General features: G+C 33.7%; 4 protein-coding genes and 2 long non-coding RNA genes across 6 annotated transcripts; 2 read left to right on the top strand and 4 right to left on the bottom strand.

Annotated features, from left to right (window-relative positions):
- Nucleotides 1–1,270: 1,270 nt before the first annotated feature.
- LOC145269768 (uncharacterized) lies at nucleotides 1,271–25,785 on the bottom strand. The gene is made up of 4 exons (XR_013865228.1): nucleotides 25,661–25,785; nucleotides 10,157–10,268; nucleotides 8,693–8,816; nucleotides 1,271–5,306 (listed from the first exon to the last, which is right to left on the bottom strand). It is a non-coding gene; the product is annotated as an uncharacterized LOC145269768 (long non-coding RNA).
- A 1,822-nt stretch (nucleotides 25,786–27,607) lies between these two features.
- LOC145269205 (uncharacterized) lies at nucleotides 27,608–33,695 on the bottom strand. The gene is made up of 2 exons (XM_080124824.1): nucleotides 33,102–33,695; nucleotides 27,608–27,613 (listed from the first exon to the last, which is right to left on the bottom strand). The coding sequence occupies exons 1-2, from the start codon at nucleotides 33,693–33,695 to the stop codon at nucleotides 27,608–27,610; spliced, it is 600 nt and encodes a 199-aa protein (XP_079980950.1).
- Nucleotides 33,695–34,471, bottom strand: LOC145269206 (uncharacterized). The gene has a single exon (XM_080124825.1). It carries the CDS (start codon nucleotides 34,469–34,471, stop codon nucleotides 33,695–33,697), a length of 777 nt encoding a protein of 258 aa, XP_079980951.1.
- A 1,586-nt stretch (nucleotides 34,472–36,057) lies between these two features.
- On the top strand, nucleotides 36,058–48,635 carry LOC145269772 (uncharacterized). Its single transcript, XR_013865232.1, has 3 exons — nucleotides 36,058–36,161; nucleotides 45,998–46,064; nucleotides 47,415–48,635. It is a non-coding gene; the product is annotated as an uncharacterized LOC145269772 (long non-coding RNA).
- A 9,715-nt stretch (nucleotides 48,636–58,350) lies between these two features.
- On the bottom strand, nucleotides 58,351–76,755 carry LOC145269762 (uncharacterized). Its single transcript, XM_080125491.1, has 2 exons — nucleotides 76,188–76,755; nucleotides 58,351–64,258 (listed from the first exon to the last, which is right to left on the bottom strand). The coding sequence occupies exon 2, from the start codon at nucleotides 64,015–64,017 to the stop codon at nucleotides 63,058–63,060; it is 960 nt and encodes a 319-aa protein (XP_079981617.1). The 5' UTR covers nucleotides 64,018–64,258; nucleotides 76,188–76,755; the 3' UTR covers nucleotides 58,351–63,057.
- A 23,674-nt stretch (nucleotides 76,756–100,429) lies between these two features.
- Nucleotides 100,430–106,786, top strand: LOC145269749 (uncharacterized). Its single transcript, XM_080125479.1, has one exon. The coding sequence runs from the start codon at nucleotides 100,868–100,870 to the stop codon at nucleotides 102,305–102,307; it is 1,440 nt and encodes a 479-aa protein (XP_079981605.1). The 5' UTR covers nucleotides 100,430–100,867; the 3' UTR covers nucleotides 102,308–106,786.
- Nucleotides 106,787–144,179: the final 37,393 nt, after the last annotated feature.

Below are 144,179 nucleotides of genomic sequence, written 5' to 3' on the forward strand. Positions count from 1 at the left end.
ATGGTAGGACGGCATCTTGCTGAGGATATAAAACCGAATTGCAGGATTAAAGCAGTCCAAAATGATTTTAAAGCAGATTTTTGATATTTTAAGAAAAGAAAAAGTGAAAAAATCTCTGTAGTGAAGCGAATTGGTCAAAGATTCGAAGTCGAATGCTTGGTAACAGGGAAATCTTGATCTGGTCGCCCTAGATCATCCAATTTGAAGGACGAACACAGGTTTAAATACACTGTTTTTAAGAATTGAAGGAAAACTTATGTTGACCATAACAAAAAATTCAAAACAAGGACTGGAAATTCTTTCTAGATATACAATAGCTAGACGAATGAAAGAAATGGGATTTTCTTCTAAAAGGTCTGCAAAGAAGCAATTTATCTCTGAAGAACATCAATGATAGAAAAAGATTTTTCTCGTATTTTGGCAAGAAAGATACAGGCTTGTTCAGGAATGTTTTCTGGTCAAATGAATCAATATTTTGTCTTGTTATTAATGCTCCCAAATGGTGCAATCGAAGAACTGGAGAAAGATTTTTGCCACGTTGCCAAAACAGTTAAACACAGGAATGGAGGGATACTGGTATGGGGAATCTTTTACTGCAGCAGGAGTTGGGGAATATTAGATGAAAGAAGTCAATTAATGCAAAGGAATACATTCGAATATTAGAAACAGGAGTGTTACCAAGTATCCAGAAGTTGGGAATATCCCAGAACATTATTTTTCAACATGAAAATGCGTTGGCACACACTGCTAAAGTCACAAAAAATTGTTTTTTGATAATTTAATTGATGTGATATTTTGGCCAAGTCAAAGCCCCGATTTAAACCACATCAAGAATATTTGGTCCATAATATCTCGTGCATTGGCCAGAAGAATTTTCAGGAAGAATGACAAACTATAAGAAGCTGTGCAAAGCGAATGGAATAGCATCTCCTCTTTACAGTGTTCCACTCTGGTTGAGAGAATGTCTAAAAGGATTGATCTTTTAAAGAAATCAATTCCATCCTAAGCATTTATTGAAGTAAATGTCTTGTTCTGTGTTATTAGTAACGTTTAAGCTTCCTTGTTCAATTGTTCTTTGTTCAATATAATTTTAGTGCAATAAAATGTATAAAATGTTTGGCCTATTTTTTGTGCTCACATGTGTATATATATATATATAATATATATATATATATATATATATATATATATATATATGTCTTATTGGTATATTGGTCATATGCATCCAAAGGTACGTTAGTCATATGTATTTGACACAAATATTCCGAGTGTTCCATTTATTAAACCTAAGAGTAGGAGAAATATAGTTACTAGTAAAATGTTTGTTTTTTATATAGTCATAAAATACATTTCACATGAAAACATTTTACAATATGACAGACTTCAAATAGATTGATGAATATTGGATAGCTATTTTATAGATTCAGTAAATGTACATTTGTTTCTATGAATACATTTTCCAATATAAGTGATTATATATATTTGTGATTTTTCCTGATTCCGATTCAATTACCAATTCTTTTCTAAATTTCTGATTCCGATTCTTTTAATATTAATAAATATTTCCTTAGAGATTTGCGTTTTTTTATAAATTTTCAAATTATTACATAAACCTTCGGGTAATTTATGGGTGTATTTTTTCTCAAATATTTTCATTGTAATGTATTGCAAATGGAAAGGCAACAAAAGGTTTAATTTGATTTGTATTTCTAATCCTAATCTCATTTTCACTTATCTAATGTTCTTCTTATTTACATTTTCCTGTAACAACTTAATTTAAGTACAATTGGATAATATGGCGACAGGTTTCACTCTCACTATCTTAAAAAAAGAATTCAGTTGACAAATTTTACGTCTGTAATTTTATAGCAACTCGACTAAATTTCCTCAAATTATTCCCGACTTATTTTGACTGGAAAGTGTCTACCCCTTTTGCTTAGATTCTGCGCTAGGCGGAGAATTTATTAATATCTCTATTTGAAAACTATACTAAAAATGAAATGACGTCGGCAGTTTTTGTGTTTTTTGTTTTTTTGTGTTTTGTTTGATTGTTTTGCAAAAGAAATGTGGGAAGATGTTGAAAAATTCAGCAAGTGAATCACAAGCTACAAATTGACAATAATAAATTTCAATAATACATTTTAACAATGGTAATATGGGGCAGTGATCGGGGGGCAAGCGTTGCAAGTTTTCATAAACAGTTGAAAATTGTCGACAATTGGTAGGTACAATGAGAAAATGATGTTTGAACAAAATATTAACAACACCCCCTCCCATTGTTATGAACAAATTTCTAAATGACATTACTATTTAGAAAACCATTTTAACATGGAGAGGGCATTGGGCTTTGTTAAGTGTTATGTGCCTTCCTTCTATGAATGTTTAAATTTTATTTTAATTATATAAATTTGGTGGGTTACTAAACTGATTTTCTTTGCTATTAGAAAAAACTCTTGTGAAAACTGTAAAAGTATTTAAGCTAGCAGGGAGCGCCTGGCAAAGCCAGGTTGTAAATTACGCTTAAATATGATATTTTAACTCTTACAGATTTTGTATATATTATTATGGAGATAATGTTCTACAGATTTTTATATGTTATAAAGTTGTGGTTTAAAAAAATATATATCCATATGAGTTGGGTGCATCAGTTTGAGTTCCTTCAGCTATAATCTAAACTGAAACCAAAATTTATGAAGAATTCTTGATAAAATTGTTTATAAAAATGAATGGATAAAAGCTATAATCGAAATCGAAACCAAAACTTATGAAGAATTCTTGGTAAAATTATTTATGAAAAACAATAGATGGCTTAAGTGCCATCAGCTATAATTTAAACCGAAACTTAACTTATGAATTCTTGGTGAAATTATCTATTATAAGAAATGGGAATCCATAGCAGACAAGTCACTCCAATGTAATCGTGACACACAAAATAAATATCACAAAGACTATTGTATTTATATATAGTCTTGTTAAATGTCATAAAAATGACTCTTTTCCTACTACTAACCATAAGTACGGATGGCAATACGAAAAATATAGCAATTACATGTGATTTTATGATTTTCCTGGTCGGTTTTAGAATAAGTGGTAAAAATTACTTAACTGTTAAACAGTCATAATGTACTGAAATGGGGTCAGTTTACTTATATTTTTATGCAACACTGAAGCCCCATTCTAAATTCTAAAATAGCGTTTCAGTGTGCTCACACATAATCGCCTAAAAAAGTAAAATCTCATATGCTTTGGGTATTTTAAATGTAAATGAAACTTTTGTTACGTTAATAAACTTCTCAATGTTTGCTCTTCCAAAGTTTTGATAAACTTGTGAGATTTTCATCTATCACCATCACTTGTGAAAAAATGAAACAAAATATAAGGAAACATGAAATATTTCAAAGGATGTGGTGATCAGACGAAACCAGTGCAAACAAATTCAAAGCATGTTACATCTTATGAAGAATTCTTGGTAAAATTATTTATTAAAAACAATAGATGGCTTAAGTGCCATCAGCTATAATTTAAACTGAAACCAAAACTTATGAATTCTTGGTGAAATTATCTATTATAAGAAATGGGAATCCATAACAGACAACAGTCACTCCAATGTAATCGTGACACACAAAATAAATAACACACAGACTATTGTATTTATATATAGTATTGTTAAACATCATATAGTATTGTTAAATGTCATAAAAACGACTCTTTTCCTACTACTAACCATAAGTACGGATGGCAATACAAAAAATTTAGCAAGTACATGTGATTTTTTGATTTTGCTTATCGGCTTTAGAATTAGTGCAACACTGAAGCCCCATTCTAAATTCTAAAATAGCGTTTCAGTGTGCTCACACATAATCGCCTAAAAATAGAATCTCATATGTTTTGGGTATTGTAAATGTAAATGAAACTTTTGTTAAGTTAATAAACTTCTCAATGTTTGTTCTTGTGAGATTTTCATTTATATTTTCACTTGTGACAAAACAAAATATAAGGAAACATGTATTATTTCAAAGGATGTGGTCATCAGACAAAACCAGTGCAAAAGAATTCCAAGCATATTAAATCTTGGGTATTAAAGTGTGAAGTCTCTAATAGATACCATATGGCCATTTGTAAAATAGGTGCGAAATGCTTTTTAAAATCTGTGATAATGAATAGGCAAGTGAACTCTAGAATATTTATTTTGCTTACAATAAAAACTAATAAAACAAAATAAATTAGGTTTAGAGAGTCTACATCTGGGAATAGTTTTTCAAATATGCTTTAAATAACAATTGCCATAGCCGTTAAGGATTTTCTTGTATCCAAAGGGGTGTCATAAAACTTTAATTATTTCAGAACACAATGACAGACACTCCAATGTACAGCTGGCGCCAACGAAATGTAACCCCCTCTCAGAGCATTTAAAACGTTTTTATAATCATATGATCTCCATCGGATGAGGACACATAGACATTTTAGCAAATAGATGCAAAACAGGCAATGGGCAAGTTATCTCTTGATAAATGACCAATAAATAAAATAAATTAAACTCTGCTAATCAATGTTAAATCTGTAAATGAGATGTATAATCCATTGTAGGGCTCTTCTCAGTCTTATGTTGTAAAGGAACAACTTTTAATAAAAAAATCAATCTGTGCTTGTTTCATTTTATATTTAAAAATTTTAAAGAATCAGTTTTGAATCAGAAATTAAACTAATTTTTCCGATGCCGATACCCCAAAAAGTTTGGATTTTTCTGCTTCTGATTAATCGTCCGAACACTAATATAATTATATGTAAATATATACAGAATGTATGGCCCTCTGTGTGCCAGCTCACTATAATAAACAATCCACATAAAATCAATATTGGATATGAATTGATTAATATATACTCAACATATATGATAGATCCACTGAATATTTATGCATTTTATAAGATAATATTTAAACCTTACATATTAACATAATGTACATAGATTCTCACAATTCATTTTTTGTGTATTTTAATGGAAAGTTCTAACAAATCCACCATTTTTGCAGCTGATTATTAAAGTCTTAAATTTTTATTATTCTACTATTCACTGTATTTATAAAACTGTCAAGGAGTCGATTATTCATATGCATTTGCAATAATTATTTCAACTAATACCATATTTAATATTCCTATAGAATAGAAAAAAATACTTAGTTGTCAGGATTTTTTCCTGCATTTTCATAAAATTCTACTTCATAAAGAAATAACTCTGAAGTATATGGTTTCTCTTTTTTCTGGCTTTTAACTTTGTGCAATTTTCATTGTATTGATTGCTGGATATTCTGCAAAATGAAATAAAGATAAATTTCATTTAATAATATAATTTATACATTTTTTCATAATAGTGTTAATAATGTTAAGGTCTATACACGGTTGCTTTTAAAATGGATATATTAGAGATAGACATCTGCATTGTGAGCTAAAGGCACAATTAAATAATAATAATACACATTTTTTAAAAAGACCTTTTGACTAAAGTAAAAATCTAATCAGGAAATTTGTTGCAATACTTTTCCATGCAGAAAGGAATTCTTTTTTTATAAATATTAAACTAAATATCAACAAAAGTCTGCAACACGTTTTGACTAATGTTTCCTGATGCATAAATTAATCTAGCAATTTGTCCAATGCTTTTGGTTCAACAATGCGAATGTTTGAAAATTCGAAGAAATTGAAGAATATATAAATCACCATAATTTCTCTGATATGCCATAAAACATAACCAAATAAAAAGCATTCATCTTTTTCACAGAAAAAATGGAAATGTCTAATATGCATGTAATAAATCTTAAAACTCTTTTTGCATTTTTTCAACTTTTTCATGTCATAATATATTTCATTAGTTCATATATTTACCAGTACTAAATAATTTTTAAATTATTTTTACTTAACTCAAAAAAGAATAAGAATAATTTTGAAGAAACAGTGAAAACGTCTCAAATTTATGTAAGTTTTATCCGTATTAATAATAACATTAAGTGGAAGATTAAAAATGTAATAAACCGTCATTATTGATGAGAAATATTTTTGAATAATTTAATAAAATATTAAAGAAACACAAGTTATGATATTTATATTTTTATGACTTGATTTTATTAAAATTAGTTTTATTTATACACATATACAAATTGATTGTCATTTATTATGTATTAATTTAGTTGATGAAATTCAATTTTTTATGAAAATAAGTTTTTGTGTAAAATTGAAAACATATCATTCACAATACTGGAAACTCGTTTTTTTTTAAATTATGAATGTTTATACAGGGCTCACTGCAACAACTTGTTAAAGACAAAACCTATTGGCATAGTATCTTTAAGAAATATAGGTATAAAACATTGACTGCAAGTAGTAAAGTGAGAAATAATGGAGTTTTGTCACTGCTTAGTGACCATTCGGCGTAAGAATATGTATCCTGTTGAGATGCTATCCAGGTACATATGAACTACATACTTATATAAGACCATCGACACTATCTACGAGCAAGGATTTTATTCAAGTCTGCTAACTATTCGGTGCTTTGTCTCTGACAGGATCGTTTTCTCACGTGGATGAGTGTTTTTCATCTGCTTTTCCCAGAAAAAAATACCTTAAAGCCACACACGTTTTGCATTTAAACAAAAGTCGTATTTGCGACATTTATTAGTGTCATTTGCTAGAATAAAAAGGGGAAGACTTGCAGCCATATTTCTCCACCAATTAGAACACGCTGAAACACTTTCGTTATTCTTAGTTCTCCTTCACCATATTGAACAAGAGAATATGTTGGACTTGATGAGGATTACTCTTGGCATTGTAATGCAGACATATAGAGTTTGCAAGTGAAAGTAAGGTTATAATTTATAAACTGATAATTGTAAAAGACCTGCATAGCTTGGAAATGATGATTAAAAAAAAGCAATAAAAGCAGATTCTCTACCGCTAAGTTAGGGGAGATCTAATTTAGTGAATAAAAAGTTTCAGGATGTAAGGCACCAAGCAAGCTGAACTATCATCTCTATCCACAGAGAATAGTCCAATTAGAGTGGCCCTGGATATGACCTTAAACTATATCCGATGGTGAGGGCCCCAGCTTGCAGGCCTTAGGGAGTGTAGAGCCACCCTTTAATTGCCATTGCTCCCAGGTCCACTCTGACCCGGAGTGGTAGCACCCGTTAGGGTCCCAACTATGGGTTAAATAGAATACGACTTAAAAAACAAAATACTATATTAAAAAAATCGTTCTCCAAAATCACCAGATTCGGCATTAAATACCCTGAAAAGGGTTGATATGCCATAAAACAAAACAACCAACCAACCAATTAGAGTGATACATTATTGTTGGATGGCGTTTTACCATAAACTAAGATCAGAACTCCTGTACTGGCTACTCATACTGATGGCTGTAATCAAGCAGGAAAAACAAAAGTTGGCTGTGTTATTAACTATTAGGAGCTAGTTTATATCGATGCATAAACTTTTGATAGTGATTTTAGCACCAAAATATATAAAAAAGCAGCCAATGTTGATCAAATATTGATCTGATAAGTATGTATTTTCTCCTACTCTTAAGCTTAACATTAAATATTGTGCTCTTAGATCTTTGCTCTGTCTACTTTAAAGAACCTGTAAAAGATCAATTTGGACCTATCATATCATAGTTTAGCATGGCAATAGATATTACTTATAAAGGATTGGATTAGCTGTGAATGTGATTTTGAAAATTATGAGGACTATTATGGGCATAGCTTATAATGAGGTAAATCAAGAAAGCAATATCGTAATGTGTCCACAACATATATGTGTTGCATATAAAGCCAATATTTCTGAACACTTGATACGCTTTCAATTACCTTTTGACTGTTCAATAAGACGTTTTGTAGATTGGATGTTTTTTTTAAATAGGACATCTCAAACATTATTTCTAGAAGGAAGGTGTATTTTCTCTCAAAACACTCAATATATATCATCCATGAGTCTCCAACTATCTAGTGGCATATTACATGACAATTAAAAATCTGAAGAATTCTAACAGATTAGCATTAAATAACAGGAGATTCAAAAATATTACTGAGAGCTTGTGTGTTTACATACAAAATGTCAGGAAACGAATTGTTGAACTTCATGAAAAACAATAGAGATTTCATTATTATGGAATAAACGTTGACGATTTAATGATTTTATATTATAGAACAAGCACTGCAGATTTACAGATTTTATGACCTGCTGATGCAGAATTATAGTACAATGACTGTCTTCTTGCAAAAATAAAAACTATCTTAAGAGGGCCAATTACTGAAAATTGTGGTTTCTCTGAATTTCTTTCTATGAAATGAACGATGGAAATTTCATGAAATTCAATACAAATTTCACAGTTCAAGAATGTTGAAAGTAAAGTCTTCCAAACGTTCTGAAAATACTAAAAATAAATATTAAATATCAATACAGAAATATATTATTATTTTTAACTTATTAAAACTTTCTATGGCGCCATCTTTTTTTATTTTCCAAAATATTACGCACAGTTTAAATTTGCGAGCGGAAAATTCATAAGGTTTGTGGAGTTCAAATTACTTTACCTCACAAAAATTTACACAAATTTACGACTCAAAAAATAAAATCCAAACAATTAAAATAATCCTTAAAGAAAAATGAAAGTTAAAAATTTTTACCAAAAAGAAATAATTACCTGTTATTGAAAAAATCTTTCAACCTTAAGCAGTATGTTTTCTTTAAAAGTCACGAACCTAGGATTGAGGATTTCGCCAATAGGTATAGGCAGTTCAGATTTTCTGGAATAGGTCTGAAAAAAACTAAATCAAAAAATGTTCGTTTAATACAAAAAAAGACATAAAACATTCTAATTTCTCATTGTTATGAATGTATTCAAAACATTGATATTTTTATTGTATTTTTAACACCAAAAAATAATCTTATATTAGTGATGTTGCAACTGATCAGAACATTCAGAAAGGTAATGGTGTTCAAATTAATTGTTTTACAAAAATCTACAAATGAAAAAAAAACATTAACAATGAAAAAAAATCATTAAAAAATAAAGAATACTTTACATTTAACAAATAAAAATAATTAACTGATATTCAAAAACTATTTGGACATTAAGCAGTCTGTTTGCATTTAACATCTAACATAGAATAGAATCGATTTAGCATGAAATGGAATCAATTAAACATGAAATTAAATCAATTAAACAAACATCAAATTGAATCAATATATTAAAGAAAAAACACTGCAGATTTACAGCTTTATGACCTGTCGATGTGGAATAATAATACAATGACTGACTTCCTGTAGGAAGTGTAGCAGAAGTAGCAATAACTAAAATGAGGGGAAAAAGAGCTTACCTCGGGTACGTCTGTTGTGTCACCAGTTGGGGGGAAAAAGAGAATTCCAAGATGGCGTCCGGGGGTTTTTATTAGCATTTACCCCATGCAACTCTCGGAAAATCACGTTTCTGTCTCATGTGATTATGCAAATGGATAATTCCCGGCCACTATAAAAGCAGGAGGCTAGAGACGAGTCGGCAGTGTCCTGCAAACTGTGTGTGTGGGTGTTTCTGGCGATTGGAGTGTGTCTTCTTTTACCACGGTTATCACGGACAGGAATTCCCTCTCTTCTGGAGGTGGGCGATATTGACTATTTTGAAGTTGTACTGTTGCTGACAGAACATTTATTTATTTTTTTTTTTTTTTTGCCTACTACATTTTTGTTTCAGGAAGTAAAATTATCTCAATAGGGCCACTTATTGAAAATTGTGGTTTCTCTGAATTTCTTTTTATGACATGAACTATGAAAGTTTCATGAAATTCAGTACATACTTCCAAGTTCAAGAATGTTGAAAGTAAGACCATCTAAACGTTGTGAAAATACTCAAAATGAGAACAGTATTTCTAAAAATGCAAATAAATATAAAGTATCTCAATTATTTTTTACTTTACCTTATCAAAAATTTCATAGCTCCATCTGTTTTATTTTGTCAAATTTCCGAGCAAAACATTCATAAAGTTTGTGGTGTTCAAATTAAATGACCTTACAAAAATTTACAATTCAAAAAAATAAAATTCAAATAATTTAAATAATCATTAAAGAAAAAATGAAAAATTAAACATTTTTATCAAAAAGGAATAATTACCCGTTATTGCAAATCTTTCAATCTTAAGCAGTATGTTTTCTTTAAAAGTTACAAAGCTATGCTTGATGATTTCGACAATCGATATAGGAAGTTCAGATTTTCTTGAATAGGTCTGAAAAAATAATAAATCGAAAAAAATTTCGTTTAATACAAAAAAGAGACATAATCATTCTAATTTCTCATTATTATAAAGTAATATTATAATTGTTATCATTGTTATAAATGTATTCAAAACATTTAAATCTTTTTATTGTATTTTTTTACACCAAAAAATAAATCATACATTAGTGATGTTGCAACAGATCAGAACATTCATAAAGATTATGGTGCTCAAATTAATTGCCTCACAAAAATCTACAAATGAAAAAAAAATAACAATTCTAGTTTTTAGTGGAATGAGCTGATTAAATGGATGAGATTTTTTGCTACAACTTGGCCTTCGGGACAAGATCAAAGTGTAGTATCTGTTCTTCAGATGCTGCACTTCTATTTCTTGTTCTCTTTTGGTGGAGGAGAAATCCTTCACGACTGAGACAATTTTTATTTTTGTACCTTTTCTCCACATTAAAAAACGACCCTGGTGTCTAACTCTGTCCCGTGGGGAGGCATAGTAAATAGGTACAAACAAAAAGCTTTCGTTTCCTTTAAAAATTATGAGAAATCTTTTCAAGGAGCTCTTACCATTGCTAATACCAGTATGTCCATAATTCAAACAACTTACAATCTGATTTAACATAGAAAAGAATCAATTAAACACGAACTGAAATCAATTCAACATGAAATGGAATCTATTAAACATGAAATTGAATCAATTTAAGATGAAATAAAACCAATTAAACATGAAATAAAATCAATTTAACATAAAATAAAATTAATTTAACATGAAATAAAATTAATTAAACATGAAATAAAATTAATTAAACATGAAATAAAATTAATTAAACATGAAATAAAATCAATTTAACATAAAATAAAATTAATTAAATATAAAATCAAATCAATTAAACATGAAATAAAATCAATTAAACATGAAATAAAATCAATTAAACATGAAATAAAATCAATTTAACATGAAATAAAATCAATTTAACATGAAATAAAATCATTTAAACATGAAATAAAATCAATCGATAAAATTGACATTGATGAACTTGGTCTTTTGCATGGCAGGAAAACTGGAACTTGCTTGATGAGAAGTGACACTTTCTTACTATCAACCAAGCCGCAGCTCTTGTCCCATCGTCATAATGTTCCATCCATGTGTCTGTTTTACAATTACTTTAATGAAAGTGTTCTGATGAACTCATAGCACTTGTGCCCCTTGACATGAATATCTCAACATACCAAATAGGCAGGAGAATCCTACTGTTGAGTGTATACGTCTCTAGATGCCTAAAATGTTTTTTGTTCTTATTGTACGAAGGAGCCAACACTGGAGGATAAGGCTTAATGAGGTATGGTAGCCAATGGCAAAACATCATATTAATCCTTAGTCGTGGAAATTTTGTAAATTGGATGACTTAAGTGGACGGCTCATCCGGAACTTGTTCACATAGGGCTTGAAGACGACCACAGTGTAGTCAGATGGAAAGCAGAAAAACAGCACAGGCAAGCCCATGCTATGAAAATAATGATAATGCAATGGCAGGCTACCAATGTCTCTTCTGTTGGAAAGAGGTTGCAGGGAAGAGAAAAGGGCATCTTCCACTGCAAAGATAAGGTCTTTCTAGCAGCTCCTGACCAGATGTGGCAACTATATATCATCCTTGGACATACTTGGCTCTTATACAGGTAAAGAATAGCATCAGCAGTGAGATATCCCCTGGAGTGACTTCACCATTTTTCAAGCTGCTTTGGCTACGGATATCATGTCTGTTTTTCCTCTCAGAGCAAAGGTCAGACCAGAAGCTTCTCAAAACATGGAGCCTCCTCAAGAGAGCCTTTTATTTCAATTGATGCCAGAGGGTTGATGATGTAAAGATAGAAGCTTTATTTTAGATGCATTAAAATTAACCAGCCACCTCATTCCACATTGCACCACATGATTAAGATATGAGGAGAGAGAATCAGTTGTTTACGGCCTTTAATGTGTTGCCATAGATGGTAGTGTCATCAGTAAAAATGTCTACAAATTATTTTAGGGTGTGATTTGGATCATTGATGTAGCTCAGGAAAGGAGCTCGGCCAAGAATGGACCCCTGATTGACTCCAGCATTAATATGTGAGCTTCTGATTTCTGCTAATAAATCACTACTCTTATGAACCTGACAGAGGGAAAATATTAATGATTGAAAAAAGATTTCCAGCTATTCCATAACTGGACATTTTTAAGAGTAGACCTTTATGCCATAACATATCAAAAGCCTTTGATATGTTAAGAGCAATTGCCCTATGAAGGAAGTTTTCATCGAAGATTTGCAAATGTAATAAGATATATCTGTTAGGACATCTGCTGTAAATATAGCAGCATGGAAACCATATTGCATGTCACTGAGTTGGTTATTTTTGCTGAGGTGACTTACTACTTCACTAACAAAACTTCCAGCAACTTATGATGCACAAGAGGCTGATTGCTCTGTATTGAGAGGGAGATGATCGATCAACTAAATTTTTAAATACAGGACAAACTGATAAGGTGTTGTCCAAGGTGTTGGAAAGCAATTGTCCTTTAGACAACGCTTAAACAGGTTTGTAAGTATGGAAGTTAGTTCTGGTTGAAGCTTTTTTTAGCACTATAATTTGAATGCCGTCAGGGCCAGTTGCTTTACTGTAATCAAGGTTTTTCATAAGCTCAGCAACATCATGCCGATATTTGTATGTTGTATAGCATGTTTTCAGACACAGGAGGAAATATGGGGTTGGGGGTTGGCGGACCTCATCGCATAGGGTAGAATTACCTGCAAAGTTCTTGGCAAAGAATTTGGCTTTGTCCGATGCTGATGAGAGTACCTGAGGTCCTTTGATGATGGTCGGGATAGACTACACACTTCTATTCAGGATCTTCTTTGTTATTTGCCAAACTGGTGGAAACCAAGTTACTGCTCAGCTACATTGAACTTGACAGACTGAGCATACAACTCTCTTATATTCTTTCTTACTCTTTGTGGTTGCTTGGAGTCCTGAAGGCGGCTTATGTTTCTATTATAATACTTTCTTTCCTAGAACAACTAGACTTTGGAATTCTCTCCCTCTTTCCTGCTTGACTGTTAATAACATACAGAACTTTAAATGTAATATGACCAGATATCTTGCTGCTCAACTCACTACTGTAGATATAATCTTAAATAGTAACCTCCTACGTCTGTGGCAATATGTCTTAGAAACACTTAAAATAGGGCAATTATTCACATTATTTTTGTAATGATAGTGTGGTCGTGCAAATGAATTGTTTAACAGATGGGAGTCTTCTCAGCTGCTAAATGCTCTCTTATTGCAGATCACGAGAGTTTGGTCACCTGTCACCCATGCATTACACGCTTGCTCTGTGAGTTGGAAAATCTCTCATTAGATTGCTCTGAAAATGGCAGTTCATAACACCAAGATGCTCATGGGCCAAACCCGGTGGCAGGCTGGTTATTAAGGCTTGCTTTTACGCTGCTGAGAATTTTATTTCTAGAAGTGTAAGGCATTTGGAGTTTCAGAACAGTTTCAGATGGTTCGCTGTTACACACAAGTCCTGGGAGGTGACTTGTTTGTAGTTGACAGTTCCACAGAACAAAATATTCTTACCGTGTCGAAACCCGGGAAAGAACATGTGAAATTGCTCCAGAAAAGGTTTAATATTTATGAAGCAATTCTGGTTTCTGATTGGTTGGTAGCGGAACGTGAATTAATTTGATTCGCCAGTTCTTAGCAGCACCGTTTATAAATAGAATCGTCCGACTGTGTGGGATCATACCCCCATTACAACTCCAAAATATTGCAACGTCCGCCCTATTTTTAATAATGGGAAAGTCCCTTGTGTTTGTTCTGCTCAAAAATAAATATATATTTTTATATTTACTTAGACATAACAAAAATTAGAAATCATTTGGATCTTAGAATTTTAGCATTTAAAAAGACGCCATTTTTTAATTGTGTTCAAATGTCAAAAAGGAAAATTATAAAGATTTTTTTTTTCTAAACAAAAGTATTAGTAGGTTAAAGTGTTAATACAAATAAAATGGATACAGTTTAACGTTTGTCCAGGACTAATTTTTTTTTTTTTTGAAATCTATATATAGAAATCTATATATTCTGAGCATTACCCCTAGGGTTTTTCGCTGATATTCATGCAAAAAAAAAAGTAAGAGCCTTCTCATAAGTTGAACTTCTGTTCTTTAGTTCCTTTTAAATAACGTAGGACTTGTTTAGCTCTGTTTAAATCTTTCATTGTCGGTCGTGATAATTTTTGTGACAGTTTTGTTACTGTATAGCATATGTCGGGCCTGGTTGCAGTCATCAAATATATAAGACTACCTATAATTTCGCGATATTGTGTGTCATTTATTATTTCCGATTCTGTGTGTATATTTTTATTAATCTCATTTTCGACCGGTGCAGAGCGTTTCTTGCACTCTCCCATTCCAAATTTTAATAGTATTTTGTCGATGTATCTCGATTGCGTCATCGTAACAAGTCCTTTGCTTTGAGTAAATTCTATCCTCAGAAACCAGGATATTTTGCAAAGATCGGTCATTTTGAATCTTTTACTTAATTTGTTCTTAACATCAGTTAACATTATGTCACAATTTAATGCGATAAAAATATCATCCACCCACAAAACCAAAATCAGTAATTTATCGTCTTTGTGCTGGGTATATAAATAGGGGTCTACAGCGCATTGTCTAAATTGTTGTTTAATAATATAATCATGGAATATTGTGTTCCAACACTGAGCACTCTGCTTTAGACCATATAATGACTTGTTAAGTCGCCAAACGCTATTTTTATTTTTCATCATAAATCCCTCCGGAGGAGTAATATAAATTTCAGTCTATTGGGGCATTCAAATAAGCATTTTTTACGTCTATTTGATGGTTGTTTAGGTCATATTGTGATGCAACTTCAGTAAAACTCTGATTGTCGTTAGGTTTGTGGTCAACGAAAACGTAGAAAAGTATTCTTTACTGTAAATCTGAGAGCACCCCTTAGCAACAAATCTTGCTTTTTACTGTTCTACGCCTGATGCTGTACATTTTTTTGTAAAGACACATCTGGTAGAAATAACATGTTTATCTCTTGGGAGAGGCACTACCGTATAGGTATCATTTTCGGTTAAGGCATCTATTTCTTTTTTCATGGCAATTTTCCATTCATCACAATGTTCTGAATTAATTGCTTCGTTGAAGCTTTTTGGCGCATTTTCCATTGAACAGCAATAGTCGATTTGATAATCCTTTAAATTGTCGACCACAAAAACATCGGGTCATCTTCTATTTCTTTTGGGATATCTCTCGACTTTATCATCATCATCAACATGGACACACTCGTCTCCGTCATTTTTATTGTTTTCGTTTGTTCTAATTATTTGAGGTAATATAATTTCATCCTCTTCATATGACGGGTTTTCGTCTGTAAAATTAAACGTGTCTGTGAATTTTACACACCGGATTCTTTTTATTTTATTTTTTTGGGGAAAAAATATTAAATTGGCTGGACTGTTTTTATCGTATCCAAGAAATATACCTCTGTCGGCTTTAATATTCAATTTACTCTTTTTCTCTATATATGCGAAACAAGTTGAACCAAATATATGCATTCTGCTTAAATTTGTTTTTTTACCACAGAAAGATTCATATGGAGTTTTAGATAGTGTTTTGTTAAAGCACCTGTTGCGTATATAGGCTGCCGCCATAAGTGCATACGTCCAGAGGTTTTAAGGGAGTTTGGATTCAATGAGTAGGCATCTTGCCATTTCAAAAAGTGTCCGCCACGCATGTTCAGCAGTCCCATTTTGGTGTGGCGATCTAGGAGCTGATGTTTCATGCCTGATACGATGGTTAATTAGTAAAAGTTCAAAGTCTTTATTGGTGAATTCCGTACCATTGTCAGAGTGAATACACTTGATTTCATCGTAGGGGGCTATGTCGGCTAGATATTTCTTAGTTGCTAGCAGGGTATCAGATTTATTCTTTAAAAAGTAAACCATTATTAAACCTGAATGGTCATCCACGAAATTCAACACATATTTATAATGTTCTCTGGCCATCGGTTCTACGGGACTGTTTAAGTCACAATGCACCATTGATAGGATTTTTTTGGCCTTTTTGTCTGGTATCTTGTTTTGATAGTTTGTCATTTTCCCTTACGTACAGACGTCGCAGTTGAAGGTTTTTGATGTTTGTATTCGCATTCCATCAACTACAGTCGGCAACTTTTTGATATCAGGAATATTGAAGTGTCCAAGAATTTTATACCATGTGTGTAGATCATGGCAGGCGTTTTTTGATGGGACTACGCTATTTAAATAATATAGTCTTCCATTTTCTTTAATGTCGAATACAGTTCCATTCGGGTATACCAGTTTTGATTTATTGGAGCTAAAGTTTATATTTGCACCTTGTTTTGTGGCAGCTTGTACAGAAAATATATTTTGTTTAAATTTTGGGATTAGAAGAGCGTTTTCTAGAATACAGAAACATATTTCACCTTTATTGTTCTTTAGTGAGATTTTCGCATTGCCTCTTTTCAAAACGATATCATTGACTCGACTCCCGTCAGTTGCGTTTTTTATTTCTGGCATGAGTATAATTCGATTTTGGTGTTTTTATGTGTGTATTTTTAAATTTCATGATATTTGCGGATTCGTTTTTTTCTGTGATCATTTTTTCAATTTCTTCGTAACTTCTGAGTGCTACCTTGAATTGGCTAAAAGTCATGGGTTTTTCTTTCTGGGTTATCACGGTAGTAAATTGCTTAAAATCACTCGGTAATCCCTTAAGGACCATGGAAATTAACAGACTGTCACTTATAACTTCACCAGACATTTTTTTAAAATTTGCAGTCATTTCGGCTCTTACAATATAATCAGTAATAGTTTCGGCTTCCATTCATTTTAGAGAGGTCAGTTCAGTGTATAAAGAAATAATTTTGGGTTTTCCTTTCGATAAATAATGCTCTCTCCATATGTTTAATGCTTTGCAGCCGTCGTCCAGGGCTTCTCTCATTACCAGTGATAGACTTCGGTCATCTAAACACTATATTAATTCCGCAAAGACAGTTGCGTTCTTTTCAATGAAGTTGGGGTCGTTTCTGTTTTCAGGTTGTGTTTGTAGTACTTTGTGTAGCTTTTGGATTTGTAGATATCCCAGAAATTTAACTTGCCACAATTCGAATTTTGATTCGGATCCCTTGAAATAAAGACGCACGCTGGGTGCATAACCTCTAGAAGTGTAAGCCATTTTGAGTTTCAGAACAGCGCAAACGACGAGGATCGCAAGAGTGTATCTGGATATTGTTTCAGACTCTCAGAAAATGGGCCTATTATTACATGGAAATCTAAAAAGCAACAGATTGTATCTCTCTCTATGTGTGAAGCAGAATTTATCGCGCTCACACACACGACCCAGGAAGCACTCTACCTTAAAAATATCCTGAAGAATATTTTAGAGCGAGAATTGATTACAAGCCCCATAGTAATTAATTGTGATAATCAAGCCAGTATAGTCTTAGCACAGAACACAATAATCAACCAAAGAACAGAAGTTAGTATTTAGAAAATCAAGAAATCCCCAAAAATTAGAAGGTTTTTCAGATGCAGACTGGGCCCATAACCTCTAGAAGTGTAAGGCATTTGGAGTTTCAGAACAGTTTCAGATATTTCGCTGTTACACACAAGTCCTGGGAGGTGACTTGTTTGTAGTTGACAGTTCCACAGAACAAAATATTCTTACCGTGTCGAAACCCGGGAAAGAACATGTGAAATTGCTCCAGAAAAGGTTTAATATTTATGAAGCAATTCTGGTTTCTGATTGGTTGGTAACGGAACGTGAATTAATTTGATTCGCCAGTTCTTAGCAGCAACGTTTATAAATAGAATCGTCCGACTGTGTGGGATCATACCCCCATTGCAACTCCAAAATATTGCAACATTATTTTTTCTGTATATTTGTTGTATTTTATTTTTAAAGCAATATATTTACATTTAATTGGTGATCCAAGATGTGAAAATGTCTTTAGAGCAGTTATATATATATATATATATATATATATTTATAATTGAATCAAACATTTTGTTTGTCATTGTTTTGTTTGCATTTAAATGTAAAATGGATGTATATATCAGGTTGACTAGACAGCCAGAGGAAATTGAAATTGATGAAAGCACAGAGGAAGTAGAGAGCAACATAGGATAATATACACACACAGAAAGTCCTCAGACAATGTTCACGTTGCAGAACAAGAGTGCAAAGAAACTTGTCAGCACAAATGCATAGAAAATTCCACATATTCTCTGGTGCACACAAAAATGATCATGATAATTCATCCTGTGGTCACAGTGTGGGGGATGTAGCGGGAAAAGAGTTATCAACTAATGTGTTGGAATAGTATTTAGAAGTTATCTGCCAATTGTACAGGAAGTACCAGTGAGTTATCTGTCCCTCAAGAGTATATAAGAAGAGATGTAAAAAGCCGTTTTTGTTTTCAGTCGATCTTAATAATGAATTGTAGAACCACGTCTTCAATATTTACAGAACTTTAGTGTCTTTTGTAAAATATATGAGAATTATTGCTGCTTCTAAAGAAATGGGATGAGATTTTGAAGTCGATAAGTGGAGTCTTCAGAAAAAAAACTGATTTTTTTGTTTATTCTAATAAGGTACAATAATAGCTTCCAAATTCTGGAGTCAAAATTACCTGAATATTACTGAATTATTAAAAAATAAACTTTAATCGTGTTAGCAGGTGAAAAATTGCCGCCATCTTGATTTTTATAAAGAAGTGAAACGAAAGTATAAACAAGGGAAGTAACTCTAAATTTTAATGTGACTAACACAAAACAAATAACAAAATAAACATAAATATATACAATGTTTCTGAATCTGGTTTTCATTGAAGATTTTTTCATAATTGTTTAATAAAAAATAATTGTTCATCTAAAAATTAAATAACATCAAAATAACATATATACAAGTTTTTTACAATTATTGAATCACCTCCCTTGAGACTCTCCTGTGTTTTACATAAGCATATACGATCGTGTTCTTCAAATTCAATTTTCTTTAATAAAATATATTCTACCTTATCGATTTCCGTAATTTTTGGATATAAATCATCTTTAAAATACGGAGAATCCGTAGATACCATTGTTTTCATGTAGAAATTCAGTATTACGATTTCAAAAATCTCGTCCCAATAGTGTAGAAGCACCGAAAGATTTTTACAAAAAAAAAAATAGATAAATTGCTAACATCTACGATGTTTTATCTTCATCAAAACTAAAATAAATTAATGCGTTTTTATTACTTAAAATAGAAATTTAGAAAACTTTTTTGTTTGCTTAAGTAAAATAATATATTTCTACTAAGAAAAAAATGTTCATTATATTCTGTGATTGCTATAAATGCAAAAAAAATTATTAAAATTGAATTTCTGTTTTTCTATTTATTTAGTTATTTTGTATATTTTTTAAGTGAAGGGTTAGGGTTGGACAGTTCCTAATTATTTTTATTTATTTTTGTCAGTATCAGTGCTATTCTCCAATTTTTTTCCCCCACATTTTCATTTAAAAAATATATTTTATATAAACATTGAAAATTTCCTTAACATGTTAAATATCTTGTGATATTTTTAGTAGCGGAGTTTTAAGGTTTCATTTTAACTGAATCATATTGAAAACCGTTTTTCTTTTTTCCATTCATGTATTTTGGGCTGTTATGGATTATGTTAGATTGGTTGGTTGGTTGTTTTTGTTTTACGGCATATCAACCCTTTTCAGATTATTTAATGCCGAATCCAAAGATTTTGAAGAAAATGTTTTAATAGAATATATTTGTTGTTTTCAAGTCGGTTTCTATTTAACCCATAGTTGGGACCCTAACAGGTATTACCACTCCGGGTTAGAGTGGACCTGGGAGCAATGGCAATTAAAGGGTGGCTCCACACTCCCCAAAGCCACAAGCTGGGGCCTCACCACTGGATATAGTTTAAGGTCATATCCAGGACCGGATTATGTTAGAGTACGTAATAATATGTTAGGTAATTGCGATGTTTTCAATAGAAAAATAATTTTCAAGGCACTTGAAAAGAAAAGAAAGAAACATTAAAAACAAAAATAAACAATAAAAACCCGATTAGAGTTGTTTCTATAGTACCATTCTTCGTTTATATGCAATCATGGAATGTTGACTCATTTCTCTATTAAAACAAAGGCAATCATAATGGTTTCGACGCGCCCCTGTAGTAAAACAAAGGGAATCATAATGTAATAAAAAAGAGCTTCAAAAGCAATTAAATTAATAAATACTTACTTTTTGTTTGGCAATCTGTTTTTAACAAAGAAACGATTATAAGATGAGTTCATTTAAACGAGACGAGTTTGACGGGTGGAAGTCAACATTTTAAGATGGCGACTGGAAAAACAAGTTCGCAGATAATTCAAATATTTTTCAATTTTATTGTGATTTTATTTTATTTATTTATTTATTTATTTATTTGCGTTTTTATTTTTTCATTGTAAAATTGTAAGAGTGGACCTGGCAGTTTTTTTTACAATTATTGAATTGCCTCCCTTTATATAAGCATACATGATTGTGTTCTTCAAATTTTATTTTCTTTAATAAAATATGTTCTACCTTATCAATTTCCGCAATTTTTTTGATATAATTATCTTAAAAATACAGGAAATACATAGTTTTCCTGTAGAAATTCAGTATTACCCTTTTCTAAAATCTCGTCCCAATAGTGTAGAAGTGTCGAAAGATTTTAAAAAATAAACAAATTGCTAACATCTATGATGTTTTATCTTCATCAAAACTAAAATAAACGAATGCGTTTTTAGTACTTAAAATAGAATTTTAGAAAATGGTTATTTTTTTACATAAATAATACATTTCCACTAAGATAAAAAAAAGTTTATTATATTCTGTGATTGTTAATAAATGCAGAAAACTTCATTAAAATTTAGTTCCTTAATTTTAGTGAATTTTTAAGTTTTTTTTGTCAGTAGCAGTATTATTCTTCCACCTTTTTCCACATTTTAATTCAATTCTGAATTTTGAGAATTTTTAAGTGAAGAAAGAGGCACTTCCTGTTGATTTGTTTTTGTCAGTATCAATATTATTTTTCCAGTTACATTCAAAAAATGAATACTTCCTATAAACATTGAAAATTTCCTTAACATGTTAATAAATTTTGACATTAGGTTCACCTCCATAATTCTATTTAAAATGCCGACTTTTATAGGTTTTCGAATATGCTGTGTACAAAAATCGCATGGAAATTTTGCAAAAATAAGTAGTTTTTACTCCAATAGTTTCTTCCCCAGAACCGCAAGACTCTGGAATTCCATTCCAGGTCCCTGCTTCCCCAACAGTACTGACGTGCAGAAGTTCAAGTGTAACGTGAACCGACACCTTGCTGCCCAAATCCCTACATAGTACCCCAGTAGTTGTTGCCCCTGATAGTAGCCCCCTACACCAAAGTGGCAATTTGCCTTGTTTGGGGTGAAAATGTAATAAAAAAAAAAATAAAAAAAATAAGTAGTTATCTAGATATATAAAACTGTATTATGCATTGTATTCTTTGATGGCCATCTTTTTGCACGCGCATGCCATAAACAAATCTACTTATCGACGACCGACAGTGCCATCTTGCAGAAACAAAATGCACTTTTCTGAGACTCTCTCTTCCCCTCCCGCGACCTAACGGGGAAATATCTGGCGGACCTGTACGAGAGTGCCCCCCCACAAAATGTGTGTTTTACAATTGTTTTAAAACTTTTTTGGGCGATTATCATAGATTACAGACTTAAGTATCATATTAACTCTAAAAATTGTGAAAACATAAATTTAATAACTTTTTAAGAAGAGGGTTAGTTCGGTAAATTTTTATGATGTGCCCCAGCACATTATAAACACACCAACCTCCCCATGTTAAGAACAGCTTTCAGAATAAACACCCTCGAAAATGTCATTTAAATTTTACAGAAACAAGTAGTTTGCGATATATAAAGACGTGTATTATAGATTTTCTGATGCACATGCACACAAGAATATCTAATACGCATGTGCTGTAAACAAAGCCACACACCAAATGATGTTTCTAACAAAACAGTAACATCACTTCATTCAAAATATCACTGACACTTTTTCACATTTTTTATCATAAGAATTTTTTTTTCACTTTCTTATATTTCATTAAAAAAATTTTTTTAAATAAAAAAAAAATTTTTAAAAATTGCTGACATTTTTTTTCGCAGTTATACTTTATAAAAATCTTACTTTAATTAAAGAATTGTTTTATTAAAATTGTATTTTCTTGTACATTTTTTTGGTTTGCCAATATGTTTCGCTTTGGAAAAAAATCTTATTTATTTGCTGGAGTCTGTGGAAAGTTTTTCGATATTCGTTTTCAGCATACTCGAAAAACAATAGAAATCGCAATTTTAAAGGTGATTGTTGAGTTTGAATGTTCTCTCCTTTTATTTATTTATTTTTTTGTTTTATTTTCTTGTGAGCCTGAAATATTATTTTGGGTAAATTTTTACGACGTGTCCCAACATATTATAATAATCCCCACCTCCCCATGTTAAGAACAGCTTTCGGAATAAACACCCCCAACCCCGAAAGCCGTTCAAAACATCAGGAGTTGGAGGGGGATTATTCACAAAGCCATTCTTAACATGGGATAGTTGGGGGTGTTTATAATACGTTGGGGCAGGTCGTAAAAAATACCTTATTTAATAACACATACTTAACATGGAGAAGGGATGGTGTTCTGTAAGGTGCCCGGAAAACTCGTCCCTTTTTTGCTAGGTAGGAAAATTGGTCCCTTATTTATTTACTAAGTGATCAGTTTTCCTACCTAGCAAAAGGGGGCAGGTTTTCCAGGGACGAGTTTTCCTAAATTCATTTTGTAACTCTTCTGTACTTTCAACTTACAAATATCATAAAAATTGCATTTAATTATTTTAAAAGAAAATTGTCCCGGTGGACCAAATGTATAAAAATGCTCAATTTTAATCAGGGAAGGGGGGGTACAGTCTCAGTTTCAATCTCAGAAAAGCGGATGTTTCCGTTATGTGGAGGGGGGAGCGAGTCATTTCCACTAGGTGGCAGTGTAATTGAGATAAGTAGATTTGTTTATGGCGTGCGCATGCGCATAAAAAAGATGGCCGCCAAAGAATACAGTGCATAATAGTTTTTTTATATGCCAATAACTATTCATTTCTGCAAAATTTCAAAGCGGTTTTCGTATTCAGCATAGTCGAATATTTATAAAAGTCGCTATTTTAAAGAAAAGTGGAGGTGGATCTAATGTAAAAAAAAAAAAAAAATACCAACATGTTTAATATCTTCTTGTGGTATTTTAGTGGCAGGGTTGTAAGATTTAATTTTAACTAAATTAGGCACCGCCAAAACTGGCCGAAAAATCAAGTTGTTGTTGTTTTTTAAAACGAAATTACATTTATTAAAATCCATTATTTCTGACTAACTTTTCTTTTTCCAGAAAGATAAAACCCTGAATTTTATCATATAGAAAGCAGAATAATGTAAATCTTTTTCTACTATTTTTAATTAAATTTTAAATGTTAAATTTTCCCAAAAAGTTAACAATTGACATTTTTTGTCTTGCACAAAAAACATACATAAATATGTAAAAAAAAAAAAAAAAAAGGTTTTTGAAATAATTAATTTATTTATTTGTTGTCTAAGATTTAGGATGATTTTCTATGAGAATATGCAAAAATATTATAATATAAGTACCTGGATTTCAAATAATTCCACTTATTCATATAGATAACCAGTTACTTCGCGTCGATCTAGAGTCTAGACCGACACTGTTTACGTTTGTGTTTGATAAAAAGCAAACTATGGAAGACCAAACAGGCTAAAAAAAACTTATTTTTCAGTGACGAAAATTTCAATGTATTATTAACGCTGAGGCTGGCCAGTACCAGATGAGTGACCATTTGGATGAGTTTGGTTTTTAATGTGTATGTGTGTGGGAGCCATGCTCCACAAAATGGTGGAGGGGAGGCAATTTAAAGCAAAATAAAAAAAAATTATTTCAGCGCATTTGGTCCACCGTAGTCGAAAGGTGGCTTACGTTTTCAAACGGGATCGAAAAAATGATGCTATTTTTAACACAAAGGGCACAATATTTATCAAATTTTTTTTTTTTTGTATCGATTCTTCAAAGCATGCCCTGTTTAATAATGGTCATGCATTATTCAGCTCGCTAAAAAAAAATTGTTAATTTATTTATCAAAGATTTTAAAATGGCTTTTTCATACAAATATTAAAATTTTTTTTTAAGAAAGTGCACTGGGGGACCACCCAAAGATTTACCTTTAAAAAGTTGATTACGAGGAGGTTGAAAATGAGAAAATGCCTTTCGGAATAAACACGCCCAACCTCGCCATGTTAACAACGGCTTTCGGAATAAACACCCTTTGCAGATTGAACAACCAGTGCGGCAACCGTGCATTGATCGTCTTCGGGTGGTCCTCCAGTGCATTTTAACCTTTTTTTTTGTTTTGTTTTGCGTAATTTAAATTAATTATTTTACTTAACATATTCACCGAATTTCACACTTCAAAACTCAAAAGCGGGATAATTAATCAAAATCGAAGTTCTGATATTCAGACGTCAAAATAAGGTATGCAAACAATTTTTTTTTTAATCTATAATTCTGTCCCTTACAACAACACTATATGTTGTGTTCAGTTTCAGATGATTATTTTAAGCATATGTGTACCCCCTTAAAACAAGGGGGGTTGTAAGCAAAACATATATATATATATATATATATATATATATATATATATCGTTTATGAAAAATAAGTACACTGTTATAAAGTTCATTCTTCTCTTAATAATCGCTGAAAATTTCCTATTGATCGGATAATTACCTGATTTTTGGTGGATTTTTAAAAAGACGGCCCGTCAAAAAGTACTTACTTGCCCCCCCCCCCAGTTTTGGCGATGCCTAAACTAAATCATATTGAAAACCGTTTTTTTTTTTTTTTTCACCATTCATGCATCATCGTTAGAGATTATGTTAGAGTACGTAATAATATGTTAGGTAATTACGATGTTTTCAATATAAAAATAATTTTAAGGCACTTGAAAAAAAAAAGAAAGAAACTTTAAAAACAAAAGTAAACTATAAAAACGCCGATTCGAATGATTTCTATAGCCCCATTCTTCGTTTCTATGGAATGTTCATGGAATGTTGACTCATTTCTCTATTAAAACAAAGGCAATCATAATGGTTTCGACGCGCCCCTGTAGTAAAACAAAGGGAATCATAATGTAATAAAAAAGAGCTTCAAAAGCAATTAAATTAATAAATACTTACTTTATGTTTGGCAATCTGTTTTTAACAAAGAAACGATTATAAGATAAGTTGATTTAAACGAGACGAGTTTGACGGGTGGAAGTCAACATTTTAAGATGGCGACCGGGAAAGCAAATTCGCAGAAAATTATTATTATTATTTTTTTTAATTGTTTATTTGATTATAAATATTCTTTCATTGTTAAAAATTATCGGCGATGACGCATATTAAATTACTCGAACAATTACGACGCCATAGACGATGATAGTCAATTCCATATTATTGATTTTCGTTTTTATTATTTATTTATATATTTATTTATTTGGAGAATTTGCTTAAATTTACGTTGCGCATCTCCGTGGTTTTTAAGCCATTCGGCGGAAGTGACATCAGACAATTTGAACTTTTATAAGAAAATTATAACCTTATATAATATTATATATATATATATATATATATATATATATATATATATATATATATATATATATATATATATATATATATATATATATATATATATATATATATATATATATATATATATATATTATATAATAATATATTTACGAACTTAATTTTTTTAAATATATTATGGAGGCTTTTATTATTTAACGCTTTTCTTACATAATGCATCCGTGCATCGTAAAGTGACGTCACAGAACTTTAGTGGACATTTATAAAAAAGATTTTTTTAAATAAGTAAATAAATAAATAATACTAATAAATATTATGGAGGCTTTTATTATTTATAATTATGAACTGTTTTTTCTCCAATAATATGTTCATGAACTTTTTTTTTCTAATTAATGTATTTTTTTTTTTTTACTTTTATAAAAAAATATATGTTATGGAAAGTTTCTATAATTATGAACTGTTTTTTTTTTCTCTGATAATATGTTTATGAACTGTTTATATTTTTTTAATTAATGCACTGTTTTTTTTTTTCTTTCTTTTTTTTACTTTTATAATAAAAATATATTACGGACTATTTTTTATTTTAATTTATAAACTGTTTTCCCCCATAATATGTTTATGGACTGCTTTCTTTTATCAAACAAAAATATAACTTTTATAATGAAATTTATATTATGAAATGTTTTCCAAACACCAGGTGTTGGTAATTTTTATCTCTATATTAATAAAATGAACTCACAAATAATAACTTATAAAAATACAACTTTTATAATAAAAGTTAGGTAAACGTCGATATAAGAATACCCTAGCCAAATCACAGCTAAAAAGAAAAAAAAAATCGTTCGCGTGAATTAAACTTAAAAATCGAATCGGAAACTCAAAAACAAAATGAAACAAACTTTATTTTTATTATTAATAGAAAAGATGTATTCCCCTGTTATTATTTTTGTAAGAACGAATTACAATTTTGTTATCTTTCTTACTAAAATGTTTTGTTATCCTTTTTACTAAAATAAAATTGTTCATTCTTCTATTTGAATAAAATTCACTGAAAATAAAATGAATAACGAAATAATAAATAAAAACCCTCCAATTTCTTCTTGGTCAAATAACATGAGAAGTAAGAAATACACAAGATTGTTTTTCCGAAAACAAAATATTTGAAAAAACAAAATATTTTTTGTAAAATGTCGGTAGAGGAATTCTGGCAGATGACTATTAAAAATCTCATTTCATTTGACTATTGAAAAAAAAAAGCAGTTCATAAATATGTTTTAAACAAACTCTCTTAAAACAAAAAATAAAACCAGAAACTGTTCATAAATATTTAATAAAAAACAGTTCATAAAGATGATATCATCATTATTATTATTATTATTATTATTATTATTATTATTAAGGTTATAAAAATATTTTTATTAGAAAGTTTATAATTTTGTTATAAAAGTTCAAATAAAGATTGTTTGAATAAAACTTATATTTTTATATTTGCTTAAAAAAAGATACATTCTATACAGTTTGGGTCATCCGTTCCCAAAACTTTGTCTGACTTCACTTCTGCCAAAAAAAAAAAAAAAAAAAAAAAAAAAAAAGGAGATGCGACAGGTTAATTAAACCAATTTTACCGGGTTTCCACCTGAAGATTTTCCTTTAAACTGAATATCTTTTGGATTTTGGGATATGCTGAAAACGAATATCGCATTTAAATTTCCTGCCAATAAGTAGGTTTCAGATATTAAGCAATGTCATTTATTATGTTATTGCTGGTGGCCATCTTGGTATGCGCGAGCACGTGCTCGTGTATATAAACACAACTCTGAGAAACTATGCATGCATGCATAAAACCTCAAATGACAGATCGAGTTTCACATTTTATTTGTTTTCAGTATATCCGAAGACCTATAGAAGTCGTCATCTATATATATAAAAGCGAAAATGTATGTTCGCTTTTTGTGTATGTCCAAGAAAGGATTTTTTCAGAGAAGCGGTCGGTCGCCTAACAACTTTTTAAAACTTTTTATATCACATGTAAATCGTAATATCTCAGAGTTAACAACGGAGCTCGCCTCTCTATTTAATTTGCTCGACTTTGGGAAGATAAATATTCAACAGTTTTCGTAGGTTAGGCCTTTTCTCATAATGTTTCCCCCTACCCCAGCGTCTTGGGGGGGGGAAGCATTCCCGCACTAAATTAATTTCTACCCTGCAGTCAAAAGTTGACCTCATTAAGTTATTAAAACGTGCACCTGCCAAATCCAAGTAATTAAATAAATTGAAACTTGTTTCCATTAGCATCTCGCGGTGGTGCAATGGTTAATTTCTTCACCCTCAACTGGCAACTTTTCTGCAGGAGGAGGCCGCTTTTTTCGCCAATATTTTCGAAAGTTTTCCTCTTTTCGATTGACTAGCCTCAATTTAAATCTTTGTCACTTTCGGTTTGGCGATGACGCAACAGCAAAGACAAGGCGTTTTTTCCACATTCTTTTCCTCCTTCGCGATACGTGTTCGAGTCTGTCTGCCTACTACCACTTTATTATTATTCTTTGCTCAACACACACCTCCAAACACATGGGAAACGCCGGCCACCCAGGCTAGTTTTAAATGAAAATGTTTAAGTGGAAACCAAGTAAAGATTGGCCCTTTTTTGTTTAAAATTTGCCTTGAAAAAGTTTCATCGTTTAATATTACTCGATTAATTATTACTTCCTGATATTTTTAAGGCTGTTAACACACAAAAAGATCTAGGGTAGACCTGTACAATGCACGCTGATAAGGGTAAACAATTGACATCCTGAGTGATGTCCCCTTATTTGGAATTCTCTTACTTTTGAAGTCTTGTTTTCTCTCTCTGTTTTTTTTTTTTTTTTATCTTAAAATAAATACGTGAAATACCTATCTCCTCTTGTGTGGATCTTCTTTAATATTTTGACCGATACTTATATATATATATATATATGTATATATATATATATATAATAATAAAAATATTCAAACTTTGTGAGGGGTGTCTATTTTCAGTTTAAATGTTACCGTGACACTTATTGAGTGGGTTTCTACCACCATTTTTTTTTTTAGTATTTTTAAGTGATTATCGAGACTTCATAGATGTAAAGAAAGATCGTTGCCATTTTTTCTTGTTCCCGATAGCGCTTAACATTACTTGTTTTTCGAATCGAATAAACATTTTAATAAAAACACTAAAAACATTCAGTAGAAAAGTAACTTATCTGACCTTTGATTGCATTTGTTTGTCATATATTTGTTTTTCGTATAACTGTGGATTGTAATACAACCCCTACTTTCATGTTTCCATTTAATTTTTGTCAACAAAAGAAAATAAACGATGTAAAAGTGGGCCGGGTTTGAGATGATTTTTTATTTTAATTAAAAAAAATGTTGATATATATCAGTAAAATACAGATTTAACCTATAAAAAATGAGATTTTATTTTGTTGGGACGATTACCTGAAATATTTGGCTGTAAAACTATTTTAGATTTTTATATAGGGGATCAGTTAAGCATATAAATTTAACACAAAATGATCACCCATTTCCTAATCAGATAATGTTGTCACGATATTTAGCCAATTGATTTTAATGAAATCTTTGGGTTATTTTTGTTATATAAAAAGGAACAGTCAGTAAAAAGAATGGACAATACAAGTTAGAACTATGATGAAATAAAAAGGTTATAAATGACACAATTCATTTAAGAATTTCTTTGTTACCAAACGTTATTAGGGCATGTGTAATTTGAATTCGTGCAGGAATGACATTGTTGACCACGCCCCTGACGTCATAAAGAAAAGGGAATTCCTAATATATTGATAGAAGAAAAACGAAATCATTTATTTTAAAAAATACTTTTGTTTTAACATTTTTTTTTTATTACGAAACAAAAGAAAAGAAAGAAAACACTAATGTATTATCAAAGAAAGCGAATTCAGAAAAATTAATTTAGTTTTAACATTTTTTGTTTTATTATGAAACAAAAAAAGAATCAAGACATTAAAAAATGGAAATCTCGAAAAAAATTATAGTGTACGTATCCGTTATAGAATTAAGTTTTCTGGAAAAAAAAAAATTCACTTTTTTTTTTTTTTTTTTTTTTTTTTGTTGCGAAAAAACAATTTCTTATAATACCGAGCAAAAGGTTTAAGAAGAAAAGCTAATCTTAAAGATGGGAAGGGAGGATCGACGCTTTAAACTGAGTTATCTCTTCTGGCGTGTTCAAAAAACTCAGATTTCAATGTGCTGTCATAAAAAACGTATTTTTTATATCTTGATTAAACTGTACAAGTACGAAAAAAAAAAAACACGGTAAATTTTTAGATTAGGTCACCTCCACAATTTTCTTTTGAATGACGACTTTTCTAAGTTTTCGACTATGCTGAATACGAAAATCGCATTGAAATTTTGCAGAAATAAGTAGTTATCGGGATATAAAAAGTTGTTTTATGCATTGTATTCTTTGGCGATCATCTTTATTATGCGCGTAGATTTGTTTATGGCGAGCGGACACGCGCGTAACAAAGATGGCCGCCAAAGAATACAATGCATAAGACAACTTTTTATATCTCGATAACTACTTATTTCTGCAAAATTTCAATGCGATTTCTGTATTCAGCATAGTCGAAAACCTTAAAAAGTCGCCATTTAGAAGAAAAAAAAAATTGTGGAGGTGAACCTAATCTAAAAAAAATACCGAAAACACTTATGAAAGAAAGCAAATCCAGAAGAATGAATTTAGTTTAAACAATTCTTGTAACAAACAAGATGGGGGCAAATGTGTAGTTTAGCGGCGTAAATTATTTGACAGACCAAAAAATTAAAAAACTATTTAGTTTTATATAAAACACATTATTGGAACCTAAGGTTGAAATAAAACCCGAAAAAATTTCATTTTTAATGTTTTTCCAACATTTTTTATTAGACTAAAGCATCTCACTTACGATTAATTTTTTAAAACATTTATACGAAAGTAAACATCTGGAAAAATCAATTAAAAACAAACAAATCATCAGACTTAGCTCTTTGTAATAGATGTGAATTTATTTGCCTGGAATATCTCACTCGTGTTATTTTTTAGTCCGAAGATAAAGAAAAGAAATCCTTCTTGACCGGTTCAATGTTTTTTGACGTCACGTTGGAAATTAATTTTTTTAGGAAATGCGTCGAGTAAGGAGCTGAAGGAAAGATAAGAATGTTTTTCTTTCTTTTTGTGTATTGTTTCATCAATGGGAAATCAGCACAAGTGTTGCGGCTGTTGCGCACAAGCGACGGAGCGTGACAGTAACGCGTCTTAACTTCTCGGGTGCCGAGCAAAAAGAGATCGAGAGAGTTCTTGAATTTTGGCGCCACGCCTTTTTTTGTCTTTTTTTCGGAGCTCTCCGGAAACGGTGAAATGTTCAAATGTCCTGACAAAATAAATTCCCGGGTAGACGCTACATACCCCCCTACTAGACAGTATGTCGAACAAAAGAAAGTGGAAAAGTCACTGGGTATACAAAGCAAATCGATGAGGACGTTGCACTAATCTGCCCGATTTGGTAGAAGTTGTACTTACTGGTGAATCGCAGTTTTCGTTCTGAACTGCAATGTTTTGTGTCCGTTTGCGTGCTAGCACATCATCATCCAGAATAGCTTTCTTCAGGCGATCAACTGAATCTCATCTTCCGTCAATGTCGATAACGAAAAACTTTGAGTAGCGTTTCAATACCTTAAAGGGACCGGAATACGGTGTTTGCAGTCGAGCTGTGCCTCTATCGTTCCGAACAAACACATGAGTCCACGATTGTATGTCTTTGGGGACGTGAGTGCGTGTGTTCTGTGTTCTCGGGGCAACGTTAAAAGGTTTCGCCAAGTATTCCCTCACGCGAGAGGTATAACTTGTTGGGTCAGGCATGCGTGTAGGAGTGGTCGGTGCGACCATCTGTCCAGGAAGAGTCAGCGTTGTTCCGTAAATCATTTCGGCAGGCGTAAAGCCAATATCTGCTTTTATGGTGGATCTGATGCCTAATAGAATGAAGGGGAGGTACTCTGTCCACCTGTTAGGGTCGGAATGTGCTCTAATAGCTGCTTTCAACTGACGGTGCAGACGCTCGATCATGCCGTTTGCCGCCGGGTGGTACGAGGTAGTCCTTATGTGTTTAATTCCCAGTAGCCGAGACAACTCAGAAAAAAGATAGGAATCGAATTGTCTGCCCCTATCGGTTGTGATGGTGTGAAGCACACCATAACGCGATATCCAATGTGTAACCAGGGCTCGGGCAACAGTTTCTGCGGAAATATCTGCGATGGGGATGGCTTCAGGCCATCTAGAGAATCTGTCGATGCAAGTCAATAAGTATGTGCAGTTTCTCGAATGTTGGAGTGGACCCACTAAATCTATGTGAACGTGTTGAAATCGTGCCTCAGGGGTTGCGAAGGTAGCAAGGGGACTTTTAATATGCCTCTGTTCTTTCGATTTCTGGCAAGGGACGCAACTCTTGGTCCATTCGCGAACGTCTCGGTTAATGGCTGTCCAGATGAAACGAGAAGTCACCAGCTTCTGCGTGGAACGAATGCCAGGATGAGACAAGTTGTGTAATTGAAAGAAGACAGCTCGCCTATGCTTAAGGGGTACATAGGGGCATTCATGACCGTTCGAAACATCGCACCATATTGTCTCGTTGGAACAAGGTACTGGGACTTGCTTGAAAGTTAGATTTTCAGAGTGACGTAAGCGATTTAGTTCTTCGTCATCCCGTTGGTCGATGGCGATCTGGTGAAGGTCGATTTTGGAGAACACTGTTTTTCCGTGAAGCGAGTTAGAAAAGTCTTGCAAATGCAGAATAGGGTAATTGTCCGGAGTAGTGCGACTGTTAAGTGCGTGGTAATCCCCACAAGGGCGCCATTCGCCGGCTGATTTTTTGGGCACCATGTGGAGTGGCGATGACCAGTTGCTATTAGAGGGTCGAATAATGCCTAAATCCAACATGTGCTGAAATTCTTGTTTAGCCGCCCTTAAACAATCGGGTTTAAGTCTGCGCGGGCGCGCGCTTACAGGCGGTCCCTTTGTTTGGATATGATGAGTGACATCGTGTTTAACTTTGTCACCGTTAAATGTAGGACGAGTTAATTCCGGGAAACCTCGCAGCAAATCTGTATACGGATCCGTGGTGTCTTTACGTATAACTGGGCTGATCTTGGTCGACCCACTGATTATGCCTTGCATGGAACGTCCAGTGTTGTTATCAATGAGTTTGCCGCGTTTGACATCTACAAGGATGCCGAAATGGTGCAGAAAATCCGCCCCTAAAATCGGAACGGGTAGCTTTGCGACGATGAAGACCCAACGTAGTGCGCGCTGTAATCCAAGATTTAATGTTATCGATGTCTCTCCGTAAGTAGGAATGGAGGAGTGGTTCACTGCGTGTAGAAATATATTGGATTGAGGACGCTTCTCTTTCACGAACTTCTTAGGGATGATACTGACTTCCGCACCGGTATCAACGAGAAATCGTATACCAGTGGTTCTATCAGTCACGTACAGGGTGCGACGAATGTTGTTCTTGCCAGGAGTGTCTGCCGCTTCTACTGCCTGGCCTGGGCGTTTCCCGAGAGACGTTTCTTCGTATATGAACATGGCTGGTGGCATCAGTAAGCTCTTTCACCGAAACGCGCGTGGTACTTGCAGAGCCCACCGCTGTTCTGAGTGCTGCTAAATCGCCGGAGACGGACTCGCTCAGTGGGGTGCTTATGCATTTTTGGTTTGAGCTGGAGGTCACGTAACTGTTCACTCAGGTCGTGAATCATTTGAGCCTGTCGCTCTAGTTCCTCGCGTATATCCATGGAGGGGTTTGCGACGTTAGGCGGGGCATCATTAGAGTTGGGCGTGTGAACTGGGGCTATGGAAACGGTCACGTCCATAATTTTGTCGGCTAGGTCCGCTAGCTCCTCGATGGTTGTGGAGTCATTCAAAGAGGCGAGTATCATTTGAATACTCGATGGCAGTCTATTAACGAAAAGTTGTTTAAGTATGTCCGGCAGTAGAACGCTTTCTCTCATTAATTGTTTCATCCGCCTCAGTAATTGGGATGGTTTTCGGTCGCCGAGTTCCTCTTCTACGAGAAGTTGATGAAGGCGTTTCTGCGGTGAATCGGTTGTCCTCCGAATCAATTCCGATTTGAAATAATCGTAGCTGATCGATCTAGGGGGTGCCATTATCAAGTCGCGGACTTCAGCCATCACTTCGTGCGTTAATGCAGCCACCACGTGGTTAAATTTCGTCACATCGCTCAGAATCCTTTGCGTGGAGAACTGGGCTTCTACGTGTGCGAACCATAATGTTGGATCGTGCGTCCAAAAAGGAGGAATCCTCAAAATAGCCTGAGTAGCCGTCGTTGAAGGAAGCGGAAGCGCCTCACTGTCCATCGTGGGGAACGCGTTGAAGAGAACGATGATTGCAGAAAATCTCCATGAGATCCGTTGCGCCTAGAAAAACCGATGCGCCGCTAAGGTCGACAAGTACGTCATTTCGGTGTGCGCGTAGTCGCTGAGAATTTTCCCTTGTGTGATTACAGGTAATATCCACATTTCCTTGCGTGTTCTGCCAAAGTCTGACGAAGAAGAGGGGTCACCAGTGATGCTGGGTGCTCGCTGGGCAAAACAACGAGCATCTCACGATTAATTTTTCAAAACATTTATACGAAAGTAAACATCTGGAAAAATCAATTAAAAACAAACAAATCATCAGACTTAGCTCTTTGTAATAGATGTGAATTTATTTGCCTGGAATATCTCACTCGTGTTATTTTTTAGTCCGAAGATAAAGAAAAGAAATCCTTCTTGACCGGTTCAATGTTTTTTGACGTCACGTTGGAAATTAATTTTTTTAGGAAATGCGTCGAGTAAGGAGCTGAAGGAAAGATAAGAATGTTTTTCTTTCTTTTTGTGTATTGTTTCATCAATGGGAAATCAGCACAAGTGTTGCGGCTGTTGCGCACAAGCGACGGAGCGTGACAGTAACGCGTCTTAACTTCTCGGGTGCCGAGCAAAAAGAGATCGAGAGAGTTCTTGAATTTTGGCGCCACGCCTTTTTTTGTCTTTTTTTCGGAGCTCTCCGGAAACGGTGAAATGTTCAAATGTCCTGACAAAATAAATTCCCGGGTAGACGCTACAAGGTCATAAAATGTGTTTTCAATCGATATTTATTTAATAATGGACCAGTTTTCCGACCTACCTAGCACAAATCGACGTGTTTTCCTAAATTCTCTCCACTCATATTCAAATTATTATTTTTTTATTAAAAAAAATAGGTGATTTCTTAACAACCCATAAATTAATTTTTAGCAATAAAATGATAATATTTAATTCAATAAAATTTGTAATTAAAAAAAAATAACACTTGAAATCACAAAAAATGAAAATAATTATTTCAATTTTCTGCGAACTTGGTTATTTATAAAATTTACAGGCGATATTCGTTTTCAGCATATCCGAAAACCAAAAAGATCGTCATTTTAAAGGAAAATGTTAAGCTGGACAGCGGGTAAAAATTTTCAAATAAATGAATAGAAAAAAAATGTTATTGGCTTTCGGGTCAAGATCAAAGTGTAGTATCTGTTATGATGCTGTATTTCACTTTTTTATTCTCGGTTAGTGGATAATGAAATCTTTCATAGCGTTTGTTTCTATCCAGAATGCATTTTTTTTCGGGGAGCTGGATTTTTGTTTCTATCCAGAGTGCACCTTTTCCTCCACATTAAAAACTGATCTTGGGGAGGCAAATAAATAAATAAATAAATAAATAAATAAAAGGGCAATCAATAATATTCAATTGATTATCATCGTCTATTTCGTATGGCGTGGCAATTGCTCGAATGAGTTAATATGCGTGATCGCCAATAATTTTTAACAATGAAAATTTTTTTTGTAATTTAACACAACACAAAAAATAAATAAATCAAATTACAATAAAATGAAAAAAATATTTAAATTTTCTGCGAAATTGCTTTTCCGGTCGCCATCTTAAAATGTTCACTTCCACCTGTCAAACTCGTCTCGTTTAAATTAACTCATCTTATAATCGTTTCTTTGTTAAAAACAGATTGTCAAACAAAAAGTAAGTATTTATTAATTTAATTGCTTTTGAAGCTCTTTTTTATTACATTATGATTCCCTTTGTTTTACTACAGGGGCGCGTCGAAACCATTATGATTGCCTTTGTTTTAATAGAGAAATGAGTCAACATTCCATGATTGCATAGAAACGAAGAATGGTACTATAGAAATCACTTGAATCAGGTTTTTATTGTTTACTTTTGTTTTTAATGTTTCTTTTTTGTTGTTTTTTTCAAGTGTATTGAAAATTATTTTTATAATGAAAACATCGCAATTACATAACATATTATTACATACTCTAGTCACCTCCAAAATTCACCACAGAATTACCCCCCCCCCTAAATGTAACACGATTTAACCTTATGAGTTTACATTATCAATATAACTTTTGTACCATTTAAAAGAAGAAGGGCACTCTAACATATTCACTATCGGCCCAAAATACATAAATGGAAAAAAAAAAAAAAAAAAAAACGGTTTATGATTCAGTTAAAATGAAACCTTAAAATCCGCTGCTAAAAAACATCACAAGAAGATATTTAACATGTTATGGAAATTTTCAATGTTTATATAAAATATTTATTTTTTGCATGAAAATGTGGAAAAAAGTGGGAGAATAATACCGATACTGACAAAATAATAATAATAAATAAATAGGAAGTGCCTACTGCCTAACCCTCACTTAAAAATATACAAAAAAAAAAAAAAAAAAAAAAAAAAAACGAAACTCAATTTCAGTAATTTTCTTTTTTTTGCATTTATTAACACTCACGGAATATAATGAATATTTTTTCTTAGTAGAAGTATATTATTTTATGTAAACAAAATAATAATTTTCTAAAGTTCTATTTTAAGTAATAAAAACGCATTAATTTATTTTAGTTTTGATGAAGATGAAACATCGTAGATGTTAGCAATTTAGTTCTTTTTTTAATCTATTAGCGCTTCTACACTATTGGGACGAGATTTTGGATATAGTAATACTGAATTTCTACGTGAAAACAATGGTATCTACGTATTCCCTGTATTTTAAGACGATTATATAAAAAATAAGGCGAATCGATAAGGTAAAAATTGTTTATTAAAATATTGAATTTGAAGAACACGATCGTGTATGCTTATGTAAGCCACAGGAGAGTTCAAAAGGGAGGCAATTCAACAATTGTAAAAAAAAAACCTTGTATATATGTTATTTTTATGTTATTTAGTTTTTAGATAAACAATTATTTTTATTAAACAATTATAAAAAAAATCTTCAATGAAAACCAGATTCAGAAACATTGTATATATGTTAAGTTTATTTTATTTATTTTGCATTAGTCACATTAAATATTTAGAGTTACTTCCCTTGTTTATAGTTTCGTTTCACTTGTTTATAAAAAAACAAGATGGCGGTAATTGTTCACCTGCTAACACGATTAAAGTTGATTTTTTTTTTAAATAATTCAGTAATATTCAGAAGCTCTTATTGTAACTTATTCGAATAGACAAACAAAAATCAGTTGAAACCAATGATTTTTATCTGAAAACTCCATTTATCTACTACAAAATCTCGTCCCAATTCTGAAGAAGCACCAATCTTTTACATATATTTTACAAAAGGACATTAAATCATTAAATTCATGTAAATATTGAAGACGTGGTTCTACAATTCATTAAGATCCACCCAAAACAAAAACGATTTTTTCCATCGCTTCTTATATATTCTTGAGGGACAGATAACTCACTGGTACTTCCTGTACAATTGGTACATAACTTCTAAATACTATTCCAACATATTAGTCGATAATGCTTTTCCTGCTACATCTCCTGTGCTGTGACCACAGGATGAATTATTATGATTATTTTGTGTGCACCAGAGAATGTGTGCAGTTTCCTATGTATTTGTGTTGACAAGTTTTTTAGCACTCTTGTTCTACAGCGTGAAGGTTGTCTTAATGATGGAGGAATAATGTCTGTGTGTGTTTATCATCCTGTGTTGCTCTCTACTTCCTCTGTGTTATCATCAATTTCTATTTCTTCTTCATCAGAATCGCCTGTCAACCTGACGTACACATATATTTTATATTTAAATGTCGCTAAAAACAGATGATGACAAATAAAAAGTTTGATTCAATTATATTATTATTCAAATCCGTAGCCAAAAACATACATCTGAGTCTGACCTTTACTCCTTATCCGAGAGGAAACACATCAAATCCGTTGCCAAGGCTACTTGAAAAATGGGGAAATTATTCTACCACTCCAGGGGATATCTCACTGCTGATGCTATTCTTTACCTGTAAAAGAGCCAAGTATGTCCAAGAATGATATATAGTTGCCACATCTGGTCAGGAGTTGCTAAAATGAACTTATCCTGCCTTGACAGAGTTCAAAATAACTTTGTAGTGGAAGATGCACGTTTCTCTTCTCTGCAATCTCTTTCCCACAGAAGAGACAGTGTGAACCTGTCTCTGCTTTATCATTATTTTCATCGCAAGTGCTTATCTGTGCTCTGTTTTTCTGCTTTCCCCCTGACTACAATATGATTGTCTTCAAGTCCAATGTGAACAACTTTCTGATAAGTCATCCAATTTACTAAGGATTACTATATTTTGCCATTGACTACCATACCTCATTAAACTTTATCCTCCAGTGGCCTCCGGGCCTTGATAAGTGTTGACTCCTTTGTATAAAAACAACAAAAAACATTTAAGGCATCTAGGGACGTATACACTTAACAGTAGGATTTTGTTGCCTATTTGGTATGTTGGGGTATTCATGTCAAGGAGCACAAGTGTTATGAGTTCGTCAGAACATTTTTCATTAAAGTAATTGTAAAACAGACAAATGGATGCAATATGACGATGGGATAAGGGCTGGAGTTTGGTTGATATTATATGTAATTTATTAGATTGGAAATTCTTGTTAGGATTCTTGTAGATGCACCAGCCCAGATTCATTTGCCAATCGTGTATTTATAGAGATACAAAATCCTGGCAAGTGTCGGTATTTTTCTAGCATGATAAATGGAGTTCACGTTCTTTAAAGGATTTGTTCCAAAAGGAGTAAAAGCTTTCTTATAATTGTTAAAGGAAAGAAGCTTAGTCTTAGCAGCAATAAATGTTATCATCTCATTCCACGATAGACTAGTAGTAATTTTCTAAGGTTTTTGTATATTGTGTAAATATGTGTAAATTAGTTTTCCTCTCATGTCTTATAAAAAGTATGATGTCGTCAACAAATATATCAATCTCAGGCACAATATTATCAAGTCCTAATGAATATCAGGAAAATAAAAGTCTAAGGGTCGAACACTGAAGTACACCTGTGTTTATATCATGTTGTGTAGACATACAACTACCATGGACACCATGATTTTTTTTCTTGTCCAAGAAGAATCTGATTATATTAATAGTAGTGTTACTGTACAAGTTAATTGTCATGAGAAAACCTTCCCAGACTCCATCAAAGGCTTTGGATATACAAAGGCCTTCTGCACTAGCTTCCCCTACCTCATTCAGTGCATATACGACATGACTATTAGTATACCTGCAGTTGAATGACTTTACCTAAATCTACACTGTTTATCACATTTTATCTGTCTTATCAAGCCTGAATAATATTTCATCATCGAAGCCGTAATTGATTACATTTTCTGAATATTCAAACAAATTCAAATGTGGTTAGAAGCAAGAAAGAGAAGTCTTACCGTGGGTGCTCAGCGAGTGAGTACAGGCGAAGAAAAGGAAGAACAAACATGGCGGCCAGCATTTTTATTTCGTCCATTCTCGCATAATCTCGTGTGTGCGTTAAGATGGAACCTATAAAACGATGTTCATTTCTGGGTGCTGGGAGATTATTCCCAATCAGCCAAGAGAGAACAGACAGAGGACTGTAGCGATAATCTTTCTTGAACATTCCATTTATGTATTTGAGGTAAACCCCCCCCATTTTACTTCAAGCTTTTTCGGCGATAGCCAACGCAGGTTTAAGCAATATGATTAAGCCTTTTAATGGCGATGGTGATGTGGTGGCGTGGCTTAAAAAAGTGGACCTTGTAGCAAGGATTCAGAAGCTGGATGATGTGGCCGCAGTAATACCACTGTTTCTGGAAGGGGACGCACTGGCCCTCTATTTGGAGCTCAGCGAGCGGTAACAGGGTGATGCAGACGCCATCAAGGGTCAACTGATCGAAGCTTTTGCAGAGGGGCCTTTCGAGGCCTTTAATAAGTTGAAAGAGAAGAGGTGGACTGGTGAATCTGTGGATGTCTATGCGAATGAGATAAGGAGATTGGTTGAGTTGTCGGGCATCAGAGGACATGCCACGAGTCACGTAGTCAAGATGACTTTTGTTACCGGGTTCCCGGAAGAAATATCGAAAAGGTTACAGCAGGTACCGGGGGTGGAGACGCTGGATGTTATGAGTGAGCTGCTTAGAACTGCGAAAATCTTGGTGAGCACCCAGCCCACGGAGCCTGGAGGAACGACAGCAACGGTACAGCAGGATGTGGGCAGGAATCATCCAAACCCGGGGATTGCATGCTTCGAATGCGGGGGACCACACATGAGAAGACACTGCAGGAAGTTCTTGCAACGGACAAATGCAATCGAAGAGGCCATTTAGCGGTAAAATGCACAAGTTCGGGAAACTGGCGAGGGGAGGCCGACGCGCCAGCGGCCGCCCCGATTTGAGAATAGAGGCGCACCCGCAGCAGATGCCCAAACAGAAGATTGCAGTGGAAGGACGGGAAATTATGGCCCTGATTGACACTGGCTGCACCACTACCATGGTGCACACTACCCTGGTCGGAAGATGGAAAGGGACGGGTGAAGTAGTGGCATTCGATGAGTCGCGAGTGAAGTGTTGAGGGAGGAAGACCGTTACTATTGATATTGCTGAACGTTGGATGAGGGTCCATGCAATTGTCACTGATCGCCTGGTGCCTGCTGTCCAAGCCATCATTGGAATGGATGTTATATGCCGCCTTGGAGGTGTTACCATCACATGTGACAACGTGAGGTTCGAACTAGCTGAGTGTGCGGTGACGGAGAACACCCCCCGAGGGATCAACAAGGCCGGGGAGGAAAGAAAATTGTCGATCAAAGATCAGGACTTCCGAGCTGAATTCGACGGAGAGCGGTGGACGGTGGAGTGGGCATGGAAACATCAAGTGCCATCGCTGACAAACAGGGTGGCATGCTACACAAATTAGCTTAGAGGAGGGGCGAGAAAGGAGTTTGAGCAGGAAGTCGACCGATGGATTGAGGAGGGGATACTGATGCCTTGGACGGATGATGTGGAGTCGGGCATTTTGCCATTGATGGCCGTTCTGCAAACAACTAAAGGGAAAGTAAGACCGGTCCTGGATTTCCGAGAGCTGAATGGCCATGTTAATGCCATACGGGAGGCGACACCGTAGATGTGTGCAGTGAGACCATTACGGAATGGAGGCAGATGAATGGAACATCTACGTTGGTAGATCTAAAATCTGCCTATTTGCAACTCCATGTTGCCAAGAAGCTCTGGAAATATCAGTTAGTCAAGTACAAAGGCAAAACCTACTGCCTTATACGAGTAGGGTTCGGGTTAAATTCGGCACCCACGATTATGTCAATTATCCTCAGGAAGATTCTGGAGACAATGGGAACGGGAGATGGGGCAGTGAGCTCATACATAGACGACATTCTGGTGAATGAAACTGTGCAACTGCCAAGGAGGTGGTAGCTCATTTGAAGAGGTTCGGGTTGGTCGCCAAAGAGCCATAAAAATTAAACGGAGGGGCTGCTTTGGGCCTAAAACTGAAACGAGGTGCGTCAGGCGGCCTAGAGTTTTGCAGGGGAAACAAAATCCCACAACTGAAGCAGGAGCTCAACAGACGTGAACTTTTTTCCATATGCAGAAAGTTGATCGCACATTACCCCATTGTTAGCTGGCTTAGACCAGCATGCAGCTACATAAAGAGACACGCCGAAGGACGAGGATGGAATGATAAGGTGGGAGAAAGAACGGTCGCCATGATGGAAGAGCTCCTGAAAGAAGCAGAACGGCAAGACCCAGTCCGGGGAACCTGGAACATACCGCGAACATTGGATGGAGTCGTGTGGTGCGATGCGAGCAGCATTGCAACAGGAGTCGTTTTGGAAATTGGAGGAGTAGTTGCAGAAGATGCAGCCTGGTTGAGGAAAAAGAATGACGTCAGCCACATCAATGTGGCGGAATTAGACGCGACAATAAAAGGAGTCAATCTGGCCTTGAAATGGGGACTATGTGACATCTGCATCAAAACAGACTCTGCCACGGTGTTTGCTTGGCTAAAGTTTCTCATTTCAAGCGAAAAAAAGATAAAAACGAAAGGGGCTGCGGAGATGTTAGTGAAGCTCAGGCTTGGGGTGCTTGCTGAGCTGATGCAAGAGTTTTGTTTGAAGCTTCGCATAGACATGGTGGCTTCTGAAAAGAACCGAGCAGATGCTCTCACGAGAGTGAAGAAGAGTTGGCTGTTGCCAAAGAAAGATGTTGCTGCATCGGATCTAGATGATGTTGGCGTGCGAGAACTGCACAATTTTCACCATATGGGGGTAGAGGACTTGGTACTTAGTGAAAAAAGTCGACCCAAGGATCACCAAGGAGCAGGTGAGGCAAGTGGTCAGAACATGCGACAGATGTCAGTCGATTGATCCTGCTCCAAGCATGCATGAAGCTGGCCAATTGGAGGTGAGTGGGACCTGGGAGAGACTGGCATGCGATGTCACCCATTACAGGGGTGGACTTTACCTGACCATGATTGACTGTGGGCCCGGGCGATTTGCCCTATGGAAGAAGCTACGGGGAGGAACAGGCAATGAAATAGTGGCAATCTTTGATGAGGTGTTTTTAGAGCGAGGCCCCGTGGAAGAGTTGTTAACCGACAACAGGACTGCGTTCAAGTCAGTAGCAGTGACAGAAGTACTGAAGAAATGGAAGATCCAACAATTTTTCAGAGCTGCCTACAGACCTAGTGGCAATGGAATCGTAGAGAGAAACCACTGCACCATAAAGGCAGTTGCGGAAAGAGGAGGCACCTCACCTGAGCAAGCCGTCTTCTGGTATAACATGTCGCCTAAACTGGGACAAGTACCAGAGACAGTCCCGCAACTGTCAATGTTTGCATATTCCTGGAGGCATCCCAGGGTGGAGCCGTCAAGCCGAGAAGTAGAGGCCACAGGGACAATTAAACTCGGGGACGAGGTATGGGTGAAGCCACCGGGGGCGCGCTGCACCACACAATGGAGTAGGGGTCGCGTGACTGGGAGGAACACTAGTAACAACATTGTGGTAGGAGGAGTCCCGAGGCACATTCTCAATGTCAGACCAGTTGAGGGCGAAGCAGTGAATGGGAGTGTGCAGCCACAGGAGGAGGACGAGACACCTCAGAGGCCAAGTAGAGAGCGGCGACCGCCACAGTGGATGAGAGACTATGAAATGTGATCTTGAGATCAGGGAGGCATGTGGTTAGAAGCAAGAAAGAGAAGTCTTACCATGGGTGCTCAGCAAGTGAGTACAGGCGAAGAAAAGGAAGAACAAACATGGCGGTCAGCATTTTTATTTCGTCCGTTCTCACATAATCTCGTAGGTGCGTAAAGATGGAACCTATAAAACGATGTTCATTTCTGGGTGCTGGAAGATGATTCCCGATCAGCCAGGAGAGAACAGACAGAGGACTGTAGCGATAATCTTTCTTGAACATTCCGTTTGTGTATTTGAGGTGAACCCCCCCCATTTTACATCAGTCTCCATCTTCATTTTTCTTATTTTTATTCTTTAAATGACATAAGGATTGATTATTTTTCTCAGAAATAGATAGCAAATGAAAGGTTGCAAAAGTATTCCTTAAGTTGATTAAAAAAAATGTCACTTCTGATCAAGCAAGGTCCGGTTTCCTCACCATGCAATAGACCAAGTTTACCAACGTCAATTTTATTAGTCCCACGTATTTGTGACAAATGCAATTTGTCAAAAGCAAATTACCATCTTGTGAATAAATCCAAGGAAATGATGAAGAATATCTTGGCATTCACTGGTTCCTTTGTGTAAACCTATTATTTCACTTCCATACTTTTTAATTCTTTGAAGATGTCATCTACACAATTAATGATGATAACAACGAACCATCTTGCTTTAGATTGTCCTAAACTTCTAACATAAACAGTTCATCGCTTATTGTTTTGCCGATGTTTTCAGACAAGAAATCTGAAGAGAACTTGAACCACAAAAGCTTCTTGCAAATTTCAAATTGATTCTATTTCATGTTAAATTGATTTTATTTTGTATTAAATTGATTTTATTTCATGTTGAATTGATTTTATTTTGTATTAAATTGATTTTATTTCATGTAAAATTGAATTTATTTCTGGTTAAATTGATTATATTTCTTGTTAAATTAATTCTGTTTCATGTTAAATTGATTATATTTCTTGTTAAATTAATTATATTTCTTGTTAAATTAATTCTATTTCATGTTAAATTGATTATATTTCTTGTTAAATTAATTCTATTTTATGTTAAATTTATTTAATTTTGTGTGAAATTGATTTACTTTAATGTTGAATTGATGCTATTTGATGTTTAATTGATTCCATTTCATGTTTAATTGATCCCATTTCATGTTTAATTGATTCAATTTCATGTTTAATTGATTTCATTTAATGTTTAATTTATTTTATTTCATGTTCAATTAGCAATGGTAATAGCTTCTTAAAAAGCATGCGATAATTATTATTTCTCATTATTTTTAAAGGAAACTAGCTTTATGTTCGTAGCAAAAAATCTTATTCATTTATCAGCTCATTCCACTAAAAACTAGAATTGTTATCATTTAAGTATTCGCTCATTATTTTGGATATGTGTGCATTTATTTTCCCCACATGTGGAGAATAGAATATGGAGTAACCTGTAAACATTCATATAAAACTCAATTGCATCAAGGAGTTCATTTATAAAAATCTGTAAAAATAAATATTCAAGGATCAACACTTGGTGTTCACTTGCATTAATATCATGTTGTTTATATATATGGTCAGCAACAACACCCTGGATCATTTTTTGTCTAAGAATAATTTGATTATATGGAATATTTTTTGTATTACTGTAGTTATTAATTTATATAAGATCTTTATACTAGACATTTTATGAATACATTTTTAACATAATTCCGCACATATTAAAATTAGTTGATTTATTATTTTTACAGACTTATTTACTAGTAAATTTGAACTGCATATACATAAAGCCCAAGTGTTCAAACATATTTTTATAACTTTTAAAGAAAACAGACTGCTTAATGTCCAAATAGTTTTTGAATATCAATTAATTATTTTTATTTGTAAAATGTTTAGTGTTCTTTATTTTTTTAATGATTATTTGAATGGTTATTTTTTTTCATTTGTGAACTTTTGTGAATGCAATTAATTTGAACACCATGATTTTACAGACTTATTTACTAGTAAATTTGAACTGCATATACATAAAGCCCAAGTGTTCAAACATATTTTTATAACTTTTAAAGAAAACAGACTGCTTAATGTCCAAATAGTTTTTGAATATCAATTAATTATTTTTATTTGTAAAATGTTTAGTGTTCTTTATTTTTTTAATGATTATTTGAATGGTTATTTTTTTTCATTTGTGAACTTTTGTGAATGCAATTAATTTGAACACCATGATTATTATGAATGTTCTGATCAGTTGTCACTAATCAAAGGTTATTTTTTGGTATTAAAATTACAATAAAATATTTAAATGTTTTAAATACATTTATAACAATTAGACATTAGAATACTTTGTCTTTTCATTGTATTAAACCAAAACTTTTTGATTTAGTTTTTTTTAGGTTCGTCACTTTTTAAGAAAACATACTGTTTAAGAATCAAACATTTTTAAATAAAAGGTAATTATTTTATTTATAAAATATTTAATTTTCATGATTTCGTTAATGATTATTTAAATTGTTTGAATTTAATTTTTTTGAATTGTAAATTTTTGTGAGGTCAGTGAATTTGAACCCCACACACTTTATGAATTTATGAATATTTTTGGTGTTAAAATTACAATGAAATATTTAAATGTTTTAAATACATTTATAAGAATTAGACATTGGAATACTTTAAGTTCTTTTTATTGTATTAAACCAAGATTTTTTTAATTCCAGAAAATCTGAACTGACTATCCCTATTGGCGCCTTCCATGCGGCATACTTACTCTACTAAAATAGTCCAGTAGTTATGGATTATTAAAACTGATCTCACTGGCGCCTTTTATCAATTTCTCTTGGCAAAAAAGTTCATGAAATATTGTGACATTTTAACTCCTTTCATATGAATATGTGTCTACATTTGGGGCATGATGATCCTGTCAGAATCAGAAACAGATCTGAAAGAGCTAATGTCCCGAGTATTTAGTGACCTATTTATAAAAACTTGATAAACTGTAATGTAGTGGAATAGGCATTGAAGACTTCTAATCAATTTGACACAAACTCCTGGCCCCTTTGTTTCATCAGTTTTAGATTATCGGCTAGCAAAACTATAAGATGCTTTAAGCAAACATCAATTTTTGGTGACTGTAGTCTGAAGCAGCCTTATTAGATCGACACCACCTAATCACTATATTTAACTGCGAATATTCTCATGACTGAGGGACTTATAGTCATTCATTGGAGAATACATCTTAAAGCCTGTCGTTCCAAACTGTTCCCACTTCCTTAGCCTTTCAGACGAAGCCACAACTGATTCTAACGAAATATGAGAATTTTTTATCACTGCTCATAAGCATGTTACATTGGCAGCAATTATTCAAATACTCCGTTCTGCTTACCAGTTGTGAATTGTGACATGCATCTGTAAATAAACACAGAAAAAGACCCAAAGCAAATACCTAGGCATCAAAAGAACATGGGCACACCTGATGCAGGAAACTCGCCCTTTAAATCAAGTTAATAAGACAGTGTCTCTAGACGCCCTTCTTGCCTCAAGATGGTCTTATAGTTGTTCAGATGCACTCAGTCGATTGAAAACTCCCTGTATATTTATCCTATATCTGTTTTGACTATATCTGATTACTGAAAACATAATATACAGATTTACTGGTAAATCTCATGAGCAAGAAAATCAATTGAATATTTTCGATTATAAATATTTGAATATTAATAATCATCAGAAGATTGTTTTTGGTTTGATTTATTGCATATCAATTATGTTTATGTAAAATTTTTATAGTTTTATTTCTTTTTTCTTCACAGGTTAAAAGGTTGCAGTGGGCAATAAACTCATAATTAGCATAAAAATATTTTATTCTTCTGAACTAAGATTATCACTGCTTTCCTATTAAAAATATAGATAAATCGACTTGCAGAAATTAAACACAAACTGGAGAACATATGTTGATGAATACACATTGGAGAAAAATAACTTTTCAATAAGAAGTATAAAGAGATAAACACTAGCGAAAAAGCTTATTCTTTTGAAATGTTTGCAATAAAAATATAATATTGAAAGAGCAAGATAAATTCTTGTCATGGAATTCAGAAAGACTAATATACTACAACATATGAAATGTTTACTTACTCATTGTTTGGGAGATAAATAACCTTAATGGAACATTCGAATATCTATATATCTCATATAAAGTGTTAGCCCCAGGTAGTAGGCCATTTGTGAGAACTAAAAAGAAAAAAAAACTTCTTGTAAAATGTGTGATAAAACATTTGTAACCAATTCTGGATTAAAATCACCCATTAGAACCCACACTGGAGAGAGACGTCATTCTTGTGAAGTGTGTGGTAAAACATTTTCACAGAAAAGTCATGCAATCGTACACATGCGAAGAATACACACTGGAGTAAAACCTTATTCATGTAAAGTTTGCGGTAAAGAATTTGCAACTAATGATGATGTAAAATCACATATGCGAACACACACTAGAGATAAGCCTTTTTCTTGTGAAGTGTGTGGTAAAGCATTTGCAAGTAAAAATAATGTAACGAGACACAAGCGAACACACACTGGAGAGAAACTTTATTATTGTAAAGTGTGTGGTACACCATTTGCACATAAAACTAATGTAACCGTTCACATGCAAACACACAGTAGAGAGAAATCTTTTTCTTGTAAAGTGTGCGGTAAGGCATTTGCCTATCAATATCTTGTAACGATACACATGCGAACACATACTGGAGAGAAACCTTATTCTTGTGACGTGTGTGGTAAAGCATTTACACGTCAAATTTATGCAATAGTACACAAACAGATACATACAGGGGAAAAACCTTTTTCTTGTGAAGTGTGTGGTAAATCATTTGCACATAAAACTCCTGCAACAAGACACATGCGTACACACATTGGAGAAAAACCTTTTACTTGTGAAGTGTGTGATAAAGCATTTGCACGTAAAACTGTTGCAACAGAGCACATGCGAACACACACTGGGGAGAAACCTTTTTCTTGCGAAGTATGTGGCAAAGCATTTGCATTGAAAAAAAATGTAACAGTACACATGCGAACACATACTGGTGATAAACCCTTTTCTTGTAAAGTGTGCGGTAAAGCATTTCCACATCAAAATCATTTAACGAGACACATCCGAACACACACTGGTGATAAACCTTATTCTTGTGAAGTGTGTGGTAAAGCATTTACACATAAAACTGCTGCAACAGTACACATGCGAACACACACTGAAGGAAAACCTAATTTTTGTGAAGTATGTGATAAAGCATTTACAACTAAAACTGAAGCAATGGTACACATGCGAACACACACTGGAGAGAAACCTTATTCATGTAAAGTGTGTGGTAAAGCATTTGCACAACAAAATCATGTAACGAGACACATGCGAACACACACCGGAGAAAAACCTTATCACTGTGAGTTATGCGGATCTTCATTTTCTACAAATTCTACTTTAAAAAAACATGAAAACATACATTGGAGAAGAAGAGAAGAGAACGAATGCCTACTAGACAATATCCTTGAGTGACAATGTCTAGAAGTGTAAGCCATGTTTAGTTTCAGAACTGTTTCCGATGGTTCGTTGTTACACACAAGTCCTGTGAGGTGACTTGTTTACAGTAGACAGTTTCACAGAGCAAAATATTCTTACCGTGTCGAGACGAAAAAAAACATGTGAAATTGGTACAGAAAAAGTTTACTATTTATGGTAGCAGAACGTGAATTGATTCGATTCGTCAGTTCCTAGCAGCATCGTTTATAAATCGAATCGTCCGACTCTGTGGGATCATACCCCATTATACATCCAAAATATTGCAACACAATGTGTCCAAGGTCTTTCTATAGAAGATTGGTCAGGCAACCTATGATGAGGATATTTTCATCTTCCAGTTAACCCTGACTATATATTCAAAGTCACATAGTAGTCGCTGTCTAAACAGGATCGCTGAGGTATGTTACTTTCTTGCAATTAAAAAAAATATTCAAGCTGAGATCGAAACCAAGATCTAAATAAAGTGAGTCAAGTACGATAACCATTAATCCAGCTCGACAGGATCTTTAAATGTGTTTTCCAACTTACTTATCCTTAACATAAAGAAACTTTCATGTTTCCTGACCATGCATGCACTGTCATAAAACAGTTAACAAACATAAAAATCCGACAACTTCAACCTACTAATTTACAAATTTTCATCAGTTTTTCTGGATGAAAACCAATTTAAAAAAGTTTTTCACGTGTCTGAATACCTATATACGAAATTTCAAGTCTGTAGATCATAAATTCTTTCACTATATATGCTGAGATTTGTCCTCACACACCTCCCTTATATGTATATATATATATATATATATATATATATATATATATATATATATATATAGTTGCATTATATATATGCGTTATTATAGATATATAAATATATATGAGTAAGATATCTTCCTTTTGGCTACATTGTTGTCTAGAAATGTGTTGAAATTCGCTTCACATTTTCATATTTTACATCTCAGATCATCATTCTGTGTTTCCTGGTCTGAAGACTTCATCGATTACCACTTTGCTTCTGGGATGTTTTGATGAATCATATAAATTTCTACTGCATTTTTTTTTAGCTTTATTTTTTTATTTAAGTATTCTGTATTATTTTCTTTATATATTCCTTCCTCATAATTTTGTAAACATTTGTATATTTCTTATTTTTCCTTTACTTTCTATTCAGTATCTGTTACATTGTATAATTTCTTACATTTTTAATGCCAGTTTTTATCTATATATAACTGTGCTCTTTTATGACGAAAAGAATTAAGCTTTGTAATACCATGATTAAAATAACTTTTATTATAATTTATATGTTTTTGTCTATTGATTTGCTTATCAAATAAATTTTATTTAACTTTTGACTATCATGAATTATATATATATATATATATATATATATATATATATATATATATATATATATATATATACTAGTAGGACGCCCGGTATTACTTGATCATAAAATTCTCTTAAATATAATGTGATTAATGCGGATTTCGTATTTAGTTTTGTAGTAAATTGAATCCAATTTATAGGAATGATTTAAAAGTTTAAAAAAATTATTTCTGCAGCACCACCAACAATCGAAAACAAAACACTTAGATTAGGATTGACTTTTTCCTTTGTCGTTAATGCTTGGACTACAAAAACGTGTTTGCTGCAACTGTAAAATTGAAAATATTAACCAATAGCTATTACGTTGTGCATGCATATTCGTAATTATGTCATTCGAGTTTCACCTGGTAAATTCCAGTGTTTTAATTTTCACACTTTTGCGCCGATTCTTCCCGGTGAAAACACAAATTTAAAGTGTTGCACGGGTTGGAATACCCTATATATTTTCATGTCTGTAATCACAAACCGACAGAGGCGTTTGGTAGGCATTTTTAGAAAAATATATATACGCATACAAAAATATATATATATATATATATATATAAAGGTGTGTGTATTTACTATAACCTTTTCATGCAAATATTACACAGGTATAAATCATGTAGAATATCTGCATGAATATAATTACACGTAATAGTTTACTAAATATGACCTTTTTTTATATAGTCAAATAAATAATAGGGAAATTATTGAAATGAATGTGTAAAAGAATATGCAAATTAGCTAGATCTTTTATTGGTGAATGCAATTCTACGACCCATATACAACAAAGTATTATTTTCTTTTTAAATAAATAGAAAAAGTTTCTGATATGAAAATCAATACACAAAAAATGTATACTTTCATATATATATATATATATATATGTATATATATATATATATATATATATATATATGTATGTATGTATGAAATTTAACTTTACCATCCTTTAGAAAGCCTACATGAGAAAGATAATCTTAATCTAATCTTAATCTGATAAGGTTAGGTTTGAGAAGTCATAACATTTGACTTGGACTGATCCAAATTGATCACTGCAGCTTCCATGTCGTCTTCTAACCCCATTAGGATTGATTAAACCAAGTTAGTGATAATAACTTGCAAATGATTTGCAAGAACTCGGGCCAACATTTGCAAATCTGTATTCAACAGAGTAATTGGCCTAACCCCCCAACATGTGCGTCCTACTTCAGAAGTGTAACCATGCCTTTGGTAACTATGACCTGGGATAGATCCCGTGTCAAACCAGTGCTTAAACACACTCGACAATCGGAACGAACATGTGCGACAGCCTCAAATATTCCAAAGGCAGAGCATCGTCCTTGTGACCTGTTGTAGGCGACCTGCTTCATTGCAGCAAGTATCTCACCTTCTGCAACCCGGCCATAACAACTAGACGCCCGAGCCACCTCCAATCAGGGAGAGCCAGGAAAATAGTTGCTGAGCACCTGAATGAAGAGCCTGGACAGTTGCGCAAAACGATCTTTAAAATGCACTTGGACCACTTACAAATCTGAGAGGATACAAGGAAATTTTGTGCGAGTCGTTCGCCATATTTGACAGAGAAGTCTGTAGATTTGGTATTGAACCACACATATTTCCGGGTCTGAGTTGGGTTGGGGGGGAGTGAACCGCAGAAACTGTCTTCTTTGCATTTTGGATCTGGGAATGATCCAGACGCCTTGGTCTTCTTTGCTTTTTTGTTTTCCTTTTTGGGCTTTTTCTGTCCTTGGCTCACTGCGACATTTGCATTTCATTTTAAGATTTTCCTACTCCTATTCCGAATCTGATGAAGAGATCGGGATTTTTATTTTTTGGCTAATCTGCTTATCTTTGGTTGTTGTGTTTGCGGAAGAGTGCTTTGCGACCCTGTGGGAACTGGCCCACATTTAACATCAAGGAGCTCTTGTGGGGGAGGTCTTTGTAGTTTTGGTTGTTTTCTTCACAACCTTGCTCCTTAAGAATGATGTGGATAGTGGGTACAGGGACAAGGCTGATGGATGCCAGTAAGCACTGGAACAGGCATCCAGACAACAATGGGTACTTGAACATAGTAGCCGGATGTCAGTAGTCAGTGGAACAGATAGCCTGATGGCTACAAGAGCTTGAAAGTCTACATGTATTGGAACTGGAAGCTGCAGGAGACCCTGGATCTACAGGATGGGATAGTAGCTATATGATGCGCTGCAGGATGCGCTGGGAGTTGCAGAAGGCAATAAATAAATCCGCCTCACATGGATATCTTTTTTATTGACCTGAACAAAAATGCATGTATTTCAATATATATTAATCTTGTCTATAATTGCTTATATTTTTGACGGCTTTCAAATTGAAACTAAAAACGTAAAGTGCAAGTGCAGATAATTTTAATTAAAATCTTGTGTTTTTTAAATTATTTTTCAAAGTTTCTAATTGCAAACTCTTTTTCACTTTACCCATATGAGTTGAGAGAGAGAGAGAGAGAGAGAGAGAGAGAGAGAGAGAGAGATGTAGGCCAAATAAATTAGACAAGATTATATGATATATAGAATTCACTTATACGTATTATACAAAGTATTTGGTTCATTAATGAAATAAAAATATCGTTTGAATATAATTTTTAAAAAGAAGAATCACTGAACATTTTCAATTTTTGTTTCGTTTCAGTTTCTGGTTCCACTTACTTTTTTTTCCTCCCAATGAAGCGACCTGTAAAATAAAGCAGTGCTTATGCACTAATGTTACCGTGCCATTAAAAAAAAATTATTTTCAAGTAAAATTAAAATTTTGGATTATCTTTTTGCTTATTAAATTGTTAGATGTGTTGTACCTTTTTGTAATATTATTGGTATGAACCTGTTCGATTAAGGAGACGAGAAGAGACGTGTCGGCTCAAGGAAAACATCTTTGTTTTCATAAGTGACGTAACTCCCACAGCAAGAATTACAACAAGGAAAGATAATCAATATGTTGACATCCCTCCGTCATAAAAGAAATGAACAATCCAAATTTATCAATGCAGCTTTAGGTGTATCAGAATCGGCCATTAAAAATGCTGTATTTGAACTTGAATGAATGCTGGTGTGTGTGTTGGAAACTTCTGCAGGATGTATGTTTGGAATATGAGATTGTGTGAGCTGCGTGTTACGTGGGTGTGTATTTTGCAGAAATGCCAGTGCCGGGTTGGAAATGTTGGCATCCTTTTTGAGGTGCCTGCGGTTTCTATCCTGTTGATGCTTCCACAATGTAGGATTGCGGTTCAGTTTAGACTTGTTTGATGACTGCTGAGTCCACTTGCCCCTGTTGTCCTGCGCAGACTGCAGGGAGATCCTTAGCAGACTTGTCATGTTGACTTTTCTGCGACAACTGTCTCAGCAGTAGGCGCTCCTGGATCCCCTCTTTCCAAACATTTTGGTTGGGGCATTTAGCGGGTAGATTGCTGACCAATTTTCTGATTGAATAGCAGCTCTCCCGATGATGGGATTACATGGTCTATCAGAGTCGTTTGGAGACATAACAGACTAATGTTTATGTCTCGATTGATAAGTATAGCTTTCTTCATGGCGGATTTGACGGTTTGTATGGAGCGTTCTGCCATACCATTCGATTGTGGGTATCTGGGTGAAGACGTGATGTGATCAAATCCCATGCTTTGGCAAAGTCTCTGAAATGCTGTGAGCTAAACTGTGGGCAATTTTCACTGATAAGTCTTTCTGGCACTCCTTGTTCACCAAATATTCGTTTGATACAATCAATGACTTCCTTACTAGAGAGTTCCTATAGTTTGCGGATGAAAGGTTACTTTGAGTAGTAATCCATTATGAGGAGGTAATTCATACCCTCAAGGCTTAAAATGTCGATAGCTACAATTTGCCATGGTTGCATGGGGATCTCATGTGGCATGATGGGCTCAGCAGTTTGGGACTTCTGAAGCTTTTGGCCAATGGCGCATTGCTGTGTCATCACGTTATGTCATTATTGATGCCATTTAGAAAACAGGTTTTTGTTCTTAGATTACATTTGTCACTTCCTTGGTATCCAAAAGGTATTTTTCTTAAAAATCTGTAATTGCAATGATTTAGGGATCAGTATCCTGTTATTTTTTTAGCAAAATACTATTCTCAATCGAGAGCTCGTCCCGATAAGACCAGTATGGACGAAGGTTTTTCTGCAGTTCTCTGCGAGATTCTGGCCACTCTCAATTCGCATAAAGTTGGATCGGCGCTCGTTGCTTGGCGAATATGTGATAATTTCTCATTCGAGAATTTTACAAAGTCTACCTTGATGTCAAGGTCAATGGCTTCTTTATTCCTTTTGCTGGGTAGTCTAGATAATCCATCACTCATTGCCTGGTTTATACTTGATGATCATGTCATATTCTTGGAGTCTCAACAGCGTTAATGGAGCCAGAGCGGCGCGGCGCCGCCATTAAGTTCTTTGGGCTAATCCTTCACAAAAGATTTTGGTCACTTTCAATTTCAAATGAACATATGTAAATATACGTTCTAAAGCGTTCAGTCAAATACGACAGCCAAGAGTTCGATATTAGCATAGCGCTCTGCTCTGTTTCTGTCAACGATTTCGAAACGAAAGCTATGAACTTGCCTTCTTGGATTAGGGCTGCTCCCAATCCTCTTGAAGATGTATGAATTGAATAATGGATTTTTGGAAGGGCATAGTAGCAGAGCAACATCTTGCATATCACGTCCTTTATCTCTTGTATAGATTTCTGGTGGCTGTTGCTCCATTGATAGTCATCATTTTTAATAGTTCTCTGAGGTTTGCTGTGAGGTCTGAAAACCTGAGAATTAATGGTACCATGTAGCTAATAATTCCTATGACCTTTTGCAATTCTGTTACGTTAGTTGAGCTTCGGAGTGATTTTATTTTGTCTAATTTTGTTTTCGTTCTCGTCGAAAATTGCACCAAAAAACTTAACCTGCTTCTGGTACATCGCACATTTGCTACTGTTGAATATGAGGCCAGCAGTTTGTGCATTCTCTAACAACTGTCGTAAGTTGTGGTCATGACAACTATAAATTCAGGTCGTTTTGGAAGGCAAGTGGCGAAGAAAGAACGGCCGGTTGGTAATTGTGTATGCTGGATCGGTTGCTGGCGTGTCGGACACCGTGTCTGTGTGTGTACTGATCGAACCGCTTTCCTGTCCCTTGCACATTGGACTTTGAATTGGTTTACATTAGACTTGCACATTGGACTTTGAATTGGCTTACGTTGGACTTGCACTTTGGACTTTGAATTGGCTTACATTGGACTTGCACTTTGGACTTTGAATTGGTTTACATTGGACTTGCACTTTGGACTTTGAATTGGCTTACATTGGACTTGCACTTTGGACTTTGAATTTGTTTAGATTGGACTTCAACTTCACTCGCCCATTGTTTTCACGCAGTTAATTGAAGCCTCATAGCTTCTACACATGTTAAGTACAGCCTCGTTCTTGCTTAGTAGTTGCTTTTGCAACTCTGGATGTTTTGTTCAGACAATTATCCGTTCTTCCAACTCGCGATCGTCTCTGAATTTACATTTGTGTGCTTGCAACTTGCACCTCGCAAGAAAATCGTCAATGTTTTCTGTTTCGTTTTGCGATTAATTCCGCAAAAAAAAATGTGCGATCCGAAAAATTAACTTGAGGTTCTAACTACTCTAGGAATTTATTCCAAATTATCGCAGGATTGCGTCTGTCAGCCTCGTTTTTGAGTGACTAATGTTAAACGATGAATAAGCGTATGGTGGCGAAAAGGAACCAGACAGACAATTAAATTTTAAATGATTGATTTCTCAATCGTTTATTTAAAAAAAAAATTAACGAAAGCAAAATAAACTAAAATGTTCAAAGTTCGTAATGATGTGAGAATGTTCAGGAAAGAAGATTTTTGGAGTAAAGTTAATGTTTGTAACTTCTTAGGAAAGAAAAGTCGGACGTTAATAGGAAAAAAAATGAAATAAGAAAGTTAAATGTTAATTCTCACTGTTTCGTGCTTCCATGTGGAGAATTTAGATGCGTGGCACGCGCAAAAGAGATTTTTGTTTAACGTCGGAAAACCCGACGAGTCAAATAATTACAACATGACTTCAACTGAACTGACTGGTTTTGGCGCGTTTGGCCCCTTTTATGGTGGACAAACCGGCTCTCAGATAACTGTTAGGGAAAATATTTTTAAATTCTCTTTCCTTGCAATGCGATTGGCTGAAAACACAACATCCCTATGACGTCATATGCTTTCAACTACGCCAGCACACAGAGGCAGAGTTTTAGCCTTTTTACAATCGCGCAATGAGATCTCGTACTCACTTTGTAACACAAGAAGTATAATGCGTAAGATCTTATTTCTCTGACAACAGGAGAATGTGATCAACTTGTCTGAATGTCTTTTACGGAAAAATATAACTCACACTGTTGCTTGAAAATTTTGAAGGGTTCCACCAAATTAGTCGTTTCCCAGCAGATATGTGGTTCACTCGTATGATTCGACATTATTCTTGGTATCGTCAAAACCATATAGGAGTGAAAGACAAAAAAAAAAAAAATAGGCAGCTTACAGCTCACAGGTTAAAATCCAGTTTTTGGGTTTAAAATGCTTTTAGAGCACAACCTAATAAAAAAAAATTCAATACAAGCTTCTGAAATGACAAACGCAACAACTTCATAAAATGTAACACAGAACAGGTTTATTAAGGAGAATGTGATATGTTCCTGGTCAAAAGCTGGACTCCAACTACCTGGTGATATCGTGGTAGTTATTCCCCATGGAATCGTCGATACCATTAGAAATCACCGAGGTTGAGAGAGAGAAGAAAAGGGAGGGCCATTCTGTTTGATGTCTCTCTCCGTAAGGACGAGTTGTTATTCAACCGGATGCTGGCCGATTTCCTTAGGGGATAGGAAGTATCAATGCGCCATACCCGTCACTGGTCAAGATGTGGCCGAATAACACAGGGGAGAGGCACTGATTCGAGGAAGAAAAAAGTTCCATTTGTTTCTGCTACACAGTATTGCATCTTTTTGTACACACATGGCTACGTCCTTTTTTCTGCCAGTTAGACGATTGATCTATTGTCGGATTCTGTAAGGATTCCCCTGTTTTTGTTTTTCACAGTAATATTGCATGATCGAATTTTTCCGCTGCCACCATGTTGTACGTTTTTGTAATATTGTTAGTACAAATGTGTGATATTAAGGAGACGAAACGAGACGTGTAAGCTCAAGAAAGACTTCTTTTATTTCATAAAGGACGTAACTCCTACAGCAAGAATTACAACCAACAAGGAAAGATAATCCACATGTTGGCAGTCAGAGTAATGAGTTTTTTTCTTAAAAGATTATTCAGATTCGTAAACAGTTTCAAACTTCAGGTGCTTAAATTGTCTATATTACAAATACAATTTTGCCTGTGACATGTAAAAACCGAAAAACAATTTCCCTGATTTTAAAAATGAATTTTGTTTCTTGCATTTTCTACTCTTCCTACTCCAGTTGTTCCTTCAAATCATTTTATCTTTCAATTTATTTTTCAATCTTTATTTTGACTGTAATACTACTTGTTTGTTGTCTTACATTGAAAAATTTATTTTTACACTAACAATCTCTGACAATGCATTTCACCAAAGAAATTACTCCCTCCTCCCAAACATTACCTTCTCCATCAACGATTGAGCTCGAAGTAATTACTTGTTTCCTAAAATAATTTTAGTTTAATTTGTTTGAGAGAATAACACAAAAATATAGAACAGAAATTTTATAGAAAAGCAAAATTCTTTTTAATAATATTTGTCAAATAATTTTTTAAAAGAATATGAAATAAAACGTTTATTTATTTTCTATATTTAACAAAGTCTCATACAAAAATGAAGTCAACAAATCACAAATGCTGTGTTTATTAAATGGAAAATAATTAACAAAATCTCATCCAATATAGGAATTATTAAAGGAATTTTGTTTCTTGCATTTTCTACTCCTCCTATTCCAGTTGTTCCTTTCAAATCATTTTCTTTCAATTTATTTTTCAATCTTTATTTTGACTGCAATACTACTTGCTTGTTCTCTTATATTGAAAAATGTTATTTTTTCATTAACGAATTCTGACAACGCATTTCACCAAAGAAATTACTTTCTTCTCCCAAACATTACCTTCCCCACCTAGCCGACCTAACTCGAATTACCTTTTCCGATAACGATTTTAGTTTAATTTTGTTTTAAAGAAGAACACAAAAATATAGAATAGAATCATATAAAAACAGTAGCCGTCGCGACAAAAAGTCAGTCGAGACCAGAGACAGTCAGTCAACCAGCATGGGATAATTATCGGCTCCATCGGACCCCCCCTTCTGTCCTGAACATGCTCAGATCCTTACGAAAATCAGAACACTTTGTTTTTACTGTCTCGTTAAGTTTGTTTCCTTAAATAAACCATTGAGAAATCAATCATTTTAAAATTGAACACATATTGTTTGTCTGGTTCCTTCTCGCCACCATACGCTTATGCATATAACATACAAATACAGAAAAACTGCACACATTTTGGTAACGCGAGAAAAAATAGACAAATTCATATACAAATAAATAAAATTTGCAAAATATTTTCGATGCAATTTGAGTGATATTAATTTATTTGTTAATGTATTAAAGTATAGTAAGAATGAAATATGTGCCTACATTAAATATGGCTTTCTATGTGTAGGTGTTATGTAAAAAAGGACATACCCCAGTAATTAAATTAATTTAAAAATGATATTTGGAAAAGGATAGAATCGAACCCACTAAGTAGGAGTTAAAAGATAATCATTTTTTTTTTACATGGAGGTCACCACTTATCAAGACCCAGAAGGAACTCGGGCATAAGAGTTATTGTGTGGGATAGTATCATAGGAATTTCTTTGTTGCCTGGCGTGATTGTGCATGCATGTGATTTGAACACGTGACGGACGACGCCTCTGACATCATAAAGAAGCGGGAATTCCAATAGCTTGAGATGGGTTCGCGTCAGTTAGTTAGACAGAGAGACAGGCTTGGAGAGAGTAGTAAAGACTGACCATTCAGAGTCGAGTCTGTCATGTCATGGGGGCTGATTGACCATTGGGACGGGGGGGATAAGACATTGTAATCATAAAGGCTTGAGTTTCTTGTCAGCAATTAACCAGAATAAAAAGATCATTTTTATTTGTAAACTGTTGTCTTTGTGTCGTCATTACAACTGAAAGGTAAAAGTTTTTGTTTATCAACTGTAAATGAACTTTCTATAAATCCCTTCAATTAGTATATGTCCCCACCACCATCATCAATAATGACTCCCCCTTATATACGTTTAAAGAATTGTATTACACATCTCTCTCAGCTCCTGTATAAATAAATGTCTATTCCCCGTTATCTGTCATCCTTCCAAATTTGTACCTACCTGACTTTAGGGTCATCTTTAGAGAAGACTCTAATTTACCGTATATGTGCTTTCGAGTAGAATTTGCTCACATTACTGCGTTTATATTTGACCTCTATTGCCCCCAGAACAGCAGAGTTACTATCTTTAAGAGGATATCTGAGAAAATTGACCACATATTGTCTGCTCATTCGGCCAACATTTACGTCAATGGAAACTTCAATTATCACAATGCGAAATAGTTAACCCACTCAAACAAGACAGATGACGAGGGGAAGTTCTGTCACAATTTCTATATTGCTTATGACCTCACTCAGATTATTTGTGAACACACCCATGTGCCCGGCATTGACGGGCAGTATGCAAGGATTTTTTCCTCACAACTTGCCCTGACCTATGTTCATCTTCCGTTCTCTCTCAACTAGGATCTTCTGACCACTCTGTTTTATCGGTTAAAATAAAAATGAAATGTTATAAGACTTCAGCCGTATCTCTCCATCTCTGACTGGGATAGCTTCTGTACATTTATCTCAAATCTACTTCTGCCTCCCATGTTTAAAACGGATGTGTCCTCTATAATATCAGACCTGATGGAATAGTTAATTGTAAGTATAGACGGTTTCATATCCTCGAGAAAATTCCAGTAAAAACCTAACAGCCAGCCATGGTTCTCCCCAGAATGTGCTGCTGCCATTGTGCACAGAAATCATTTTTGTGTTTGCTGGGGATGGGGTATTCTACCAGATGCCAAACATTCGCCCATTAGTTTAGTTACTCAAACCGAGAGATCTTTTTAAGATTTTAACCGTTTCTTTTGCACTTGGTTCCCCAAGTATATTCGCAATATAGCTTTTGAAATTCTTTTTCATTGCCTCGGTTGCTCCTATAATGATTTGAATGATAGATATCTTCTTAAGATTCCAGTTCCTTTTTCATGTCGTACATAAGTCCTTAGTATTTAGTTTTCTCTCTCTCAGCTCTGTTAAGGCCAGCTTCATTATGGACACTTACTTCAATAAGGGTTGCCTTTTTCTCCCTCTTGTCCCATATCACTATGTCAGGCTTAATAGCCCCGTTTTCTAAGTATGCAGCTGTAGGAATTTCGTAGTCATATTGAATGGTGTATGACTTATTTCCAACTGTTCTTTCTGGTAAACATGTTCCCAAGATTTGCTACTACATTGGATATTCAGGTTTTTATAGATTTTTCGAGTGGAGACATTTACACACTCCATTGTGTCGCATTGTATAATAGTCGTCCCCAACAGGACTTTACAACTGGATGTCAGGTGGATCACACTCTCTACTCATGTGTGGCAGAAGCTTCACTTGTTATTGCTGGGAGCACTCATCTTTTTGAAAACATTGGTCATCAAGTCTTGGCTTAAGCGGCCATTACCATTCTCTCCTGATCATAGTGAAAAGACCCTTTTTTAAGCCAATCTACAGTCTTGTTTATCAATATATTCCTGTGAGAGTTCATTCAGAAAATATTTGGCACGTTGTTGGTTGGCCCAGTCTCACACTTTTCTGCAATGGAATGTCTTAGTATATTTTTGACGACTCTTTTGGGCAATTTCTGTTGCGGGGTTACTTTCTGTTTCTGTCTCATTTGTAAGACAGTCTTGTGCAAAATGTTTGGCCAGTTTTGTGATTAGGTAGTTCTACTGGCTCCCTGTTCTTGGTGTTCATATACTATTTTAATATTTGAATTGTGGGAGCTTATCAGATATTGCCCAGTCCTCACAAGAGAGGCTCGGTGTTAATGGTCAATCACTGACAAGCCCATATCTCCAGCTCCTCATTGTAGATAGTCTTGCCAGACACTGGTTACTGTACATTACTCGGTATTATGTTGACATTTTTCTTGTTTTAATGTCTAGCTTGTTAATGTCTCCCTGTATCCAGTTTACAATTATAACGAAAAGAGGATGTGTGCATTCACACGAAGAGAGGGGTGTTCTTATGAAGGAGGTGGTGTTCTCATATAAGCGTGGGTGTGTTATCGTCTAGTTAATGTTCTCTTGTGTGTGCGTGTGTGTGACAATTACATATAGCAATGCAATATATGTGACGAATATACCTGCTGTTTGCTGTTCACTCCTGGGGAGATTTCCAACGTCTTGAGGAAATTGATTCTGTTATAATGTCAAGGACGCATGTGAAACAGCAACTCAAGATGGAAACTTGTTTTTGTTAATATTTTATTTGCTCCTGCAGGGTTTTCATCATAAGTAAAAAAACTGTTATTATAATTATGCATTTAAAAACTTCATATTGAATTTGTTAGCTGATGGACAGATAATACGCATAAAAAATATAGAAATCCTTCCAGACTAAGGCAAATCTTCTGGGGGGCGCTACATAAACATCCGATTTTTCATAATGCTTATATATAAATATCTAATATATGATGCCCTTATTTCTTGTAATAGATCTTTGAATTCGATCGTATGCAGAACTTTCCCTGGATAGGAAGCTAAGTAAATTGCCAAGTTTGTTCTTTTTATAAAAAACGTAAGTTGTAAAGAGATCTGTAAATAAAATTATTTATCTTTAAATATTTTTTTTTTACCAATATACAAAAATGTAAAGTTTTTATTTTGTATTTTATATACAAATGCGCTTTGGAAGAAATACATTTTAGATAATAAATTTTGTAAATAAAACTGTTATTAAATAAAACGCTATTTTAAAGTAGTTAACTCCTAAATTAACCCTTGTGGGGAAGCAAGTAAATTCCGACACTCTTTTTGGTTTTTATAAAGACAATAAATTATTAAAAATGTGAATAAAATGTATTTTTAAAATATTGTTCTTTGTTTGCAGAAAAAAAAAATATTTAACCTGTTAAGTTTGAAACGAATAAATTTCTATATTATTTTTTATTATTCTGTAAAGTGTACACAATTTAAATGAATGTTTTAATAATGTTTTTTGCCTATTATCTTTTTCATATTGATTATTTGTATTTGCTATATAATTGAATATTTATTCAAATATTAGTTTATCTGTTTAAATATTTATTCATATACACAAATATTTGTTTTCCTATTACACAATATTAAAAAATAGGTACAATGTTTTGAAACACGAACAGTCACTGCTTTGAGAGCGACATTTAAGGTTTACTTACTGCCTTGATCGCTTTCCAGTATGCGTTCGCAAATGGTGCAACATGTGTTGCTTCTGTGTAAAAGAATAGCCACACACCTCACAAGAATATGGTTTCTCTCCAGTATGTGTTCGCATATGTCTGACCAAGTTATGTGTCTGTGAAAAAGAACGGCCACATACTTCACAAGAATATGGTTTCTCTCCAGTATGTGTTCGCATATGAACAGCTAAAACATTTTTACTTGTAAAATACGAGCCACATATTACACAAGAATGTGGTTTCTCTCCAGTGTGCATTCGCATATGTTGCAACATAGTACGTTTATACATAAAGGAAGAGCCACATACTTCACAAGAATACGGTTTCTCTCCAGTATGTGTTCGCTTATGAATGACCAAGTTTATTTTCTGTGTAAAAGAACGGCCACATACTTCACAAGAATATGATTTCTCTCCAGTATGTGTTCGCATATGAATAGCTAAATGATTTTTATTTGTAAAAAAGGAGCCGCATACTTCACAGGAATATGGTTTCTCTCCAGTATGTGTTCGTTTATGGATGATCAAGTTTTGTTTCTGTGTAAAAGAACGGCCGCATACTTCACAGGAATATGATTTATCTCCAGAATGTCTAAGCATAGGAATGTCTAAATCTATTTTATATGGTTTCTCTCCAGTATGTGTTCGCATATGTTGCAACATGTGTTGCTTCTGTGTAAAACAACGGCCACATACTTCACAAGAATATGGTTTCTCTCCAGTGTGTGTTCGCTTATGAATGACCAAGTTTTTTTTTCTGTGTAAAAGAACGACCACATAATTCACAGGAATACGGTTTCTCTCCAGTATGTGTTCGCATATGAATGGATAAATCTTGTTTATGTGTAAAAAATCTTGTTTATGTGTAAAAGAAGAGCCGCATACTTCACAAGAATATGGTTTCTCTCCAATATGTGTTCGCATATGTTGAAACATGTTTATGTGTAAAAAAAAACTACATACTTCAAAGGAATATGGTTTCTCTCTAGTATGTGTTCAAATATATTCCAAAATGGGTAAAAACGGTCACATGCTTCACAAGACTATGAGTTCTCTTCAGTATGTGTTTGTATATGAATTATTTACTTGTAAAAGAAGAACCACATAGAAGGATGTGATTTCTCTTGGCCTTGGAGTTTTAACTTGGTGCCATTTGTAGTATTGATTGCTGGATATTCTGCAAAGTGAAAGAACGAAAAAATTAACGAAATAATAAAACTTCATACATGTTTTTTTTTAATACTAAGATGTTAATGTTTATACATGGTTACTTTTCAAATGGATAAATTAGAGATAAAAGTATTCATTGTTAAGTAAAGGCACAATAAAATAATCATACACAATCTTTTTAAAAAGTCCTCAAATTGATTTTTGATTAAAGGAAAAATATAATCAGGATATTTATTACAATACTTATCCATGCAGGAAATGAATTCTTTTTCATAAATATTAAACTAAATATTCACAAAACCTTCCTAAATTATGTTTAGAATTTAATCCATTTTTTTAATTCACAAAATGTTATAGTTTATGAACTATAAATTATTCTTTTGGAGAAGCAACAATATTGTATTTATGATCTTTATGCTTCAACATGTTCTGACTAATGTTTCATGAAATAAATCTAGCAATATTTCCAATACTTTTATTTTAACAATGCAAATAAATGTTTGACTATATAATGTTTAAATATTTTAAGAAATTAAAGAATATATAAATCACCATAATTTCTCTGATATGCCATAAGACATAAAGAATTCACTTTTTCACAGAAAAAATGAAAGTATTTAATATTTTTAAATATTTAGCTGTACAAAATAAGTTCAAAAAATTATTTCACTAAAATCAAAAATGAATAAGAATGATTTTGGAGAACTAATGAAGATGTCTCACATTCATACAGCAGTTTTATCTGTATTTACAATAACATTAAGTGGAAGGTTAAATTTGTAATAAACCATCATTATTGATGAGAAATATGTTTGCATAATTTAATAAAATATTAAAGAAACATAAGTTATAATATTTGTATTTTCATGACTTGAATACTTTATTAAAATTAGTTTTATTTATAAACATATACAAGTTGATTATCATTTAATATTATATATTACTTTTGTTGAGAAAATTTTATTTTTTATAAAGATACGTTTTCATATAATGGCCATTGAAAATAAATCAATCCCCTTACTGGGGTACTCGGTTTTTAATTAATTTTAAAACCCTAACCCGACATTTACTGGAATGAAAAGGGGAAGACTTGCAGGCATATTTCAGTGCCATGTTGAAACACTTTCATTTAGTGATCCTACAACATATTGAGCAAGAGTGATGCGTTGGACTTGTTGATGATTACTCAGACATATAGAGTTGGCAAGTGAAAGTAAGGTTATAATTTATAAACTGATAATTGCAAAAGCCCTGCTTAGCGTGGATCTCCTGATGAAAATAGAAGCAATAAAAACAGATTCATGTTACGCTTTCAATTATCGAATTCAATAAAAAGTTTTGAGATTGGTTGAGTGTCTATTCTTAGTTAGGACGTCCCAAACATTATTTCTAGACGGAAGGCGTATTTTATCTCTAAACACTTAATATATATCATCTACTACTCCCCAATCATCTAGTGGCATACTACACAAATGACAAATCTAATTCAAACAAATTAGCATTAAACAACAAGAGCGTTTAAAATATTAGTGAGAGCGTTGTGTCTATATAAAAATGTCGGGAGACAAATTATTGAACTTCTTGAAAAACACAAGGAATTTCATTATTATGGAATAAACATTGACGATTAAATGATTTTATATTATAGAACAAACACTACAGATTTACAGATTTTATAGCCTGTTGATGCAGCATTATCTTGCAGAAGTACAAACTATCTCAATAGGATCACTTATTGACAATTTTCGTTTCTCTGCTTTCCATCTTTATTATAAACTATTGAGATTTGATGAAATACAGTTCAGATTTACGAGTTTACCAGGAAGATTCCCAAGTTCAAGATACACCTTAAGAAGATCTTGTGAAAATAGTCAATAGAAATAAGTATAAAATATCAATCAATTGATAGTTCCATCTTTTAGTTTTAAAAATCTTATAAACATTTAAAAAAATAATTATCTGTTATTTAAAAAATATTTGAGCCTTAAGCATCATGTTTTCTAAAGATCAGGAAGCCATTCTTGAAGATTGCAACAATAGATATAGGCAGTTCAAATTTTTATAGGCAGTTAAAATTTTTATAGGCAGTTAAAATTTTCTGGGATGAAAAAATAATAAATTAAATAATTTTGGTTTAATACAATAAAAAGACGTGACACATTATAATTTCTCATTGTTATAAACGTATTCAAAACATTAAAAAAATGTATTTTAACACAAAAAAATCTTACATTAGTGGTATTGCCCCGATCAAAACATTCATAAAGGTTATGGCGTTCAAATTAATTGCCTTACAAAAATCTACAAATGAAAAAATAAAATAAATACACCCTATTAAAATGATCATTAAAAAATACATTACTAAAAATATTTCATATAATCAAATTATTCTTAGACAAAAAATGATCCAGGTGTTGTTGCTGACAATATATATAAACAATATTACATTAATGCAAGTGAGCCCTAAGTGTTGATCCTTGAAGATTTATTTTTTAACATTTTTATAATTAAGTTGTAGATGAATATTTACTGGTTACTCCATGTTCTATTCTCGGTACATGGGGAAAATAAATGTACACATATCAAGAGAGAAAGGTACTTTCCATTAAAACGTATGAGAAATCTTTCGACAAGTTATTACTATTGCTAATAGCAGCATGAGTGAATGTCCATAACTCAAACTACTTACACACGCATTTAACATGAAATAGAATCAATTAGACATGAAATAGAATCAATTATATATGAAACGGAATCAATTAAACATGAAATACAATCAATTAAACATGAAATACAACAATTAAACATGAAATACAATCAATTAAACATGAAATACAACAATTAAACATGAAATACAATCAATTAAACATGAAATACAATCAATTAAACATGAAATACAATCAATTAAACATGAAATAGAATCAATTAAACATGAAATACAACCAATTAAACATGAAATAGAATCAATTAAACATGAAATAGAATCAATTAAACATGAAATAAAAACAATTAAACATGAAATAGAATGAAAAAATATAAAAGTGAAACAGCAGGTTTACACAAAGGAGCCAGTAAATGCCAAGATATTCTTCATCATTTCCTTGGCTCTATTCACAACATGGCAATTTGCTGTTTACAAATTGCCTTTGGCAAAAATGGACGGAACTGATGAAATTGACTTTGACCGGGTATTTTGCATGGCAGGGAAACCAGAACTTGCTTTATTAGAAGTCACACTTTTTACTATCAACTTGAGGAATACATTTGCAACATTTATTCTGTAAAGAGAAGCAAGGTAGTGACACATTTGTAGGAGAATCAGTTGTCTTCAGTGATCTATTAGAGGACAGAAAAGAAAAAATCGAATCTAAAGAAAAGGAATAAAGTGGAGGTAGAAGCAACTATATAACATATTACCAATAAGTTATTAAAAGATAATTAGTAGAAAATGACGTAAAAGAATCTCTTTCAGTAGCCTCAGTATTTAAAGCTGTTCATCTTGGTATCTGTTCCTGAGAGAAATAATCTATCCTTATGTCATTTAAAGAATAAAAATAAGAAAAATGAAGATGGAGACATCATTTTAATTTGTTTGAATATTCAGAAGATGTAGTCAATTACGGCTTAGATGATGAAATATTATTCATGCTGCGTACCTGAAAGATGGAGTGCATTTGAATGATTATGCTTGTAAAAAAGATTGTCAAACAAACTTTCAATTGCTAAAAAGAAGCTGCTCAATTTCTTTGACAATTTTTGTAGTTTTTCTTTCACCTAGAACAGATAAAATTGGTCTCAATAAACTTAGTCATTGCCATGGCAGGAAACTGGGGCTTTCTTAGGAAGTACAAACACTTTTTACTATCAGTTTTGTAATGTTCCATAGAAAAACGTTGTTCTTTATGCTAATGTTAGAGTTTAAATAATACGTGTTAGAGTACAGGCCAAGTCTGGAGTCAATGATTCTTATAAAATCCACTTAAGTTGACGACTTTGAAAAGACTGACACGAGAGGAAAACTAATTTACACATATGTACATAATGTACAAAACATTAGAAAATCACTATCAGTCTATAGTGAACTAAGGACTAGATAGATGGTAACATTTATTGCTGCGAAGACTTCTTTCCTTTAAGAATAATAAGAAAGCTTCTTATTCACTGACTATTATGACTAATAACATCCGACCTGAAAGTTTTTCGTTCAAACTATCAACATAACATCAACATACAACATGAATTGGAAGAAACAAATTCTTTCAAAGAAGGTGGAATCCATCTACCATACTAGAAAACTACTCATACTTATCAGGATCTTGTATCTCTACAAACACACGATTGGTAAATTAAGAGTGTGTTGTTACCTCATCTGGGCTGGTGTATCTACCATTAGTCTTTTCCTTATAGACAGAATCCTAAAAAGAATTTCACATCTAATAAATTGCATACAATCAACCAAGCTTCACCCACTGTCCCATCGCCATAATGTTGCATCCATGTGTCTGTTTGACAATTTAAGGAAAAAGATTCTGATGAACTCATAGCACTTATGCCCCTTTTCATGAGTATCCCAACATTCCAAATAGGCAGTCAAATCTTACTGTTAAGTGTATAAGTCTCTAGATACAAGGCAAGGAGGCCACTCAAGGATAAGGGTTGATGAGTGTATGTAAGTCAATAGGGATATATCATAGTAATTTTTAGCAGTGGAAATTTCGTAGATTGGATTACTTAAGGGGACACCCCATCAAGAACTTGTACACATTGGACTTGAAGACAACCATATTGTAGTAACTTGAAAAGCAGGAAAACAGAGAAAAGTTCCACAAGATTGCGGTTCTAAGAAACAAGCTTTTTTTATGGAATTTACGTTTAGGTTTAAGCACAGATAAAGAGGGGGAAATTATTGATAATGGTTTCAGTGTGAAAGTCAGGAAAATGGGAACCATAGCTTGGAGTTTAGACGAGCATTTGCCATGAAAATAAAGATAATGTAGAGACAAGCTTGCAATGTCTCTTCTGTGGGAAAAAGTTTGCAGGGAAGAGAATACGGCATCCCCCACTAGGCTACGAAGTCTATTTTAAACTTTGTCAAGGCAGGATAAGGTGTTTATAGCAACTCCTGACCAGATGTGGCAACAGTATTCCAACTTAAGACCTACTTGGCTCTTATATAGGTAGAGAATTTCATCAGAAGTAAAATACCTGGTGGAGAAGTAAAATAATTCCACCATTTTTCCAGGTGCCTTGGCAACAGATTTGATGTATGGCTCAGGAGTAAATCTCGTCAAAATATGGAGCCTCCTCAAGACGAGAACCATTATTTTCAATTGAGGCCAGACGGGGATCTGATCATTTATGATGTAAAGATAGAAACCTTGTTTTAGATGCATTAAAATTAACCAGCCACATTTTTCCCCATTGCACCATGTTCTCAAGATCAGAAGACTTGCTAATCCTATGATATATAACTTTTAGCACATCTGCTGTAGATTTAGCAGAATGGAAGCCATATTAATTGTCACTAAGGAGGTTATTTTTACTGAGTTGGTTGACTACTTCCCTATTCAACACAGATTCCAACAACTTATGATGCACAGGAGACTGGTTGTAAGTATAGTTGAAACTTTTTAGTACTATATTTTGAATGCCATCCGGGCCATTTGCTTTATTGGAATCAAAGTTTTTGATTAGCTCGCCAACATCACACACAGATATTTGTATATCACATAACATGTTTTTAGACTTTGGAATTCCCTCCCCCTTTCCTACTTGACTGTTTCTAACATGCAGAAATTTAACTGCAATGCGACCAGATATCTTGCTGCTCTACTCGCTCGTGTCCGTGTAGATAAAATAGTAATGTAGATTAAAGTGGTAATATGTCTTGTTTGAAGTGAATAAGAGTAAAAGAGTGAATGAATTACGTAGAGGATAATGTGATGGCAAGGGAAAAAAGTCACAATATCAGAAACAGTTTAACAAAGGCTTATTTTGCAAGTGGTGCTGAGTACTTTTGTTCTTTCGGTTTTTCTTGCTGTTTTTTTAATTTATTTTATGTTTAAAGCAATGCATTCATTTTTAATTGTCGATCCGAGATGTGAAAATGCGATGAGCTAATTAAATGTAATTGAGTCAAACTTTTTGTTTTTAAGTGACATATTTTCATTTTAATGTAAAGTGTATGTGAATGTCAGGTTTACTGGCGAGTCTGATGAAGAAGAAATGGAAATTGATGATACCACAGAGGAAGTAGAGAGCAACACAGGATGATCAACACACAAAGAAAGTCCTCCATTAATCCTGTCCCTCAAGAGCATATAAGAACAGATGGAACATGTGGAGAAAGATGTGGCTTACCGTTAAAGCAGCTGCACGCTTGTGCCTGCAGAGCACAAATTGAGAATCAAGATGGAACCCGCATGTGTTCATGTGGAAAAAAGTCTCGGGGAATCTCGGAGAATCTCGTACCCTGATTCCATAAATAACGAGGAAAGGAAAGCGAGAGGACAGACGATTTTTAGTCACTAAAGCGAACGGACGTGTGTAAAAGATGAGGTAGAATAAAAGAGTGTGGTGAACGAAACAAACAACGACTCGGTTGAAAGTAGAGTTGTAACGAACACAAGCTATTTCGGCATGACGTCAGGATTTGACCCCAAGCAAATTCCCCTGTTTGATGGCAGTAGCACTGATCACTCAGTGCAGGAATGGGTAGAAAAAGCAAAATTAAGATGTCAGCTCAGTGGGGTGAAGCGTATGGAATGCGTGGTCCCAATCCGCCTCACTGGGGGAGCATATGCAGTATACCAGCAGCTGGCTGATGAGAAGAAAACAGATTTTGCCTGCATCAAGCGCGCCCTTTTTACAGCATTTGCATTAGATCCAATTACTGCATGGAAGAAATTCATGGCCCGAAAATTACATCCCGGGGAAACGATGGATGTGTATCTGGCTGAGCTAAAAAAGCTATCGGTTCTTTTTGGAGGGATGTCAGACAAAGGCTTGGTGTGCGCCTTTGTTGCAGGATTACCTAAGAGTGTGGAAGATCTGCTCCGTGCCTCATCCCAAGTGGACGAGATGGACAACCACTATAGACCAAGTGGCAGCTGTACAACCATCACAGGTTGGATTGCAGGACCTGGGCACAGCTACAACCTGCTATAAGTGTGGAGGACCCAACCATTTGGCCCGTGATTGTTTTTTGTCACGTCAACCAACTCGGAACTTGACGGGCCGCAGTGCTACAAGTGCAAAAAACGCGGACAACTGGCCCACACCTGTCCGGGAAATGGGCAAGGGGAAGAAACTACAGCGCCAGTCTTTTCCCCAGATCGTCATTGAGCAGGGATGTGGCACTATTTCCTTGTGCCACTGTTTCTAACACACTCTGCAGCATGGACGGGTGGTAAATTGTCCATGAGCGTAGAGATACAAAGAAATCCCTTCCCATAATTCCCTTGCTATCTTTCTGTCTCTTTCCTGCACGACCACCGTGATGTGAGGACGCATAGTCTGTCTCTCCGTAAATGAGGGGGGCCACCCCCTCCCTTAACACTAGTTAGGGTAGGTTAGTTAGCTGTTGTTAAAACCTATTGTCCACTTTTAAATTGTTTTTTTTTGTAATATATATTGTATCTCTAATGTAAAATAAAATAGTTAGTTATACCTTATGTATATTACAATTGTGTCGCGTGTCGTTTTTTCTTGTGTCTGCCATGAATGCCTCCATAAATGTCTTGTCGAAAGGCGGCCCTGAGGACAAAGAGATGAAGATTCCCACCAGAATGCCACCAGGGTGAAGAGATCATCTTGAGAAAAGAAAGGAGCCACACCCAGATCCAACATCTCAGGTATGATTTTCTTCTTGCTACACAGACCCTAATGACTGGCCCATCTTCATATCTTCATGAGACCGCTTTAAGACATTTACTATAACACGTCTGTCGGTCACACGTTCAGTGGCCGGCTGATAGTGGTATAGGGCGCTACCCACTGTAAGCATACACATTAATGGAAGCTAGCGCCTCGCGCTTGTGGACATTGGGTGCACCCAGACTCTCGTAAGCAAGATATGCTGTGCCACTTGGAAAGCAGAGAGAATTCCGGTATTAACTGTAGGCAGAGGTTCACTAGCCTCTTGTGGGATGAGCATTATCTGCGCAAGCATCAACGACGTAGCCGTGCGAGCCCTGGTGGTGGAGGGAGAGCTTCTCGGGTACGACCTACTCCTGGGTATGGACTTGGTTACACAACTGGGTGGAATTACTGTGGACAGAACCGGCAAGGTACAGTTCTCCTGATGTGAGGAACATGTTTGTGCTGCCATAACTCTCGATGAGCCTGACTTTTATGCAGAGTATGATAGAAACACCAATGCATGGACGGCGTCTTGGAAGTGGTCAAACGATCAGCCACCAATATCCTTGCGAAACTGGTTATCGGAATATCCCCCACCATGTGGCTAAAGGAACAGTATGAAGAAGAACTGCAAACGTGGATCGACAATGGCTGGCTTCTTCCATATCCAGAGGATGAGCTTGGCCCCCCGCGAGGGCTGATTCCCTTGATGGCCGTCGTACAAGAGACCAAACAAAAGGTCCGCCCCGTCCTAGACTATAAGCTTAATGAGCATGTCGACCCATATGCGGCATGGGCTGATGTGTGTGCACTCAAATTAAGGGAGTGGCGACAGCAGGGATTGAACGTGACAACTCTGGACCTACGCAGGGCCTATCTGCAAATACGCATTGAGAAGAAATTGTGGCCATTTCAGACTGTGGAAATTATAGGAACCCGATATTGTCTAACCAGGCTAGGGTTCAGTCTAAATGTGGCACCAGGCATGCTATCCGGCAGCAAGATGAGGCAGTGCAATAGGCAACATCCTCATACATCGATGATATATTCATCAATGAGAGCCTCATGTCAGCGCAATCAGTTAGAATGCACTTTGAGAGCTTTGGACTGACATGTAAGGAATCAGAGCATCTGTGCGATGGAGCAAAAGTTCTCGGCCTGCACGTGCGCAATAGCAAGGAGGGACTTTGCTGGAGAATAGAAAGTCATGTCCCCAACAAGGTCCCATTAAACATCACTCGACAAACAGTTTTTTCGCTTTGTGGAAAGATGGTAGGCCATTTCCTTGTGTGCGGTTGGCTCAGGGTGGCCGTGGCAGCCATAAAAAGACATGCAACAGCCGTGTTGTTGGGATGGGACGATGCAGTACATGATGTCACCCTAAGGAGCATGCTGACAGAGACTGTGTCCAGGGTGACCAGTGATGACCCCGTTCAGTGAAAGTGGTGCGTCAGCGGGAATGAGTTCACGGTCTGGGTGGATGCTAGTTCACTGGCCCTTGGAGTTACCCTGGCAGTTAATGATTCCATTATTGAAGATGCCTGTTGGTTTCGGCCAGAGAATGATTCGAGGCACATAAACCTGGCCGAACTTGATGCCACATTGAAGGGCGTTAACTTGGCACTTCAATGGCAAGCCAAGGTTCTACATATCATGACTGACCTGGCATGCACTCATCGGTGGATAACTAATGCATTAAGTGGAAGAGCACGGCTGACGATACGAGTATCGAGTGAGATGTTAATTCGAAGACGGCTTGCCACCTTTGTCGCCACCATCACAGAGTACAACCTGACCATGGACGTAGTGTTGATCAGGTCTGCGCTCAACAGAGCAGATGCTTTGACAAGAGTCCCACCAACGATGGCTTCTGGCTGGTCCTCGGAGAGATTCTGATAATCTGCAAAACACATGTGCAGCAGTTGTGTGTAATGTGGATGCAGCACGCATCATGGACATTCATCGACAGTGTGGACATCCTGGCATCAAGCGGACACTGTACTTTGTCAAGATGATTGATCCAGGAGTAGAAAAAAAAGATATCCGAAGAGTGGTGGAAAGTTGCGAGGCCTGCCAATCCATCAACCAAGCTCCAGCACGATGGAAGAAAGGGGAGTTGGGAGTGAGTGGTTAGTGGCAGAGAGTGGGCATGGACATCACACACTATGGTGGCAACCACTTCCTTACCCTCATCGATTGTGGGCTTACACGTTTCGCAGTCTGGAGACTCCTCGGGCGCCAGGACTCTTGCAACATTATTCGCCAGCTGTCATCCGTGTTCTGTGAAAGAGGTGCGACCGATGAAGTGCTGACGGACAACAACCCAGCCTTTTGCAGCCATCAGACGAGGCAGTTCTTACAAGAATGGGGTGTGCGGCTGCGGCTTAGATGCGCTTATGTGCCTTCTGGCAATGGTATAGCTGAGAGAAGCCATCGCAGCATCAAAACAATTGCAGCCAGGAAGCAGTGCACCATCGCAGAAGCTGTGTACTGGTATAATCTCATGCCAAAGGATGGCGTCTCTCCAGGAACAGCGCCTGCAAACGCAATCTATCAGTACCGTGTCCGAGAAAAAGGAATCCACCCCGATACAACTGTGGCCACTGAGATAGAACAGAATCGATATGCCAAAGGGGATGCTGTCTTGGTGAAGCCGCCAGGAAACCGATGTACTGACAAGTATAAATGAGGCACAGTGACCGATGTGCTGAGTCAGCAGTGTGTCCAGGTTGATGGCGTACCCCGTCACGTTAGGGACCTATGGCCGGCGACACAGGTACCACCTCCAGTGGATGATGAGAGTGACTCTGAGACGAGTGGGCCATCGCTTTGGTTTGCACCATCCCTATCAAGCAGTGACTCTGATATCAGTAGCCTCCATGGAGATGAAGCCTTCCCCAGCCATCAGGCAGTGGATGAGAGCGCACGCGAAGACGAGAGCAGCACTGTCCCCCTTCGTAGAAGCACCCAACGGTGGTGATCACCGCCCCCCTGCTGTCTGTGTGATCATGAGATCAGGGGGGAGTGTGGAGAAAGAAGTGGCTTACCATTAAAGCGGCTGCGCGTTTGTGCCTGCAGAGCACAAATTGAGAATCAAGATGGCGCCCGCATGCGTTTATGTGGAAAAAAGTCTCGTGGAATCTCGGACCCTGATTCCATAAATAACGAGGAAAGGAAAGCGGGAGGACAGACGATTTTTAGTCACTAAAGCGAACGGACGTGTGTAAAAGAAGAGGTGGAAGAAAAGAGTGTGGTGAACGAAACAAACAATGACTCGGTTGAAAGTCGAGTTGTAATGAACACAGAAAAAGCTGTTTTTGTTTTGAGTGGATATTAACAATGAATTGTAGAATTTCGTCTTCCATATTTACAGGACTTTAGTGTCTTTTGTAAAATATTTGAGAAATATTTAAAAATGTGCTTTTAGTACTTAAAATAGAACTTTAGAAAATGGTTATTTTGTTTACATGAAATAATACATTTCTACTAAGAAAAAATACGTTTATATTGTGATTGTTAATAAATACAGAAAATTTCATTAAAACTGAATTCCTGAATTTTGGTGAAAATTTAAGTGAAAGAAGGTTTTTTTTTCAGTATTATTCCGCCACCTTCACATTTTTATTGAAAAAATAGATATTTCATTTAAACATTGAAAATTTCCTTGAAATGTTAAATATCTTCTTGTGATGGTTTTAGTAGCGGGGTTTAAGGTTTCATTTTAACTGAATCAAACCGAAAACCGTTTTTTTTTCTTTTTTTATTCATATATTTTAGGTCGTTAGGGATTATGTTTAAGTACGTAATAATATGTTAGGTAAAAAAATTTTCAAGGCACTTGAAAAAATAAATAAATAAATCAACTTTAAAAACAAAAGTAAACAATAAAACCCCGATTCGAATGATTTCTATAGTACCATTCTTCGTTTCTATGGAATGTTCATGGAATGTTGACTCATTTCTCTATTAAAACAAAGGGAATCATAATGGTTTCGACGCGCCCCTGTAGTAAAACAAAGGGAATCATAATGTAATAAAAAAGAGCTTCAAAAGCAATTAAATTAATAAATACTTACTTTTTGTTTGGCAATCTGTTTTTAACAAAGAAACGATTACAAGATGAGTTAATTTAAACGAGACGAGTTTGACGGGTGGAAGTCAACATTTTAAGATGGCAACCGGAAAAGCAAGTTCGCACAAAATTGAAATGTTTTTTTTTTCATTTTATTGTGATTTCATTTTTTTTTTTCTTTGTGTTGTGTTATAAAATATTTTTTTCATTGCTAAAAATGATCTGAGTTCACACAAACTAAATTATTCGAGCCATTACAACACCATAAGAACTCGACGATAATAGTCAATTCCATATTAATGAATTCCATTTTATTTATTTATTTAGAATTTCTTTTTTATCTGGTTTCCACCTTAACATTTTCCTTTAAAATGACGATCTTTCGATCTTTCCAGGGGTTTTTATATGCTGCAAACGAATATCGCATTTAAATTTTCCGCAAATAATAAGTAGTCTTCCAGATATTATGTTATTGCTCGTGGTCATTTTGGTGCGCACGATCACGCTCCAGTGCGTATAAACACAACTCTGAGAAACTACGTATAAGCGCGCGAATAGTTTCGACGTGCGTGCGCATGCATAACATCTCGAATGACAAATCGATTTTCACAATTTTATTCGTTTTCAGCATACTCGAAAACCTGGAAAAGTCGTCATTTTAAAGGAGAAATGTTAAAGTATAAACCAAGTAAAGATTAACCTTTTTTCTTTTAAGATTTGCATGGAAAAAGTCTCATCGTTAAATATTACTCAATAATTTATTATTCCCTGACATTTTAAAGGCTGTTAACACAAAAAATCTAGACCTGTACAATGCACACTGATAAATGTAAACCTTGTGTTTTATTTTTTAACTTCTTTTTGTAGTAATGGATGTAATTTTTTACGATATTTTTTGGGTAAATGTTTTTTTTTTTTAACTTTAACACAATACTGACAATTCTAGTTTGTGGTTTTAGAGGTTATTGAAGCAGTAGGTGTGTCAGAAATTTCGTGAAAATAGTGAATAATTCCACCCCATCTTTCCAAGCTTATAACTCCTCGAAAAATGTAATTCAAACAGTATTTTTTTTTTTCAATTAAAGGAGCAAGGACCAAGATTTTATTTTAAAAAAAAACAAACAAACAAAAAAAAACAACGTGTTTTTTTTTTTTTTTTTTTTTTTTTTTAAAAGAGGTTTTAAACTTTTTTTTTTAAAAAAAGAGGTTTTAAACTTCGGACTTTACAGGTAAATTTCTAAAAAAAAAAAAACTATTCTTTTTTGTTTGTTTGAAATTTGAATATATTATTTATTGACCTTTTCTCTTCAATTTGTTATATTATAAGACTTTGGTACATAAATTATTTTCTTTTTAATAGACATTAAAAAATGGGAGGCGTGAATTATTCGACCCCCTGTCTTTCCAAGCTTATAACTCCTCGAAAAATGTAATTCAAGCTCTAATTATTTTTTTTTCAATTAAAGGAGCAAGGACCAAGGTTCCATTAAAAAAAAGAAAAAACAAATAACGTGGTTTAAAAAAAAAGGTTTTAAACTTCAAACTTTACAGGTAAAATTCTAAAAAACACTACTTTTTTTGTTTTAAATTTGAATATATTATTTATTGACCTTTTCTCTTCAATTTGTGAGTAAATTAATTATTTACTTTTCGGTGAGTAAATTAATTATTTACTTTTTAATAGAAACTTGAAAAAAACGTTTGTCTAAAATGTTGAGTTCGGAAAACTCATTACTGTTTTAAAAAATATATTTCTATTACTTTTAAAACAACTTTAATAGTTTATTTTGGAAGTATAATCCATAAAGAAAATAAATAAGCCACTTTTAACAGAGAAATTACGAGATTTTTATATTTTATTCACAGTTTCGTGTTAGGGGTGTCAAAAATTCCTACAAAAATTCTGATACACCTATCGAAGCAGTTGAAAAAAAATCTGGTATTGAACCCCGTTGCAAATTTACCGATGGGATGATATTAACCCCTGGACCCTGGGACTATTTTGCACCACACACCGCCTCCATTACCGCTTTTCTTACATAATGCATCCGTGCATCGTAAAGTGACGTCACAGAGAGATCTTTAGTGGACATTTTATAATAAAAGAATTTTTAAAAGTAACTAAATAAATAAATAAATAAATAATAATAATAATAATAATAAATAAATGTCATTTTTAATTAAAATATAAAAGAAATCTCATTTATAATAAATAATCTTTTTAATAAGTAAATAAATAATACTAATAAATAAATGTATTTTTTAATTAAAATATAAAAATAAATCACATTTAATTTTACTATTAAAAATTTGAAGTAAAATCTTTCAAAAATAAAAATAAAATATAATTTTTAATTAAAATAAAAAATAAATCTCATTTTATTTTACTATTAAAATTTTTTAAAATTATTAAAAAAATTTGAAATTTATAATATTAAGAAAGTTTTATAAAATAAATAAATAAATAATAATAAAATTTAAAATAAAATATAATTTTTGATTAAAATTTAAAAATAAGTCTGATTTTATCCTTTATTTTATTTCAAATTTTTAGTAAAATAATTTCAAAATAAAAATAAAGTATAATTTTTAATTAAAATACCAAAATAAATTTCATTTCATTTTACTATTAAAAACTTGTAGTAAAATAATTTCCCAATAAAAATAAAATATCATTTTAAATTAAAATAAAAAATAAATTTTATTTTATTTTACCATTTTAAATTAGTAGTAAAATCATTTAAAAATAAAAAAAATAAAATATAATTTTTTCTTAAAATAAAAAATAAATTGTATTTTATTTTTAATTTGTAGTAAAATATTTTCAAAATAAAAATATAATATAATTCTTAATTAAGATACAAAAATAAATTTTATTTTATTTTACTATTAAAAACTTGTAGTAAAATCATGTAAAAATAAAAATAAAATATCATTTTTAATTAAAATACAAAAATAAATCTCATTTCGTTTGATATTAAAAATATTCAGAAATAATAGTCTCTGCAAATTCAATATTTACCTTTAGGAAAGTTTCTTTTCCCAATGCATTTCAGGATTAACTACTAAAGATGAGGTCCGTAAGGGAATGGTGGATATAATACCGGTGTCGAAGGAATATCTAACCCCTCAGAACAAAGTGACGAGTTTTTAACGTCTAACAACAGAAAAACGGATAAGTTAAAAAGAAAAGCAAAAATCAATTAAAATAATTTAAAAAAAAAAAACAGTTAAAAGAATTTTAGAGCATATTATTATTATAAACAACAGATTTTTTTTAAATTAAACATTTCAAAGGATTAGAATTTTTTTTTTTAATTACACAGTTCAAAGAATTAAATTTCTAAATCCAACAGTTAAACTATTAGAGTTTTCTAAAAAAATTAAACAGTCTAAAGAATTGGAATTGTTTAAAATAAAACAGCTCAAAAGATTATATTTTTTCGGTTTTGCCACATGTATTCAAAGGGTTTAAGTTTTCCCTTGACACCGGTATTAGATCCACCTTTACCCTGAACTCAGAACGAGGGTGGAATTACGGACCCCATCTTTAGGAGTTAATCCATTTAAGTGCACAATTGAAAACCACAGTCATCTATCTATCCAATTCTAAAAAAACGTTTTAGGATGTTCATCGTGCAGCCGTAGCAGTGTCCGATATCGCCATTAAAAATGAGTGATAAAAATTTGAATAATAAGACCCACTATCTTTCGAAGTTGAAAAATGGAATTTAAACCCTATTTTTTTCAATGAAAGAGCAAAAACCAAATTTATAAATAATAAAAGGTTTAATAGAAAAAATATACAATATATTTTAAAAATCGGTTTTCTTTAAAAAAGGATTCAAGAAAATCAACGAATTTCTACTTAATTCGAATATAAAATATTCCAAAAAAATCACATTCCTATAAAAATTACTAATCAATGGGTGCTTGCTGCCATTCTTCATTTATAAGAATTTGTCCATATTTATATTTTATATTCCATGTACTTTTTAAATAAAAAAAAACATTTTAAAACAAGGATTAAAGAATTCCACGATTTTAAATTGACATATGAGAGGTTCACAAACGGAGTTGTCTCTCTTTTTTTCCAATACGGAAGCTGAAAAGCCGCCATAATTACTTATTTCAAAAACGTAAAAGCAACACATTAGACCAAATATATTTACCGGTAGTAACTATATAAAGAAACAAACATTTGAAGTGCTGATATGTGTCTTATCTCCCCTTTGAATTTCTGACCTGTGTTTGCTGTCAACAATCAAATTGATCAATCATTGGTCACCGTATTTGAAAACTGATCACATTTCACTCTTAGTTGTAATAATTAAGTTTACTTTAAAAACGCCAACAAATTTTCCATTTTTTTTTTATTCTCTTAAAGAATTACATGAGGTTTGATTTAAAATATTTTAATTCTTCTTTATGCAATGATTTTTTTTTTCAAAAATCTAAAAAAAATTTACATTGAATGAAATAGAAAAAAATTGATGTTGGTGTCCAATTTTTACAGGGCAATATTTTCAAAATATGAGGTTTAACCTAAAAATAAATCAACGTACTTTTTAAAAATAAGGTTTCAAACTTTTTACTTTACAGGTAAATTTGCACATAACTATTATTTTTTTTGTTTTAAATTAGATTATTTTATTTATTGATCTTTCATCTTCAATTTGTGATATATAAACCTTAGGTGAGAAATTAATTATTTTCATTTTAATAGACATTTCAAAATGGGGAGGGTGGATTAAAAAATCAGCTTGTCTAGAATATTATATTCGGTTTATTGAAAAGAGCATAAAATTTCACATTAAACCTAAAAATATATATTAAAAATTGAACCAATAGAAACATTTTGATAGGTTTTTAAATTGAAAAAATTGAAAAAATTTAACTTGTAAAATTCAATCCATTTCATTACGTAAAAAAATGGCTTAATGGGCGCACGCATACACTTTGTAAACACTTCTTTTTTAAATAAAAAGTAATATTTCTATTATTTTTTTAAAAAAGCTTTAATAGTTTATTTTGGAAGTATATTCGATAAAGAAATTAAACAACCCACGTAAAAAAAAGGAAACTACGAGTTTTGTATATTTTATTCGCAGTTTTGTGTTAACGGTGTCAAAAATTCGAAAAACCTCTGACACACCTAGTGCAGCTGACTGCTTTGCAGAAATCCTTTGTAAGCAATTACAGATGAAACTTGAATTTAAATAGATACGGCCAAAACTGGAGGAGGGAGTAAATATTTTTTGACGGAGTTTCTCTTTAAAAATGTACCAAAAATCCAATTATCCAACCGAAATTTTCACTTGTTATTAAGTGAAGAATGAAATTGATAACGGTGTACATTTTTTTCGTAATCGATATATATATATATATATATATATATATATATATATATATATATATATATTTAGCCAGTAGAGTTTAGTTTCCTTGAAGTACATCCAATGAAACAACATGTGTCTACCAAAGAGTGCTCAATGAGTAAACAGAGTAGGTATATGAAATTTATTTATACAAATATTGATGTCTACATATGTGCATACATGTTTCTGTAATCACTCGCGTTGGGGGATTACGTCTTCAGGCCAAGAATTATCGTTGAGAACTGATGTTTCAAACAAAAACATTTTCTTTTTTCGTTTACAAAGTTAGAAAGTAACATGGGTAGGGGTTATAAGCGGGGGGTGGGTGACAAGTGAGGTCTTTGAAGATAATAAACATCTTTTTTATTTCCTTTTTTTTATATTCACTTTTTCTTTAGTTCATCTATCCCATCTTTTGGTTTTTATGGCACAAGGTACTTGAGAATGTAGCATTTTTGTCTCTCGGTCTGTAAATTAAAGACATTTACATGGGCATCAAGTACTGCCCGGTGCCGTTCAATCCACACACACACACACACACACACACACACACACACACACACACACACACACACACACACACACACACACTAGAAGCAAATATACGCTAATATCTATACTCAAGAGTGTTGTATTTTACTCACACATACTCACGCACTGGAAACAGGCCATAACTATATCGACACAGGAATGAAATTAAAATTCAAATTTATAATAAATTACATAAATAAATAAATAAATAAATGAAACAAAACAAAAATATAACAAAACAAAATAAAAAACAAACAAATAAACCAAAAGCAAATATAAAACGCCGAACGTTATCAAACTCCTCACGCATACATATATATAAATACACGTATATATACCCACTGATACAACTGCGCCTATATACACATACACTCACACATATATACACATACATAGACATATAATGCTCATATACAGTTATAATATATTTACATCTCTACCTACATACGCAGTTATATCAATGCATGGACGCTCAAACACAGATATCCATGTACACACCTGGATACCATACATCATGACTATTATTATATCAAAACTAATATTAATCCCGCTAACAATCCTAGTAATAATGATTCTTATAATATTGTTCATACTAATGACACCACCAATATCAATAATAAGACTGTCGATTGGGAACCCCGAAACCTGTGGACTCCAACCGGACAGACGTCCCAACAAAATACAGATATACACACACACACACACACACACACACATATATATATATATATATATATATATATATATATATATATATATATATACACATATTATATATACATACATACACATATACATATATATACATACACACATACATATATACATACACATACATAATATATATATATATATATATATATATATATAAATATATATATATATATATATATAAAACACACACACGTGCACACCAGTATAAACACTCCAGTCACCACGTGGGTATATATACATACACAACATACATGTATATATACCCAGACCCATGCATTTTTGTAATATACATTATTACAATTATCGTATACGAGACAGCCTATTTTAATAGTTCAGATATATATATATATATATATATATATATATATATATATATATATATATATATATACATATATACATATATATATACACATATATACATATACACTAATATAAACACATATATACACATATATATACACACATGCATACAGATACATACATAAATACACTTATACATATTTACACAAAATACAGACATGTACACTGTCACCAAATGATACATCCAAAATAGAAATAGAAATGAACTCATTCACTACATAATTCTCCTTTCTATCCAACCCGACATGCAAAGTTATATTACTTCCCCCCCCGCTTGTTATTTTTTCATAAGTTGTACGTTTTTTGTACTACGTAAAAATTTATACTACGTAAAAATTTATAGTGAATTCAGCTTGAAGTCCATAGGTCTATCCTCATATGTAGTAAGCACTCTTTCGAGGGTTACACAGATATACATACGATATATAACGATATGACAATAATATGTAACATATGACAAAAAATCAGAGTATTTAGCTTATATAAACGAAGTATAAAGGCTTATATATTTTAGTACTTACCTTCATCTTTATTCATTCCCCTATTTCTTTATTTCCTTTTCTTCTCTTTCACTTTTCACTCTTACTTTATTTATTAATTATTATTTATTTATTTCATTTATTCTATCTTATTTCATTTATTCATTTATCTATTTTTATTTATTTATTTTTATTTATTTATTTGCTTTTATCTTTCTTTCCCTTTTTGTTTTATTTCTTTCTTTATTTTTTTCAACCGACGTATATATACACACAGATCATAAACACATACATGTCCACATCCAAACATATCCACATGCATACATTATTACGAGGTTCACCTAAACAATCTATTACTCGCTTTGTTCAAATATACTTTCATACAGGTATTTATTTAGGTTGGTAATAATATAACTGCTTGAGAAAGTAGAATATTAAGCGACTCATGTAATCCATAGGGGTATGATCATAGTTACGATCTCACTTATCCTCTTTTTTTTGGAGGGGGGGGGTTACTGGATGGGGGATAATTATACACATAGGTGTTCTGATTTTCTAATTTAGAGTTCTTTAAGTGCATGTATTCTGAAATGTTTTCATGATATAGCAGTTTCTTGTTTAATATTTATCAGTTTATCCCTATCTTTAAACCTAGTTATTTCAAGTTTTTCTGATAAGCATAATGGACATTGTGAGTTTAATGAGTGGCAAGTATTGACCCTTCTAACAATCTTCCATTCTCTTCTAGGTCTTTTATTTTCTCTCACTAATTTCCAGTAGTATAACGATAAGGAACTGCCTTTTCATACGTTTGATTATTCCATTTCCCATTTTAAAATCAATATGTATACTTAATATTTTACATCAAGTTATACGCACTCATAGTCATTGCCACTCTAATCTCCGACCGCCCCTTATGATCATACTCCCTATATCATAACAGTAGAAACTTATAAATATATTGCCGCATATTACCTTTCAGTTTACAACCTTATGTACCCCCTACCCCAAATTAATAAAAAATTACACACTCCATAGGAAATAGACACCGTTAAAATAAATTACCACACAGCAACAATACACCCCCTATTTAACCATAATACATATACCCCTTAATCTCAATACTATGTTAAAGACAATATATATTCTTATATATCATACTATATATAATAAGTTTCTCCTTATTTATTTAGAATTCATTAAAGCTTCCCCCAACACTCTATAAATCCTTTTAATCTTTTTCATCCCTAACGAACCTTACACTAAACGCCGCATCTCTCCCCATGATACCTAGCACCTTCTCTACTCTTCTCATGAGAAGCGTTAGGCTTTGAAATGCCCTGGCATAAAGAATCCCTTCTATCCCCCAAATTTTTCCTGTATTCCATTATTCAATAAATGATCCATTCTATATCTACCTATATATAGTTTTGTGTTTTTATTTCACACTCTTGTTGTCCTATTATTGTTTGGTGAGGAGGGCGGCTAGTCTCCCTGAAGGATGAAAAACAAGACCTTCCAAAGTGCGAATGAACTCTTTTTCTGGGTCAACGGCCTACTAGCACCGTGTATATTTGTGTGTGTGTGTGTGTGTGTGTGTGTGTGTGTGTGTGTGTGTGTTGGGGTGGAGAGGGTTCCCGTAAGCCGTGGTGAAGGCAACCTTTCTAGGAGAAGCAAATCTCTGATTTAAAAAACCATAAAGCGGAAGACCATTACCCGCATGAAGCTGGTCTTCAGTTTAATTTGTTGCTGGCTATCTTGCTCTTGCTTGTTGCTGGATCTCAACATTTTGAACCGAGAGAGAGACTTAGCTGTCGTACAAAGCTAAGACTCTGTAACATCATATTTGTATAGATACTCCCTCATGCATTTGGGCTCATGGATTTAAAATGTCTGAGGGAGTGGCACTCGTCTGACAAGACGTTGCAATCATATATATATATATATATATATATTTGTGTGTGTGTGTATGTGTGTGTGTATATATTATAATAATTATTAAATACCTACAGACACTGATGTTTCATCCTTTCGGGAATCATCAGTGCAGGGTTTCACGATTAACAATCAACAGAAGAATCCATCTCTGACTCCATTAGCAAAGACCTAATCCATTCGACCACCATTAAATGCGAAAAATACTGCTGAAGTCAAAACATTTATTTTTAAATGTTTTTACGTCTATCAGAGTGATCTAATCATTATATGATGATCTGTGAATACGAGCTAAATTGACCGACTTTATTTCAACTAAAACTGCTCAACGATAAGAAACAATTTTTTTATGGAGCTGACATAAATATTTACTATAAGAATTATTGAATACCTACAGACACTAGTGTTTCATCCTTTCGGGAATCATCAGTGCAGGGTGTCAGGATTAATACCAGTCGATAGATTCGAACCTGGCAAGAGAATCCATTTCTAACTTTATTAGCAAGCACGTAATCCATTCAGCCACCATTAACTATGAAAAAATACTGTTAAAATTTAAACATTTATTTTTTAAATGTGTTATATATATATATATATATATATATATATATATATATATATATATATATATATATATATATATATATATATATATATAAACAAAGGAAGATGGAGTTTTTGTATCTATGGTAAAAAGACGAAAAGAGGGACAACATTCAATGGAGGTTAAAAAGAACAAAAAATGTAAATAAAATAAATAAGGTGGTAGACTGGTAGAGTCAACCGACCGGGTTTTGTCCGTAACTTTTTACAGTCGAATCGAGGTTTTTCTTTGCATAGAGAAACGAATTCATATGAGGGAACGATCAGAATAAAATCAAAATAAAATCGGACAGAAAAAAATTGGGAGAACGAACGACTAAAATAAATCTATCGTTAAGATAATTATACATTGGAGAGGAACCGTTCTAAGAAATTTTAAAATTAACAGTCGGAAACGTGATCTTGTTCATGATGCTGATGCAATTCTCTACCTACATAAGACCCAGGTATGTCCAAAGGTGGAGTACTGTTACCACATCTGAGCAGGAGCTACTAGAAAAATTTTATTCTGCCTTGACAGTGTTCAAAATAGACTTTGTAGCCTAATGGGAGGGTGTTTTTTTTTTTTTCTCTTTCCTGCAATCTCTTTCTTATAGAAGAGATGTTGCGGGACTGATTCAGGGGCGATAATTTAAGTTGGTTTAAAGCGAATTTGTTGTTGCGGACATTCTTCTTGCCTTTTCAATTTGAAGTTATTTATTTAAATTGACGTGAGCACTAGAATATCTCAATTGAAAGTCAAATATGAACAAGTAAAATTATAGAGGAATAAAAGGCGAATCAAATGAGGTATAGTTTGTTTAAACAGTTACATTGAATTAAGCCTAAATTTGCAGTTTTTGAAAGAATTACAAGAGTAGATCTTCTTTTTGTCGCCTGTGTATAATTATTTTTTATAATAATTATTAAATCGCTTATCAAGAAAATTAAATCCTTATAATGTTGATGATTCAATTAATAGGTACGGGCAAAAACATTTTTTATAACTTTTTTTCCTTTTGGAAATTAATTTTAGTTTTTCATCTTTCAAATTCAATCAAAAAGTAGTCGGAAACCTTCAAAAATATTAATCTGCCTCAAATTTAAATGTGATATTCGTTTTCAGCATACCGTTCAGCGTTTTAAGGACGAGTGTTAAGGTGAACAAAAAAGAGAAAAAAATACGGACAAATGTTTTCTTCAAACAAATTCAACAAAAATCGAAAATTGAAATATTGGAGTTCAAGTCATCACGTACATCAAATCCGTAGCTAGGTATGCTGGGAAAATGGTGGAATAGTTTTACCGCTCCAGTGTATCAGAATTTTGGGGGAATTTTTGACACCCCTAACAGAAAACTGCGAATAAAATATATATATATATAAAAAAAAACCCTGGTAATTTCTCTTTCTAAAGTCTTTTTTTTATTATTTTCTGTATGGAATATACTTCCAAAATAAACTATTAAAGTTGCTAAAAAAAATTTAGAAATATTATTTATTAATTTTTTTTTAAATCAGTGTTTACAAAGTTCCGGTGCGCGTTCAAGCAGCCATTTTTTATGTATCGAATCAAATGAATTTTACGAGTGAATTCTTTTTCAATTTTTAAACTTTAAAAATCTATCAAAATTTTTATATTGATTAAATTTTTATGATATTTTCAGGGTCAATGTGAAATTTTGTATGCTCTTTCCAATAAACCAAATATAATATTTTAGACAAACGTTCTTTTTTAATCCCCCTATTTTGAAATTATGAATGAAAGTTTATTTATAACAACACAAAAAAATATGTAAAAAAATGCAATTGTTTTGATGTTTTAAAATGTAATGCGTGAAAGAAAATAAATTGTCTTTATCGAGAGAGAATGTTCAAATTAAATATATGCCAGACCTAAATACGACATTTTCGTACTGGTCATTGTTGTCTGCTCAGTTCAAAACAAAAAGAGAGTAAGGGAGAGAGAGAGAGAGAGAGAGAGAGAGAGAGAGAGAGAGAGATTTTGTTTCACTCACTGTCTTAGTGTCTTTACTTCTTTCTTCTTCTTATCGGATTTCCTTCCGAAAAACTGGCTCCAAAATATCTTACTAGACGTCTTTTCAATATTCATCGAATTATTTTCCGTCTCATCCGGCTTCCTTCTGCAAAAAGATTATTCCAAATACATCAGGTGGACTCCTTTCCAATGTTTATTAAACGCGCCGTCCTTGGCTTTATCAACCACAGTACTATATTACTGCTAATATTACACCTGTTCGCAGTGTCGCCATTGACGACTGCTTCGCAAGGGGCAGACTCTGTTTTTTGTCTTTCGTAAGTGCACAGGTTAAAACGCCCCCCTCTCTCCATATATATATTTTCACCTCCTCCTCTCTATACAGCCTGCCAGCGTTCGCTATCTGATTTCTTTCTTTATTTCTTTCTTTCTCCTCTACTGTCAGCGCTCGTTAGCTATTCTCTTTCTTTTCTTCTTTTGTCCATGTTGGGGCGCGCGCGCCCCAACATCACATCCGCCCCCCTCGCCCCCCAATGTACACAGTAAAATCTTCGGAAAATGTTAAATGGTGTTCTAATTGGTAAATATCGGTGTGTTACTTACGGAAAAACGTTTAAAAGCACCTATTAAGCCACATAAGTTCTATAAGTGAACCCCCCTCCCGCAAAAAAAGAAAGAAAAACATAAAGATATTTGGTGCTTATGTTTTTGTAAACCACATTAAAATCTACGCGAGACAAAAAAAAAAAAAAAGAAAAGTCCCCCAATTTGTTGTACTTTTCTTTAACTGTAAGGCATTAAAAAAATGTCAGTCCGTAATTTTTTGATTGGTACGCCATGTAAGAAGGCAGTTTGCTAGGTGAAGCAAGCTGTCGTTCATGCTACAGCGCGTGCGCGCGTAGCGTAAACGGAAGCTGCAAAATAGTGGAAAGTTATTCGTGGGTTCGGGGGTTAATACCATACAAACGGTAAATTTGCCCCAAGTTTGACTATCAGATTCGTTGTCAGCGACTTCAATTACCTATAAAAAAAAAACAAATTAGAGTGGTCGGTGTTCTGTAGTAGCGTATCTGGATATTTACCTTTTATAATATTCGTTTGATACATATGTAATAATATAAATAATAATAATAATAATAATAATAATAATAATAATAATAATAATAAGATACATGCAAAAGAAATAATTATTATTTTTCAGATAAGCATTAAGTAAGTTTTTTAATTTTCGTTTGATACATATGTAATAATAAATAATATACATAATCATAAAATTCATTCAAAATAAATATTTTTTTCAGATTAGCATGGAAAACTATTTTCATTGTTTTTACGAAAAAACAACCTTAAAATAAAAAAAAATATTTTATAATTTTCTTTTGATACATGCAAAATAAATAATTATTATTTTTCAGATTAGCATGGAAAAAGATTTTTATTATTTTTACGAAAAAACAACCTTAAAATTAACAAAATAAACAAATTCTATAATTTTCTTTTGGTAGATATATAAGAATATATATTATTCTTCTTCTTCTTCTTCTTCTTCTTCTTATTGATATTATTATTATTATTATTATTATTATTATTATTATTATTAAATTATATAATTTATTTAATATATATATATATATATATATATATATATAAATTAAATAAATTATATAATTTAATAATAATAATAATAATAATAATAATAATAATAATAATAATATCAATAAGAAGAAGAAGAAGAAGAAGAAGAAGAAGAATATAAATAATAAGATACGTGCAAAATAAATAGCTGATGCTCAAAATATACAAACATTTGATCCCCTCCCTTTTTTCACAAAAATCAGGAATTTAAGTATTTAACCAATTTTAATGAAAATCACGAACCCATTATTATTTTAATCATAGTAAAAATTTATTATTTTGTTTAAGCTCAAAATTGTATATTAGGATTGAATGAACCTGTAACTTTCAGCTTAACATAATTTGAACAATATTTTTCTGAAACATTTCAAATTTAAATTTCTAATAACATTAATTGCTTTTAATATGATAATTTCATAACGCCTTGGATTCTACGAAAGAAACGTATTTTGAGAACAAAATTACCTCCCTTGATTGACGCTCTTCTTTTTTTTTATATATAACTTTGTTTTCGACGACGTGACTTCTTGGAAAGAAATTGTTTTAAAAAAAACTTTTTTTTTATTTTACATATCGAAATTTCCTTTCTTTCTTTAAATCAAATAGAAAATAGAAAGAAGAAACTGGACAAAAAAGTAAGTAATTTTATGACTTTTATTAATGTAAAAAGAATTGATCACAAATTTATCGGAAAAACATGGCATTATTTTGAATTTGAACATTTTATTTTATAATCTGAAAATTATATAACTTATTATATAAAATATATGTTTAAATCGAGATTAGACATTTTTTTTACGGGGTTCAAATTAAAAAAGAAAAAAAACAAACATTTGAACAAATTCTAGAATAGAGGAAAACAAACGCGTCGGTATTCTTGTGTTATGGTTGTCTATTCCGCTACTAAACTACATGTATGGTGGACCACTGGACCAGCAGCGTAATAAATCCGGACTTTCCAAAAATCCGGTTTTGAAATTCGAGCTTTTATTTTTTGGAATATGTTAATATTTATTTTTATGAAATCTTTCAACTCTAAATAAAAAATAGATTCTCTAATCAATTTATGACCGTTTTTTATTTTGATATATTTTTTGTGTTTATCCTTAAATTAATGCAAATGTGTGATCATTCACAAGCATTATATTTTGTTTTGTTTTTATCAATAAAAATTTGTTACAAATTGAATTAGAATATTTTATTTTAGAATCAAAAAATACATTTTATTATATAAATGTGTTATGGCTTGTCTTTTATGTTACTGAGCCACTCATCTGTTCTGCTACTAAGCCACTCATCCTTTTCTTTGAATGTATGGTGGACAAGTAGAGTAATAAATCCAGACTTTTCAAAAATTCTGTTTTGAAATTTGATCCTTTTTTATTTGCAATATATTAATGTATTGTAAGAATTGAAATTGATTTGACACGAATTCACTGAGAAAAGCTATGCAACAAATTTATAGCCTTTTCTTACATCCCCTCATCATTTTCGGTGAAATAATCCCAACAAAATTGCAACAAAATTTATTACCCCTCTTCTAGAATTGAATTATTCTAGTATTTGCTGTCTTTTGCCTGAATTGTAACATGGAGGATTCAGTCTCTATGGAGGAGCTTGATCTTAAACGGAAACTTCTGCAAAGAAATGTACTGACTACTCTAGAAGGACTAGAAAAAGACAAGAGTCCTGAGGAAGTGCTTTCTCGTTTCAAGAGGGAAATTGAGGAATGGATGGAAGAGCTGGAAGCCGTTTCATTTGGTATGGATGCGATTTATGCTAAAGAAGGAGATGCAGAGACCCTGGCCAGCTTAAGTACTGCCTCCTTTCGCTTTAAATACGATGTCAGCAAAGGCTAAGTTTACTGCGAAAGACTGAGCAAGGCGAGACCCCAGCGGTCACCTCGTTGGATGGAGATATTGACTTGATTCCTAATCAAGAGAACCCAGTGACCCCTGATCATAAGAGATCTCCACCTTCCAAATTGGCAGCCCAATCATCATTTTCGGTGGAGCCATTTAAAATAAAGTTGAAGGGACCTCACTTCAACGAAAAAGACTTTAAAAAACTCACTATGGATTAGTGATTAGTTAAGAAGCAAGTTACCTAGCTTGCTAGTCGGTTGGCGTCTCTTAGACTGATTACCTCGTTACTGTTGTTCGGCAAACGTTACCTGTTAATTGTTATCTTTACAAGGAAAAAGAAAAGATTACTTGTAAGCAACGTCACGATTTCGTTGCAAGCCCTTACTGCCTTTTCTTACATCCCCCCTCTTCTGGTTAGTGAAATAATCCCGACAGTATGGCATAATCACGTTGACACACTGGTTCCTATTGGATCACTGAAGTTCAGTGAAACAAAAATGTAGTAGGCAAAACAAAAAAAAATACAACTAAAAACAGATGGAACAAAAAATTCGCTTCTCGCAGCCATGTGGGTCGTAACAAGCACAGTCTACTTGCCAGAATCACCTACACACAATCTTCAGAACGCCCCCTCTCCTTTCCAGTGTCCTGCCTTTATAGCGGCCGGGAATGACATATTTGCATAATCGCACGAGAGCAGACGTGCTTCAATGATAATCACATTGGGTAAACGCTAATAAAAGCCCATGGACGCCATCTTGGAACTCTCTCTTTTGCTTAACCCAAAACAAACGTATCCGAGGTAAGCTCTATTTCTCATTTTGGTCACCACTAATTCTGCTACATTAAGTAATGTTGAAAAATGTCAGTACTAAATGGATGACCATTTGGGACTTCTAGGTATTGTATGTGCTTATCTCAGCATTGTTCCCAGTTGTCCTAGACTTCTCCTTACCACTGAACTCAAACATTGTCGATTCAGGAGAGGTGTGTTGGCGATTGTGCAACCCTTCCTCACAATTACATAGGCAGCTGCCTCTACAGGGGGTATCCTTTGTCTTTCAAGATTGAATGGAGGCATCGGATATTAATATTTATTTTCATGAAATCTTTCAACTCTAAATAAAAAATAGATTTTTTTAACCAATTTATGACCGTTTTTATATTAATTTTTTTTTGTCTTTAAATTAATGCAAATGTGTGATTCATAAGCGTTAATATTTTGTTTTATTTTTATCAATAAAAATATGTTACAAATTGAATTTGAATATTTGGGGAATTTTTACCTGGTTTCACCTAATAAACCTGATATTGAATCAAGTATTGTTCAACAACATTACCAGCCAATAGTTTTGACATGCTGATGCTTTGCATACGCAACCCTTATGACAATTTGACCTTATTCAATAGTTATTACATGATTGCTCTACTTTTACTTGTAAGGAGTATAAGTGAGAGGATGTAGTTTGCCAACACAACCAATGCAACACAACAGATTCTCCTAAATACTCAACAACTCTTCAGAATGCCACTGCCTTGTTACTGATTTCGTCACTGTTTGAAGTGGTAGCTGCCTTCCATGGTTAATATTAGCTCCACTCTGAGGAAGATAAGCCAGTGGCGATGGATTATCAAAACTGACCTCACTGGCGCTTCTATCAAATTCTATTGGTAAAGGGATATTTGGAGAAAAAAAACTTGCTGACGATCTGTACTATGGTGGAATCGGCATTGTGGATCTCTCCTCAATTTGACACAGATTCTTTGCCCTTTTGTCTCAGGCCAATTTAAGATTATCAACTATAATACAGAAGCAAACCTCCATTTTTGATGGATGTTGTCTGAAGAAGCCTTGTTATTCGACCCCATCTAATCATTACACTTAACTCCTATTATTCGCCTAAGACACACAAGAACCTATGATCATGTGGATAATACAACATCTTAAAGCATGTCGTTCTAAACTGTTTCCACTTTCTTAGCCTTTTTAATTAAGCCACAATGTTAAATGAGCCACATGTCGCAACTAAGTGGTCCCAATGAATTATGAGAATTCTTTATCACTGCTCATAAGCATGTGACATTGGCCAAACCTATTTATATATTCATTCCTGCCTACCAGTTTAAAATTGTGACTTGCATCTTTAAATAAACATTACGGCAGTGTCTTCTGACTGCCTCATTTGCTCAGGACAATCTTGTAGTTGTTCTCCAGAATGATCATCTTTTGCAATGGAATGCATCCATTGTCTCATGATATGTTCTTATAATAGCTATACACATTAAGCTAGGACATCCTAACAACCATTAAATACAGCTGATAGTTTGATACTTTGAAATTGGATGAATCTGTGAACAAAATTGTATGTGTTTGTGACCATTTTGCTTTTTGAGAGATTCCTTTCTTAAAAATGTGCTTCAGTCCATTGAAAACTCCTTGGATGCACTCAAAATTTGTTTCACTGCTGATGTCATTAATTGATTTTTGTCAGACAATTTTGACCTTTTGAGTCAGATCAGTAAAAGATCTTGCATGGTGATATTTTAAAGATCTGCATGTGCATCAGACTCATTAATTATTCAGTGGCGATGGATTATTAAAAATGATCTCACTGGCGTCGTCTATCTAATTCTCTTGGCAAAAAATTTATGAAATAGTATGATAGTGTACTTACTTACTTGAAACGACATTCACCCTGGAGGAGTTGAGTTGGCTTCATGAAGATGCACATCTCGTATCGCTGCGGCCCAAGCCCGGCGATCGGAGGCAAGATCCCGAGTGAGCAATAGCCAGTCACGTCTCCAACGAGGCAGGCCATAGATGAGCAGGCCCGAAATAAGCTCAGTGTCGGCTTTGATAGTCCGAGCCACGTTCTTATTTGGCCACCGACACGTTTTTTCCAGCCTGTTAGAGGACGTGGGGAGATAGCCTCGTGGATAAAGACCCCTGCATCACAGCGAGAGGCATGGCCGAACCATCGAAGGCGTCGGGCCCGCAGTAGGTCAGTAATTGCCTGGAGATTGCAGCGACGCCGGACTTCTTTGTTGGCGACGAAATCCAAGGGACGGACATGGAGAATGCGGCGGAGATTGTAGTGGTCGAAAACTTGTACGCGTCGCAGATCCGCTTTCCGTATGGGCCAGGTCTCACATCCATACAAAAGTATTGAGTGGACGAGGGCCTGGTAGATTCGTATTTTTGTCCTCAGACGTATTTCAGGCCGTGACCATAATCGCCTTTGGAGACGACAAAAGGCAGCTCGTGCGGCATTAATGCGCGCTTCAATCTCATTCATGCCTTGACCGGTACCAATGAACGTGCAGCCCAGGTATTTGAAGCTATCCATCTCCTCGAGGGTTTCCCCGTTGAGAGTGACGGAGGACCTTTCTGCTTGGGGGATGCCAGCCGATAGAATCTTCGTCTTGCTGGTGTTGATTCTCATGCCGATGGCAGCTGCCTTCTCCTGGATTCGGTTCAGCACCGTCTGTATGTCTCTGTAGCTCTCCCCGAGAACCGCAATATCGTCCGTGTAGTCCAAATCAGTGAGATGAAAGTTACGCCCCACCACGATGCCAGGATATCCAGGCAGCGCGTGCTCCATAGCGTAATTGAAAAGGGTGGGCGAGAGCGCGCATCCGTGGTGGACACCACTGCTGACGTTGAAGAAAGAGGAGTCCTGGCCATAACAGCGGACACGCGTGCGAGTCCGATGGTAGTAGGCCTTCATCAAGTTGAGTAGCTTCGGGGGGATTCCATCTGCTTCCATCACTCTCCACAGGGTACTGCGGTCGACCGAGTCAAAAGCAGCAGCGAAGTCGATAAAGCATACAATTGTACGCTGTTAGTAGCACCAGCGCTGTTCCAAGGCTCGCCTCAGCATGAATATTTGGTCGACGCATCCACGGCCAGGTTGGAATCCACATTGGTTAAGACGAGTCCTTCTGTCCCTTTCGTATTGAAACCGTCTCAGAATGAGGATAGTGAAGACTTTGGCAGCGACATCTATAAGGCTGATGCCTCTGTAGTTACTACATGTCCGTTTGTCACCCTTCTTAAAAAAGGGAAGAAGGATGGCATCACTCCAATCTTGGGGAATCTCCCCACTATTCCAAATCTCAGAAATCAGGTGGTGTAGGCGAGGGGTTAATTCATCGATTCCGGTCTTGTAGACCTCAGCCGGGATACCGTCCTCGCCTGGAGCTTTGTTATTCTTCAACTTGGCAATGACGGCTCTGATTTCTTCATGGCTGGGGATATCTGACGAGCAATCGTAGAGATCTGCAGCGGTGGGGGTGTTTTGACCTGGTATTGTAGGTGGAGGCTGGTGGTTCAGGAGTTCACGAAAGTGCTCGTGCCACCGATCCAATCGTGCATTAAGCTCAGTAATGATTTCACCTCCACTGTTTTGGATGGATTCGCTCACGGATGACCTCGTCTGTGTGCTGGACTTCAATAGTTGATATAACTTGCGGGAGTCCACTACCGAGGCCGCATGTTCCATGTCAGTTGCGATATTGTGCCAGTAGACATTGCGGTCGTTGCGGGCAGAGTGCGTTGTTTCTCGGCGAAGGCGACGATAGTTGGCATCTCTGTTGAGTCTGGCACGTTTAGCCTCCTCACCCAATTTCACCGTTCGACTTGAGATCCAGTCCTTTTGACGACGCTTTGTGAAACCCACAGTGTTGGCCGCTGCTTCAGTGACGTCCTTTTTGAGTGCTTTCCATATATCTTCCACCGATTCTTCTGGTTGTAAACCATTGAATCGGTTGCGTAGGTCCAGTCGAAACTGAGTTGCAGTGTCGTCCACTTTCAGCTTCGTGATATCAAGACGTTTTTGACGGGAAACGTGTTTGTTGGCCTTCAGTCGCATTGTGAGCTTGGCTCTAACAAGGACATGATCCGATCCATGGGTATTTCCTGTTTCAGCACCTCTGTAAGCGCGGCAGTCACGCATATTGCTTACCCAGCGTTTGCATATCAAAATGTAGTCTATCTGGTTCGCCGTGACACCGTCATTTGAGTACCACGTCACCAGATGATGATTTGGATGCTGAAACTTCGTATTGGAGACAATGAGGTGATTGTTCATCGCGAAGTTAATGATACGTTCACCATTGGCACACCGATTCCCGATGCCAAATGGGCCCAGCGTAGATCTTGTTTGAGCATCCGCCTTGCCAGTTCTGCCATTCCAATCACCTGCTATGACAAGCATGTTGCCGGCGGGGGTTCCATTGACGGCAGCTTGTAATTCGTTGTAGAAGGTATCCTTTATAGCGTCGGCCGAGTCTAGCATGGGTGCATAGACTGCGATGACAAAGACATTGTGGATAACTCCTTTTAGCTGAATTCGGGCAAGACGAGGGGAAATGGGTTCCCAGTCCAAAAGAGATTTTTGTGCGCGGTCGCTCAGAGCGATTCCGACGCCATAGTCTTGAGTTGTCCGTTACTCCACTGTGATAGAGGTGGTAGGAAGTATCTTCTTGTGGTACCTTGATGGATTGGTGACCACTGTCCGGTAATCTGACCTCAGACAAGCATGCAACGTCCACCTTGTATTGGTGTAGAGAGCGCACCGTTAGGGCTTGTGCCACCTCAGATCTCAGGATTCGGACGTTCCAACAGGCAAAGAAGTAGTTCTGTCTTCTTTGAAGCATTCCGCCTTGCAAATTTAACACTTGTTCCACCGGGTGAACAAGCACGTCGGCTCCCGCGTACACCGTAGTAGGGTCCGCAGTTGTATAATTGTGCATATTTCTCATGAAGTTTCTTGGCGGTAGTAACCACAGGCGGACGCCAGTCGCAAGTGTACACTGTGGGTGTGTGCCCAGGAACAGATATCCTTGCCGCTTATTGTCAGCAGACGCAGAGGGATAGTCCAACCATGGAGCCGCCGATTATCGACAGTCGTTCCATGGGTTTGAAGACAGGTTGCTGCAAGTTCCTTGCAGACGCAGACTATCACCAGGCGCTGCCGGTTGCTGGCAGACGCAGCTGGATTTACACGAACAGTTATAACGCTGAACACTCGCTTGCATTCCTGCTCATTCGGTGTTAACCGGTCTCGCGACGTGGACGCATGGGCGTGAATTTGTCTTTCAGAGGTTATAAGTGACACACGCCTTATGGAACCATTTTATAGAGCAGTGGGGGCTCATACCCATATGCCCAGCTCCGGCATAACAGACCATTTGAGACCAGTATGATAGTGTAACCCCTTTCGTATGAATATGTGTCTACTACCTAGTGCATGTTCGACTTGCCAGGATCAGAGACAGCTCTGAAGGGGTTAATGTGCCAAGTGTTCAATGACCTTTTGAGTCAGATCAGCAAAGAAAGATATTGCATGGTGATATTTTAAAGACCCATTTATAATCCACTTGTAGTCATAAAAACAGAGTCCACCCTGGCTTGTTATCTTTTAATAACAACGGTGTACTGTGTAACTATCAAATCTTGATAGAACCAGGTAAGATAATCCATATCATGACATAACCAATTTATATTAACGTGCTCGTCAGTTAAGACATAGAGTGAAACCCACCTATTTGTCCGCATCTTAAGAGAAAAAGAAGTGGAGATAAAAAGAAATGCGTCATATTTTATCAGTCAAGGGGGAATAACTCTCTAACATGTTTATTCCCTCTTTTATTTTTCATTCGTTTATTTTTTGTTTGTGTGATAACCACGTGCTGCCATTCAACAATCATCGATTCAATGTTGTTTTTGTAGTTTTTATCTCCTTGTTATCATCCGTCACATAAGCAGCTGTTGAGACATGTGCACATAAGTATATAAAACAAAACTGAATAAACTACGGTCATCAGTTGTTATGAACATGGAAAAATATGTAAATGTTTATGATTTATTCCCTTTGTTTGATTTGCTGACATAAAGTTGTCAAAGTAACAGTGTTGCAAAGTAACAACTTTGCACATTAACAAGTTTTGACTATAACTGATTACTGAAAGCGTAATGTACGGATTAACTAAGGAATGAACAAGCAGAATATTATATAGATTATAATATTTTCATATAAGTTTTTGTTATGACGTATTATATGGAAGGGAATATACGCCAGTAAGTAAAAGAACAAATGAGAAAATTTTAAAAATGATATTTGGAAGAGGATAGAATCGAACCCAGTAAGCAAGAGTTAAAAAGATAGTAGAGCTTGAAGTTCTAGTAATGTAGCGATTGTTCTTAGAAATTATTAAAAATAATATTTATGTACAATAAAAAGATGGACAATACAAGTTGGAAATAAATATTAACTAATAGGTCATGAATGAAACAATTCAATTAAGGAATGTCTTTGTTTGCCAAAGGTGTGTGGAATTATGTAAAATCCACGTGAATGAATTTCACATGAGAAGGCACGCTTTGACGTTATAAAGAAAGGTAATTCCTAAGATATTGAAAGAGGATTCGAGTTAATCAGACAGGATGGGGAGAGTCAGTTAGACAGATAGCTGAAGCTCTCTTAGAGACGAAGAAGGGAAAATAAAATCATGTCATCGAAAACGCTTGAATTTCTTGATTCATTTATCAACCAGCTGGTATGAATTACGATCGTCATATATTTGTAAGTCTTTGTCATCTTTCAACTATGAAACGTGATTTTTGTCTATCTTCTTGTAAAGGAACTTTGTGCAACATCCCTTCTAAAGTATTATGTGTCCCATCAATAATATCCCAGTTTCGTTATGTCATTTCCGATATAATTTAAAATGTTGCGTTTATATAAATGTCATTTCCAGTATAATTAAACATAATTGCAAATATTGCGCTCATAGAAAGGCCATTTCCAATATAATTGAAAGTGTTCAGTTTATATAAATATCATTTTTATATAATTGAAAATGTTGAGTTTATATAAATGTCATTTCGATTATAATTGAAAATGTTGAGTTGATATAAATGTTATTTTTATATAATTGAAAATGTTAAGTTTATATAAATATCATTTTTTATATAATTGAAAATGTTCAGTTTATATAAATATCATTTTTATATAATTGAAAATGTTGAGTTTATATAAATGCCATTTCGATTATAATTGAAAATGTTGAGTTGATATAAATGTTATTTTTATATAATTGAAAATGTTAAGTTTATATAAATGTCATTTTGATTATAATTAAAAATGTTGAGTTGATATGTCATTTCAAATATAATTGAAAATGTTGAGTTTATATAAATATTATTTCCGATATAATTAAAAATGTTAAGTTTATATCAATGTCATTTCTGATATAATTGAGAATGTTGATTTTATATAAATGTCATTTTCAATATAATTGAAAATGTTAAGTTTATATAAATGTGATTTCCGATATAATTAAAAATGTTTAGTTTATATAAAAGTGATATCCGATATAATTAAAAATGTTTAGTTTATATAAATGTCATTTCTGATATAATTGTAAATGTTGAGTTTATATAAATGTCATTTCTGATATAAGTGAAAACGTTGAGTTTATATGAATGTGATTTCTGTTATAATTGATGAAATGGAACCGTGTTTTATTGCATAAGTCTGGTTGGATTTAACATCTATTTAATAGACATCGGTTTTAGAACCTGCTGTAAAAATATGTTTTAGTCTTGTTAGCAAGAACATCACTTGATTCTTTATAAGTTTTTGGCTTGATTTATTGCATATTTTTGTATAATTTTATTGTTTTTTCTTTACAGTTAAGAGTTACTTGATTTATTGCATATTTTTTATGTATAATTTTATTGCTTTTGTTTTACAGTTAAGAGTTACAGTGGACAATAAACTCATATAATGACCATGAAAGACTATTTAATTCTTCTGAACTGAGAGTATCACTGATTTCCCATTAAAGAACAAAGATGAATCAATTTGCAGAAATAAAAGAGAAACTGGAGAACATATGTTGCTGAACACACATTGGAGAAAAATCACTTGTCCTAAAATGTTTTCATTTTAATTTACAAATACGTGGTGAGAGGTTGAAGACGAATGTTATTCTTGAAAAAATGTTAGCTAAAGATTTTCAGTAAGAAGTTATCTTTTTGAAATGTTTGCAATGCCCCCTTTTCTATAAACATAAAATATTGGAGGAGCAATTTGAAATCATAACAGACTAGAAAAAACATAGGTTTTTGAAGTGTGTGGTAAAGCATGTCAACCAGTTCAAGTTCAAAGACTAACACACTGCCACATTACACGTGAAATGTGTGGTATGGCATCTACAAATTATTCTAAAACAAAACAGCACCTGCAAACTCTGACAAAAGGGAAAGTTGTGTGTAAAATGGGTGGCAAAGCATTTGCAAACAATTGCGATGTACCATCAGACATGCGAACTCACACTGGAGAGAAACCTTTTCCTTGTGAAGTGTGTGGTAAAGTATTTGCACATAAATATCATGTAAAAAAACACATGCGAACACACACTGGAGACAAACCTTTTTTGTGTAAAATGTGCGGTAAAGCATTTGCACGTCAACATAATGTAACAGTACACATGCGAACACACACTGGAGAGAAACCTTTTTCTTGTAAGGTGTGTGGTAAAGCATTTGCATGTAAAAATAATGTAACAGTACATATGCGGACACACACTGGAGAGAAGCCTTTTTCTTGTGAAGTGTGTGGTAAAGCATTTGCACACCAAAATTATATAACAAGACATATGCGAATACACACTGGAGACAAACCATTTTCTTATACAAATCAGACATGTACAACGGTACACATGCAAACACACACTGAAGATAAACCTTTATCTTGTAAGTTGTGTGGTAAAGTATTTGCATGTCTAAATAATGTAGCAGTACACATGCGAACACACACTGGAGAGAAACCTTTTTCTTGTGAAGTGTGTGGTAAAGCATTTGCACATCAAAATTATATGACGAGACACATGCGAACACACACTGGAGAGAAACCTTTTTCTTGTGAGGTGTGTGGTAAAGCATTTGCACAGCAATGTAATGTGACAGTACACATGCGAACACACACTGGAGAGAAACCTTTTTCTTGTAAAGTTTGTGGTAAAGCATTTGCAAATCAGACATGTGCAACGGTACACATGCGAGTACACACTAGAGAGAAACCTTTTTCTTGTGAAGTATGTGGTAAAGCATTTGCACGTAAAAATCATGTAAGGAAACACATGCAAACACACACTGAAGAGAAACGTTTATCTTGTGAAGTGTGTGGTAAAGCATTTGCCCGTCAAAAGCATGCAACAGAACACATGCGAAGACATACTGAAGAAAAACCCTTTTCTTGTAAAGTGTGTGGTAAAGCATTTGCATGTCAAAATAATGTAACAGTACACATGCGAACACACACTGGCGATAAACCTTTTTCTTGTAAAGTGTGTGGTAAAGCATTTGCACATAAAAATTATATAACGAGACACATGCGAACACACACAGGAGAGAAACCTTTTACTTGTGAGGTGTGTGGTAAAGCATTTGAACAGCAAAATAATGTGACAGTACACATGCGAACACACACTGGAGAGAAACCTTTTACTTGTGAGGTTTGTGGTAAATCATTTGCACAGCAAAATACTGTGACAGTACACATGCGAACACACACTGGAGAGAAACCGCGAGTGCCTACAGGGAAGAACTTTAATGCCTATTGGGAAAGATCTTGAATGCCTACTAGACAATGTCCTCGAGTGTCTAAGGTCTTTCTGCATAGGGGTTTGTCAGAACAGTCTGGTATTAGGATACTTTTTCCATAGAAGTAAACCCTAACCAAATATTCAAAATCACAGTATTCGCTGCCCAAATAAGATCTCCTCACTATGGCTAACCCATATTAGCTTTTACGAGGAATGGTTCATCTTCTAAAAGTTATGTTACCTCAAGTAACAGCATGAAACTGGATACTCCACCAGACTAGATAAATTGTTGTCCTGGAATTCAGTAAGACCAAGAGACCAAAATAAAAGATATAATATAATATATGAAAATTGTTAATTGGGGAGAGGAAAATTATGTTCTCAACTTCTTTATTAACACAGTGTTTGAGAAATAAAGATCTTAAGTGGAACATTCGAATATCTATGTATCTCATAAAGACTTCAAGTGTTAGCCCCAGGTTGTGGGCCCCTTTATTTCTGAGAACTTCAACTGAAGTAAAATAAAACAAAAGAGAGAAACCATTTTTCTTGTAAAGTGTGTGGTAAAGCATTTGCACATCAAAATTATATAACGAGACACATGCGAACACACACTGAAGAGAAATCTTTTTCATGTAAAGTGTGTGGTAAAGCATTGCAAATCAGACATGTGCAACGCTAGACATGCGAGCACACACTGGAGAGAAACATTTTATTGTGAAATTTGTGGTAAAGCATTTGCACGTCTACATCATGTAATGAGACACACGCAAACACACTTGGGAGAAATATTTTTCTCATGAAGTTTGTTGCAAAGCATTTGCACATTATAATCAAGCAACGGTACACATGAAAACACTCACTGGATTGAGCAGAACGGGAAAATATAACAAAATATCAGGAACTAAAATATGATCTAAAAACGACATGGTCTCTGAAAGAAATAAACATTATACCAGTTGTGATAGGAGCAACTGGCCTAATAAAAAAGAACCTTCAAAAATATATAGAAGCAATCCCTGGAAAACCAAGCTGTAAGGAAATACAAATAGCAGCCATAAAGGGAACAGTGTCTATCCTTAAAAGAATCCTCGGATATAAATTTAAACTATAATAGAATCAAGTGATAGCGCCCGGAAGGAGCCCCTTGATCTCTTCAAACTAACAAAAGTAAAATAAAAAAAGAGTGAAACTTTATTCTTGTGAGGCTTGTGGTAAAGTATTTGCATATCAAACGAATGTAAGGTCACACATGCAGACAAACACTGGCAGCCGAACATCTGGGAACATGAACCACCACCGATAACATCTATTCTATGACAAAGACATACAGGCGGGCAGATACATAAAAGACAAAGCCATAAAACTCGATATTGTTATACGAAAGAACTGGTCTCATTATCGATGTCCCAATTCCCAAAAGATTCTGGCCTTAATAGAGCCGAACGGGAATAGATAACAAAATATTAGGATCTTAAATATGATCTAAAAACCACATGGTCTCTGAAAGAAATAAACATTATACCGGTTGTGATAGGAGCAACTGGTTTAATAAAAAAGAACCTTCATAAATACTTAGAAGCAATCCCTGGAAGACCAAGCTGTAACAAAATACAAATAGCAGCCATAAAGGGAGCAGCATCTATTCTTAGAAGAGCCCTCGGATATAAATTTAAATCATAACAGATTCAAGTGTTAGCTCCAGTGGGGAGCCCTCTTGATATCTTAAAACTCACTGAAGTTAAATAAAAAATAGAGAGGAAGAGAATTTTAATGCTTACTGGAGAACGAGCTGCTTGATCTTTCCAAAACTAAAATAAAAATGAAAGAATTTTAATGCTTAAGGAGAAACCTTTATGCCTACTAGACACTTCCTTCGAGTGTGTAAGGTCTCTGTTCAAGGGGTTTTTCAGAACAACCTGGTATAAGGATACTTTTCCGTAGAAGTAAACCTTAACCTAATATTTAAATTACATATTAGCTTTTAGGAGTAATGACACACCTTCTCCAAGTTATGTTACTTCAAGTAACAACACGAAGCTGACTATTCCACCAGACAAGATAAATCCTTGTTCTGAGATCCAGTAAGACCAAGAGACCAAAACGAAAGATATATTGTAACACATAAAAATGGTTAATTCGGGAGAGGAAAACTATGTTCTGAATTTCATTACTAAGTTTTTGAGAGAAGGAAATTTAATGGAACATTCGAATATCTAAGTATCTCATATCGAGTTCAAGTGTTAGCCCCAGATAGTAAGGTGCATAGATCACAAGAAAGGAATACTACAACATATGTAAATGTTCAACTGGGGAGAGAGAAAATTATATTCCAAACTTTTAATGAATTTGTAATATGTGGCAAAGTATTTGTCGAATAATCCAATGCTAAACTACATATGAAGACACGAAAATTGTTATGAAGTGTGTGATAAAACAATAACATTTAAATATCTATTGATATAAATAATATGAAAACACATTGAAAAACACAGTCTGCATAGAACTTGAATGACTATTTGACAATGTACTAACAAAACTTGTAATATATGTGACAAAACCTTTGTAGTCAAATCCAATGCTTAACTACACATGAAAACACACTCTAACAAGAGTTGTTCTTCATATGAAGTGTGTGGTAAAACAATTACATTTAAATATATATTGATAAAAAATATGAAAACATTGCAGAACACACTCTTCATAAAACTTGAATGACAACTTTACACTGTCCTCAAGAGTCTAAGTTTTTTTAGATCTCTTCCATCTTTCCTAAGGCTAAATTACTAGAAAGGCCTATTAGAATTACGTTCGTATTCTTCTGATATATGTGGCAAAGCATTTGCAGTCAAATCCAATACTACACATGAAGACATTCGAATCATAATTAAAAATATGAGAACAGCTAACCCTAACACTAACATGCTGGCAGTAGGCAATCTTTTAAACGACTTACATACTTAGTATGTCGGAAAATAGAGAAAATAGCAACCTGAGTTGAAGTCATGTTCCGTCTTGGACGTAAGGAGTTACAATTTGGTACTTTTATGCGACATGAGCAAGATCTTGATTTACGTTACATTTAAACTTGGTATGTCAGTAAAGTTTGAGAAGCAGTTGCAGGAAGGAAATTCCTAAGTCTAGCTGTCTGAGAGAGGAAACTTATTGTAGAAAACTTTTAGCATTAAGGGACTTCTATAGTGAATGGGGTTTACTTTAGTTGCTAAGAGGGTTTGTTAGGGGTATGTACGTTTAGGTGGCATAAGTACAAAGAATTCATCAGTGCATAAATTTGTAAAACATGCACAGGGTGAAACGGCGACGAAACAGGTTGGAGCTTATTTGACTTTGATATGTTAAATAAAGAGAGACTAACAGTAAATGCACCAACCCAGATGTGGTAACAATGTTCCATGCTTGTACGACTTTTGGCTTTGTAAAGGGACAGGATACTCTCAGGTAATCTTCTAGCACAATAGAGAGAACCCATATTCTTTGACGGCAGTCTTTGCAATGTCCTGCATGTATTTGTTCCAGTTTTTATTTCCTGTGAATGATAAGCCGAAAATTTTGAAGAAAGAACTCTAAGATAGGATGTAATTAGTCATGGATATTGGTGGTTGTAAGTCTTCTTGTCATTGTTAAAGGAAATCAGCTTAATCTTAGTAGTATTAAATGTTACGCTCCATTTATGGACTCACTCCACTACAGTTTAGATGTAGTTTTCTAAGGATTCTTCCATTATCTAAGATTTGTGCATATCCGTTTTTTTCTTTGTGCCTTTAATAGATCGTGGTTACTATTGGTAAATATTCCCATATTGGACACAATTCTATTAGGGAAGTCGTTAATGAATATAAGGAATAATAGTGACAGAATGACCGACCCCTTAGGCAGTCCCACTTTAATATTATACTGTTTGGATATACGTCTATTGAGAACAACCTTGATGGTCGTCTTGTCTAAGAAGGATCTAATTATATTTAATATCCGTCCAGTTATACCATGTGATTTATGTTTTATTAGAACATTTTATGCCAGACTTTGTCAAAGGCATTGGATTTATCAACAGCTAAAACCCTGGGTCGCCCACCTTATCATTTAACTACATGGAAGACGACATATACTAAAAGACTTATAAAACGAGAGTAAATGCGTTATTTTCGAAAAACCAGAAATAAATGTATTTCATTTCAACTGAAAAAGTCGACTTTTTTGTTTTCGTGTGATTGTCTCAGACACAACGTGTGGTTCTGAGTTTTAAAATCTAACAACACCATTTAAGAAAACTAACGATTATGTTACATATGTGCTGTGATTTTATGTGTTTTCTGGTTATTTCAACATGCTTTCTCTTGACTGGTTATTTCACTCTTACAATGATTTCTAGCAGCTATAAATTATTGTCTATTGATGTATGACTAGCGCTTTGACAACAGCATATTCTTTTCATTGTTTTGACTCTTGAGTATATATCTATTAATATCTTATGTTTTATATAGCCAGATGTGGTTTTCAGTTGAGTGTGTCTTAATGTGTCGGATATACACCAGAGAGTCTAAAGAATGGGAAAAATATTCTATTGCCACAACCCTACTTATGGCGTACGAATCAACAGAATGCGTGCGATTATTATGGAATGGCAGCTGCACAATTTATGATGAATCATTGGGGAAAGCGTTTCTTGCTATAATTTCATGTGGGCATATGTGCTTCGATGGCCACTTTGCATCATTTGAGTTCTCATTCGCATACTATTTAGCACGAAAAACATATTAGTCCATTGAGCATCTGATGTGTTATATGAGAGCTTCTCAGCCATTCATTTTTTAGTACACTATCGTTTTGATAAATGACTTCTAACCTTTGGATTGGGAATTTAGGACGATGTCTACTGATACTATTAAGTGATCCATGTTATCAAGTGGAGGATGGGCATTAGTCACACAATCCTCGGGTACTGTGGTAAGGAATAGGTCTATAATTGAACTTGGTAGTGTTCCCGATCGGGCAAGAGGGTGTGAAACATGACTGTGTAAGGGAATGATCTATAGAGACGCTATAAGTACAGGGTCAATCTGTGTAACTTAAGGAACTAAGCCAATTTTTATGATGATCATTAAAATTATCAAACGGCACTTTGGCATTAATATCTCTGCAATCAGCGACATGATCGATTAGGTACAGTAATGACTTGAAAGAGAATGATAAATAAAATATACTCCAACATTGACCATTCAATTCAAAACGTTGCTCTCTCCCATATTAATTTTTAATCATACAAAGTAATGATGCTAGAAAATAGACATCTATTTTTCAATTCATCTATTATACTAGCAGGCTGACCGGCATAGCCCGGTCGTATAATACTTATAAATATGATGTTTAGTTTATGCAGATTTAGCATTAATTATTATTAAAGCCAATCATGTACTGATTGTTATATTGTACCCAATATAGTAAAACATGTAAAAAAACTGAGACATTTACATGCGAGTATTGTTTTTCTAAACATTTCATTTCTTGTAAGTAAAAACATATTCGAGCAAAGATCGAAACTAAAACCTAAAGAGAATGAGTCAAGAACGACAACCATTAGGCCAGCTTGGCACGTATGTGAAAATTGTTTTCAAATCTATTCTTTACATACGGAAGCTGTCATGATTCTGTGAAGATTCGCGCATGCATAATCGTAAAACAGCTGAACAAACAAAAAATTCGATTACTTCGATTCCCAACTTTTTACTTTTTAGCCCGTAAGAGCTCTTGTTTCTGAATGAATACCGCTTAAAACTTTTCCGCGTCTGATTACTCTATATACTAATTTTCGAAGTATTCAGATAAAAAAGTACATAGGTTGAGAGTTGTAGATAAAAGCCTGTAGATAAAAAATTATTGAGTATATAGGTTTACTTTTAAAGATATTGGTTTATTGTTTTCTAGAAATTTATGAAAATACGCTTCACATAAAGTTTTATATTTTACACCTCAAATCATCATTTTGGGTTTTCTGGTCTGCACTGAAGACTTAATCGATTGCCACTTGTCTTTGTTTCTTGTATATGTTGATGGATCGTATTTTTGTTGACTTTATAAAAAAAATTTTAATCTTAATTTTTATTTTGCTAGCAGTTTCGCCCCGCTTTGCTCGGGCCCCATATACTGTTCATAACTTTATGTGCATATGTATATATTAAAAAGTGTGCATATATAGGATGGAATACTGTTGCCACATCTGGGCAGGAGCTGCTAGAAAGGACTTGGCCTGCCTTGATAGAGTTCAAAATAAACTTCGTAGCCTCGTAGGAAATGACCTTTTCTCTTCCTTGCAACCTCTATCTCACAGAAGAGATGTTACGTGTTTGTCTCTGATGTATCGTTATTTTCATGGAAAGTGTTCGACTGAGCTTCAATCTATGCCCCCCCCTCGCCAAACTTTCACAAGAAACACTCGTCTAGCTGTAAACACTATCAATAATTTCCCCACTCTTTATCTGCGCCTAAACCTAAACGTAGATTCCATGAACAAAGCTTCTTTCTTAGAACTGCACGCCTGTGGAATTGTCTTCCGTTTTCCTGCTTTCCGGCTGACTACAATATGGTTTTGTTCAAGTCTAAAGTAAGTAAGTTCTTGATGAGCCGTTCCATATAAGTTATCAAATTTACCAAATTTTCATTACTAATGATTGCTATATTGTCCAATTTCTACTGTACCCTCTTTAACCCTTATCCTTGAATGGCCTCTTGGCCTTGATAATGTGGTGATGCCTTTGTAAAAAAAAATGTACAGTAATGCCTTTCTATATGATAAACTTCCTTAACTACTATAGAGAAAAGTTAGTCGAGTCTGCAGAGATTAAAAAAATCAACATTTATTGTTTTGGGCTAAAATAAAATTAAAATGTTTGACCCATGTCCAGGTAACCTACATATAAAATTTCAAGTGTTTAGGCCCAAAATTGGCGGAGGAGTTTAGTAGAGTATGCAAAGGTCAACTATTTTAACCTTGACCTCTTAGCAGCAGAACGGTTGCCCAAAAACTGATTTGCGGAGTAGTTTGGCAGAGTTTTCAAAGGTCAAATCGTTGAACTTTTACCCCTTTACAGTTCAATTTCTGGCCGAAAACCGATCGAAAACATGTTTCCAAATCTCAATACCCCTTATGTCAAATTTCGAGTCTGTAGACCTGAAAATGATACATTTATTGTCTCTAGAAATGTACACATACAGACATACACACACATTTTCATTTGTATACATATATAGATTATTCTATATTATTTTTTAAATATATTCCTTCCTCACATTTTTTCTAAATATTTGTATATTTCTTCTTTATTTTTTGCTTCAATTGAAAATCTATAATATATACGTATTTTATATTTTTAATGTTTATGCCAGTTTTTATTCATATATAACTGTGCTCTTATATTATGATGAAAAGAATTAAGCTTTGTAATACTATGGTTCAAATAATTTCATTTTCTTTAATAACACACATTGAAACGGTATTTATATACATGCATATTTACTGAACCATTAATTTTTATGCCTTTTTATTTGTATTTATTTGTTAGTTTTCTCTGTAAATGCGCAAAAAGAACAACTAAAGAATAAACTAAATTCAGTTGAACTCTCTATATAATTTACATATGAATCCCAACAAGGCAACTCCCTGCCCTTTCTAGATGTATTTATCATAAGATGAGAATATGATCTAATGTTCAAAATACACAGAAAAGCTACACATAAGAACAATTACTTACATTACTACTCGCACCACAATGATAGATAAAAAACTGGTATGTTCATTGGCTTTTTCTTACTTGCCTTAAGAATATGTAGTCTCTAATACCTTCATGATGAATTCAACATATCACAAACTACTTTTCCCTCCTATTACTCTGAGTGATTTGCACTTGTACTGACTTCCTTTCACCATCTATGTATCTGAAGATTTCTCGTATCTTCCAATCTATCTGCATTTTTAATGTATTGTGTTGAGATTTACCATTTGACTCGAAGCTGTTATTTGCAGCCTGCACAACATCGCAGATATGCATCTGTTTTTTTTTTGTTTTTTTTTTTACAGGGGCACCCAGTACTTTTCCTTGTAAGTAACTTGCTTGTGAAAAAAGTTATGGACAAAAAAAAGAAAGAAAAATTTCATCTTCTGGCTTATCATATCCGAAAACCTCTCAAAATACCCATTTACATAATTTTTTCTTGTCCCCTCTCTAAAATTCTAAATTATTTTTAGGCCAACCATTCGTTTAAATTATCGTTTCATTTTTTAACGTGTTTTTCATTTGAATTTTTATCTACTTACTTATGGCATGAATTCATGATGACAAAATTTACAATACATTTATACATGTAGATTAATTTTTTTCAACAAGTTTTGTCCAAACATGCCGACAATTTTCTCCAAAAAATACATCAAATTAACTTTTCACATGCATTAACAATTTATAACAATTGAAGATATGTTCTAGACATCAAAAGTTCAAAATTAATTTTTATTTTTTCATGAATAACAACAACAACAACAACAACAATAAAAGTTCGGTTAAACACTGAAACACAAAATTTTTACATCATCACGTGACATCCATATAAAAATCACCATTTTTACATAATCACGTAACATCCATATAAAATCAACATTTTTACATCATAACGAGACATCCATATAGAATTAACATTTTTTACATAATCACGTGACATCCATATAAAATCAACATTTTTACATCATCACGTGACATCCATATAAAATCAACATTTTTTACATAATCACGTGACATCCATATAAAATCAACATTTTTACATCATCACGTGACATCCATATAAAATCAACATTTTTTACATAATCACGTGACATCCATATAAACTCAACATTTTTACATCATCATGTGACATCCATATAAACACAACATTTTTACGTCATCACGTGACATCCATATAAACTCAACATTCAATATTGTCCCTTTTTTCAGAAACAAAAACACCTGAAAAGCTGAAAAGTTCACTATACTCAGAAAAATGCGTTTCATCTTTTAAAACTTATTTTTTGACAATAAAATAATTTCATTCTCAACAAAAACAAACACGCTAGTAAAAGCGCATTTCAGTTTGATACTTGTTACAAATTTTGATTGACAAATGAACTTCAACAATTCCGACACTGACACAAATTTTCAAACAATAAAATGAATGACACTGATATTTCTTTATTCTGTCTGTATATAAAAAATGCATTCTTTTTCACATTATTAGAGAATGACCACTAAGTGACTTCCGTTGGTAGGAAAATAATCTCTCATGAGGAGTGGCATTAGTTGCAGTACACAGTAGAGATCTGATTGAATGTAATACTTTGTAAAGTACAGTCTCCCACTGTGACTCTTTGAGGTTACTAGAAGCCAATGTCATGGATATAGTTTTCCATATAACGCCATTGTATCGCTCACATTGTCCATTTCCTCGAGGGTTGTAAGGAGTAGTCCGGCTAGTTGCTATGCCTAAACTTGTGAGATACTCCCGTAGGTTTTTGAATACAAATGAAGTTCCTCGAACAGAGTGGATGTATGAGGGTGTCCCAAACATTGTAAAAATTCGGAATAAACATTCGATTACTACATTAGTATTTATATTTGCACAAGCAAAAGCAAATGGAACACGTGAGTACTCGTCCACTACTACTAGTAAGTACAGGTTCTTCGATGGAGATGGAAGCGGTCCTTTGAAATCTATGTTGAGTCTTTTCATTGGCTGAGTAGCTTTGATAAGAGGGGTTGAGTTTTGAGAGTGGAACTTTGGTTTCCATCGTGCACATATGGGGAATTCGGCACACACTATCTTGATTTCTTATATTGAATAAGGAAGATTTCGAACTTTCACAAAATGTGCCATCCGTGTGATTCTGGGGTGGTAGAGAGATACGTGGATATCTGATAGCTTAGCGTTGTTGTTGATGGCTCCACAATAAGCTCGTGAGAATGCGTCAGCAAAAATGTTATTTCTTCCTGGCCGATACATTATATATCATTCGTAGCATCCTATTTCCATTCTCCACCTTTGAATTTTACTGTTTTTAATTTTCCGGGTCTTTTTGAATTGAACATGTAGTTCACTGCTTCTTGGTCAGTTACTGTTATGAAACGCCTGGCAGATAGGTAGTGTGACCACTTTTTGATTGCTTCTACTATAGCATATGGTTCTTTTTCGATGGAAGCATGTATGCGTTCAGTGTGAGTAAATGACCTTAAACATGACATTTTTTTTTACAAATGACGGACCTCGCTGGACAAGATTTCCGATCGTGTCTGGAATATCCGGAAAAATAGCGAGTAGATTTAGTTTTTATAAAAGCAGAAATATCACAAAATTCATCTTCAGGTTTATTATGATAGTTTTGTTTGTCGTTAACAGTAGCCACGGTGTCATGAGGACGAGTGTACGAGCGCAGGATTTGGAATTTTTCTGTGCTGAATAAAGAGCTCTAGCTTGGTCGACGGCCGTATTTAAATCAAGTGTTCTATTCTCAAGCAATCTCTGCCGGATAGAGTTTGAACGTAAACCAGTGATGAAGGCGTCTCTGTTTTCAATAGCATTAACTGCCTGAGAGTCACAATCTTTAGCTAACAACAGTAGCGATTCTACGTATTCATCGATGTTTTCATATTTTTGTCTTCGAGTTGACAACGTATGTCTAGCGAAAATGATGTTAGTGGGTTTTATATATAAATCACTGAGACTTCAATGCAGAGGCATACGTCGTATGTTCTGCGATGTATTCATATACGTCGGGAGAAACATGATTTATCAAAATGTCTAATCTGTCAATATCAGTTGTGTTCTCGGTGCTTGTTCTTCGTATGAGAGACGATGTAGTCCGAAGCCAATGTTTAAATGTTTTGTTTGCACCGGTTGAGCTAGTAGAGATATCCAGACGATTAGGAGTTAAAAATTTGTCCATATTTCTTTTTAGTTAATTAAATTGTTGTGAAGTGAGAATGTTGGAATTTTTTCTGTTTTTACACCAACAATTGTATACCCCCCCCCTGTGTATATACTTATATTTTTTATGCTGGTTCATGATTTATATTTATATATATTGTTTTATTGGATTGGGTTTCGTGTCCTTTTTTTTTTTGTACGAAACTACTACGATTTTGAATAAAACCCTGCTAGCTCCGTTGTGCTGAGGTCCAAGAAGCCTTCCTTTTTCGAATTCGCCAGCTAGGCAGGAGGACGTGCATCCCATCAGCTGAACGTGAATCCTAAAGTCTTTCCCTCGAAGGAGAAGAACTGTACAACACATTAGACGCGACGAGGCGGTTCTCCTTTCAACTTCTATTGGGCACTGCTACGGAGAGAGTGTTTTCTGGGAAAGAAACTCATATTCAAAGAAGTGATACAAGCTTCAGACCCTTTCCACAGACTTGGAGCAAGCAGCGAGCCTTTAATTTAACGAACTTAAAAGTTGCTTGAACTTTAAACGTTATTTTTGTGAGTACGTTCTTTTATTTAAGGTTTTATTTTGGAAGTACTTTTACATTTTAATATTTCCTGTGGTAGTCGGGTTAACAAACGACCCTTCCGTTAAAACATTGTTTTATATAGAAGAACCAGCATTTTTTGTTTTGTTACTGTAATATTGCGAGCGTGTTTTGTCTTCGTTATTTTGGCGTTTCTTGTTAATGCCGGCAAAGGGAAACAATTTGCAACTATTTTCTGTAAATAAAACCTATTTTTCATTTCTAACAAGACCTGTGTTAACTTCTTGACCCCCATTTCTTTCTTAATTTTATCCTCTTATTTTTTTTTTTACTGGCTTTGTTCGCGCGTCGAATTTATCTGGAAGCAAGATAAATTTCGACAAGAACAAAAGACACGTTTACCTTGAATAAAGGTTTTAATGAACGAATAAAAAATACTAAAGAGTACACAGCAAGGGGAGACAACACAGTAAACATAAAATACGAGAGTTTTAATACTACGACATTCAATATTGTTTTAAAACAAAACTGAAAAGCTGAAAAGTTCACTATACTCAGAAAAATGCCTTTCATTAAAAAAAATAGCTTTTGATAATAAATAATTTTATTCTCAACAATAACAAACACGCTAGTAAAAGTGCATTTCCGTTTGATACTTGTTACAAATTTTGATTGACAAATGAACTTAAACAATTCCCGACGCGGACACAAATTTTCAAACAATAAAATGAATGACACCGATTTTTATTTACTCTTTATATAAAAATGCATTCGTTTTCACATTATCTGTGTATGTGTATTTAAAAAACAATTCAATTTACAAACCGAATATCGGTCTATTTCAAGGATTTCTACGCTAAATGTACTCATGAACATCTTTTGTTTTTGCATTTTTGTGTGTAAATGTTTGTTTTTATTTATTTCTCAACATTAAAACTGACACAATTTCTCATTTTTTCAATTATGTTTTAATGAATATTCGTTTGTGTGTGTGTGTGTGTGTGTGTGTGTGTGTGTGTGATCCCATATATTTGTCAAAGTGTTTGCCCTTAAGTTTACAAATGCCGTTGCGATATGTAACTAACCACACACCGAGAAATGACCAATCAATTTCCCGCACACTGAAAATACAATTCAACAGGTGTGCCTATTCGGGGGACTACTGAAAGGCCACTTCCACGTCATTATGGAAGTTTTCCTTGCTCCTTCTGAACACATAATGCCAACACACGTGAGCCCAGTCTCAGCTGTTCTGGGGGTCTTGAGTGCCAGACCAAACTTCTTGAAATGTTCATTGACACAGGTTGCAAAACACATATTTTATTCAGAAAATGTCGTCAACATAAGAAGATGTAGCCTCGTTTATGATCTCATGCTTCTAAGGTCGGCATTAACTATGACTAGCAGTATTAAATGGGAAACATTAAGCGCAAATTCGAAGCAGGTAAAACAATATTGTTGCCCCTTGATCTTTACTGTTTGAAACGACGAAAGGGATTTATTGACATGTCCTGGCAAATAGGTTTAGCATCGGCCAAGCACTATAATGCTTGGTCCTTGCTGTCGCTGTAGAAAATGTGTAAGGAAAGTCCTTTAAATTACTGCGCCTTCTGTAGATGTATAAGGAAAATCCTTTAAAAGTACTGCGCCCTCTGTAGATGTATAATGTTGCAGCAACGTAAAGCAATTCAATAACCAGTAAACACTGGGTCTGCACGGAATCCAACTAGCAAGGTACCTAGATGGATGCGAATGGTTACTCAGAATGGACCCAACAATCGGTTACTCAGAACGGTCCCAACAACGGTAAGATATGCTCACACCCACACAGCACGAAAAGCAACAGCAACACGATTCCCGACCAAGTCAATCATCGCTCTCTCAAAGTCTTTCAATCACCCGATTTTATGGCCATTGCAGACCGGCTAAATTTGCATATGGCGAGAATTCATGTGACTTTGCGAGATATCATCCTTTACAAAAGACGGCGGCCGCCATCTTGATCTTTCTTTCTCTATTTTCGGTCGGCGATGCCGAGCCGGCCCCGAGGTAAGTCTTTCCTTTTCGTCCGTCTCTCTTACGCACCCACACAACACACAAACACGCGGGCGCTTGTCTCCTGGATGCACATTACAGTCGCCATTTATTTTCGTAAGCAAAACATTCGCGTTTGCCATTAACACATCCACATGCTCATTCAGCTTCTGATAATCCATAATCGGTTGAACTTCCTTCTGTTGTCCTGCACAACAGCCATAAGGGGGAATAAACTCTGGAGAACCGAATTTGTCTACCGGATATGGTAGTCACCAACCATTAACGACACACACATTTTCAGTACACTCTCAGATTCGTCACGAATTTGTGTTGTGGCTGGATATTCTGCAAGTCTATTTTTCAATGTCACCAGTCCATTTTCTAAGATGCGATTCACTTTCAAATGTTATTTTCATACTCTGTTTCAGTGAAATCAGCCTCAGTTATAATAATAAGAATGAGAGTTATAAAAGATGCAATAAGTTATAAGTTTTAATAATAATAATAATAATAAGTTATAATAGATGCAATAAGTTATAATAATGACAATAATAATAATAAGTTAGAAGTTATAATGATAATAATAATAATAATAAGAAGAAGAATAACAGTAATAATAATAATAATAATAATAGTTATAATAACATTAATAATAATAATAGTTATAATAATAATAATAATAATATTAATAATAATAATAGTTATAATAATAATAATAGTTATAATATTAATAATAATAAGTTATAATAATAAGAATGAGAGTTATAATAGATACAATAAATTATAATAAGTTATAATAATAATAATAATAAAAAGAGTTATAATAGATGAAATAAGTTATAAGAAGAAGAAGAGTTATAATAGATGCAATAAGTTATAATAAGTTATAATAATAATAATAATAATAATAATAATAATAATAGTTATAATAAGTTACAATTATAATAATAACATAATAATAATAAGTTATAATAATAATAAGTTATAATAGATGCAATAAGTTATAATAATAAAAATAATAAGTTATAATAAGTTATAATAATGATAAAATAATAATAATAATAAGTTATAATAAGTAATAATAATTATAATAATAACAAAATAATAATAATAGTTATAATATAATAATGATAATAGTTATAATAAGTTACAATAATAATAAAAATAATAATAAGTTATAATAATAGTAATAATAATAATAATAATAATAATAATAATAATAATAGTTATAATAGATGCAATGCACCAATTACAACAGTTTGGAGGATTAAATTGATGATGAATTCTCACACCACATATATCAATAATACGTGATATTTCTTCGGTGCTTTAGAACAGCACCTCTTACTGTCGCACTATCCAGTAGACAATCGCATGCGATATATGGAACACTGTGGGAAAGTATGTTGACCTCAAATTTGCTTTTTTAATTCTTGTGTATGCGCGTTTACTTGAAATTCCCTACACAAATTGCTTTATCTTTTTCAAATTTTGTGTTAGCATACCACTCAACTTGTAAATAATACGTGATATTTCTTACGGGCTAGACAACAGCATCTCTTATTTTCGATACATGAAACACTGTGGGAAAGTATGCTGACCTCAAATTTGTCTTTTTTTCTTTTAATTTTATCCATGTACATACATACATACACATATATATATATATATATATATATATATATATATGTATATATATATATATGGAAGAATTCGTGATAGTTAAATAAAATTTAATTTTCATCGAATGCATAATAAAAACATTTGGAATAATCCAATGGTCTAGTCGAGAGAACCATCCAAACAGTGACGAAAACACTGCACAAATGTTTCCAGACTGGAGACGATCCATATCTTGCTCTACAAACCTTACATATAACACCAGGCAAAAATAATTCTCCTTCACCAGCAGCTAAACTGATGAACCTTCAACTGAGAATACTTCTTCCAAGCATAAGAGATAATGGTTATGATCTTTGCGGATCATCCCCAACTAACATGCAGAAGGTAAAACAGCATATCAGCAATAAGCATGTGCTGCCTTCACTAAAGATAGGGGATCACATCAGAGTACGTGATGGGAAAACTTGGTCCAGGATAGGCAAAGTGATTGAACATTGCTCTCAACCAAGTTCATACTTGGTACTGATGGATAATGACAGAACTATACACCGAAACCACCGAGATCTACTGCTCGATCCTCGTTCAAAGGTACCGACAGCACAACCTTAGCCTGATATAATATTTGGTTTACCCAAGCAAGTTCATCAAATAAAGATCAGGAGCACCAACCCCAGCAACTGCAGAGTTAGGAGTTCGATCAAGGTCAGGACGACCAATACATCAACCCAGACGGATGCAAGATTATATATGTTGTGAACTTGCATTTCAGTAGCAAAGCACCTTTGGAGGGGGATGTTATATATATATATATATATATATATATATATATATATATATATACTCGGCGTTTTTTATTCAAAAGTAATGGACTAATGAATTCAACGAGGTTGTTAGATAGTGCTCAATAAAAAGAGCTGATAATACTTGTTTATTGTTATATGAACATGGTAACATCCTGCTGCTACAAATAGCCACTGGTTTCAATCAAACAACAGATATCATCAGGCAGCGACTTGACTATTCAAAAGTTCAATGAATAATATTCATTGAACTTTTGAATAGTCAAGTCGCTGCCAGATGATATCTGTTGTTTGATTGAAACAATGAACTTTTGAATAGTCAAGTCGCTGCCTGATGATATCTGTTGTTTGATTGACACAAGTGGCTATTTGTAGCAGCAGGATGTGACCATGTTCATATAACAATAAACAAGTATATATATATATATATATATATATATATATATATGAATGAGACATTTACTGCGGGTTGACAGTTGAGGACACTTCCGGTAGCTGGGGCTTCCGGTAAGATGGCGTTCTGTAAATAGAAAGGTGTTTTAAATTACTTAAAGTCAATATATTTCCTCATATCTCTTCCAAGAGGCATCCTGATCTCTACTTACTCATAATGATATTAAATGTCTGCCCAGTAAGACAAACTTATTTTATTGTCACACTTACAAATAGATAGACCTTTGTTTATATAAATCACATACAAAATCATTTATATCTACAACAGAATATAAAGCAACCGCCTTTCACCATAGTATTTCAAAGCGTAGTGCTTCTCATCATAAGAAAAAAGAAAAATTATATACAGAAACAAATAAAAAAATTAGCCTAGCAATAAAAATTATACTATTGGTAAATAAAAAGCTGATTAACAAGTAAAAACAATAGCAATTGAATAAATAAAAAGCGAAATACTTTATTGTGTGTTGCATAAAAATCGTCTCATAAAGCAATAAATAAAACTTGTGGAAAATACAAATTCTGTGTCAAATCAATTTTATTGTTTATATGAATATGATTTTCCACAAACATCACAAGATAAAAAGTGCATTGTAATTAATTTCTCACACAACATTGTCTCATTTTGGAATTGCATATTGGTTGTCACCAAGCAAAACACAATTTACAATACCTTGGACGTGTGATAATGTGTTTTCATATGATTTTTAAATTTACAATACGTTGGACATGTAATGATGTGTTTTCTTATGATTTTTTAAATTTACAATACGTTGGACATGTAATAATGTATTTTCATATGATTTTTTAAATTTACAATAGGTTGGACATGTAATAATGTATTTTCATATGATTTTTTAAATTTATAATACGTTGGACATGTAATAATGTGTTTTCTTATGATTTTTAAATTTATAATACGTTGGACATGCAATAATGTGTTTTCTTATGATTTTTAAATTTATAATACGTTGGACATGCAAAAATGTGTTTTCTTATGATTTTTAAATTTATAATACGTTGGACATGCAATAATGTGTTTTCTTATGATTTTTAAATTTATAATACGTTGGACATGTAATAATGTGTTTTCTTATGATTTTTTAAATTTACAATACGTTGGACATGTAATAATGTGTTTTCTTATGATTTTTAAATTTACAATACGTTGGACATGTAATAATGTATTTTCATATGATTTTTAAATTTACAATACGTTGGACATGTAATAATGTGTTTTCTTATGATTTTTAAATTTACAATACGTTGGACATATAATAATGTGTTTTCATATGATTTTTAAATTTATAATACGTTGGACATGTAATGATGTGTTTTCTTATGATTTTTAAATTTGCAATACGTTGGACATGTAATGATGTGTTTTCTTATGATTTTTTAAATTTACAGTACGTTGGACATGTAATAATGTGTTTTCATATGATTTTTAAATTTACAATACGTTGGACATGCAATAATGTGTTTCCTTATGATTTTTAAATTTATAATACGTTGGACATGTAATAATGTGTTTTCATATGATTTTTAAATTTATAATACGTTGGACATGTATTAATGTGTTTTCTTATGATTTTTATATTTATAATACGTTGGACATGTAATAATGTATTTTCATATGATTTTTAAATTTACAATACGTTGGATATGTAATAATGTGTTTTCATATGATTTTTAAATTTACAATACGTTGGACATGTAATAATGTGTTTTCAGGGGATTTTTAAATTTACAATACGTTGTACACGTAATAATGTGTTTCCATATGATTTTTAAATTTACAATATTTTGGACATGTAATAATGTGTTTTTATGTGATTTTAAATTTACAATATTTTGGACATGTAATAATGTGTTTTCATGTGATTTTTAAATTTTCAATACGTTGGACATGCAATAATTTGTTTTCATATGATTTTTAAAATTACAATACGTTTGATATGTAATAATGTGTTCTCATATGATTTTTAAATTTACAATACGTTGGACGTGTAATAATGAGTTTTCATATGATTTTTAAATTTACAATATTTTGGCCCTGTAAAAATGTGTTTTATGTGATTTTAAATTTGAAATACATTGGACATGTAATAATGTGTTTAATGTGATTTTTAAATTTATAATACGTTGGACATGTAAAAGTGTGTTTTCATATGATTTTTAAATTTACAATATTTTGGACATGTAATAATGTGTTTTCATATGATTTTTAAATTTATAATATGTTGGACATGTAAAAATGTGTTTTCATATGATTTTTAAATTTATAATATGTTGGACATGTATAAGTGTGTTTTCATGATTTTATAAATTACAATTCGTTGTACATATAAAAGTGTGTTTTCATATGATTTTTAAATCTACAATATTTTAGACATGTAATAATGTGTTTTCATGTGATTTTTACATTTATAATACGTTGGACATGCAATAAGGTGTTGTTATTTTATTTTTTTAATTCACAACGTTGGACATGTAATAATGTATTTTCAGGTGATTCATATATTTACATTACGCTGGACATGTAATAATGTATTTCCAAGTGATTTTTTTTAGTTCACAATATGTGTTTTCATGTGGTTTTTAAATTTACATGTGTAGCACTATATCGTTAGTGCCACAGTTAGGGATGCCCATGCACCCTCCTCCTGCAGGGCCAAGCGCTGATTTTGCTGTAGGTGGAGGGATACAAAAGAGTGCAGACTAGATTTCCCTTCCTGTTTTTCGCTCTCTTTTATTCTGGACACCATGAAGTGAGCACGTATTTATCAGTCCCTCTGTAGATGAGAGGAAAGGGAACCCCCTCCTCTCATCATAGGTTAGTTAAAGTATTGTATGAAACAGTTATTAAGTTATTGTATTGTATGAAACAGTTATTGTATGAACAATTGAACAATAAAATAGTTAAGATTATATTACAATTGTGTTGTGCGTTATTTGTGCTGTATTGAATGTCTGCCTGAGGTCAAAGAAAACGAGCTTGAAAGATGAAGATCCGATGCAGACTGACACCGCCGGAGGGCAATGCAGCAGCCCTCTACTTCTTATGGAGACATCTAATCGACAGGACTTCGTACGTGGACTGTTACCAGAACCTTTTGGTAACACGTGGCTCAGTCACACATCAGCAACTGCACGGATCATGTTATATATTTAATACTGTATTTTAATCTGATTTTTTTTAAATTTACCATAAAGTTGACATGTAATAATGCGTTTTAATGTGGTTTCTAAATTTACAATAAGTTGGACATGTAATGTATTTTTTTGTGATTTTTTTTATAAATTTACAATAAAGTGGACATGTCATAATGTTTTTGCATGCGATTTTTAAATTTACAATACATTGTACATGTAATAACACAGACTTTACACACATAACATTTTTCTACATTGCTAATAACTTTTAACTGGGTGAATATGCTGTACAACAGATTTGACATGAATAACATATCTTTAGACTCTCAAAAACAGGGTTAAGTAGGAATTCAAGTTCTATGCGGAGTGTCTTCTCCAATGTGTGCTTTCACATGTTGTATCAATAAATAATAGCATTGAATTGTACCTTTTTCTGTTTTTCTTTCATTAGTGTAATTCTCCAAAAATCAAGAATCACCTTTTCTAATAGCTAACATTATTTATTGATCAAACCTTGTACAGAAAGACGTTAGGCACGCAAGGATAGTTTCTAGTAGGAATTAAAGTTCTTTCCTCCAGAGTGTGTTCGCATGTGTGATTTTACAGCATCATTAGTTGCAAATGCTTTATCACAAACTTTACATGAATAAGGTTTCTCTCCAGTGTGTATTCTTCGCATGTGTACGATAGCATTATTTTTATATGTAAATGTTTTTCCACACACTTCACAAGAAAAAGGTTTCTCTCCAGTATGTGTTCTCATGTGTGATTTTACTACAGATTGTTTTGTAAACGTTTTACCGCATACTTCACATGAACAGGGTTTCTCCCCAGTGTGTGTTCTCATGTGTATTGTAACACTGATTTGTTGTGTAAATGCTTTACCACATACTTTACATGAATAAGGTTTCTCTCCAGTGTGTGTCCGCATGTGTGTTGCAGCATTAGATTTTTCTGTAAATGCTTTGCCACACACTTCACAAGAATAAGGTTTCTCTCCAGTATGTGTTCTCATGTGTAATTTTACTACAGATTCTTTTGTAAAAGTTTTCCCACATACTTTACATGAACAGGGTTTCTCTCCAGTGTGTGTTCTCATGTGTACTATAACACTAGAATGTTGTGTAAATGCTTTGCCACATACACCACAAGAATAAGGTTTTTCTCCAGTGTGTGTTTGCATGTGTGATTTTACTTCAGATTGCTGTGTAAAAGTTTTACCGCATACTTTACAGGAACAGGATTTATCCCCAGTGTGTGTTCTCATGTGTACTGTAACACTAGAATTTTGTGTAAACGCCTTACCACATACATCACATGAATAAGGTTTTTCTCCAGTGTGTTTCGCATGTGTGAATTTACTACAGATTGTTTTGTAAATGCTTTGCCACAAACTTCACAAGAACAAGGTTTGTTTCTAGTGTGGGTTTCCATAGTGTGTGTTCGCATGTGTATTGCAGCATTAAATTTTTGTATAAATGCTTTGCCACATAATTCACAAGAATAAGGTTTTTCTCTTTCTTTTTTAATTAAATTTAAGTAATTTTTTAAAGATCAAGGGGCTCCCTCCTGGAGCTAACACTTGATTCTCTTATAGCTTAAATTTATATCCGAGAGCTCTTTTCAGAATAAATGCTGTTCCGTTTATGGCTGCTGTTTTTATTTTGTTACCGCTTGGTCTTCCAAGGATTGCTTCTATGTATTTCTGAGGATTCTTTTTTATAGAGCCAGTTGCTCCTATCACAACCGGTATAATGTATATTTCTTTAGATAATTTTTTAGATCCTGATATTTTGTTAGTGTATGTTCTTATGTGTGATTTGAAGTTATAATTATTTGCAAATGCTTTATCACAAACTTTACATAAGGTTTTTCTCCAGTGTGTATTCTTTGCATGTGTACAATAGCATAAGTTTTCTATGTAAATGTTTGTCCACACACTTCACAATGAAAAGGTTTCTCTACAATGTATGCGATTTTAAGTCACTGTTGGTTGCAAACACTTTATCACAATATTTAATGGAAAAACTTTTTTCTTTATTGTGTTTTTATGTTTAACATAATACTAAGGTTTTTGTGTAAATGATTTGCCACACACTTCACAAGAAAAAGATTTCTTTCCAGTGTTATTTCTTAGGCGTTCTTTAGTTTCAGAATAATTTGAAGATGTCATGCCACAACCTTAAAGTGTTAGGTGTCAGCGTGCTAGTCTTTAACCTAGAACTGGTTGAATATTCTCTTCCACACATTTCACAAGACTAAAGTTGTTTTTTTTCAAGTATTTGTTCGCATGTGGACTTTAACATCAAAATTTGCAAATTATTTTCCACAGATTTCACACAATGAGAGTAATTATTTAGATAAAATATAGATTCAATTATAAAAAAACATTTTTGTTCATTTAAATTTTTCTGAAATAGTAATAAACCCTAAAAATTCTTATGTTCACAAAAAATTGGGTAATCCTTTATTTTAACTATCGACTTGGTTAAAAATGCTTTACAACATTACACAAATGTTTTTCTCATGTGTGCTGATTTAAAATTGCTTGAAGATGCTCCCTCCGATATTATATTTTTATAGCAAAATGTTATTTACAAATATTTCAAAGACATAATATTTCTCACTAACGTTTATCTTTTGAGATTTCTCACAGCAAATATTAAGCTACGATTTTTACAGGAGTAGAATTTGTTTTTAATGTCTCCCAATGTATTTTAAAAAGGAAAATGATGTATATTTAAATAAAAGTTGTTCTTCTCAAATGTGTGTTCATCAACATATTTTCTTCAATTTGTGTTTCATTTCTGCAAGTTGATTCATCTATATTTTGTAATGGAAAAGCTGTGAAAAGCTTACTTCAGAAGATTAAAGATTTTTCATATTAATTTCATGAATTTATTGTCCACCGTAACTTTTACCTGTGAGAAAAAAATAAAATTATTAAATTTTTACATGAATAATAACTAAGTAACTTAAGAACTAAAATTGTCAGATAATATTTTATATTATTGAACAGTTTAATATTTAAAAGGTATAATTTCATACTTTCATCCAGTGATTTTCTTGCTAGACAAACGACATCAAACACAACTAAAGTTCAATATTGTCACACTAAAACGAGCAACATAATAATCAAAACATTTATCAACAAATTTTAATCGATACATTATTTTGTTGGCTTCTTTCATTGATAGTTCACACCTTACAGTCAGTAATCACAAATGCAGTCAAAACTCATGACTATGCAAACACAGTACTGTGTAACAGCATTATCATGCAACACTGTTACATGACTTTATCAAGACATTGTTGCTTTACATTAACCTATTTTTTTAAAAGATTACAAGCCTGGGGTAGAGTCTGTTCTTATAATCACATGTATATTATTAATTGGTCTAGGGGGGGCTAGCAAATCTTTAGAATATCATGTTTGGTGCAAAGGGTGCAACAGTGTATGAAACGTTAGTCAATTTTAATAATCCATTGCGATTGGCCTTTTGTCGTCAGAGAAAGATTGATCAACACTACAAGGCAGCTGCCTCCAGTAAAGTTTCTGAGCATGAAATAGAGACTGGAATGAATGTGCGTATTATCAAGGCGACCGAGATAAGTCAGTGAGTCTGAGAGCGTGACGTCATTACGAGAGTGGGATGTAGGTAAAGTGTCTCTCTCAGTAACTGTGGCCGTCTACAGAATTTTCAGTTTGCTGTCCAACATGATTTATTCTTGTGTTGTCCCAAATTGTCGGGAAAATTACCCAAATGACCCCTCAAAAAGAAACCTATTTATTTAAATATATTTTGTTAAAATACGTTCGTTTTATTACTTACATTAAAAAATTTTGTGTAAATAGAAAAAAGTTATTTTTTTAATCGTTAAAAGTTTTGTAAATATTTAATATCAAAAAATGTTTTGTAAATATATATTTTTTCTTTTAAATCTTTAAAAGTTTGTAAATATATTTTGTTGTGAAGGAACATAACTGGCTATACACCGGTTACAAACTGTATATATATATTGGACTGTTCGGCAGACAGCGGCAGACAAGCAGTCGCAGTAAGACGGATAGTCTTACGTGTTGATTATCAGACTTTCTTCCCCATACTTGTTACTATGTATTTCTATTTACCTTAGGCGAGCAGCCTTACGTTTCTGTATTATAAATAAACCCCATTACACATACCACTCGGTGTAACTCACGTTTGTCTTTATTTCCTAAGTATTTAGGAATATAACAATGGCGACGAAAGGATGTTCTTTCTCTTAACAGAGATAAATTACCGTACCAAGGACTGTGTACAATGCAAGGATTTTTTGTTTTACGAAAAAAACAAACTACACAAGGATTTTTGACCACGTGCGTCAATGAATTTAAAAATTTTGCCTACCTAAAGTAGCGAAAAGTACGGATTTTTCTTCGTAAAGAACTCACAAGAAATTATAGAAACATGTTCAAGGTAAAGTGGAATTTATATTTATTTTGACAAGTTAAAAAAAAAAAAAAAAAAAAAAAATGGTCGCAAGTTGAATTCGAAACTACACTAAAGGATTACGAGTTTCGAAAGAAAAAATATAAATACAACGACTATTGTACCATTTTATGCCACGTGGGAACGGCAGCCATATATTTTTTTTTTTTTGGAAAATTAATTGTTTGTTATTGCCTTTATATAAATAATTGGAACTATTTGTCGTGGGAAGTAAGAAATATTTTGTGTATGAACTTACGTTGTTGAAAAAAAAAAAAAAAAAAAAAAGAATTATTTTACAAAGCCTGTTGAATTACTATGGATGAACTTTGTTGAAACGTGTTGTGTCTGCATATTGCTACTAATTTACGATATACGTAAATTTACGATTTTTCTTTGGAATTATTGTGTAGAATTCGAAAAGACATTTTTGTACTAGAAGCTAACATGGAACAATTAGCAGAGTTAACTAAGGCTCTAGCCCTTAGCATCCAGGAACAGACAAAAATGACTCAACAATTTTTAGCGCAACAACAACAACAACAAATTCAACAACAACAGCTACAGCAACAGCTGCAACAACAACAAGAAAGAACACAAAAAACTTTAGAGGCACAACAAGAACAAACAAACATACTACAACGACAAATGTCGACACAGCAAAAGAATTTAGAAAAGCTAATTCTAACGTCGACCGGGAAGAAGACTAATTTTTCTGCCGAGGGTATTTCAAATTCACTAACGGAATTTCGTTACTCCCCGGATACTGGTGTTACTTTCCCTGCATACTACAGAAGATACGAAACAATTTTTACGAAAAGATGTTTAGACTGGACCGATGAGGAAAAAGTTACCCTGCTACTACAAAAACTGGGTACTGATGAAAACACCAAGTATGCAAATCTAATTCTACCAAAAAAACCGGAGGAGGTTTCGTTCGAGGAAACAATTAGTACCTTGTCGAAAATATTTGATAAAAGGGATAGCCTATTTCACTCTAGATACAAATGTTTGAACATTCAGAAGGCAGAAGCTGAAGACTATCTAGAATATGCTTGCACTGTGAACTGTTTATGCGAATCATTTAAATTGAATGAAATTTCCGCAGACCAATTTAAATGTTTAATCTTTGTACAAGGTCTCACAGCACCAAGGGACAAAGATATACGTTCACGGATCCTAACAATTATGGAGGCGGATCCTAACATAACATTGCAAAAAGTCACTGAAGAGTGTCAACGTCTGATTAACATAAAGAAAGACAACACTCGCATTGAAGAGAAAAATATTTTTAAGGTGCAGCAAGTAAAAAGGCAAGGGACCACAAGAAAGTCCAGGTTCCAAGAACACAGGATCCTTAAAGGATACAAAGACCCAAAGCTAAAGTGTAAATGTTGTGGTAGTTTAAGACACAACAATAAGACCTGCTGGTTTAGGAACAAAATATGTTATGAATGTGGTCTCAGAGGTCACAAGGGAACATACTGTGCCCAGAAGAAAAGACAAGGGACCGATAATGTAAATACGCTTCGCATGAATAAAGAAAAAAGCTGCGAAAGACGGAAATATGTTGATGTTCGGATAAATGGACATCTGGTTACATTGCTTCTGGATAGCGGTGCAGATATTAGTATTATAAATGAAGATATATGGAAAAGGATAGGTCGACCTGAATTAACGAAAACCAGAAAGACGGCGAGAAGTGTATGCGGCAAAAGATTAGAGTTCAAGGGAGAATTAAAATGCAAAGTGACATTCGCTAACCAGACTCATAAATCCAAAGTGTACGTCGTACCAGGAAAGAATACATGCCTGTTTGGGGTAGATTGGATTGTCCTGTTTAATTTATGGGAGAAACCCATAAATTCGTTTTGTAACGTTTTAACTGCAGAAAAAGCAAACCAAAGGGAAGACTTCCTGAAGGATTTGAAAACTGAATTTCCCAATGTTTTTGCCGAAGGACTAGGACTCTGTATTAAGACAGAGGCAAAATTTGAATTAAAGAAAAATGCCACTCCAGTATTCAAACCTAAAAGGAATGTGCCTTTTTCAGCGATGGACGCAATCGAAAAAGAGTTGGATAGACTTCAACAACTGGAAGTCATTGAAAAAGTTAACCACACAGATTGGGCAAGTCCAACCGTGTATGTAAAGAAAAAAAATAACAGAATAAGGGTCTGTGGAGATTTTTCAACGGGTTTAAATGACTGTCTATTGGACCATAATTATCCCCTTCCGTCCGCAGAAGATCTGTTCTCTAAGCTTAACGGAGGAAAAATTTTTTCTAAGATAGACCTCTCAGATGCTTACTTGCAAATTAAGATCAGCGATGAATGCTCCAAATACTTAGGCATAAATACTCATAAGGGCATTTTTAAGCTAAAGAGGCTTCCTTTTGGATTAAAGGTTGCTCCTGCTATTTTCCAGCAAATTATGGACACGATGCTGGCAGGGTTGGAATTTTCAATGGCCTACCTTGACGATATCCTAATTAAAAGTGAAAATTTGCAAGATCATAAGAAGCATGTAAAAGAAGTATTCAAAAGAATACAGGAATTTGGTTTTAAATTGAGCCCAGAAAAATGCGATTTTTTTATGAAAAAAATTAAATATCTAGGTCAAATAATCGACAAAGAGGGTCGAAGACCGGATCCACAAAGGACTGAAGCAATTGAAAAGATGCCTGCTCCAGATTCAGTGACAAAATTAAAATCGTTTTTGGGGTTAGTTCAATACTATGCAATTTACATCCCTAACATACATAATTTAAGAGCTCCTCTTAACGAGTTACTGAAAAAGGGTGTTAAATGGAACTGGAATAAGGAATGTGAATCTGCTTTCCAAAATATCAAAAGATGTCTACTGTCAGACTTAGCATTGGCACATTTCAATCCAGAAAAGGAACTAATACTAGCAACGGACGCCAGTGATTACGGTGTTGGCGCTGTATTACTTCACAAGTATGAGGATGGTAGGACAAAAGCTATCGCCCATGCTTCAAGAACGTTGGTTGCAGCGGAGAAAAATTACAGCCAAATTGAAAAAGAGGCGCTGTCGATAATATTTGGAATTACAAAGTACAATCGATTTCTCCATGGACGATCTTTTATTTTGCAAACCGACCATAAACCCCTACTTACCATATTTGGATCAAAGAAAGGCATTCCCACACATACTGCGAATCGATTACAGCGATGGGCTGTAACCCTCTTAAACTATCAGTTTAAGATGGAACATGTATCCTCAAAAAAGTTAGGACACGCAGATGCATTATCACGGTTGATCCCTAAAAGAAGCGAAAGTTTCGAAGAAACGGTAATTGCTGCGCTTAAAGACGAAAGTGAATGTACAAGTTCAATGTGTAATATGATACGTGAACTTCCGGTAACTTTCGAAAAAATAAAAAAAGAGGCAGTAAATGACATTTTCATTAAGAAAATGAAAAATCAATTGGGATGGATAAAAAAAAATAAAAAGGTAGATCAAACAACGCCTTTTTCCATCTGTGAAGATGTGCTCATGTATGGTGAGAGGATCGTAATTCCACTAACGTTACAGAGGAAAATTCTGAAGGAATTTCATACAGGTCATCCAGGCATTTCGAGAATGAAATCCCTTATGAGAGGATATGTGTACTGGCCTGGTATGGACAAGGAAGTTGAAAAATGTGTCAAGACATGCAGAGGATGTCAATTAGCAGCTCGAGATCCTCCAGTAAAAACGACGCCATGGCCAAAGACGGACCTACCCTGGTCACGTCTGCATATTGATTATGCGGGACCTATAAATGGTTATTTTTACTTGATTATTGTAGATTCTTTTTCAAAATGGCCAGAAATATTTAAGTTTAGACACCCAACAGCAAAAAACACTGTGAGTGCGCTTAATGAAATTTTTAGCCGTTTTGGAGTGCCAAAAACCTTAGTGAGCGATAATGGAACAGCATTTACTGCTCATGAATTCAAAGAATTCTGTGACTCACTAAATATTCTACATATGACAACACCTGTGTACCATCCACGATCGAATGGGTTGGCCGAAAAATTTGTAGATACGTTTAAAAGGGCACTTAAGAAAAATCTTACTACGGACACAGACGAACAATGTATTCAAACATTTTTAGCAATTTACAGGGTGACACCAAATCCTAATAATAATGTCAATTCTTCCCCGGCTGAGCTAATGTTTGCAAGAAAGATAAGATCTGTCTTCGATAGGCTGCTACCAGAGAAAAAGAAAGTTTTCAAAAAAGAAAACCTTAATACCAAGTGCTTCTCCCCAGGTGAAAATGTATATTTCAAAAATTTTCAAAATGGACGAAATCAGTGGGTTGAAGGTATTATCAAAAAAAGGATTGGGAGCATGGTCTATACCATCCAAGGATTAAGTTTTGTCTGCAAAAGACACAGAAATCAAATACGTCCCAGACTGTCTCCAAATGTGGAAGAGACACCAATGGAAACATTGTGCGATATTTTTGATATACCAAAACCAGCGTGTGTACCGCAAACAATGAATATTTCGCCTGAACCGACCATACGGGCTGGACAGAAACCTTTACCCCGGGTAACGCTGACCAGAAGGAAAAGCGCAAGAAAGAGAAAAGTTACCAGGAGATTAAGCCCTGACCCTAAAAGGAAGAGGTATTTAAGCTAAAATCAGGAAGATTTCAGCTTCAGGGGGAGGTGTTGTGAAGGAACATAACTGGCTATACACCGGTTACAAACTGTATATATATATTGGACTGTTCGGCAGACAGCGGCAGACAAGCAGTCGCAGTAAGACGGATAGTCTTACGTGTTGATTATCAGACTTTCTTCCCCATACTTGTTACTATGTATTTCTATTTACCTTAGGCGAGCAGCCTTACGTTTCTGTATTATAAATAAACCCCATTACACATACCACTCGGTGTAACTCACGTTTGTCTTTATTTCCTAAGTATTTAGGAATATAACATATTTTTAAAAAACTTGCTTGCAAACATTCGAATATGTCTGCTATTTGACGTGTTTACAACCAATGGCAATGTCAACTCGAACAATTGGTGTCCCTTGAATTGTTGTCCTATCTTTGTCGTCTGCTACAGGGTATCTAATTTTTACTTGATTTGTTTATGATAATATAGATCTAGCCCAAACCACCTCATTTTTTGTTAACATAAAAGATGCGATTCAGCAAAATATCATGAGAACAGAAAAAAAGAATGAAAGAATGAGTCAGAGAATCGAAGCATCTAATTGTGACACCCTCCTTTCATGATACTTAGCACGCCAGAATATTCCCTCCAAGTAACTAATTCACATCAAAATCAAATCGCAATTTCTGTGCCCAAGAGAAAGTTTTCTTTCTCTAAAATATTTTTGTTTAAAAAAAAAGTATATCGAAATGAAGCTAGCAGTCTAACCAGCAACTTAGATGAGAGTGTGCAAACATTACGGCATGCTAACCATTCAATCGTTTTCTCCCCATCCAACCTAATAGCGACAGCAGAGAATGCTACTAAAAAAAAAACTGCTAGCACACAAACACAGTTCTAAAAAAAGAAAAAAATAATAACGAGCAAATTCTTCATGTGGCTTTATTTATCATACCTAATGTTTTTTTTTTTTTTTTTTTAATTATTTGTATGTAAATTTCTTAAGTTTCTTGTCCTGACGTTGTGATTTTTGTTTAGAATGTTTGAAAGAGAAGTCTATTTCACAGTGACAGGCCTGAACTGACCAACTTAAAAGTTTAAAACTCTTTTGTACCGCAGAGGCACCACGAGACAATCAGAGATCCATCAACTTATTCATATACAGCAGAGACACACTACTAGAAAAAAGAAAGGTTAATCCACAGCAGAGGTGTGTAGTAGGACATTAGATCCTGACAAGATTTCACTCAGAATTGCCCAATTTGTGAATTTTTTAGTTTTATCACCAATGTGAGAACTATTAAATTCTCCAATGTGATGTTGATTTCTTCATTTTCCGAATGAAGACTATCATAATGCTTTATATGAGTGTCAGTGCTTAGTAGGGTGTGATCAATGAAGTCTGAAAGCAATAATTTTGTATTATGATATGACAAAAACTTGCAAAGGATGTGAATGATTTCAAAATATTGAAGCAATAATTTGTCACTCGTTTCAACATCATTTCGATGTTATCATTTTTTTCGATAGTATTTTTAAATGGCAGCGCGTCTAGTTAAATCACATACTTCCATACAATCATTTTTGAAGCTCCTATTTATTTCGTATTTTATTATGTATCAGAGAACATTATCATTTCTAATTATCTTTCTTAAAAAAATCTGTTTCCTACTATTGTCAATTTCAATATCGTTTCATTATCATTTCTAATTATCTTTCTTAAAAAAATCTGTTTCCTACTATTATCAATTTCAATACCGTTTCATTATCATTTCTAATCATCTTTATTTGTTTGTCATTTTATTTATAAAATTCCGGAGGAATGATTCAATAAAAAAAATCTAAACTGCTAAAACTCATTTTTTTTAAAATCCTGTATTCAATTAAAATCATTTAATAAAAAATATTGTTTTCTAATATTGTCAATTTCAATATTTCATTTGATAAAATGCCGTCAATGTAACTATCCAATCAAGTGCGATTCTTACTACCGGTGTAACATGACATCTCCAATTTTCTTCCTCATATTTCTGTTTCCCTCGACTGCAAGAGGGTCCAAGTTTTGACTGCTATTTTTGATAATAAAAGTACTTCCCTTAATGCGAGGTACGGACAAAATAAATGTCGACGCACAAAATGTATAAACATTTTGACCCCTCCCTTTACTTAAAAATTTACCAAAAATCAGGAAATTTACCAATTTTAATAAAATTTTCAGTATCTATCAAATAATGATCGCGGAATATAATAAACTAATTATTTTTATTTAAATCTGAGTAGAAATGTATTATTTTGTTTAAACAAAAAACACCTTAATTAAAGTTATGGTTTTTAATAGTAAATAAAAAACGCAAGACTTTATTTTTGCTTTTTTATATAAATAAAGCATCGTAATTTGTAACAATAAAAATAAAATGAAATCATTTTTACAAAAGCATTATAAAAAAAGCCCTTAAAGTTCGTATTAATGAATTCCATATAATTCGAAGAAAAATAAATTTCTCAAACTACCGATATTACCATTGAATTAAGCATTATTTATTTAATATTTTCACAAAAAAATTATAATAGCAAAATATTTCTACTTTTTTTTTTAAATTACAGATTTCGCATAATTTTTATATGCAAGATTTTAATAATTTACTTGCTCGCAAGAATGTGAGGCAATTTTTATATAATATTGGACAATAATTAAAAAATAATAATTTAAAAACAGGGACATAGAAAACTAATTTAATTTTAAAAAATGGTAAAATTTGTACAAACATTTACAATAGAAATGTACGGAAAAAAGAAACCCAGCAGCACCCCTCCTTCCTTTTAATTACATGACGTCATTCTCAGACAGCTTTTCGGCTGTCTCAGATTTTGGGACTCTGTATATTCAATATTTCCAAAAGTAATTCAGCTATTTTTATGCAAACAAGGTTTTTTTTTTAAATTTAATTTAATATCTTAGGATTTTACTTTACTAATTATCTTTGAAATAGACCCAGAAAACTAATATTTATCTTTTAAAGGATTTTTACAATTAATTTATTAAACTTTTTAATTTAGCTGAATGGGTTAGCTCCCCGTAATAACATTTTTCATATTTCAATTTCAAATTTCAAACCAGTAAAATATTTGTTTATTTTCCTAATATTACGTTGTGATTTGGTTTCAAGCGCACTTGATTCGTATTTTATTTTTTCATTTTTTTTTTCCACGTGTATAAATAGTTTTTTTCTTTGGGAAATTAAGTTTAATCCTTAATCTTTCAAATAAAATCAAAAAGTAATCGGGAACCTAAAAAAAAAAAAAATGATAAATCGGCTTTTTAAACCAGGTTTCTCTATCCTTATTCGTTTATTTTTGCCCGTACCTACTTAATGCAAAAGGGCGTATATTCCTAGGACCGATATGTTAAGGTAATTGCGATATTTTCAATATAAAAATAATTTTCAAATCACTTGATAAAAAGGAACTTTAAAAACAAAAATAAACAATAAAATTCTTCGTTTCTATGCAATCATGGAATGTTGACTCATTTCTCTATTAAAACAAAGGCAATCATAATGGTTTTGACGCACCCCTGTAGTAAAACAAAGGGAATCATAATGTAATAAAAAAGAGTTTCAAAAGCAATTAAATTAACAAATACTTACTTTTTGTTTGGCAATCTGTTTTTAACAAAGAAACGATTATAAGATGAGTTAATTTAAACAAGACGAGTTTGACGGGTGGAAGTCAACATTTTAAGATGGCGACCGGAAAAGCAATTTCGCAGAAAATTAAAATATTTTGTTCATTTTATTGTGATTTCATTTGTTTTGTTTTTTTTTTTGGTTTTTTTTTGTGGTTTTTTTGCGTTGTGTTAAATTACAAAATATTATTTCATTGTTAAAAATTATTGTCAATCACGTATATAAACTTACTCGAACCATTACCACGCCATAAAAAATGGACGATGATAGTCAATTCCATATTATTGGTTGCCCTTTTTATTTATTTATTCATTTATTTATTTGGGGAATTTGGATAAACTTACGTTCAGAAACCCCGTGTTTACAAAGCCAGGAAGTAACGCCAGACAAATTTTTAGCTAAGGATGGCCAAAACTGTATTGAATAAAATTTTTTTAATGCAGCTATAAAAATAGGAGTTTTATTCAAACAATCTTTATTTGAACTTTTATAAGAAAATTATAATCTTTATAATTAAAATATGTTTATGAACTGTTTTCTTTTCTTTTTTTTAAAATTATCGTGGATTTTTTTTTTGTCCAATAATATGTTTAACATAAAATTTTAAAATGGTGTCCGGAAAAGCAATTTCGCAGAAATTAAAAAAAAAAAAAATTCATTTTATTGTAATTTTATTTATTTATTACTTTTTTTTTTTTGCGCCTTGTTAAATTACAAATTATTATTCAATTATCAAACATTATTGGCAATCACGCATATTAATAGGAAATAGACGATGATAGTCAATTACATATTATTGATTGCCCTTTTATTTATTTGGAAACTTTTACCTTTTTTGTCAAAAATTGGTAATAGTGACAGGTTCCTTATCGGCCTCCGCGACGAAAAATAGCTTGTCTCAAGTTGTATCAAGAAGGGGAACGTGGTGTAAGAACGAAAACATGAAATCATATCCTCCGGAAATGGAACGAAACTTCTTTTTTTTTTGTTTTTTTTTTTTTTTAATTACTGCAATATTTAGTTTTAATTATTTTCTTTTGTATTTTCACTTTTCACCGCAACTAAACCTTAAGTAGAAAAATATTTTTTAATAAAAAAAATATTAGATGCATTCAAAATTAATTAAAAATAACAATTCACCGTTTTGGGGAGTTCTGTTAATAGAAGCCAACAAACAAGAAATGTGACAAAGGCAAGATAAGTTACTCGTCTATCTGAAGTGATATCTGTAATAAGGAATGAAGACGAAGCCTGATTGAGGAAGGGAAGGAGCAGAGCGTGTTTATTTTCTAAGGTACAGAAACCGGAACTTCCGGTAGTCTCGCAGCATACGATATTTCATATTACAACATCCCCCCCTGTTTAGTTATGTATTTGTTTATGTACGAATCAATTCTAAGTAAATTAAAGTTCTACTGAGAGTGTGCTAGATAGGGTGTATGGGTGTAAAGTGGTGAGTCTGTTATGTTGGCCAGTGTTGTGTGTGTTTAGTGTGAAAGTTGTTTATATTTAGTCCTTGAATATTGTTAGGTTTTTATGACTCGTCCAGATTGAGTACGAGTTGGGCTTTCGTTGACTTGGTCGTCTTCTAGTGTGTTTTTTTTTGTATTGTTGTAAGGTGTGATAGTTTGTTTTTGGCCGTGATTTACATATGGCTGTTTCACGTTCTGTGCTGTTGTTGGTGTTGGGTTGGCCAAGTGGACTTTCTTCTTTGTGGGCGGTATTGGTACAGCATGGAGGTTTGCTCTGTTGTGGCGGAGTCTTGTCCCATTTGGAGTTTGTACAATGTAGCTCCTAGGGTTGTCATCATCCTTCCATACTATAGTCCCAGGGTACCACACCCTATCGGCTTTGTTTATTATGGTCGCATGTTGTCCTCGGTATAGTGGTGGTAGGTCTACAGATGGCATACTACTTTCATAGTTTCTCTTCATTTCTTTTGACCTTTCCTCTAATTGTTGTTGGTGTTCTTCTTTTCCTGGCTCTACTCGGACTTGGATAGTGTTGTAGGTATAGCTCGTCTGAATAGTAGTTCAGTGGGTGATGGTAGGTTGCTGTCTATCAGGGTTGCTCTGATCTGCAATAGTGCTAACAGTATGTCACCCTTGCCTTTAAGGCATTTTTTAATTACTGATTTCACATGTCGTACATGTCTCTCAATAAATCCGTTGCTTCTCGCAAAGTGTGATGAGCTTGTGTTATGTTTAATACCCCATGATATGGTAAAGTTCTGGAAAGCTTGTCATGTGAATTTTGAGCCATTGTTCATCATGATCTGGTCTGATCGCCTGAATAGGGATGCATAGCTCTTGATTTTGTCAGCTACTGCTCTGCTCGTTACAGGTGTAGGCATTACATCAATCACTGGGTATGTCGATTATCTGTTGACACTAAGGAGGTACTGCCGTCCATTTATTTTGAACACGTCCGATACAATGTGTTGCCATGGTTGTGATGGAATGTTGTGTGGTTCGAGTGGTTCACGTTTGTTTGCATCCTGGTGTTCCTGGCAGAGCAAACATTTTTTCGATATCCTTGCTGATGTTTATCGTAATGAGATTAAGTTGTTTGCTTGTAGACTAACCTACAACGGCTGGTCCTGGAACATTTGCAACCAGTGGCGGCTCGTGCCTGGTGCTGTGGAACTGCAGCACCTCCAAGTCATTTCTACTCATTATTAAAAAGAATGCGCTTTTTTTTTTCTTTCTAATGCGCTTTTTTTTTCTTTCTATGTAATAATATCATTATATATATATATATATATATATATATATATATATATATATATATATATATATATATATATATATATATATATATATATATATATAATTCTGAAGCTTAATGTCGGTAATTGTCGCCATACTCATATAAGCATAAAAGCAAAACTTTGTTTGGAGCTGCGAAATTCACAGTTACACATTCTTAGTGAAGTTTGCTTGTGCGCATGCCCGATCGAGACGGCAAATATGAGCCAATTTGGAACTGTAGTTTTTGCCGTTCCAAACGCTCGTGCAATGCGGTGCTTGCGTGCTTTCGCTTATTATTTTTTTAAGAGGCTTATTTACAAATGTTTTCTTTTTATTATTATTAAAAAGTGTAACGTGTTCTTGTAAATAAAATCTCCACCTTAAAAAAGCAATCCCACACTTTTTAAATGCGATTTAAGCAGACAAAAATATACAATATGCCAACCTTTTTTTTTATTAAAAGTGTTCGGGCTTTTAGCCTTGAAGCTACCAACACGACGACTAATGTTATTTTTATTTTTACCTATATGGCTTATTTTGTTTGTTTTTTTAAGTAGTTTGAAATCTATTTATTTTGTAGTAGTTTAACTTTACAGAATAAAAAATATTTACATTTTTTTCTATAGAAAAACGATCTAGACGGCCGATATGAGCCAATTTAGAACTGTAGTTTTCACAGTTCCAAACGCTCGTAAAATGCGGTGTTTGCGCGTTTTCGCTTATTTTTTTAAGAGGCTTGTGTACAAATGTTTTCTTTTTATTATTATTAAAAAGTGTAACGTGCTCTTGTAAATAAAATCTCCACCTTAAAAAAAAATTCCCACACTTTTAAATGCGATTTAAGCAGACAAAAATATACAATATGCCAAACTTTTTTTTTATTAAAATGGTTCGGGCTACCAACGCGACTAATGTTATTTTCGTTTTTTACCTATATGGCTTATTTTCTTTGTGTTTTTAAGTAGTTTGAAATCTATTTACTTTGTAGTAGTTAAACTTTACAGAATAAAAAATATTTACATTTTTTTTCTGTAGAAAAGCGAAGAAAATTTTATTTTTTAAATACATTTTAGTTAGAAATATTTTTACCTTATATATATATATATGTATATATAAATATATATATACATATATATATACACACATATATATGTATACACACATATATATACACATATATACACACACATATATATACTCACACACATATACACACATATATATACACATATATATACACACACACATATATACACACACACATATATACACACACGCACATATATATACACACAGATATACACATATATACACGCATATATATACACGCACGATATATATACACGCACGATATATATACACACACATATATATACACATATATATATACACACATATATATACACACACATATATATACACACACATATATATATACACACACATATATATATACACACATACATATATATACACACATACATATATACACACATATACACACATAATATTTATATATACACACCCACATTATATATATACACACATTATATATATTATATATATATATATTATATATATACATTATATATATATACATATTTATAAGCTTTAGCATTTATTTACCTTCCACGAGTACAATGTAAGAAGTTTTACACGTTGAACAAAGTTTTTTAAATTTAAATGTGCAATAACAAAACGAGTAAGTAAACCCGTTTTTATAATAAGCAAATAGTAAATAGCAAAGTTTGTTTTTGTTTTTATATAAAAAGTTGCGAAAAGATTTGTAAATAAAATTATGTATCTTTAAATGTTTTTGTTTGCTCATAGTACAAACATGTAAACTTTTTTATTCTATATTTTATTTACAAAGTTTTGTTATAAACACATATTTTTAAATTTTGAATAAAACTGTTATCCAATAAAACCATTTTTAAATGGTAAACTCCTAACTTTACCATCGTTTGCATGCAAGTAAATTTCAAAAATTTTGTTTTTATGAAAAAATAAATTATTAAAAAATTGTAAATAAAATGTATTTAAAACTGTTTTTCGTTTGTTTGCCTGCGGAAAAGCCCGTAAAATTTTATTTAATCTGTAAAGTTTAAAAGAAATATATTTGTATATATTTTTTTATTACTCTGTAAAGTGTACACAATTTAAAATAGTGTTTTATTAAAATGTTTTTGCGTATTACCCCTTTTTCGACGACTTATAATGGCAAAGTTAAAAATATTTGTATTAAAAAAAGCAATTTTAATGACAAGCTTATTTTGTAATACGCCTATTTTTATTGACAACAAGCTTTTTTATAAATAAAACCGTTGTTAAATAGTAAAACTTTTTTCGTTAATAAAAATCTGTGACCTGAAAGTTATAAAAATATGATTCAACTCAGTTAGAACTTCCGGTTCAGTTGAATCGCAAAAAGCGGATCACATAAACATTGTATTCCTTCTACCTTAATTGATATTCTACTAATAGACTACCTAGTACTTACCTTTCCCAACACCGTTCTCCTTGCAAGAAATAACTTCTGCGAGAGTAAGTGAACTTCAACAGATTGAGTTTTCACAGCTGTCTCTCCATGATAAAGTTGAAATTAAGAAGAAAAAAAAAACGTTCAACGCCTGATTTTCAAATATCTCAGCCAGGCATTAGCAACAACAAAGTGTATATTCGTAGCTTTAATGGTACCGACGGAAAAGTTTGCTTTGCGGCTGTGAACTAAAAAAGGCATTGTTCTGTTTTCCTTGTTTGTTGTTAGGGGGTGATGTAACGTGGGCAAAAGATAGTTTCAGAACTATTAGCAAAATGAAAGATAGAACTGAAAAGCATGAGAAGCACGTTGACAATGTAGTTTACCTATCAATTTGTGGGACCATAAATATTAAAGAAAAACTTAGTGAGGCCTACAGACTTTCAATCAATCATCATAACATGAATGTTAAGAAGAACCGTGAAATTTTATCTAAAATAAAAATTGTATTTTCTTTTGTGGGAACTTTGAAACTTCCTTACGGGACATGATGAAACAGATGATTCAGTAAATCCAAGTGTATTTAGAGGATTTTTAAATTTTGCATCTTAATTAAATCCAGATTTAAAGAATCACTTAGAAACCAGTAATGTCTTCAAAGGTGTTTCCAAGACTATTCAGAATGACATACATCATATGTAGATGAGACCGTTGCAGAAGCGACAGGAATTCTGAAATATTTGAACGATGAAAATTTTATATTTTGGTTTGAGCTATTTCATAAAATTATGTCTCATGTTGAAATTACTTCTCGGGAAATTAGCATATATAAAGTCAATGAATACATAACAAATTTCAAAACTGCTATTTTAGAGATAAGAAACACCAAATACTGTGAAAATCTTTCACAAACACTCAAGGGCGAAGCTAAAGAACTGTGTGACTATATATCTGTTGATATAACGGACAGATATTCTTCAACTAAACATTTAATACTTGCTAAATTGTTTTACGAGATAAGCTTCGCTAGTTTTAAGAAAAAAAACTACCTACAGAAGAGATATCCTTGACAACTGAAGCATATCCCATGATTGACAAAGAAAAGTTTGAAACTGAGCTAGAAATATTTTATAGTAGGTCAGATATCCATGAATATTGCAAAGTAATTGATCTGAAATTTATTTTGGAAAACAATTTAAACGATGTTCTTAGTGAAGTCACAAAACTCATAAAAATTATCTTGACAATTCCCATGACTACATCAGAGGTAGAACGTTGTTTTTCAACTCTGAAAAGAATAAAACTTTTCTAAGGAACACCATGGGTTGCGAAAGACTAAATGAACTTGCAGTGCTTTCAATTGATAAAAAAGTTCTTCAGCAGTCATTCAGAAGTTAAGGAGAAAATTATCATCTTTTCTCACAAATTAAAACAAGAAGAATGGAGTTTATTTTCAAATGAATGTAATAAGTAAAATATTTAAAATATTTACATCTATTTAGGATTCCTTTAAGTTATTGTATTTTTATACGTGTGTACACGTATAAATTATATTTTTTATGCTTGTTTTATTTTTACACAATATTAAAACAATAGGTATTTTCTTTAAAACAGCACCCCCACTAATCTTAGGCACGAGCCGCCACTGCATAAAGAACGGTGTCTATCCATTTAGAATCTTTGTAATGGCATGGGATGTTAATCGTTCCTGTACAGGTGAGTGTGTCACAGCTATATAACGTGAGACTTATGTGTGGTGTTGGTTGTAGGATGTTAAGAGCAACCTTTTTTCTTCAATACATTTGTCGAAACGTTCTCATTGGAAGAGTGTTACCTGATACCCCGGACTCAATTTTCTAGTGGAGTATATGTGGTGAATTAGGTATGTGAGGCGGTCTTATGGTTAGGGTCGTATATGCCTCCTTCCTGGATTGTTTACCTATGCTGTCCATACATTTGTCATTTACCGTGATTGAATAGAAATGTTTGTGATAGTCATCGCTATCGCTATCAGTGTCTATACTGTCAACATTTTGGTTTTTACCTCTACGTTCCGGTTTTCTTCTCTGATTATGACGCTGGTTGTAGTGGGGTTGCTTTCTATGGCATCTGCTTTGAGTTCTATTTTCTCTATGTTGTTTTGAGGACCTACAGCATCTGGCCCAGTGCCCCTTGTTCCCACATGCGGAACATGCATCATGGTATGTGGGACATTGTCGTGGCTTGTGGCAGGTGTCACAGTTCTTGCATTTTCTGCCCCAATGTATGCTGTGAATTTTTTCGTTTTGTGACCTGCAGATTTTTTGCAGTAAGTTATTTCCGGCTGAGATGGCTTCAAATTTTCTGCCTTCGGCAAAAGCATCCCTAATCTTGTGTCCGTTGGGTTTGCCATAAAGTTCATTCCTGAAGGCGTCATATAGTGTGGAGGCAATAATTAGTTCAATGATTCTCTCATGCAGTTCTTCTTTAGAAAAATTGCACTTTAGTGCAAGTGTCCGAGCCCTAGTGACGAAGTCATCTAAACTTTCATCAGTTTTTTTTTACCTATGCTGCATTAAATGTAGCCTGAGGATTCGGAAGTGCACATTAGTGTTAATTTGTGCTTCATAGAAATTCCATAATTTCACTGTGACCGCGATGTATGTCCTCATTCTCTAAATACAGTGTCATTTTTTGTTTAAACAGTGATATCGCTTCACTAAGGTCAGGGCTGCCATTTTATTAAGCCTCTTGTTTCAGCAGGTTATCATGGTCAAGGTCGTTTGGCCCTTTCACGAACGTGGCTTTCTCGTAGTACATATATTAGACGAAATGAAAAGTTACGCTTGGTCTGATACACGAAAAGTTTCTTTTTCTTTTTCTTTTTTTTACTCACGAGAAGCGTTCAGTCGAGAGGAACAATATAGAGTCCTCCTTTGTGTTTCTGTTTTGCCGCTTGCCACCATGAAGTAATATCTGTAATAAGGAATGAAGACGAAGCCTGATTGAGGAAGGGCCAGAGCAGCGTGTTTATTTTCTAAGTTACAGAAACCAAAACTTCCGGTAGTCCCGCACGTATAAGTGCACCCGCAGCAGCATATGATGTTTTCATATTACAACAGAAAAGTCAAGCTTAAAAACGATACCGATCTTGTGAAAATCTGTCGCCTCTGTCAAACGTTTTAGACATACATTTAAACAGACAGGTGAGATTTATATTATAGATGATGACTTCTATAGGTTTTCAGGTATGTTAAAAACAAATAAAAGTGTGAAACGCGATTTATCATTCGCGATTTTATGCGCGTTGAAACTCATGCACATGTGCATTGTTTTTCAGAGTTGTATTTATATGCACGCGCGCATGCTCGCACGTACCAAGATGGCCGCCAGCAATAACATAAGAAATGACATTGCTTAATATCTGAAAGCTACTTATTTGCAGAAAATTTAAATGCGCTATTCATTTTCAGCATATCTAAAAACCAAACAGATCTTTAATTAAAAGGAGAACATTAAGGTGGAAACCACGTAAAATTAGTTGAATTCACCTTCCGCATCGCATCCCTGTTTACAAAGCCAGTTGGCGGAAGTGACGTCAGACAATATTTAGCTACGGACGATCAAAACTGTATAGAAGGTACTTTTTTAAGCAAAAATAAAAACAAAAGATTATAATTTTGTTATAAAAGTTCAAATAAAGATTGTTTGAATAAAACTTATTTTTATATTTGTATTAAAAAAAGGAACATTCTATACAGTTTGGTCATCCGTAGCTAAATATTTGTTTGGTGTCACTTCCGCCAAATTGGAATGCGGCAGATAATTTAAACCAAATTCTCCAAATAAATAAATATATAAATAAATAAATAGATAAAAGTGCGATCAATAATACAGAATTGACTATCATCGTCTATTTCCTATGGCGTGGTAATTGCTCGAGTAAGTTAATATACGTGATTACCAATAATTTTAATCATGAAAATATTTTGTAATTTAACACAATGCAAGAAAAAAAAGAAGAAAACAAAACAAATGAAATCACAATAAAATGAAAAAAATATTTTAATTTTCTGCGAACTTGCTTTTCCGGTCGCCATCTTAAAATGTTGACTTCCACCCGTCAAACTCGTCTCGTTTAAATTAACTCATCTTATAATCGTTTCTTTGTTAAAAACAGATTGCCAAACAAAAAGTAAGTATTTATTAATTTAATTGATTTTGAAGCTCTTTTTTTATTACATTATGATTCCCTTTGTTTTACTACAGGGGCGCGTCGAAACCATTATGATTGCCTTTGTTTTAATAGAGTAGGCACCGCCAAAAC

Source organism: Euprymna scolopes, chromosome 45 (assembly GCF_053919585.1).
Source record: "Euprymna scolopes isolate OS-2025 chromosome 45, ASM5391958v1, whole genome shotgun sequence".
Lineage (NCBI taxonomy): Eukaryota > Metazoa > Mollusca > Cephalopoda > Sepiida > Sepiolidae > Euprymna > Euprymna scolopes.

Excerpts from the sequence above, each read along its gene's own strand:
- LOC145269749 (XM_080125479.1), top strand. The coding sequence starts at position 100,868 with ATGTGTGGTATGGCATCTACAAATTATTCTAAAACAAAACAGCACCTG.
- LOC145269206 (XM_080124825.1), bottom strand. The coding sequence starts at position 34,471 with ATGGACAGTGAGGCGCTTCCGCTTCCTTCAACGACGGCTACTCAGGCT.
- LOC145269762 (XM_080125491.1), bottom strand. The coding sequence starts at position 64,017 with ATGTTTCAACATATGCGAACACATATTGGAGAGAAACCATATTCTTGT.
- LOC145269205 (XM_080124824.1), bottom strand. The coding sequence starts at position 33,695 with ATGCCACCAGCCATGTTCATATACGAAGAAACGTCTCTCGGGAAACGC.